Raw genomic sequence first — 144,179 nt, 5'->3', positions numbered from 1 at the left:
AGATATGTGAATCAGACTAATTTTGCTAAATGGCGATGTATCTGCTTTTAATCTACTGCGTGTTCAAACACTTTTTAAATTCCCTTTTCTGTTTCTAGTACTCTTTTGCAAGGAGTTAGTGTTAAAGAGAAACATGTCATCTGAATTTAAAGTCAAAGCCGTCTGAGCAGGAGAACATAGATCTCACCAAAAGAAAATCTTCAGAAGATACAGCTCTTGGCTTTGATGTCACCTCATTAAATTGAGATTCAAATTTTTCTAACAGATGTATTATTTTAAAAGCCTTTCCTGCCAACTGAAAGATGTTGGCTTTTTATCAGCACACATTTCAGAGTAGATTTAAACAGAAAGCAAAGCCCCCCAAATCCCTCTGATCTGCTGTCTTTGATTTCTGCTGTCTGTTGAATGAAATGGAATGTGCAGTTGGAGCTGTACAGGTAGGAGGCAGGTGGAACTGTCTCTGATCGGCTCTTCTGCATTCCATATTTCTCATTTCAAGGCAACTGCAAGCCTCATGATTTCTGAGTAATTTGGATATTAACTAAAGAGATGTGGAAAACAGACCTTTGTGTGGCATGCCGAAACAAAGCTACAACTTTTGTCAAGGGAATCTGTTCTACTTTATATAAAGAACCAACAACTTGACACCCTGAGGCAAAGACGGAAGATTTTTCAGTTTGCAACTCATGTACAATAATTGACACACTTTACTTTTTTATTATTTTATTTTATGTATTTCTAAAGTTGTTTTATCCATTTGTGAAGATTTTGATTGAATTTATATTTTCACATTGCCAGGACAGATATAGAAAAAAATATGTTCTAATCTGTTTTGTTTGTACTTTTAACGGCTAGAGATTGGCCCAGTGTATTGGGCTAAGCTGCCATTTTCTTTATGTCATTGTGTCATTGCGCTTTAGTTAAAAGTAAGCCCAAGTCTGCCACGTTAGTTAGTCAAGGAATGTGTGGTGAGGTTGATGCTTGAGTTGTATGTGATTACATGATAAATCAATGCAACTAATCAAAAGTAGATGACACAATTTCTTTTAAGAGAGTAGTATAAACAAAGTAAGGAGCTCACAAAGAATTGAGAAGAAGAGAACAATGAAAGATTTCAGTAGAGAAAGAAAGAAGAAGAAAGTCACCAGGATCCCCAAGTCCACTTTGGCTCAAAATAAGCTGTTTGCATTTCAAGGATAGGCAAAGGAGGAACTGGAGTCATTCATTGAGTGTTTTTCTTTCCTTTAAATTTGGCAAGGAGAGAATATTTTCCTTTATGACAGGGATGTTACGCAGAGCAGGATGAGGGGCGCATTAAGGCTACATAGTTGCATCCTTAACAAAAACTTTAGCCAGAAGATGTTTAAGTGATCATTATACATTTTCTAAAAGAAGTCCAGGAATTGCTTCCTTTAGCTTTTTGTGAAAACATTAAATACCGCTAGTTGAAAATCGCCTGCAGTTTTACCTGATAAATGTATGTGACTCAGTAGGAGTGGTGTTTTTTTAGGAAATTAATGCAAAGTTTCTTTCAGTTGAAACTGTCAAAGGAGCTTCCGTGCACCATCAGATCATCCATGTACACGAGGCACTGCATCAGGGGAATTGGCTCCTGGTTCTTATTTATGAGTTGCTCAAATGTGGCTGGAGCATTGCAGGGGCTGAAGGGCATTACTAGGAACTGCCAGTGCCCATGTCCTGTCAAGTAGGTAGTTTTGGGGCAAACCTTGAGAGTGAACTCCACCTGCCAGTAGCCACTCTGGAGCTACAGCAATGAGAACCAGGAAGGGCCAGCCAGGTAGTTCAGGCACCCATCAACCCAGGCCTGGGGTAGAAGTCCTCAAGGGTGACTGCATTCACCCTCTGGTAGTCCACACAGAAGCACCTGGTGGCATCCGTCTTATACGGATGCTGGAAGAGGTGGGTCCGGCCCAGGTCCTGCAAAGCCACTACAAAGGCGTGCAGGAACAGCTGCATGAAGTCCCAGAGGCATTCCACCTGCTTCTTTGTCAAGTCCTTGGCACTCCTCTCCTACACAACCTGAATTACTGCCGTCCTGGTGCTGTGTTCCTGCCTCTGCCTGGTGATGCTCTTCAGTGGCAGGAGCCAAGGGTGCCAGCTGGGGTGCCTGGGAGTTCCCATGGCCTGACTTGTTTTTTACTTAGGCAGAGCTCCCCATGGAGAGTGCTTGCCAAAGAGGGAGCCCTGGTGATGCAGACAGGTCTTTGACTGTTGGTCTGGCTTCTTTAAGGATGTGGGTGAAGAACGGGGGTCCTCAGGGCATGCTGTACCCCGGGGCCGTACCTTGGGGCTGCTAGGAATGCTGTTGGCCCTGGTTCTGCCTGTGGTAGAGTTGGAGTGAGGGGCTCATTGGTGGGGGTGCAGAAGGAAGAGGGACTGACCTTGGTGGCAATTTCCAGATGTAATGCTGTGCGTAGCAACAGGACTGTGAAAAGTAAACCTGATCACAGGTCGCAGAAATGTCAGTCTCAAAAATTAGAATCGGTCAGTTCCACACTTCTGCGCAGACAGCACAAGAAATGGCGTCTGGCTCTGAGGCAAGCAGTCTCTCTGTTACACAAGATATGGTTCAATAAATTAAATATTATATTTTAAACTATTTAAAACCATAACCATATATTAAAGATAGCACTGGAAAGGACTATGTATTTTCTTAACATATTTTCAATTTTTATAATTCTAATTATACTTGTTTTTCCAAACAAAAACAGAATAAAAGCACCTGAGACCAAATATATCCCTAATTAGCACCATCAAAAATAAGACAAATCATCAGTAGATATACAAGTTATTTGTTCAATTATATAATCAAATGTCTAAAATAAAATAATCCTGACTTGTTCAGGCAGAGTTCCTTCTGAAAGATAATTATGCACAATTTACATTACAATTATCCATTCAAGATTCTTTTGTAAAATCAGTTTCTACTCTAGTCTCGTTTAAAAAATCAGAGACAATAAAATAAGTATGCAGCTCAGTCATCTTTAACTCCTCTCGTATGCTTATTCTGTTCATTAAAGCATACACAGGATAGTTATGTCCACTGTTTTCACAATTGCATAACACTTTCATATTAACTCATTGTCTTGTATGCAAATCATGAAAGAGCACAATTGAAATCATATAAAAAGCATTGAGATTCTTGGATTGTATCTATGTATCTACTCATATCCTAGCTGTTCAAAGTCTTAAGGGAAGGTAAGAGATGCTTAGGTTTGAATTCTGACAGAACTAACATTGCAGGGGTCTCTTCAATTATATACTGTCCATATACTGTGCCTTGCAAAAATATTCACACCCATTCAAATGATGTCACATTTTGATTAATCAATTAATTAGTCTTTTAAGGTGAATATTTTTAAACTAAAACTAAAATTAAACACATAACTCAAATTAAACACATTTATGGGTCAAATCAAGTTCTGACTGCAAAACACATTTAAACATAATATATATGTTACATTATTAGAATGAATGCAAAGTCATCCGAGAGAAAGATGCTTTTTAAGTAGATTTAAAATAAATAAGAACAAATACTGACAATAAGCATTTGTTTTCCTCGCAAAGACTGATAAAGATAAAGCATTTCTTATTGGGCTTAATGCCCTATCAATCAAGGCTTTTGCATTAAAGTGTCATTTATGCTACAATAGCAGTATAAATATGTATATACATATTGTATTTCATGAGGGATAACGACATCCAAGAATCAGATGATTTGTGAATGTTTATTATTTAAGTTTAATAGGTTTTTGCTTAACCTGCTTGGTTAAGAAGTTGTCTCCTGGCAATAGGACGAGGAGGGTCAGACCCCCATTCAGACAGAGGAGTTAACCAAGAGGCAGCTGCACAGGTGATATGGTGAAGACACAATGAATGCAACAAAGGTGTTTGCAAGACATATACAGTACTGTATATGTTGAAAGTCAGCAATGACTGTGATTATAAAACAGCTGGGTGAAACTGACTTTGTCTGTTATTATCCCTCCCTGTCGCCCATATTATATTTTACATTTTATATGAAAAAGTAAAATTCTGAAGGACATCTGTTTCCATACTGCCCCCATTGAATACGGGTCTTGAGAGGTGTAAATAAGAGAAATCTTACAGCCCACTAAAAGCACAGGTACAGAAAAGTTGAAAATAGAATCAGTATTTGCTGTGCTGAGAGAGGCAGGAGGATGGGGGAGGTGCAAATGAATCTTCAATTACATTGTGCTGGCTTGTGAAACATATTTGGTGGTCTCAGATTCAAAGTGCACAATCTGCAGATGTGTATATATATTCAAAGGTGTTACGGTATTTTATTGTAGCAATGTAAGCTTTTCCCTTGTATTTATAGCTGCAATTATATCTCAATGAGGTCGGTCTACAGCGTTAGCTTCACGCTAATTTTCTACCTCACTGAATTCTTGGAATAGGTTCTGGACTGTTTATGAACCAGACATATTGACCTCATTTACAGCTTGCAGTTTAAATCCATAATTTTTCCACCCACAATCCTCTTTGACATTCCGGTGGTGCAACCGACTCACTGAGACTGAACTAAAAGTCTCACACTTCATTGAACACCATTATGCGGCTTTATGCTTATAAGCCTGTTTCCCTCGGCTGCCTTTCAGCTGTGCTGGGGATCCGTTTGGCCACAGGCCGACGGTGATTAACTGGAAGAATCCAATAAATCAGCCTGTCAGCCAGCAGGCTCTCCTCACTCTGTCTACAAATCGACATTTGGATTTGTGCTTTTTTCCTTAGGGGCCATCATGCACCTCTTCTCACACAAGGTGAACTTGAATGCTATTGTGAGCATTGCTGGGTCCTGCTAGCATCCCCTGTGCTGGCTGAGCGTCTTTGATTTCTGTTGCTGATTGGAGGGGAGGCACTATTATAGATGTTGCTACTACTCCGTTTAACTCTTTCCTTTTCTGCTAGCTGCAGCAGTTTCTTTTTCGTTTTTTTGCAATTGTGAAGTTTGATCAATGTTCATTTCTGCATACTGCCAATATTCTGATAAACCTTCATATACTCATATGTTGTGCTGTGAGTATTAGATTTTTTAAATTATAACGAATCATCATATTGATCAATACATGTCAATTAATACTTTGATCCTGCAACAAAGACATACCGACATTCTACCAGCAAATTAATAAATCAATTAGTAAACAAACAAATAAAATAACATCACATCTTTTAAAAACAACCTTCTAATTCTAACATTGAAAAAAGGTGGTTATAATCAGATCACTTCCATAGGGTTCTAATCATGATAATTTTCAATTCAGGTGTCTATACTGATGTACATTAATCTATGTATTTTCTAACAATGCAGGTAATTTAAAAAATGAAATTGTGAAGGTAAGACTTGTTGCATAACTGATTACATTCTGGAAAAATTAAAATCTCTCAATATGTACTGCTATTCAGGAGGTTAAATAAAAACCTTTGTCCTGACACTTAATATTTTCAATGGAGTTTATCTTCCTGCAGGCAAGTTTAACAAGGGACAATGAATGATTCATGAGGTACTTGTCCACTATGACACTTTCGCTGTTTTTATTTTTCTAAAGGCAGCATTAGCAATTTGGTGCCCTTTTAAAAACATGTTTAATTAGTTAAAAGGTGGCAATGTACAAGCCTTTGGTAACATTTATTGACTATATTTTGATGTTGTTATCCTGAGTGCCCTGAGTCCTTTTTTTTCTACCACGCTGTAATAAAAAGGCAGACAGGTGCTGCAGTTTGAAGTGTGTCTATATACATCTGACCCTGTCTATTAAAAGTAAACTGTGTTTTGCTTATTACAAGTGGATGGTTTGATTCATTGCAAAATGAAATATATTTCCCTCAAGTGCTATAACAAGAAGTTTAATAATGCATTATAAGTAGCATGGCTGAGTAGAAAATTAATATGTTGTTGTTGAAAACCTAAAATCTCACATGAAAGCTTTTAAATTTATCCAGAACTATCAACCACAAAAAACACAAAACAGAATGCAAATATCAATACTAAAAAAAACATTCTTAATTATTTGAAAATAACTTAAACTACGGTATTAATATACACCTGACTCATGTCAGATGTACAGTCTATACTGAATTGGATATGACCGATTAATCTTCTTTGGGTTCCTTAGATTTTCATGTCTTTATGTGCAACATAGTTTGGTCCCTAAGTAAAAAACACATATGGCTTTATTATACGATGTAATCACTCATGCAAACAATGACATTTGATAAGAAGATTACTTGGAAACAATATAAATTAAGAATAATTGAAGAATACCTGCCCAGAAAATGTTTCCAAAGAGACAGTTTATGCTCTGAAGGAGTCCTGTGTACTGTAGATGAATATCCAGGGACATGTACATGAATGTTTCCCAAATGATTCTTAAGAGAAAGATGTTTCACAAACGAACAAAAGCATTAAGAATATTGTAGTCATTAATGCAGGTTTTTTTTTAACAAAGAAGAGATCTCTAATCAAGTCCAAGTTTAAACCTTTACTGGAGAAAGTACGTGTTATTGATTATTATTTTTCTGCATATCCAGAAAAACCAGACAATTCATTCCAGACTCAAAATCCAGTCAGGTCAGAAACGGTTAATCTACGAGTGAGAGCAACAAGCTTGGGAAAAAGACAGGAACAAACCAACATGCCATCCTTATAGTGTGGTGGCTATAAACCAAACCCAGATGAACTAGATAGGATGAATGGCCTCCTCTTGTATAATCTTTCTTATGTTTTTCGGTACTTACAGTATGGAAGGGCAGATGGAAAGAGAGCAGGAATAACAAACACAAATCTTTCACTACTTCCAACTGCCAAAATAACAATAATCGACCACATTCTACACATTTTATGTAGCCCTGTGATTTTTATGTGGGTGTTCATAAGCAGTCCCAGCTGTGGTTGTAACCAGGGAACTCACTAAGGTCAAGCTACATCACTCGCTGCTTGTTTTAAAATTGTTACAGCCTCATTATTCCAATAATGTGCCTGCTTTTAGTCCTCCAGTCTGAACTTCATGCTTAATAAGACAGATTCTTATTACAGTTCTAAAAATATGACCAGTGAATGTAAGAATGTATCATGAATTAAAATTCAAATTATTTCTTTTGTTTTATTCATGTTTCGCTCAGTGAAAAAGAAATGAAAACAAAAATTTGTTTTCTTCAGAGAAAATTTGGCTGGTATTCAGTACAACAGCCAAGTGATTCATTATAAAATAACTGGGACTGCACAAGAGCTGCATAATTCATCTCGAAGCCTGTGGCATTTTTAATTGTGATCTTCCTCCAAATTATCTTCCACTGTCTGGCTCTATAAAGTTCTCAATATCTGTATAAATGGGTTTTCTTTTATTAAAGAAATGGAATAACTTCTTCTATCGTGCAACACAGAATGAAAATTTTAGAAATGAAATCACTGCTTTTTATATGGTCTGTGTGTCTTAAATACAATAGTTTCATGACGACCAGGCCTAATTGCATTCTACTAAGAGGTAATATAAGCTGGACTTATTTCCATGCCATTCTCAATGGCTACTGATTAAGATAGATGTTGCAGCATTTGTTGGTCTGATCTAGTTTTTATTGATTATCTATCAAGATTTTTGATTGCGTCCTGGAAGTCATTTTTTTAAATAGACTTTGATTAGGTCTCCAATTATTTATTGCACATTCCTGATGTCTACAAGGCTGTAATTTTGTTAGCCATTTAGAACTTTTCAAACAATATACCATTTGATGCATAGCAAGTGAAAGCTCAAGGAACATTATAGGCACTCTGATTCACTTCAAGTGGGTGTATGCTAAGCTGAAGCTAAATGTTTACTGATGTCATTCCTGATGTCAGTACCACACTGATATACAACAACTGACATAAAAATTGTATATCAAGAGATTTGTTACCAAGGTTTCTTACATTTCTCAGTATTTGTATTTAGTGTTTTTTATATGAAGTGAGTGGAATGTACAATCAGAAGAATTTTCAGGACAGAATCAAAAATGTTAATGCTTGTTTACAAGTTCAATACAAATTATACAGTGTACTGCTTTATGGCCTGAAGCAGCACATTTTACTGTGCAAACTAAAATGCAGTACGATTTCCCAGCAGACAATTGAATCAACAATCAATATTTGAATAGTACATTAAAGAGTGGCTTAAATCTGCCATGAACCTAGGCCTGCTGCATGTAATAACCTAACTAATTTCTCCTTGATATTGTAAGAGAATTTGCTAGCAGACGCAGACACTGCCAAGCTTTTACACTTAGCTGGAGGGGGTGTGCACCATTTATCAAGCTGACTGGGTTGTCATATCAGTGCAAGGACCCTGGAGAGCCCTGACCACGAGATTGAAGGTTGGTACCAATTTACTGCAACACAAATGCACTGAACAGGAAAGAGATGGGCTCCTAATCCCTTCAATTTTCTTACATTACCCTGAAGGCCAAGGAATTAAATGAAACACTAGCTAGCGACAACTTTAGAGGGCCCTGATAGTCTGACAGCAAAATGCATTAAAGTATCAGAACATGTTTAATGTCTGCCAGCAGCGCCTATTTTTTATTCTTCTAGTAACAAGCTGGATTTAGGTATCACATGCAATATGGATGCATATTTTAGTGATTCGTACATGACAGTTGTAAAGTTTAAAGCTTTTGACTTGGACAGAATAATATACACTAACTCTTCTTTTCCTCACTCCATCAAAAACTATTATCGAGTATCAAAATGATGCGCCTCTTCAAAGCTGGTTTGTTACTGTCCTATGTGCAGTGTAAATTCATTTAAGAGGAACAGAATGGGTTGATGATTTGACAAAAAATCTGTTATATTTAAAAATGATTAATCATACTGAAAAATAACTCTTTAATGGTGAAACTCCGTAGTGACTCCTTCCATTTTCCTAATGAATGTTGATATGTTCTCTCTTATTTTCTAGAAGTAATAAATAATGCTGAAAAAAAACAATAATAGCAAAGTTAAATAGGATTTTGAGGATTTCACATGCATCCAAGAAAATCTTTAATTTTTTTAAAATCTTATTATACAGATAATTTAATAACTACACCAGTTTTGCTCCTGATCGATTTCTTAAGAGATGCGAGGACTGAGAAAGCAATCTCTCTTTCCTCTGGGAGCAAGTTGCTGCTGATGAGCTGAAAATCTGACAAAGGATAAAAATCACATTAAATATATTATTTTTCATCTGGAGCCACTTTGTTGTAAGCTTAGCTGTCCTGTATGAGAATTATAATGCTCAATGTAGGGGGAATGAGGACAGGGACAAAAGAGGGATTTTCATATCAGAAACAGAAAAAAGCCAAATAGTCATTCTTATTTAATATATTCCTATTACAAATGATTAATTCATGTGCGAATCCTATACAAGAAACAGACATTTCACTTCTTTGTCTTAATTTCTCATTACTACAGCAAAGGGTTTGAATATTTATACATTCGTGACTTTTCTATTTTTCTTTCATATGAATTATATTTCACTTCTTTCCTTTTGTTTTTGCTTTGAATGGTTAGTGTGTGGAGTATGTTGTGTATATAACAAACATTAATTGCTACCTCAAGGTGTCATGACAGCTAGCTTAAAAAGCACACCAAAAATGCTTTGCTTTACAAAAAAGCTTTGCAAGGTACTGTAAATTTGGCAATTAAAAAACACAGTATCAAAAATCACAAATTGCAAGAATCATATGAACAATAGACAATTGACTGACAGTGCATTCTTTGCCTTATTAAATACTTGCCTTGATAACTGTGTGTATACTCTATATTGACGATTAGTATGATTTTTAAGAATTATGTTTTATCTAATTAATTGATCTATATTATGAGTGGCCCAGAAGCCTTCTTTTGTTTTAAAAAAGTCATTCTCTTGGGAAAGTGCTTGAAAAGCATATGAGTTGTTCCTTGTGTTATTTCAGATTATTCTTTACATTAGTAAGGTTTCTGCTTGGGGCAGCATTTTGATTTAAAAAAGTTACATGCATATATTTGTAAAATGCCTTTCCTTCATCCGTGTTGTGGTCTTTGAGATATTTTTGCTATAAATACATGGGAAATCTTTTGCGTGTTAAAACCAAGTATAATTGAACAATTGCAGGTACATCTGTAACATCTGAGGTGCATTTAACATACTGAAATGCACATGAATACACAGAAATAATATCTGTGCTGACAAAAATACCTGAGCATCTTATGGAAGTGAACTTAAGTCTGGGTACTGAGACAGATGGATGACCACAGTCACTACAAAAATGCATAGCAAACCTTCACAGAGTTTTGTATTTAATTAGGGGGATGGCTCCAAACAGACAAAGTAAAATGTAATACACTTTGTGTCTACATCCCCTATGAAATGCCTTTAGAGCTGTTGAACAAATAGAAACATTTTCTTCTCTTAAAAGGTACACACTAGTAACATGAATTTAAACCTAATTATGCTCTATTAGAGGAGATACATTGTGAAGCTCCGACTAAATGGACACCTGGGAGCCATAAGTAAGGGTTTTTACATAAACTTCTTCTCTGCTAATTGGATTCTGCAGCATGTGCAGAGATTTTGCAATGTCAGATTTTGTTTTTCACTACATGACCTTTAGTTAGACTAAGTGCTTTTTATTTTATTAAAAGTTTAACTATCAGCAACGTGGTTGTTGACAAATCACTTCGGAAATGATGTCCCCTCCTAGACTGCTCTGTAACATAAACGCTTATTAAAGGGAGGCTTTCCTGACTTTCAGCATTATATAAAAAGATTCTCATTATTCAACACGGCTCCCTGATGTTCCCTTTGTTTTGGCAAACAAACCTCAATGTTACACTAAACTGATGCTATATTTTCAATAATAAAAGTTGACAAAAGTAACATGTTATCATTATCTGTGGTACTATAACAAAGTGGGAGTGGGAGGCACCGGTGTGAGGTTAGAGAAAACCAAAAAGAAAAAGGGAAAAAAAACAGGAAAAAAAGGGAAAGAGCCATCGAGACCGGACTTTCCCTATCTAACGGGGTCCAGTCTGAAAAAGGAAAGGAGAGTGCGGCCAAACCAAAAAGAACAACCTGTCCTGGTGGGAGATGCATGGTGTAACAGGAGAAAAAAATAAAATAAAACAACGGCCTTACACTCTTGTCACAATCCCCACTGGGGCCGTTGGTAGAAAGTTCACCCCTTACGGGGGGTCTGCTCGTCTCTCCTGGGTGGGTTGGGTGCTCAGTGTGTCTTAAAGGCCCCCCTACAGCTGCAGTTCGTCCTTACTCAGCCATGACAGCTGTGGTTGCCAAAGCAACATGTCGCCCTTAATCCAGGACTCCACACTGTAAACGCCCCACATTTTGCCACAGTACATTTAGCTAAAATCGGTCATCTGATGTGGTCGCTAATCCAAATATTTGTGGGTATCAGCAGTGACTTAATGATTTGCTATGATAGTTGTCAAATTGTTTTAGCATTTTAGTAAATGCTGTACCTATAAGCATTAAGAGCTGATAGTGTAGCGCCATGCAAGGCCCTTTAGCCATGCGCACGCAAGGCAGGCTGGGAACAGCGCCTGAGAGGCGGGACCTCAGTGGGGGGGGGGGGGACTTGGGACTGTATATAGAGGGATGGGGGCTGGAAGACGCTCTTTTTCCTTCCGTGTCTGTGTAGGTGCTGTGCTGTGTTGTATTCCCTGGCCCTGTGTGTGTGTACTTTTCCCCAGCGTCTGTTAATAAATGTGTCTGCCAACCTTCTCCTGACACCAGCCTGCTCCATTCTGTGCAGGACCCCTGCGGTCGTTACAATATATTGTCTTATATATACAGAAAAAAATCCTTAAAATATAAATTACTCTGCCAATAACAATATGTGGTAGGACGAATGTAAAAAAAAAAACACTGAAGTCACCTGCATGTGGTTATTATTGCTGGTCACATGCATATATGCATAGAAGATTGCTTCTACATGCATACAGAAGTGTAAATACAGGTCTTTTCTTATAATAAACAGTGTACAGGTTAGTAAACAGTGTGTTACCATTACTAATTGAGGTATGATCCCAGTAAACATCAAGCAATATGGCTTCAAACAATGTGGCCTCAAATAATATAATCAATGTATAAGATATATGATACTAAATCAAAATCCCTAGAACACAATAAAAATGGGTGGCTTGGTGATAGCATTGCTGCCTTATAATGCTGTGGCTCTGGGTTCATTTCCAGGTATGTTCTTACCATGTCTGCTTGGGTTTTCTCCAGGTCTAGATGCTCTGTTTTTTTCTCCCACAGTCCAAAAACATACTGGAAAGTGAATTGTCTTCTGGGAAACTTGGCCCTGGTGTAAATGTGTGTGTATGTGTGTGTGCCATGGATAGATTCCAACTCCCCTGTATTGGATAAATCAGATAGAAAATAGATGTATGAATAATAAATACATTTATGCCATGTGTGTGCCCTGCAATGGACTAGCGTCCCATCCAGGGTGTATCTTCCCTTGCACCCATTGCTTGCTGGGATAGGCTCCAGGTCCCCCTTTAACCTTGAATTGGAAAAAAACGGTTAGAAAATGGATGGATGGCAAAATAACATAATGGCACTCAGGTAAGTACAGAACAAATGTGGTCGGGGTAAAACAAATAAATAATGTGCCTGTAATAATAAGGGATAAAATCTTTATTTTTCAGGCATGGGAAAATATGACTTGTATTTCACCTTTAATATGATCTAGTTTGAACAAAAGTAGTTAGTATTTCACAAAAAAAGCCTTTGAATGTAAAGCTGTTGTGAATATGAGGTGAGCAATAAAGATCAAGAACTGCCATTTGTCTGTGTAGAAGATGAGAGAGCTGTAACCAGTCTTTTTGAGCCTGAAGTATTGCATCAGCTGAAATGAACGCATTCATGAGAGAATTACAGTATGTTGTGCAAAGAAAAATGTACAGGTTGGTGGACAGGTTTAACAGTTACTGAACAGAAGAAATGGATAGAGATTATTCATGATTTTACAGTAGTGCCACCAAGAAGAAACATATTGCTGAACTTGTCAATGAAGCTGGTTTAACAGCATTTAGTATCCATCCTGTTATCCGTTAACAGAAACTTCCAGAACGTGTGTGCTTGTTGGATTCCAAAGCAAATGAGAGACATCTATGAACAAAATCAGGCAGTCCTGTGCTACCACCTTTTGTGTTGAATTTGCCAAGCTCCTTTCCCAAATGTAAGTAGCACTGAAACATGAGTGCACCACTTTGATCCAGAAAGCAAAACACATGGCAAGCAGTGGAGATATTCATTGTCACCACTGTCCAACAAACTGAAGACAACTATTCTGTAGTTAGGTCAAATTTAATATTGTATTGGAACTCTATAATTCATGCCCTTTACCACTACATGAATTCTAGAGTCTCGGCTATCTGTGGAACATGCTGTGATGTGCCACAAAACTACCTGAAGCCAATTATTTGAACAAACTGGTTTAGAAGACTGACACAATATTCTATTGTAACATGAAAAGGTAAGACCACAGAACTTGAGTGATCACTGACATTTTGTATCGACAAAATGGACATTTATCTTTATTTCCTTGTCCGTACTCTTTAGATCTTGCCAATTCTATTTCCCATCAGCTGAAAGATGGGCACTAGGGTTGAAGATTTGCACGTTATCCGAAATCCAATAGTTTCTGCAACTGTGGTTTAAATGGCAACGATAAAGCTTCTTTGATGTTGGTATCAAGTAACAGGAAGCAGAATGATGCCTCCAATGGACTTGATCTTTGTGTCATTGGATTAAGGTCATGTTCTGTCATGATATATTCTGTTCCTTTTTCATCTGGGGTATGAATATATCTGGATATAGAAGTTGGTGTTCAATTGTTTCTCTGCAATAAAAGATATTATGCACAGGCATCTTTCATCCCCTCACTGTGCTTTAGTGGGGCATGTCGTAGTTACAGTGGCCGACGGCCATGCCTCTGCTCTGCCTGATCGCCGTGGAGACAGCTGAGGTAGAGCACTTGGTTGTAGGTAGCGCTCTCACTGAGGGTACTTAATCCCTGTGCTGTTTTCTCTCGGTGATGATGGTCTCTATACACCTAAGCCAGGCTCTGCCTGGGAGCTCTGCCTGCAGCTGTGCTGCCTAGGGGATTCCAATGGCTGAGAGAGGAGGGCGAGACGGTGCATGGGAAATTGCTTAAATTCTCTTCCAGGAGCTTCCCTGGAGGACCACCTTCCAGGAGATAGCATTGGAGCCATCTCCCTGAGGGTGTAAGCCTTGAATCAGCCAACTCCTGGCACCTTTCAGTTGGACTGCCCCGAGCTGGAGTTTCCTGCTCAGCCTGAGAGGTCAGACCGCTCAGCGTTGTCATGCCTACTGGACTAAGCACAGCTCTGGACTTTGGTGGCTCATCCCTGTCCTACACCAGCTTTTCCTGCACTTCCCCTTCTTGAACTACAGTGCCAGTCTGCCTGTCTGCACCCTGGGGGTCTCCAGCGGGTGAAAGGTCTCTTCTCTTAGCCAAAGCAACCACTTCAGAGGACAGAAGTGTCCAATGAAAATAATTAACAAACTGGTACTATTTTTACTTATATGTTGCAAAACAGGGGAATTATACGGAAAACTGATTCAGTCTAACAGATGTTTAGACTCACATTTGGAAATAACTACTAATGGACTCAGTGGTGAGAAGTGTCTCATGCATAATTCTCTTTTTCCTTAAGATTTAAAGGCTGAAACCATATGGGCATCTCTTACATAATTGGGTAAGTCATTCCACAGTCTAGAAACCCTTAAACAAAAATAAAACCTTTTTTTTTTAGATTCTCTGAACTGGCGCACTATGGCTGCTGTCCTATCATCCAGGTAGATGCTGCACATTGGTGGTGGTGGAGGGGAATCCCCATTACCTGTAAAGCACTTTACGTGGAGTGTCCAGAAAAGCCCTATATAAGTGTAATATTAATATTATGGTCATAGTAAAAAAATAGGTTGTTTGCCAGAACTTCAGCTTTATATAACTTATGCAGCATGGAATCTCAATTTTATCTCAGAAGAATGTCAATGGACTGATGAGAATATTTCCTGACGAGAGGTCATATGAATTCATAGATAAATACAGTTGTGCATAACAGGAAAGTTTACATTGAATCTCTGGACAATATCATATACTGTATAACAAGAAGAGTGTAGATCCAAGCAGGAACCCCTGCTGAACTCCATACATTACTTGGAATAAATATGAATGATTATTGTTTTATCTGAGTGTACTAAATTTATAGTATAAAAGTATTCCTCAGGAAAAGTTTAAGCCAGGATATCAGTAAAAAAGCTGCACTTTAGTTTACAAGGTTAAGAATAGGTGCATGACCTATGTTAGAAGACAAAAGCAAGTTGATTACTACTTCAAAAATACTTTTTAATAATACTGCATTTTATTTTTTATTTTTATTTCAAAAAAATAAAATACACACTAATAAAACACATACAAACAAAGGGTGCTCATATACTAAAGAAAGAAAAGAGAGGTTAATCAAATATATTGTAAGACAGAAGAATTTGAACTTTTTCAAATTTTTGAAACTAATAAAATCTAACCTAGTCATGTTTTTTTCTATAATAACAATTTTGAATGCTAATTTTTGTAGTTAAAACTTTAGCATGGAACAAAGAGTGCAGATGTGTATGTGTTTCAGAGAGCAGTTATAATAGGAGAAAAATTATTATTGAGCAGCATTTAATGAATAGGCAAGAAAATAAAGGGTATTCTTTCACATTTTACCATCTCTTAGGTGAACAATTGCATCTATTTTTGAAAAGCTTTTTCAACCCTTTTGTGTTAAGTATTCATATTCCTTTCTGTGCTACACAATACCAAGTCTGAGAAAATCTAACCTCACCTTTTATCTTCTTAAAGGAAAAAACACAGAAAATAAGCTCTATTTGTAAAAAAAAATAGATACATTTCAGTGACATAATTTTGCATAATCTAGACCATAAGACAGTATCTTAAACTTTGATTCTGCTATGAGAATTAAATGAAATATCCAAATGATGTCACCTTCAATTGCTTTCTTAGAAAGAATTATAGGAATTAATTTGAAATCTGGAAGATTTATCATTTATAATGATTTAGGAAAACCACATATAGCAAGGAAGCACAGTAAATTTAAAAAAAACATACAGCAAGGAAACAAGACAAATTAAATTAACTGTGAGCATAAGGAATGTTTGATAAAAATAGAAAGCGAAAGTGGATATTTTTCATAAATGACAGATCAAAGAAGAAAAAACTTACTTTGCATTCAGCTTTGAAATAATGATCAAATTTAAAGTTAAATGTAATGTGGCCTTTATCCTTTTAAAGAAAAAAATAATATGTGAAACGATCAGACAAAGGCACAATAACCTAGACAAAAGTGATGGTAATAGCTCACTGACGCATGCAGCACAAAGGGAGAACAGATAAAATAATACTACCCATCTTCAAGGCTGTCAGTTCAACCATCACTACTCCCATTCATCTCCCTCGCTTGCTAGCTCTATTCTATAATGTGATAGATAAACCCTAATCCAGCTGACAGTGTTCAAATCAGAACTGATCTGATTGTTCACATTTTATGCCACATGACACTGGCAGCCTAAAGACCTCAGAGAAGGAATGAGAGAAAGAAAACACCTCACAATTTCTTAAAGGCAGTTTTGTTTAAAGGAAGGTGGCATAGAATTTTTTGCACAATACTGTTGGAGCCAGTGATGTGGGCTGAGGAGAATGTGTCAAGTTAAGAAATGTGTCAATGGTGTGTTGAATGTCGGGAGTAATGAAAATTTAATGGAACAAAAACAAAAAGAAAAGGTTTTACTGTTATGTGCAGTCTGCAAAAGTTGGTACATAGCTTTAGAAAATGTATGTGTAAACCTTTTTTTTTAGCCTAAACTACCTATATTAGAGACTAAGAGTTTAAGATCGTCAATAAAACAGGATTAATTTTCAGAAAGATGGCAAATTGTTATGCTCTTGCCCTGTTCTGCTGGGGAAGTTGCTCTAAGAGGAGAATGCTATTATGTGGGTTTAGAACATATTCTGATTGTGTAAATCCACATTTTGGGTTGTCTGGTGGATAGGATCTGGGTCAAAAAGACAGACATTGATTTCTGTATGTGTCGTTTATTATTTACCTGTATAATAAAAAGTGGAACTAGTTGATTTTTCATACTGCTTTCTAAAGACAGATAAAACCTTTTATGATCCAGAGAACAGGACCTTAGTGGACAGGAGAATGTTTGCACCATTACAGCAATTATAGCTCATATTGCAAAAAAAAGTTAAATCAATATAGGATTCATTTTGCCGAAGTTTCAAGCTTAAGGGATAAACATGAACATTCAATAAAATACAAGATGACACTTGAAATTGTGTAACTTTCCTCTTCACTACTCATCTTTTCTTTCAGCATTATGTTACTTTTTTTTATTTTGACTTTGCTGAGAATACAGAGGTTGAGAATATCCAATGACAGATGCCATAGTAAAATCAAGTACATGAATTTTATAAAACATTTTACAAATACAAGATACACAGTATATTTTATGCTTTTAAATTAAATTATTATTTGGAAAAGAATAATCTCTTAAGGAGCTGGCATTCCTTTTCCTTAAAAAACAGATTTTGGAAGTCATGGAAACCATAGATACATCTCTCTTCTTTCCCTTTTTTAAAAGTCAAAGTGCCTCAGAGACTTGCATTATTGACTGATGTGTGATCCCAGTGAGAATTGCAGCTAGGTAATTATATTATGTACTAACTGATGTCTGCAGATTACTTTGTAGGACACACTCAACTGTGGTAATAAGGTATCACTGCTATCCTTGAAATTCTTCGGCATGAGAGTCAGGCCAGATCATGTTGAAATAACACAGATCCAGAATTCACCTCCAAGTGAAAAACAAATGCTTAAATATTCTGAAAAGTAAGTTCAAATGAAAACCTAGAAAAATGGCTTTGAAGATGTGTACTCATGCCTTAATAACAGCAATTGTAAATTAACTCTAGTGTAACCAATTATTCTAAGTAAGATATTACTAGTTGTAAAATACAAGCATAACTCTGCTGGATTTTTTCCTTCACAACTACCCACAGTTGTCCTAGTTTAAGTACTGCACAATGCAAATTCTCTATGCTTACAGTATGTTCCCCAATTCATGGGTGCCCCCCTGGTTCAAATGAAACCTGTCCTACTTGTATTGGTCCCATTGCATCCAAAAAGACAGCTAATGTCCCTTAAACCTGCAATTTAGGAATTGTGACAATAAATTTCACAAGCTTTTTGTTGTCTATGAGGAATCAATCAACAGACCAACAAGTTATTTGTGCTCACAATACTTTATTATTGGGTGCCCCTTGCGAGGAGGTTGAGAATGGACCCCATTGATAGCTCCTAGTCTGTGTCTCTGTCCACTAATTCAGCGAAGTCTGATACCTGGACAACAGGGAGGGAACACAACTTACAAGACTTCATATCACTTGTACAATACTATTTAATACCTCTAATATTTGACTCCCCCATTATCACTATCTCCCTTTTAGCAGATGGAGTGGGCTCCTGCACAGGAGGCCTGCCAATTCTCCTATTTTCTTCCAGGCTCAGGTACAGTGTGCAAGCTCTTCCTTGTGACCGTGGCTGCAGCCTATGTAATACAGGTCATGGAAAATATGAAAGGAGGAGAATTACGTTTCCTTTCATTTACAAATAAGTCATAATAGCTGCAAATGAAAGATAAAAATGTACCTAAGCCAGGTTTTACGTGTAAGTGGTAGTTAAAATGTTGGGTTTATATAAATTCCTGCCACATTAAAAATGTCATACTTCTAGCTGCCTACCTGCTTTATGTAATAATGTTCCTTGTAAGGAGACAAATGAAATACAAAAAAAAATAAAATAAATAATGCTGGGTTAAAAAATTATGCTTCTGTCCCGTAAGGGTGACCAGAAAAAAAAAACAATTTATATTTTATTTACAATTGAGAACATTGCAAATGAAGACTACACAAGACTACACAATGACCTCTTTCAATCATTTATTTCTGTCTGTGCTACAACAAAGTACATAAAAGTACAGAAGGCTTTTTATAATGTTCTTCAGAAAAGATGAATGTTCAAAAACGTCAGGCGGTTGGTAATGTAGACTGAGAAAAAAATGTAGTAAATTATGTGCAGAATATTAATAAGTGCAGAATATTACATAAAGGCAGCAAAAACATGAACCTGCCTAATCAACATTTGCAATTCTTGGGAAACAAAACAAAAAAAAGGAACTGAGGTACAGTATTTGCTGAGTTGTAAGGGATCTAAGGAATAGTGATCAAAGTAATCGTCTGTTTCACCTTGGTTAATTACGTTCTGGGTAAATGATTGAGTCATCATTAGTTGAGGAACACAGGATAGGGAGAAAAGAGGAAGACAAGAGAGGGGATGGACAGACCCAAGGATAGAGAAGAGACAGGTAGGAGGTCCTTGTTTCAATCAGTCTTTAAGACCTGATTTGAGATACATATTGAACCATGAACCTTGTTAAAAGAGCTTGCTATTCTGTTGTTTTAGAAAACTGATTTCTTTTATAAAGAATCCCTAGGTTTTTTGCATTTGCATTTTTAGAATATGGAGACAGGGTTCCCTTCATTTAGTAACATCCACATTTATATATACAGTCTATCGAAAGATTTAACTCTGGGTTACATTCTGTTTGGTTAAGAAGGCAAGTTTATCTCTGTTTTTGGTCTGTGTAGATATGATATTGAATTTGAAAGCTTGGTAGAACATTTCTGTTTGGTCAGAACATAGTCCTCCGAGACGCCTTGTTTGTAAAGAGAGTAACATGTATGTTGGATTTTGTGTTTTACATTCTTGTTTATTTTGTAATTATTCATAAATACAGTATTTTTTTAACCCAGTGTGCCTGATTTATTACTCTTTTTACCAAATCTGTGATAAAGGAACAAATATCTCAAGTGTCTCTAATAATGCCAAGTATATAAAATATACCTACTTCCCCCCCCCCCCCCCATAAAGAATGAGCCTGGGAGCTGCTGCAAGAGTGAAGATGAGGTGGGGGGAGGGGTGTGAGAAAAAAGTGCTAAGGGGATCAGTGGACAATGAGTAGGGGAGCAGATGTGGGAGATTCGAATTTGCCGTCCTACCAAATTGCTGTGTAACAACACTATTAAATAGATTTTTGGATGTAATAAGAAATCACAGCAAATGATGTTGCACATGTGAATTGACAGCAATCTCAAATTGTCACTGAGAAGTCTGGAGCTTGTTGATATGGCCACGCTAGTTTGATCCGATAGAATACCATTTGCAGTAACCCTAAATGTTATGTAACTGTAACTGTTATATTGCAGTGCATTCCCAAAGCGTATACAACAGTCACAAGTCATACCCTGAGTTCATCTCCGACAGAAAAGGTCAGGAACAGTTCCCAGTTACATGGAGTAGATTTCAATGAGCAAGTTAAAATGGTTTGACTGACGTGCTAAATTTTAAGAATAAAAATATTTCCACAAACTGTTCACCTATGTAATAATCTTCTTGCTGAACATTTTTCTCCCAATCACAACCTCCATGCTTTCAAGATAGGTCCACCAGTCCATGTACCACTTTTTCTGATGGTTTGGAGTATTCCTGATATTTGTTGAAGATAATTGGTCTATGCATGAAATCCCTTGAGAAGAGTGGAGAAAATGAGCAGAAAGACCTGAGGGGTGTGTAACATACAGTGAACAGAAATACAGAAAAACTGATATGAACATTGTCATAGTTAGGAGACACTTGTAGATTACCCTCTGTTTTAATTGGAAATATATAAATGTATTCTCTACAAATATATTTTGATAAGTCTCTACAGTATATAAATATTTATTCTCCAGTAAATGCCATGAGACACATAATTATCTTTAACATAATTTAAAAATAATTTTACATATTGTGTAGTGTTAAATAGTTTAAAAATCTTGTAAACCATTTGGCATACAGTAATTTCAGATATCACAGATTACTTAATTGATCTAAATGTATTGTATTGTATTTCTGATTTTTTTAGAGTGTCTGTTCTTTACTTAATGACAAGGTTGTCCTTTTAAATTAAAAAGTAGACAGATATGATTCAGTAAATATCCAGATACTTGGTTTCATTTGTATTTCTATCTAAATGTTTAATTATTTTAGTTCATTGTCTGAAGTTTTCCTCAAGTGGGAAATATAACGGGGTTTATTTCAGTTTCATGAGGAATGTTATTGTAAAAGTGAATTGAAATAATCATTTATGGTTTGTATAAGGCCTAAAAATACCAGCGTATCACAGGCATGTTTGCATTACATCAGGTAGAAAACAATAAATATAAAACATTGCAGTTTAACTCTGCATGATGTTGAATGGATTATATCAAGTTATCAAAAACTATAGCAATTTTCCAGTACATAAATTTTTCTGTCATTCTGCACAGCTGTGATAGCAGAGGGCAGCTGTTTATTTGTTAGAACAACAGATTGTTGGACTAAACCAATAACACCAATGTGTAAATAATACAGAAAATTTACAACAGGAAGCGGACTGTTTAGTCTTCAAGGTGGTACTGCCTTTTTCCAACATGTTCCAGAGAAATGATGATGCTTTATGCATATTTGTCTGGAGATGCGTTTTCATAATGGAATAATTGCAAAATCCAAATGTCAACATAACTTCATAATAAGAGACAAAAACTGCAGACAGCGTGTCCCACATAAAAAGTAGTGCTATATGAATTTCTTTTGCTCTTCCTGTTTGGAAACAAATAATGATAAGTATAGATGCTGAAAAGACTTTCAGGGTGGATTACAAGCAAAGCCTGTTAATATGTCTCCTATTATATAAAGAGGAAAAGACTGTGCAGAAGAATTAAGACATGTAGCCATTTTAATACTTATATCATTCACTAAACCCCTTTCTGATTTGAGAATTATTTTATAAAGGTTTGTTTTGTATCTGCACACCTGAAGAAGGATCCACAACTTAAATATGTTTTTTCTCCGCACTTTTCAGCTTGGAATTATCGTTTTCTAACACAAAACTCTACGAGGAATGGACACTTTTAATTTGAGACCTTAAAGAAAGGGAGGGAGGAGGTTAATTAAAAAACTCCTAACAAACGCAGAAGCATCCGTCCATGTTGCCTTGATGTTTGATGATTTTGCATGCTTTTAGAAATTCAACTAAAAAGACTATATTTATTTATAACAACTATACTTTCACAGAAAAGTGCTAAATACCCACAGTTCTCCCAAGATTTGCGCTTTGGAGTTTACGACTTCTTGTTAATCCAAATTTCTTCAGTAAATCCCATGGTTATTGAAGAACTGGCCCCCTTCACACACAGCCAGCTGGCATTACTACACAGCAGAGGGAACAATTGCCTTGATCAGGGCAGTGATGGGCCACTTTGCTCCACATCCAACGCATAGTAATTAAAAATTAAATTCCAGTTTGTGTCTGCAGGCTTTGTCATCTCTTCCTAAAGTGTTATTTCCTTGCATTTGCATTTACCAGCCCTCTTAATGTGATATTCCATTTAAACCGCCTTTTAATTGTATGTAGTGCCTTGACAGAACATGACTGATGCACTAGCGATAATTAGGGCTTCAGTCAGCAGCCTGTGCCAGCTGGAAGCTGGGAAACAAGTGTAAATTATTCTGTCATCAATCAGCTTGAAAATGTTGGAATCACTAATTAGTTTGCAATTTGGGTGACAGTTTATCTGATGCAGGCAGCAGAAAGAAGAAAAAGAAACCTTCAGATTGTAGATGAATAACAAGCCCATTCCCTGTCTCTAAATACACTGTGGTTTATCTGCATGTTGAAAGGTGGCCCAGCAGTGTTCATTAACGTCCCACTGAGTCTATGTAAATGGGAAAATCAGCACCACGTCCTTCGCACTGTGACCACTTTTCTGATGATATTTACTAGAGGAGAACTCCCATTTCCTTTCTAAATAATTAATTTATTAGTAACACAGGACTATGTTTTCCCTTCCAATGCCATGTTAAAAAGGCAATCACTTCTGCTCCCACATTTTTTTTCCACAGGAAAATTAGTTGCAATGCTTCTTGCTGTGTAGCTGATTTATTTCCCTTGCCTGTGATGGGACCGGAATGCTAAACAGATTGTGATTACCTGCTGTCCTTCTGAGATGGTGTTGTTCCTAAGGTCTAAGTACAGCAATGGATGAGAACCACTCATTTATGAATGTGTAGATACTGTACATGAAGGAGTTTCCAAAATGTTATTAGCAAGTAAGCATACAGTAGTATGGCAAATTTAGCAGAAGTTTTGCAGAAAAACAGAGGATTATGTTGAACCATAAAATGACCTTGCAAGACAGAGCAATTGTAAAGTTTATCTTTTTTTAATGTGTGTTAATAAATGTCATTACTCAAACAGCACGGGAATTACAGGGTGACATACACTTGATATGAAATGCTAGACCTATAAATAGTATTATAATGCAGTGTTCATATATGAAAACATCACAGACCTATTTTTATATGGTTATTTAACTCATGATTCTGATGTTTTCATTTGTTAAAAAAAAGGAACCGTTACAATGTAATTGCTTCTTCTTGCTGTATTTGTACAGTATATGTTATTGTAAGGATCACAGTTATTTTTCAGCCATTACATGTGATCTTATTTACTCCATCAGCAATTTCCCATGCTTCAGTAAGAAAGATTAATTGATGTTCACCTGCAATAATAGTGATAATTGCTCTTTATTCTATTTTCTCCACAAAACATTAAAGATGACAGGCTGCCACATATAAAAGACTGCTTTTACTTTGTTATGCAAAAATGGTATTTTGGCCTTTTTTCCTTTTATGTGATAGAAACATCACTGTCCTGAACAATAATGCAGAATCCAAATACAGCTGAGAATGTTTTAAAAACTGATTGTAAAGTCTATTAAAAATATGCTTAAATGCTATTTGACTTTTGCCTTGGATTTTATTTGTTCTACCAATGGATATTGTGATCATCAACTTTACTTCATCAGACCTCCAGTAGGCCTGTACTCTGCATACTGAGTCTCAGCTAGTAACCCCCAAAATGATTTTTCTGAAATATACATAGAAAAAAATGAAGCAAGAAAGTGGCATATTTTCCTATTTGTACTTTTGTAAATGCAAAGGAAGGCAGCTCTTAGTCCACATAAAAGGCATTCTTTTACCTCATTGTGCAAGAGGACCACAGGTTAACTGTTTTCAACTTCAATATATTCATGCCATGGCTTCCTTTAATTCTTTCAATGTACAAGGGGTTGCTCTATTATTCACTTAAAATGAAGAGTTGGATAGTCAAAATTTATTGGTACTGATTCTATTACTGCTATTTACTTCTGTGGAAGAAGAGCCCTTTTAATACTTTATAACTTCTATCTTCTGTTTTCAGTTTGTTCTTCAATTTTTCTTCCACAACTTAAAAATAAATGTGCACTTTTTTGTTGTTCTCCAGGAGCATAATAACAGTGTATGTAAGATTTTTTGAAAATTGTTTTGAGGTATCCCAGACAACCTGAATTAGATAGTCGCTGTGATATGATTTATTATTTTCTGCTGGACATTGGAATTCTTTGGATAGAACAAAAGAGACTGAAATTTTAAACTGCAGTATAAATAGAAGACCTCTGTCTCCTCTGTAGGATTCCTAATATTAAAATATTAAAAAAGGGCATTTCTAATTCAGACTTGTTACACTGTTTGTAGTGAAGGAGTTTTTACGCTACGCAGTAACTACAGTACAGTTGTGATTTAGTTGAGTGAGTAAGAGCTACATCTTTAGACCCTTATAACAACAGTACTGTACTGTGTATTCCTACGGTGTGGCCTAGCAAATGTGAACTAATTCTTTTATTGATTTGTGTTCAATTAATGTCTCCCTTTGAAAGGTTAAAAGCATCCTGGCCTTGGCATCTTAATTTATTTATCAAAATCTGAATTACCTTTTTTTTGTCTGCAGAAATATTGGCTTTTTCCTCCTCAAAACAATTGCAATGCAGCAACAGAATAACATCTGTGCCAACATCCTCTGAGCCTCTCTTTGTTCTTGTCTGCTCCATTATATATGACCCGTTCCCTGACTTCCATAGCCTTGAACAAAATCAATTACTTTATTCTGCCTTTTTTCTGTTCTTTATTCTCATTTGCCATATAAAAGAGTATCACTAGTCTTGTCCAGAAGTACTTTGCTCATTAACATTCTTTATCATTTCTTTATTCTTTTCATTAGTGGTGGCTGTTCATTGACATCTATGTAATGAGAACTGTTTTAACAAACCTTACTGGGATCAGACATTGAGTTAAAGCATCAGACACCAGTCTTACAAAAAATGAGCTAACATACACCGAGATCTAAACATGGAGTAAAACATGGTAGAATCATTATCCATTTACGACAGTTAAAGTCACATTTGAAATTTTATTAAAACTTTTTAAATAATTATTTTAAAACAAATCAGTTTGGTGCTGTTGTTAAGATCAGATAACTGAGGAAAACTTCATTACATTTGAGTTGTAATTAAATTGAAACTCCTTCCATTTGAATCTTCCATTCATCTATTTTCCATGCTTTACCATTAGGGGTTTGTGGTAAGCTAGGGCCTAGCCTGACAGACATGAGATGCCAGTGGCTACACCTTAGACAGGGCATTAGTCCATCAAATGGCACGCATACAGACATTAGGCTGGTAATTCCAAGATGGAAATTAATCATGACAGTGGGCAAAGAGTGGAGAAAACCCAGGAAAATCATCCACACAGACTCAACTCCACACAGAAAGCCACGCTAACTCCACACAGAAAGCACTTTAGTCCAGAATCAGCCCCCAATGCTGGAGCTGTGAGGCAGCAGTGCTTTTCACCATACCACATTACACCCATTTGAACCTGAACACGATAAATGTACCAGCACATTATGTACGTATTCTAAATTCACTGAAGCTCGGATGGACAAGTAGTCTGAGACATTGTGCTCTGATTGCAGACCGGTATCCTGGAGTGGGTTTGATTCTTGCTTCTGAAAAGCATGTTTTTCACTTTTTAACTTATTCATATGAAAAGAAAGGTTATCAGCATTTCCTTCAATATTGTTTCCAATATCCATTGAAAAAAAGACAAGGATTCTGATTACTAGTTATATGGAATGAAATAGAAATCAATGAAAATAAGGCACTGTAATATATATTTAAAAAGTGAACTCTAAAGTACAGTTATTTTAGACAAATATCTTGTCAAGCCTACACAGTTAAGATTAGGAATTGTATCAGCATTTTTCCGTGTGTTATAATAATGGTATGCACATCTACTGACAGCTAATTTTTCAGAATGTATGGTTAAAAGTTTAGGTTTGAAAAAGTTAATGACTTGAAATGCAGGTGAATGCATGCATGAATGTTCACATAATTATTTTTTTGTGATAGTATAAAACCAGATCCTTCCGGCAAGAAATTCACTTTGCTTCTCTGTCTATTGTCTCAAGGGATTCCCTTGTGAATTCCTCAATAACTGCTTGAGAAAGGAGTTTTGAACAAGTTTAAAATAAATCAGCTGGGGTCATTATTCCAAAAAGGAAAAAAAAAAGGTTTCTTCATTTTCTACTCCTTTTTATTACATAACAAATGGCAAAAAAATGTAACACAAATGGAGAACAGGCATTGTTTTAAAAATTAAAGAGGATACAGTAGCCCTTTGGATGTAAGTATTTTTAATAATTTAGTGTTTTCTAATGACAATTGCTATGCCTTTTGCTGGGGCCTCTGAACATCCCTTTCCATGTTTCTAGTTTTGAGGTGTGTCTCTCAGACTGTGACACGGGGCAGTAAAATTGCTGGTGCATTGAACAATCTACATTGCAATCTGTCATCTTTTAAACTGAGGTGGCAGATCTGACTCTGGTACCTGGCAACAATTTCTGACAGAGTGAGCTGCAATAGAAAAATGTCCTTAAGTGTAACAAATGGAGGCAAATTTAAAGGTGTAGCACAACCCAACTAATGTTAACAAGCAAAGCATATCTTCCCTTATCTAATTAGTTCTAGAGTAAATATGGACAGTAGGTAATATGGAGTTACAAGAAATATTGTTCATTTTTTCATACGCCTGAGAAATGTTTCAGTTGTTTCAAAAATATTATCAAATTTTTTTGTTGGGGGATGAGGCACACACTTGTTGACAGATTCTGAGATAGAAACACTATATAAATTCTGATTTTTAAAAAAAGATTAAAGATTAAAAAAAGACAAAAGGATCAAATAATCAGTAAATGTAATAAAGGTGCATAATTTGAATACCGCAAAATTACTGTCATATCAAAGGGAAAGAGAAAAATATTTTCCAAAGTTCCCAGATTTAATGGACAACGTTAAGTATTCTATGGAAGCATTAATCATTATGGCCAGCAGCCATATCTAGCAACCCACTGAAGCTAAGCAGGTGTGAGCCTGGTCAGTACCTGGATGGAGACCTCCTGGGAAAAACTAAGGTTGCTGCTGGAAGAGGTGTTAGTGGGGCCAGCAGGGGGTGCTCACCTTGCGGTCCATATGGGTCCTAATGCCCCAGTATAGTGATGGGGAAACTATACTGTAAACAGGTGCCATCCTTCAGATGAGATGTAAAACCGAGGTCCTGACTCTCTGTGGTCATTAAAAATCCCAGGGTGTTTCTCGAAAAGAGTAGGGGTGTAACCCCACCGTCCTGGCCAAATTTCTCATTGGCCCTTACCGATCATGGCCTCCTAATAATCCCCATCTATGAATTGGCTTCATTACCTGCTCTCTCAGCTGTTGTGTGGTAAGCATTCTGGCGCACTATGGCTGCCATCGCATCATCCAGGTGGGGCTGCACATTGGTGGTGGTGGAGGGGAGTCCCCATTACCTGTAAAGCACTTTGAGTGGAGTGTCCAGAAAAGCACTATATAAGTGTAAGCAATTATTATTATTATTATTAATCCATGCTAAATAAATTTCCACTAATAGATTTTTGGTAACTACTTTGTTCTGCAGAGATGTGGTGATCCTGTGCATCACACGTCAGTAAACACGTACAATATGCCTTGGACTGTGAGAGAAAACTATTTTCAGGAGAAACCTGTCGTAAATTCAACACAGAGCCAGATTCAAAACCAGGTACTATTAAGCAACATTACTACTTACTGTGCTACTATGCTACCCTATATAATATATTGTTGTATATAGTCTGGACATATTAGTTTTGGACTCTCAGCAAACGTACTCCCAACAAAACCTCTTTATTTGGTGGAAGCTATCTATAAGTGTACTGTAAAAGCCAAGAACAGGAGGCACTTCTTGTACGCAGAAGGTTATTAGAGTATGGAACAAGCTTCTCAGCCATGTTGTTAAAGTCAGTAACCTGGCTTCTTTCAATAAAATGGCTATATGTGCCTTCTTTATAAACTAAATACTGTATATACACAGTATATAAACTACAGTACATTGACATTTATTTATGGACCCTGGTGCCAGTATCTAGTGTTTTACATCTCATTGTGGTGGGAGGAGGTGGGGAGCTGTAACGCTTTTTGTGGGAGTCACCTTTACAGCTCTTTCATGTTCAAACAACTGTTTAAAAACAGTTTTAAAGCTACTGTTTAAGCATAGCTGCCCCCTGCATTGACCCCTGTGCGATGGCACCAGCTACTGTAAATCAACTACTGCTGTGCTACTGAATGGAGAAGCTTTGGGATTAGATGAGTGTATATATGAGTCAAAGTCAGCCACCTTCAAATAATGTCACTGATCTAGCAACTGCGGTAAGAGGGCAGCAGGTTCTGACAAATTGGCAGAATGACCTGCCGTCCTTACTCACCTGACTGACTGGAAAGACATTGGGCTGGGTGACAGTTAGAAACTGAAGGCTTCCTATGAAGGCTTCTCTGCAGAGAACCTCTGCACCACACAAGAGGGAACAAAGAAGGAAGGAAGTGAAAGACTAAATGGTCTATGAGCATTATTTTGTGAGGTGTTGATTTCAGAAAAAAAGTAACTTTTTTTGTTTTAATGCCAGCAAGCAGCTTATCTACCCAATTATTTCTTAAGTGGTAATTTGTGAGAAGAATACTGTTTCAAATTGAGAAGAGCTAAAGATTTGTTTTGGAAATTTAACCTGACTATGTATAAATACAGAACATCTTTTTTACCTAGCTGCTGTGTTTGTGCATGTCTCCTGAGACCTGTTCGTTTAAAAGAGCCCAGCTACTGCCCTGCACCCATTGGTGTCAAATATGATGGAGACAGAGGACACTTGGTTGCAGGTTTGGGAATTTAGTGGCTGATTGGTAACAGTGTGTGGTAGAATTTTTAAAGAATTTTTGTGAAACAAATAAAGGAGGAAATGAAACAGAAGGCAGCGATTCAAGCCCTGATACTAAAGCATTGTCCAGGCAATGCCTTTGCTGTAACAGAAGTTAAAGCAAATGTTGGAAGGGATACCAACATCAAGTGCTACTAATGCTTCTTCATTATAAACCGTTCAAGCCAATATACTCTCCAGCCTACGGCATGTGGAGGAGGAAGAGAGGAGCAGGGGAAAGATCAAACATCCGCAGAGCTCTTGGAATAGGTGGGGCTAATGGATGGGTATAAGGTGCTGTGCTCTGAACCATTTATGATGTACAGTAGGTGGAAGATCAAAGAGATTCCCAGGCCATTGATTGGGCCACAGCTGCTGGGCTTCAGGTGGTGGGGTGAATGATGCAGAGATCCCACTCACCGCTGGCCTACTGGTGGGGAGAGGAACCTGGTGAACCTGGTGTCTCAGCTGCTAGAGTTATGGACATGACTGGTCCTGCCATGTGACCAGAAGGAGGATCGCCATCAAAGCCACAAACAGAGTAATGGCTGTCACTACCATTGTCCACAGTGTCCTGGGGACTGCCTCCAGTGTCCTCCAGTTTCCCATTATAGAACAGGCAGGTTCAGGAAATGTGATAGGTACATGATCCTGGAAGCAGAATGACACCAGACTGTACTAGCACCCTCCCGTTTCCTGCTAAAAACAAAGAAAGAAAGAAAAGAAGCACCTGCCCAAATGACTGATATGGGCATTATATTGTGTATTGGGTATCGAAGATGTTCAGCTTTGGTTATTAATAGAATGTTTATTTATGAGAAGAGTATCGTTAGAGCTTGCAAAGAACAAATGCTTAGTATTTGTTTTGAAAGTTTAACTACACTACAAAGAAAGAAGTACAATGTTTTACTATGTGACAAAGTGTCTATTTCCTGAGACCCAACTATTTAAAAGAAACCCCCCACAACATCATGGCAATTTTGCACTGTTTCTAACTTTGTCCTTCTGTCATATCTTTAAAACTAAGATCAACACATTTGACATTGGAAGTATTGGAATTGAATTAGTCTCATTGGAAACAAATTTTAGGAATGTAGGAATTCTCAATAAATATTTTAACTGTGTGGTAGTCTAGAATTAAATTAATCATGATATTTAAAGGCAGACCTGTTCTTCATAAGAACACCTTATTGGCCATATATAATTTCTTGTATTAGGAATTCGTCTTTTCACATACCCCAACTTGCTCTCCATGAGACACACAGACAGGGAGAGACGCTTGGAGTCAGAGCGCAGGGTCAGCCATTTATACGGTGCCCCTGGAGCAGCTGAAGTTAAGGGCCTTGCTCAGGGGCCCAACGGAGTAGGATTCCTCTGCCGGCCACAGGATACAAACCAGCAATTTTCCAGCCACAGGCACAGATTCTTAGCCACAGAGCCACCACAATGGCCCATTTTACATAGTACAAATGGAATGATCCTACTGTTATGGATTAGTTTAGCATTTAAATGTAAGGAATATGCTAATGTACTGCTTTCTTGCATTGTACGTTCTTAATTTCTGGAAAACCAAAGGCTTTCATTACTTTGATGCTAACAACCGTCCCAAATACTGTGGTTATCACAATGTGAAATACTGCTGTACTACACAGGTTGCCCTGATAGCATAACATGTCTCTAAGCAAACATTTCAGAGTGCAATAAGATTTACATGAGGAGCTTAATGTTTCTGTGATTACACTGCTGGATTTCATTACATCAGAGCAGTTAATCAGATCAGGCCGTTTGCCTTGAATCAATGATTCCATCTGAGACTTTTATTCCAAATAATTTATGCACAATAGACACAGCGCTGTGCCTTCTTGAAATGTAACAAAATCTGTACTGACACCAAAATTTATTTTATGTTACACAATAAAGGATTCATATCTACGTCTCCATACAATATTGCTAACTGACTTATAGTTACCAATTTAAACTGAGCAAATTTTAACTCCAGCATAAAGTCATTATTCTGAAGGTTATATTTCTTTATCGTGAATGGCATACATAAAGATACACTGCACGTGCATGCACACAATCATTTTCCATTGATTTATTTTAAAAAAATCAATAACCATGATACATATACAGAAGTGGAATGTGAAAGGTTCTAAATAAAAAGGGAAACAAACAAAAAAAGCATTGCTATTGCAATTTGATAGGTCCTGTGTTGAGTATTGCAACAAAGTAACCATATTCTACATTTCTGTTTGTTTTTTGAAGACTGCATGTGAAAAGCAGCTTTTGGTAGCCATCAGACTTTTGATTACTGCCAAAATACATTAACCATTTCTGTATTGTATATAATAATAAATATCATATCAGTAAAGAAAAGAATGGGCTGATGTATCTAGTGTTTCTTTAAATAACATTGTTGTACTGAAGGAGTGTAAGAACAGGAGTATGGAACAGGAACCTTTGTGCATTGTGTGTTTTCGCTCTGTCTAACATCCAAATCACCACACCAATATTATGAAAACCATTACTATATCACTTAAATTCTTTCAAACCCTATGAAGGGATGTTATCAGGGCACATAAAGGAGACCAAGTGCAACAGGGTAGATATGTGAAAATTTAAGAGAGGAATTCAAGTGTTTTTGAATCATTTTCTCTGGGCATGCTAGTCTCCATATGGACAATCATGCACTGTAGATCCCCTCCTAATCAATCTGTCTTTGAGACTTAGATTTAGTTCTTTCATCCTGTCAGAGTAAGACATTCCTGAGAGTCTTGGAATGTAATCAGTCACTCTTCTGGATTAATTGCAGAGCAGCAATATATTTTTGTAACATGGAAGCCAAAATTTTACACAGTAACCTAAATGAGGTCTTATTAGGGTGTTTTAATAATTTTAAGATAACATATCGTTATTTAAATCCTATATTTCAACTACAGTGCTCAGAAAAAAAATTGCAAATACCCCTAAATTGGTCTGTATTCTTGAATATTTAAGACCAAAAATGTAATTATATCTTCTTGAAAGTTTGATAGAAGACTAAAAGTAGAACACAAAGACATAAGACATGCTGGGATTATTTAATTTACAAAATAATCCAATAATCCAACATCAATTATCCTCAGGTGGATAGGTTCAGTACTGTATGTAAGCCTTTAGATTCCTTAACTGGTGCCATCTCCTTGAGCACTAATGACTTCCGCTAGATTTCCTGTCTAGTTGCACTGACCTTGCTGTACCTCCGTACATCACACACGTGAGTACACCCAACTGCGCGCATGCCAAGAACTAGGGGATCCCATGACCCCCAGAAACAGTGCCTGGTCACCCCAGGAGGCCCTGAACCAGCCCCACGCCCTGCAGAAAAGGGTCTCTCCTTCCCAGGCCCGTGGTTCCAGAGAGCCAGAATCTGGCCAGTTGACCCCACACTCTGAACGGGAACGAGCGTCTGGACAGAACAGACTCCTATAGCAGCCACAGGACCGCAGACCCTCCGGGCAGCAGCCTAGGTTGCAAAACACCATCTGAGCTCCGCCTGACCTCTTGCACCAGCTTTGTAATACCACTGTACTCACTGTTAAAAAGAAGGAGCAATCCGGGGCTGAAGACTGGAATCAAGTGCAGGTGTAGCGGTAAGCAGACATGCAGGAATGCACTCCAATGTTGTAAACCAAGAACAGGCCTAGGTCACGTCCATGAAGACACAGGAGTAAAGTACCACAGGAAAATACAGAATCAAAATTGACAAAAGTAAGCCAGGGTCAGAGCCGGAAACAAACACTACTGCTCAGTTCAGGGAAAGTCCAGGAAATCAAAGTCAATACCAACATGGCCCAGACACAGGAGGTAAGTGACTAGAGAACACAAAGACCAGAAATCGAATAAGCAATTCCAGAGGTGGGACTAAAATAGCAGAGGAAGTCTAACAGGTGGCGCTGATTTTCACCCATAGCATGTTGTCATGGTAACTAATTGATCAACTGGGTTAGCACTATTGGTGGTAATTCTGGTGTGATTGCTGATTCTATGGCAAGCAAGGGTTTGAAGCTTTTGTGAATTTAGGATGATTCTTCCTTAAATTCTTCAAGTCATGGACATTTGAAGGTTTTCTTACATGAATAGCTCGCTTTGGGACGTTGACGTGGCCAATTCAAAATGCGAAAGTTCCTCTACTTCAACGACTCTGTTGTAGAACTGCTTGTATGTTTAGGATTATTGTCTTGCTATATGACCCACTTTTGGCTCAGTTTTGGCTGACAAATAGATGACACTCTCATCCAGAATTTGTCAATACAATGGCAAATTCTTGGTTCTGCCAATGACAGCAATCCTTCTGGGTCCTGAGCCAGTAAAGTTGCCCTATCCCTTGATACTACTTGCATCATGCTTGCTGATTGGGATTGTGTTCTTCTCTTAGTAGGCAGTGTTTGGCAATATGTTAATATGATGCAGTGCTGTGGAAAAGTCTCAAAATTTGCCAGAGTACAGCTGGATGATCCACAAAACTACTGGAAGAATGTTTTTTGAAAAAAATAGTCATAAGTTGACCACAATGAGAAACATTCTGCGTAGTGCAACTACATTGGTCAGTTCTTCTCCTATATTTGATGTCAGAAATATGCAAAAAGGTGTCCATCATCTCGATTACAGTACTTTCACAGACACGTTTCAGCAGACACGATTAGGCATTTAAAATAGTTAATCTGCATGATGTCACTGCCTTCTTCAGCAGATGCATATATATTATAAAAATGTGATAAAGTAATTCGTTATACTTATCCTTAATTATGAGCAAGTAAATACTGTACTGTATGTTTCCATATTATTTCATATCAAAATGGGTGACAATTCAGGTTGTTCATTTTAAAATGTCTTACAAAATATGCTAGTATGGAAGAAGAACAGTTAGAAATTAACTCTTAATATTCTACAGATTTGACATTTTCCTGCCCATTGCTTGAAACCTGCTTATCGCATACACAATCTGAGCGCTCCAGGGAACACCTGTGGAAAAATGCAACAGACTGGATTGGATTAGTTAAAGTGCATTAGTAATGAGAAAGGATTTATGACTCTTTAAAAGTCAGCCTCCTAATAATTCTGAATGCAAGACTGCAACGACGCTGGTAGGCTTTAGCCTTTAAGCACATCCTCGGTGTTAAGCTCTGCATTTTTTTTTCACCCTAAAACATGTGTTTCAGAATGTGGTAATCTCTTGGCACAAAATGCCTGTATAATTAGTGAAAATCATTTAGGAAGTGTGAGAGTGAGAAGGGAGTCGGGAGATGGAGAGAACACAGTACCGATCTGTGAAGCAAAAAGAAAGCATCAGTGTTTCTACACAGCACCGCGTTTACTACATCTATCTCAACTGAACTCAAAAGAAAGACTGCATTGTGAGTCATCTGTGCATTTCACTGTTTTTTCTTTAGACATCTTTCACAGTAGCATTTGAGGTCATGTTTGACAATCCTGTTGCAATTACCAAGTTCCAGAGTGTCAATTACAGGGCCCATTTTATGCCACCCTCAAACCTACTGGAATCACTTGGTAGATATCCCCTCAATTAGTTCTGTTCTGCACTCAATTTTGTCATCAGGTGTCATCCGTTGGTGCTGCTTGATATCAGATATCGTTTATGTTTGGTATCAAGTGTCACTCACAGCTGGTAGCAGATATCACTCAAGTCAGATTCAGCACTTAGAGCAGTGAGCACTTTTCTTTTCAAGGATTAGCAGAAATTAGGACTGGATAACCATGTCAAGTTGGCAATTCTATATGATTGAAATCTTTTACAAGAAGAATGGTTGTGTTAACGCTGATGAAATGTTTTCCAGTAAGATGCTTATGACAAAACTACCACAATAATTATTTAAATTGGGGGTCAACACATTTAATATAAATGTTAAAGGGCACATCTGGAGATAAATCAGGATGCAATTATAGCTCACTAAATTTCTGTTTTGTTTATATAATTTGGCTCTATAACCATGCTCATGATTTAGAGATGTATTTGGGTATAATGTTTAATTTATTCTTGTCCATTTTCATATTTCATCCATTTTCAATCAAATGCTCTTTTTCGAAGCATGACTAGTTAGTACAGGTGAGTGTGCAAATAAACAATATGTTACATAATATTATTTATGATCATCTTGTTAGCTGACAGAACTGTCTTTCTAGGTGTGTCTTTAAAAATGGACAGGTAATACAGTAGGTCTACTGAGTCTATATATTTAACTCCAGCAGCTATATCATACTGCAACTCACAACTGGCAACCCACCGAAGCTAAGCAGGTGTGAGCCTGGTCAGTACCTGGATGAGTGACCTCCTGGGAAAAACTAAGGTTGCTGCCGGAAGAGGTGTTAGTGAGGCCAGCAGGGGGCGCTCACCCTGTGGTCTATGTGAGTCCTAATGCCCCAGTATAGTGACAGGGACACTATACCGTAAAAAGGTGCCATCCTTCGGAAGAGATGTGATACTGAGCTCCTAAATCTCTATGGTCATTAAAAATCCCAGGGCGTTTCTTGAAAAGTGTAGGGGTGTCACCCCAGCATCCAGGCTAAATTTCCCATTGGCCCTTACCAATCATGGCCTCCTCATAATCCCTATATATGAATTGTGGCTTCATCACTATCTTCTCCTCCCCTCTAATAGCTGTTATGTGGTGAATGTACTGCTGTCGCATCACCCAGGTGGACATTGGTGGTGGAGGGGAGTCCTCATTACCTGTAAAGCGCTTTGAGTGGAGTGTCCAGAAAAGCGCTATATAAGTGTAGGGAAGTAATTATATAATCTGGTTTTGATAACCATTAATGCATATGGTCATCCTGAATTATGTACTGCCACAATAAGCATCAGTGATTGCACCTTAGTCTCTGGACAGTCCTTCATAAACAGGCTTGTGTATTTTTTTGTGTAAACTCAATTTCCTGAAAGTGCTCCATCTTAATACTATTTAGTAATAGCCATCTTCTGCTTCACTGTTCCATGGGAGAGTGCTAATTAAACACATCCCTAAATCAACATTTTAATATAGAAGCTTTAGTATATTCCAATTATAAGAAAATGTATACTCTCCATTCTGGGAATTATGCAATTGATATAAATAAGACTAAGGAAAGTCATCAGTAAAGTTTATGCCTGAAGGCATTATTGAGCCTACTGAGGTATATGTGATTTACTATTGTAAAAAAAAAACAGAAATTTATTCATACCCTTGAAGAATATGTGCACACACAGGCATGCTGGTCTTGTGGTGTATAATGATATCAACGAGGCAGAGGGATTAATCAAAATGTATCAGACCATCAAACCATAGTATAGCAACAAAGAATATTGGTACAGGAATAAAAATTAATTTAGTTTTCTGGTAGGACTTAAAGTTCAAACTGTTTTTTTTACTTGCATTCTGTCTTTGTATCTCTGTACCAGAATGAACTTTGGGAAAGCTGCAGGAATATGATAAAGACTGTTGCTTGCTAGTGTACAGTATTTTTAGTACCATTTTCTCCATTCATGCTGGAATATGTCCATGTCATTCAGTCATTTATAATGGCTTTAAATATTCAAATAAATTTTGCCTTTAAATTTAGATATTACCATACAAACCAAATTGAGCTAAATCCTATATACAATGGTTAAAGTGTAGACAAAAGGGATACATTAAATAATAGAAATTAAAATTGCATTTGATACTATTTTAAATAGTAATTTCAAAGAAGTCTTGTTAAAAAAAATGCCACATTTTCATTGTAATGCATATCGGCCTGCTAAGGGTACAGAATTTCACTTTCTATTATGACAGCTCATACACCTTTCATTAAATCTGAAAACCCCATGTGTTGGCTGGTATTATTATTAAGCGGTGCAGTGCAGAAATGCCCGTAAGTCAAGCAGAGGGGAGTGAAGTCAGCAATATCATTGAGAATAGCGAATTGTAGAAAGCTCAAGCTTGGATAGCACAGCTTCACCAGAAGGAGCTGAAAAGATCTAGATAAGATTAAGTGACATATGTAAGGGCACAGATAGTGAGTGACTGAGCTGGCCCAGATGAATAGAATGAAACCTGTGTTAATAGCGAGTCCGTGTTTTACCTAATCCTCCAAGATAAGCTGCTCCACACAGAATTATCAAGCTGCAATCTTCACAGTATCAGCCTGAAAATGAAGTTTCAAAAACTGCCGTGAATCCTCAGCCACAAATGAGAAACTTGCCAAAAGGATCTTTATTTATTCGCGACTCTTCCCAAAGACACTCTTCATGAAAAAGCCAATAAGCCAGCAACAGATGCATTAAAGCTGTCCTGCTCTGATTGACAGAACATGATATAAAGCAGCCCTCACTTGACATTTGGGCTTTATAAGGTGTGGTACAGAGAAATGTTGCGGGGAAAAATAAAGTAGAAAATAAATATGTTTATAAAACCCAAAAGGAAGGCTTTATTTTAAAGCAACATTATGAATTTGCTACTAATTTGTTTAATGAACGCACCTTTTATTTAACAAATTCATAGCCTCATTTTTTATTTTTATAAATGTAGTAAACATTTCTCATTTAAAGTATATTTTTAATATTTCTCAAAGTATGAACAACATAAGGAAGATGTAGAATGGAGCTGCTCAACTTGCATCCCCTACAATCTGCAACATTGGTGTACTTTGTTGTAGCCAGCTCTTTTATGACTATATTGATATTTCTAATTATGAGCTCAACACTTAAGGACCTGACTGTGACAATGTACCTGATTGAAAGGACTGCAAGTTGAGTCTTTCTATGGAGGCAAAATTGACATCTGACAAAATCATAATCTGAATGATTCATTTGGAATTGTGTGCAATGCTTTATTGTTCTATTAAAAGGTCTTTTTCTGAGGGACTCTGGAGTGATTCAACCAGTGAGCTGCCTGCCCGGGTGCGTGTTGACCTGGTTGAGTGCAGGGTCACTAGCTGACTGTGACTGAGTTTTCCCAAGCGGAGGTATTCAGCCAATTGTGTGGCTGCAATGGGATTAGTAGTCGGCTAGGTGTCACGGGAGCCGGTTCTGACTCCCGTGGAGTGTGTTATTAAAGAGCCTATGCAGACGGTATAATCCGTAAAGGATGATGGAGGTAGGTACAACGGGGTTAGGATGGGTGGACAAGACATCGGTGACTATAGTGAGCAGGTGCATGAGGGAAATGCGGAAGCAACCAAGTCCAAGGAAATCCAAAAGGGAAATCAGGGCGCAGTCCGTAATCCAAGAGCGGGGAGATCCATCCAAGACAAACAGTTAAAAACAGGAACTGGGTCAGAACCGGCACAGGAACAGGAACTAAAAACATAACGGAACCAGGTACTCTGAATCCCGGACCCAGGCGGTCAGGACACCGGGGAAAAGGCCTGCCTTCGGACAACCCGGAAAATAAGCAAGCCTTGTGGCATCTATCTTCTAATACTGAGCCGGGAACTGCAGAGACATTAGGCTTTTAACCAAAAAACAAACGAGACTCACCAGGTAATAATAGAAACTAATCATAATCGAAAGGGGTAGGAGCGCTCTCTAGAGGAGGGATGTGGAACGTAACACTAGGTCTCTCTTGGCTCTCAGCAACAGTGACCCCTGTGGTCTCCTTGCAGTGCATTCACTTACATCAAATGGTGCTGAACCTCCAGTACAAGTCTGTATGACCGTTTCATATTTAAAGGCAAGGTGGGTGACTCAAAGGTGAGTCCACAGAGTCTGCCTACACCTCCTCATTTTGTCCTGTGTGAAACTCACATGTGAGTTTGATGTGAGATGTGAAAAGCACAATTGTATATTACAGATATGGTGAGTACAACCAGATTGGGAAATTTGGTTAATTTTTCATTTGTAGAAATAGGTGTTTATTATTTCTTTTCTGAGAAAGCCCTCTGCTGAGAAACTGGATGCCAAAAAAAACTTTGACACCAACAAAATTCTTCTTGCATCTTCGTCTCAAAGCTGCCACTTTTAAACACCACACATGATTTTGAATTGGACTGTATTAACAATTGGGCCACTTGAATCAGGTTTACTATATAATAGATTATTATCTTCCTGTGAATAAAATTTAGAAAAAACTCCATCCAAAGTCAAATTCACTAGTGCTAGACTTGAATATTATCTTGGTTGTGTGTCAGTATAAAGCTGAGTTTAGAAGATTTTACATTAATATGTGAATTATGATATTAACATCTCTACTATATGAAGGATTAAGTCACGTATTTTGAAAAATAAATCATACATCATCGAACTAAAAGTACTTCCCTATGGTTTGCTTATTGTGAAAAGAGATGATTGGAATTTTTTTTCATTTAGTGTAGTATGGTCAGAAGCCTTTTGGTACAATTCACATTTTTTCTCTTAGTTTTCTCTCAATGAAGAATTGTACTGTACACATAATCTCCATTTCCAGGTGTAACCTTTTCAATTTTCTTTCTAAACATCATTGTCATGTTGCTAAAGTGTAAATATTTGAACTTCCTTTTCTTTCTCAGAATAAAGCCCATTTAAAATCTTTAAAGTATTTTAAGGTAATAATGTATTTATTGTATTTGTGCTTTCCAAATCCTGGAGAGGGTGTTAGCAGGCAGTGGGCACAAGGCAGGATACACCCTGGATGTGAAGCCTATCAATCGCAGGGAACACACACTCAAACATGCACACACTCAGACCAGGGACAATTTTCCCAGAAGACAATTAACCTGCCAGTATGTCTTTGGACAGTGGGAGGAAACCAGAGCACCTGGAGAAAACCAATGTGAACACAGGGAGAACATTCAAACTCTTCACAGATAGGACCCCACAGGGTTATAGCACTGCTAACCACTGCACCACCATGCCGCCCATGGTGTTTTTCAGATTTATTTTCTGATTATTTTAGAATTATGTCCTGCAAATTAGCACCTCGTTTTCTCCAGAGCGAAAAAAGCTTTGGGAAGACTTTTTTTTTATAGAAAAGCTTGAATTGAACAGAAAGAATCAAATCAAATTTCATTGTTAATGTGTACAGTATACGGACACAGGTTTGAGTAGAGAGCTGTGTCAGTTTTAAAAGAAACAAATAGTTGCTATTTCCTCACTGATATGAAGACAGAAAAACAATGTCTTATTCAGGTGTGAGGAAATTTGTCATCACCTATATTAATTGCTTTTGGCATTGCACTAATACATAGCAAAACGTGTGTTGAATGTGGAAAGCACACTTTGGAAAAGCTGACTTTGTTGATTGTATGAAATATATACTGTAGATGTGAAAGCTAAATATTAGGGTTGCCAGTCAATGGAACGTGTAATGTTCTCCATTGCTTTTAGTATGATTTATTAGAATATCGACCACACCAAAATGAACTAATGTTTTTATCTCTTTAAAAAAAGCTTCAGAAATAACTCCTTCATAAAATATTGAAATCGATGCACTTTATTTTTTTATTTTGATGACCTCCTTACACAGGAAATGTTTAGGTGACTGTATGAAACTATTATCCAATATTTACTGTTAACTAGCTATTATTTTTGCTTTATGTGATGGTTCCTTAAGCTCACTGCTGAATCAGGCAAGAGACACCCACCAATGATGATGCTCGCTGCCTGTGGCTCGAACTACTGTAGTATAAATCTTATATTACTGATATTCCCCAAATGATGCTGATGTGAGATATGTAGGTCACTTATGCTTGACTTGCATGAGTAGAAAGGAAACAGTTACTCGAACAACCACAAGAATATAGAATTGCTTTGTGGTCACAGGATGCTAATGAGGGGAATCTTTGTCAAAGAGATTCATTACCTGGTTTAATTCTGTGTTTAGCACATGGTGATACACCTGCTCAGGGATTCTTTTTACTGTATTTATTTCAACACTAGTGAATAAGTTATGAGCCTTTGTGAAAGTAAAATGCTTAACAATATTCAGCAGTCTATGTACAGTATATAAAAAAGTAACTGTGATTCTGTTTGAAAATGCCAGTTATTAAACAAAAGAAATTAATATAATGCATTTTTTTAAATGGATGTGTTTATCAGGGAATGACAATGCTAAAAATCAAAGCCATGCTACCATCTTATCTCAGAAAAAAAAATACTACAGTTATGTTTGTAATGTTTTCAGAAGCAAAAGGCTTCAAGAAATCTATTTCTTTATGAATGTATTATGATATTCTAAGCAACTAGAGATACTTAGCACTCTATTTAAAAAGTATGGTGTGGAATTAAAAAAAAAGTACAGTATACAGATTTTCTATTGATTAAATGTTTTGGGATTATTTTCATTAATTGATCATTCATGACTGACCCTGATACTTTTATGTCGCACCTTGTAAAGAACAAGACAGGTTTCCTCCCACAGTGCAAACATACAGTATACTAATAGGTTAATGGGCTTCTGGGAAAGCTGGTCTTGGTGTGCGTGTGTGTGCCCATCCCAGATGTATCCCGCCTTGCACTTGTTGCTTGCCGGGATAGGCCCCTGCTCCCCCCAACCCTGTGTTGGATAAAGCGCTTAGAAAATGGATGGATAGTTTTAATACAACACAACACCTCAGCTTTTCACACTGTTGGCCATCCAAAAAGAACCGTACTGTATTACACAACAACACAAAACTACAATAGTGCATTGCCTGTATCACATACAGTAGTTATGACATGAAGCATTGATTTGATGTCCCGAAGAACTGTTTTGTCTTTACGAATGTGCTGTTTTTGTGCAACAAAAACAAATTCTCAAATGTTTAAGCATTTCATTTAGAAGAGTATTTGGCCTAGAACAGTGAAGTAGGTGTAACAGTAAATTTATAAATGATAGAACAGAATAGAGAGCATCAATAAATCATCACATCAAGTGATTATTTACAGGAGTATTATTGCATGATTACTTTTTGATGAATGTCTGCTATTTGTACTATTAGTATGTCCACTTGCTAACAGAATGATTCAAATCGAGAAGGTAATTAGAGCTTCATCATCTGCAACATTTAATTCAGCAAGGGAGGGTTACAGTTCTTCCAGTGGCCAGCAGAGGGAGCTATTAAAGGCATTTGCAAGTACAGGGTATAATTAGGAGGTTGCAATACAGCGTCTAGACATGATGAGGAAAATTAACGTTCTCTAGGAACTGAAGATCATGTTTGTGACAAGTGGTGAACCAGAAATGCTGTTTACATTCCACAGGAAGAGTTGTGGTCATGAGCAGAGTTTATCCTTCATGACAAGCACAATCTATTTTGTATTTGTTAAGCCTTGAGATGACCTGTACATAAAATTGGCCCTGATTGGTAGAGGCAGGCCTGGAAGGCCAAAGGCATCTCTTTTGCCCAGAAATGAGTGAAAGAGCCCCAGTATGCAGTTTTCAGTGCTGCTGTTTTTTCTGCAGGGCTCAATGCTTTCCTTAGTGCCGAGTGAAAACACCCCCTCAGCAAGACTTGAAGCCCACTGACGCAATCTTAGAGTTTAAGACTCTGCTTTATCTTTGCCAGAGATGTAAGGTTGAAAACTCTGTGCCTCTAGTTGCTTGAGGTCAGGATATTGCAGCATGTGTGCATCCAGCTGTCATGTTCAGATCTGCGTAATATTATAATGATCTGCACTGATTTTTTATATTCCAAAATAGTTCATTCAGTATGAATTACTTGTTTTTATTATAACATCTATTAATGATGCTGCTAATTGATTAATAAAATGACCAATATACTGTTGGAAACTAGAAATGATTATATTATTGTTACTGTACTGTGGTGCATTGGATTAAATTCTTGTTTATTAAATGAAGAAATTTTAAGGAAGGTTATGAGGTTTTAATTCAGGGAAGTTTACTTTAGTTTTAAAAGATGAGAACCCCTAAAGAGGGTTAATGATGTTATTATGGATACTGTAGGTGCATGTTTTTGTATATTCAGGATATGATTTTAACTAGTGGTCTTCATTTTTTATGAGTGAAAATATATATTTATACATGTTTTTTTTTCTTTATGAAATATTAATAGTGCCTTTTTAGCCAATAGCTAAAGCATTTGCCTTTTTCTAACTTGTTTATTATGTTTCTGAGTAACGGAATATGACTTATCCATGAAACTAAAGTAGCAAAAAAATAGTCACCATGACAGGTTGAAGGTTGTTAAGCATGTATTACAATAAGCCATGATCTGTGCTGGGTAAATAAACAATAGAGTGAAAAAAGAAGCTCTATCTAAGAGCACAAGGACACTTTGTTCCTAAGAGCACACAATGAATTCTAAAGATCTTTCTTCCAAAGGGAAATAAAATATTATGGAGTGACATATTTGATGGATGGGAGGGTTCTGGAAACCACATTATCAATTGCTTTTTTCCTTGTTTGGCCTCAGTCCAGTGACTTTTATTTGAACAAGCCCCATGCTAACACCCGTTCTGATTGCAGGAAGTCACTGGCTGTTGTTAAAGGATACAGTTTCACAGACGATGTTATCGTTAGCCTCTCTGATTGGCATTTTGATATGTCAGGCAGTATTTTTAGTTGCTTGGAGCTGTATGAAATTTTATTTACTGCACAATCCGTATTCTTGGCACTTTGTCATACAGATGATGCATAGTAACGTTCTTACAGCTAACAGACAAATGGTTGATGATGAAGGCAATAGTCCACTCTTTTTTAAAACCCTAAATTTAAGCAGGACCACACATCCACACATTGGCAAAAACACACATACTGTATGTATAATATTTTCTGGTAGCACAAAAAATCTACACTAGTTTAATAAAATATAAAGATATAAGCCAATGTTATCACTTCTTCCTACTCTGAGTTTTTTATAAATTAAAAAGTGTAATTATCCTTATTTTGAAGTTGTTAAAATCAGAAGGCAGTACTGGGAATGAAAAGCTGAATAGAAGGCTTTCAAGCATTATGTCCAGGCCATGGGGCAGTTAAGTCTCTTCAATACAACAAAGGCAGAGAGATAACAAATAACAAAGCAGTCACAAATGCCATCTTACACTGCAAGATTTAAAGATGTCTCTCTAGCAGAGAAGTGTACATGCTGCTTAGTGAACCATTACCTTTCATATGATAGAATCCATGTTTCTAGAAATTCAGCTGTCTTTTACACTATATTTAACCCAAGAAAAAGCAAGACATGGGTTCCAGGGGTCAGATGGCGGCATATGTAAAAGGAAAATACTCTAGCAAAGGCGAAGATTGTCATTGATATTCAGGGTTCTGAATTAAAGATTATTTGTTATTTTGCTTACAGCTAATTTTATTTACAATCATGTCAGATCTGTTGTATGTTCTTTTCTTTTTGTAATGACAGAAACAAAGCCATGCAACACATCAAGAAAGCACAATTTAAAAATGTCTTAAAGTCTTAAATTATACTCAATACATTTTCAGGGATTATTAGTATAGTCTGCACTAAACATGTTACTGTACATCCATCCTCATCCATGAACTGGCTACCAGTGAAACTGTTTATTGTATATCTTTCAAATATTCCTATTAGGGTAGAAGGCTAAAAACAACCAACCAAAAAAATGCATGATTTGCTGCCTCTACATACCAACAAGTGCCATAAGGTTATTTTATGCTGGTTTATTGACCTTTCCAGGAAATAATCAGACCAACACAGAATATCTTCCTACTTCTCCATTGTGAGACTCCTTGTCCATGGACGTTAGTAATCCTCACCCCTTCTCTTGTCAAATCCTAAATTTAAACATTACAGATTTTCTTTGATATTTGAAATGACTTAATTTGTTGTCATGTGCTGTGAGATTGTCATATACAATACAAGTATGATTGAAGGTTATCCTTGCAGAACAAATCTGCAATCCCATTAAACAGTTTATGTAATGATAAAAACAAAGTTTTGTTATCATAATATTCACCAACATTTCCAGATGTGTTAATTATGCACCAGTTCCTTTTCTAAACAAGGCTTAATGTCAACCAACTGAAGGACAAGCACAAAATTTTACGAGATGTAAACAAGGGTCTAAGCTACAATATATGTGAAAACGATTTACCATTTTCATTTTTTTTCACAGAATATGTAAAATAGTTTGATGATCCAGCTTTAAAAGAATACCCAAATTATCTTCCCCTGTTTATCAGTGTTGAGGATATGGATGTATTATGGTAGGGTGGGTGGAGTGCAAAATGAATCTCTTTCTCTTGAATGGTTAGTCATTCAGGTCCAGAAATCACAGTCTAACAATTTCCCCCAGGGGGCAAACACTTTTCATCAAAATCAAAGGGGAGGTGGCCATCAGGCGATTGATTTAATATGGAATGACTCAACACCTTTCTCCTTTTCAAGACATGTTCCGTCTTTTCTAAAAGTCTTTATCTTAAAGGTTCTCATCCACACTGTAGACACTTCTCACATTCAAAACAATATTTTTCATGGAGCTTTTCAGAAATCATCACCCTACTTCTCCTTTAATCACAGATTTAGTGGAAAGATTTTGTTGTATAAATTAATGATGAATTTCTCCCCAAAATATTGAAGTAATTATTCTTAAACTTGTTCAATAATCTTGTCTAGCTTACAAAGCATGCTGCATTTATGAATTAACTATAAGAAAAAGGGGGCATCTTATAATGGAGTCCTTAACGAATAATATTGAAGTAAATGTCTGCTTATCACACAGTAAATCAGCTGCAAACATCATAAAATGTCAATTGTAATGTTATAAACCTGCAAATGCAAGAGTGATAGCACAGCAATCTGGATATATACAGTAAAACATCTTGGATTAATTTTTACCTAGGGGCTACTGTGTTTCCCAATGGCATTTTTCTGTGCCTGCACCACTTACAATATTTTGAGTTAACTACAGCAAATCAGCAAATTTATTGTAGTCCCCAATGAAGAGCTGAGAACTGTTAATAATATTATAGCTTATTCTGATATGTTTCTTATTATGCTCTTGCTCGTATGACTAACATTACACATAAGGCAACATAAACACACTTTGAAAACTCAATTAATTGTAGAATTGAGAAAACTTTGGATACCAACTTAGATTTAAGTTTGACTGTGTATTTGGCAATTGGAATTGAATTTGCCACAGGAAATGTGTGCGTACAGTAGTTTTCCTTGTGTGTGTTCAGTTAGTGCTGATCAAAGATTTATATATTCATTACTGATTAGAAAATATACTTTATATTGATATCACTCAACACATTTTCTCCCCCAATTATGGAGCTAAACAGCAAGTATTTAATTTTATGCTTTTAACTATATCCCAAAATTCTTTGGGAATTCTTTTGGAAGTCTTTTTTCACTCACAGTTCATGTTTTTGCTACCTGTGTGTAACACTACACTTAATGTCATCTGCCAGGTGTTTGCTGAGCCTTGGAATTGGTTTAAGTTTAACCTCTTAAGCTTTAGATCAATTGGATTGTGAGTAATTAAGCAGGTGATTTGTTAAATTATATAATTTAGAGATCACCCGGGACCAAAATCTGAGTACCCTTCAGCTCTTAAGGACAGAGGATTCTGTTAGTTGAACAATAACCTGGTTAGACAGCTTGTTCCAGACTCCTCATAGTCCGCTCCATCCAGGACTATGAAAAATATTACATTTTTTTGTCTGTCAGTGTAGAATATTCCTCTTAACCTGGAAGGCATGCTGAATTTGAATTTGACCTATACAACTAGCTGATTCGGACTCTCTCTCTACGACCTGTTTAGTGGAGCCCAGATCTAAATCTTTTTGAATTTCTCTTCAGTTTCTGCAGTGTTTGCTAGCCTTCCTGTTAAGTTATTTCTGTGAAACTGACTAAATCCTAACATACTTTGCTTAATAATATGAATGTAAAAATATATATGCCACAAATTAGAGCCTATCATCTTTACTTTTTCATCCATTTGATAATGAAATGTCTAGTAATACAAAGAAGACTCAGCTCAAGCTTAAAATTGGTTTGTATTAAAATAGACCAATTTAATTAAATGTTTGTAAGGATTTTTTATATGTCTGTGTGTACTAGTAGTACTGGAAACACTCTTAATTACCAGTATATTCCATTTGGATGAATCCATCTTCAGAACTTTACATTTATTAATATTATTGCTTATTTAGTAAATGCTCTAATATTTAAACATTTTAATTACAGACCCCAGACATGTTACAGACCTCAAACAGGAGAGAAAATAGTTTCTAAAGGGGTTGATCGTATGTTTGGTGTATCAATCGTATGGTCTTTCATGTTATGTTTCTCACAATGTAATAAAAATCTGAATTAAAGACCCGGTGTAGGCCTGTTTTTCCTATGTTTACAAAACAAAACACTGATAACTAATAAAAAAAACCTCCCCACAATGTATATATATAGTGTTTTAATCATTTAGGTATAAATTTAAATAAATATTAGACTAGAGTCAACAGATTTGAAATATAACAAATGTTTGGCCTTTTAACGGTGGTAGATTACATATTGAGGTTTAATGGATCCGAATGACTATCTTTCCCTTGCCAAGAGAGGTTGGTAGGAATTTAGGCAATGATATAAACATATGTATAATTGTTTAAATTGGTGTGAATAACATATTTACATACGAGGGGCGGGTCCCCTTTTCCGAGTTGAATTCCCAACTAAGAACGAAAAGACGAGTCGTTGTTTTTGTTTTCAATTACTTCCTTTGCTCATCACAGTCCGACCACGAAGTGACTGTAACCCCCGGGTGGGAGGTAAAAATCACTCAGTTGTGAACCAGGCGCTGAAAGAGGGAGGGGTGTTAAACCAACAAATTATTGCCGCTTGAATGGGTCGCGGCGGCGGATGATTGGTGGTGGGTGGGTACAAATCCGGATTTCATCCCAGTTGTTTTTCTCCCGAAAGGAACAAAACCCTGGTTGTATTGCAAATCCGGAACGCCAAACTGCTAAAGATGGGCTGCGAAAGAAAAAAAAAGTCAAAGAAAATGCTTCATTGTCTAAATCTGTATTTATGACCCAGACCCCACCAGATGGCTTAGAATTGACCCATTTATAACTTTTTTTTTAGTTTCAGTGATAGCGAAATGAATATCGAAAGTCCCATTAAAGAGCCATTGTTTTCAATCTAATTCACTTAACCCCTCCGATTATTAAACCCTTGACTGCCTTGCTACGACATGCGCAGTGAAAATAATATCTGTGTAGTTGGGTCTTCAGTCGTCGCAATAATAAAAATTTAATCTGACTGACAATTATTGAACCTTACGTGCAATGCTATTAAAATGGTTTCAATTATACTTCCACTGCCAACCAACTGACAACAGGCTTGCAAAATCACAACAGTATACATATTTTAAAGTCCCCAAGGCCCGAACAAATCACCTTCATGCAAGACAGGACTTGGATTAAACCACCAGTTTGAAGTCGCCAGGGCCTCTAACAATTCCGCCCTTTCCTGTTTTTATCTAATAATTGTTCAAATTGAAGCATGCCAAGCGAAGGCTAGCTATAATGCAATTTTCTACTAGGGGACCGTCTATATATTACTCTGGTAGCGCTGCGGCAGCAGAATGGAGGGGGGGGGGGGGGTGTTGTCTCTTTAAGGGGACATTCAACCCTAATTAACCAGAATTCCGAACGGTGTTAGTAGTCGGCAAAGGACAGACGAAACAAAATGGGAGAGATTCCACTTGTCGTTTTCACTACCAGCAAGCGAAATGACCCCACGTTACTTTGATTGACAGCTGAACAAATGTTACCCTTGCTCCCCAGTTCGCTTTGCGAAACGTCACTGAAAAGGGGGCGTTTTACACGGGGCGGAGCGTTATGTCAAGCTTCTATTGGATATTTTTTCTCCACACGTCATTTCCCCACGTGGGGTCCAGCCTGAAAGACCACCTCGGACTCATGATTGGTTGTGAAGGTAGTGACAGACGTTCGAGGTGGGCAAGACCAATACTACCCTTCTACGATGATTGGCTGTCTTCTATAGTTGCTCCGCCTCGAAGCCCGCTGCCTCGCCTTGGGACTGTTCGCGAAGCCATAAGGAAAATGTAGTTAAAGGAAAGATGGACTTGCTTTGAAAATCTCAGGATGGAACCTGCCCAGAGACTACATTACCCAGAAGCCAATGGGTCCCATTGCTGTTTGTTGTGAATATATATCAGAATTCTAATGACTCGCTGCTTCTAAATTTGGTCAAAGAAGTCACTACAGAAGGCTTGTTGTTAGAGCTGTAACGGGAGTACTTTGCAGACGTTTCTTCTCAAGTCTCTGGGATCTATATGCTTTTCATAAATGTGTAAAATGGCAATCAATGATCAATTATAAAAAAAATATTCAGTTTCTTTTTTAAACAAGAAGTATACCTTCGAGAAAACAGACTGCAAATTAAAACCAAAATTATTCGAAGTGGTGGAAAAAAAATCTATTTGCTAAAGCTGAAATAAAATCTTTTGGAAGATAAATGGAATGCTCTTTTGTCACGCGAAGGTGAATTTCCACACATTAAAAACTGGATTCCAGTCGGAATTTTGAGTTTTTTTTATCGCCGCGAGAAGAAAGCGCTTGGGAGTTCTGAATTATTGACAGAAACCTGTCGAATTTACATGGGAAGCGAGTGTACTTCCTGTTATATGTTTTAAAAAATCCGTGAAAACACATGGGAATGTTGGAACACTCTTTGCGAAGGGATACAGTTGGATACAAAGTGGCATTGCATGAGGCGTAGAGGAAACGGCACTTTGCACGGAGAGAGCGGAGTGTGAGTGAGCGCCATCAAATATATGTACACGGCATAAGTTGTAGCCTTTCCATCTTCGAATATTGTGGAAGGATTAAATACCATTTTGATGATTCGAGATCTGAGCAAGATGTACCCTCAGGCACGGCACCCAGTAAGTATATAAAATCCAAGCGCAAAAAAAACCCCCATCTCTCCTGCTGTTGGTATCCACGCGTAATCAGTTTGTATCAGTTTCCGCACAGGACAATCGCTACATTGTTGAGTCTCAGCGCTGACTACGGAAAAGCGATTAGAAATGTATTTGAATGTGATTTTCCACAGCAGCTTTGATTTGTGCAACAATAATCGCATGGATGATCAACTCCAAACAAGTAAACGGCGAGAAAGTCCAGCTACAGCATATTTTGCCCCAGAAGGACTCTCAGACACGAGTGTTTATTGCCGTCTTTAGTTGTTGGTAACCTTTCTGGTTTGTGGTGCACACAGGGAAACCAGTCGTAAGGTCTGTGTATGTGAAGCACTGCTGTTTTGCACGGTGTTCAGCGACGTTTTGCATAAATAGCATTTGTTATGGCGGACTGTACAATGTCGTATTCGGTTTTACGTGGTTTTTAAAATTTTTAGTTGTATTTATCTGTTCATTTACTCTCTTGTTGCGCTTTTAATTCCAGGCTCCCCACCAACCTGCGCAGCCCTTTAAATTCACCATATCGGAATCCTGTGACAGGATCAAAGAAGAGTTTCAGTTTTTACAGGCTCAGTACCACAGGTAAACTTCGTTTATTTTATGGTCCGTTTCTTTCTTTCTTTCTTTTTTTAAAGGTAAGGATTAATCCTCCTTGCATTTCGCTCCGATAGTGCTCTGCATTTCTTAACGTTCTATTAAGTTAATTTTGTCCAGTCTGTTGTTTTCTAAATTATTTCACATGATGAATCTTTAATAGAACTAACCCTTTTGAAACCAGTTTGACCCGGGATCATTCTGTAATGCAGGCTGACACTGTGTGGTCTGTTGCTTGTTACTGCATCGCCCATTACATCCCAACCGAATAAAACCGTGTTTCTCATCAGTCATGTAACACACTTTAAAAAAAAAAAACATTTTAAGACAGTCTGCCTTCCCCCTTCTCTGCTATATTATATTCCTTATTTAACTGTCATTGAAAGTTACACGTTTATTACACAATACTCATTTGAATCGTTCGATATTTCGCTCCGTCCTCAAAAGCTTCGAGTCCTCGGAGAACTCTTTTCAGACGCAAGAGTTGTGTCGAATCATCTGGTCAGCGTCAAATAACTTGTCATAACTGTATCGATTTACCTTCTATTTTTACATTCCCCTTTATTTAAAACGCTATTATTAAATGTTTGTTCTTTTTCATATTCATGTTTGGAAGGAGGGGGGTTGTTTGTTGGTGGGTGGGACGAACGCGGGAGGTACAGTAAATCCTCTTATCGAGTAGCTAAGCACCGACTATCCTCGTGCAATACAATACGGTTCCCATTACTTGTGAAGTAAAGGCTTAGGACATTTATCGTCATAAGATGTCATATATACTTAGTTTATCTTTTAAATGTTTTGTTTTATTTTCCATATAGTCTGAAACTGGAGTGCGAAAAGCTTGCCAGTGAGAAAACTGAAATGCAGCGACATTACGTCATGGTGAGTAAACGGCGTCACAAATTATTCACGTGGTTAATTTGTGTGAGCGCGCTGGAGTTCTTGTTTGAGGTTACGAAGCAAGTATTTGTGTTTTGACAGATGTATGTCGTGTAAAGGGAAGATCTCATTGGACACGATTGTCCTGTCTCTCTTAGGTGTTCCCTAATGTGTTGGATTTCTTATTTCCGCCGGTTGAGTTTGTCATATATCAAGACAATGTACTAAATATCAAAAGTGAATATTTTTATAGTGAATAAAAAATTCCAGTTACTTTTTTTTTGCTTAAACATGAATTTCTTTTACAGTACTATGAGATGTCATATGGACTGAACATAGAAATGCACAAACAGGTATGTTTTTGTTAATATTTATGTATTTTAACGTAGCAGAATATGGCTAAATAGCTTGACTGCCCACCGTCATTTCTTCAAGAAGTGTTCAAAATAGCTTACGTTATGAGGTGTTCTAGCAGATAGGAACTGCACTTGAAAACACTGATTTGGAGACTTGATATCCTTCTTGTACAGCGAGCTAATTTTGTTGTGATCAACTCCAGAATTAATAGCATTCATTCCATCAGTACACTAGAACATTTTTCCCTGTCGTCATCTCACTGTCATTTTGTATGTAGGTGCCAATTGTGAATTCTTACAGCATTTCAGGGATTTGAAAATCCTGTGTTTTTCGTGATGTTTCACAAGCTGCTTGCTGGTGTACTTGTGACAACTGTTGGCATTACTTACATCAGCTGTATCAGGAAATTGTACTTTTACTTAACACAAAAATGGACATAGAGGCAGGTAATGAAGATCAGATTAATTACAGTCGAATGGTCATTAGTTCAAGCACAAGATCATCTCATGGTAATGAGCAGTGGTGAAGCAGCTATAGGACTCTTTTCCCAGATGTGAAAATGAAGAGGTTTCCACATGACCATCTAACATTCTCTGGGGCATAACTTTAAAAACAACTGCTGACCTTTGTCATCCACAGAACAAATATTTGTGAACATGTTTTTAATTTCTTAACTTTTTAACTCTTTCTGTGCAGTGAACCAGGAATTGTGCAAGTGTTTGAAGATGACTTTTTTATTTGCTTTTGTGTTGACATTTGTTTTAGATTTTGATATGTTTTTAAGCTCCATGGTATTATCAGTGTTTGAACATTAGTTCATCAGTTTGTTCTTTTTTTCTGTCTAAGAATATAAGGATTTTCAGGACTTAATGAGTATTGTTTTACACAAATCTACTTTTCCATATATTAATTAGAAATGTTACAAACCTAAAAACTTGTTGGTGTCAGTTGCGTGCATCCATGTGGCTCTAATGAGCATACCACTCTCAGTATTTTTCTAAATATAATCTAATGAGGTTTTTCAGCAACTTGTATGTAAATGTACAAACGTTACAGCATTCAAAAGTAAAAGCAGGGGATAGTCCTAAAAGAGGCATGTCACCACTTATAAACTTCCAGCCATTATTTAACCAAGACACTTTTTAGGAGTGCATTAAAATAAATACTTCGGGCAAATGATGTGTATTAGTTATTCACTGATTATAAAGACCATCGGGTCATTTTGAGTAACATATTATTGCAGTTAATATGCCTTGTTAAGGTGACCACAGCTTGTCAGCCTTGGCATATGTTTGCTTTGAATTTTGATATTACATGTTTCTTAGAGTTCTTTTGACAATTTTGTAGTTGAAGTTGGCCAGCGTTCAGATTGCTTAAGTGTAAGTCATTTCCAAAAATCCCTTTGGTGGTTTATCACATTCTGAAATTCCAGTCAGTTTTGGCAGTGCCCCTCTTTCGCACACATACACAGACTTTAAAACTCAGATCCTTTTAAGCACAGAGGCATATCTGTCTTTATTTGTTTTCTTAGGCAGGCAACCTCAGTTCCTGTACTGTTTGGCTGCCCTTGTAATGGGAAACAGGCATTAATACAGGGAGATTGCCCTGCGGCACTATTGGGTCTAGTTGTGTAGATCAAGTTAGGCTTATTCACTTATTAGATTTGTGTCTCTGAGAAGGGGGGTGGTGCAGGGAGGTTGCTTTTGATGTTTAGAGGTTTGGTAGTAACTGGTGTCCCTGAAATTTAAAACTTGAATGAACGTTTCTCTGGTAAAAGCTCTAGTTTCCCCTTTCTGCCCAGAGCTGGAGTATTTTTCCACCATTTTTTTTGCTTGAAACAAATCGGTTCTGCTGTAGAGTCAAGGCTGTGACTTGGCAAACTAACCAATTAATATTGTATTAATCAGCTGGTGGTCAAATTATATTTAAGTATTTGTATATATTCATCAATATATTTTGTCTGAGTGTTCTGGAAAAAACAAAACAGAAAAGAGGTTTTGTAAGGCTAAGTGAAATGATTCACAAATGACAAGGGCAACACAGCCATTACCAGTCAAAGTGAATCTTTATAGAGTGCCACGAAATTAAATGAAATCATTTACTCTGGCAAAGAATGCAAAAGGGCAGCCTTTCTTGGATATCTGTGTATGGTTTTTTTTATGTAGGATTGTCACAATCAAGACTATTTCTTTAAATTTTGCATGCCTCTCATACTTTTGTAGCAGCAGGCAACATAACCTTAAATTTAATTGTTTTGCTCTGCCTCAGTGAAATGCTCCATTCAGACTAATGTAAATTTCAGTACTAGACTCGGGCAACAGCAGAGTTGCTGAAATATTAATTGAATAGAAATGAAAGGGCCCGGCTGGCTGATGGGATATCATAGACATAGCTCTACCAGTCGATCGTAAATGATGATAAATGGCATTAGGAACCCTTTTAGCAAACTGTAATAACTACGAGGAGGAAAGCAGTATGGATTTGCATTATATCTGATACCCTCTAGTACCAAGTGGATTGCCAATACTGCTTGTTTAGCATTTTCTAAGGGCAATAGGAGTATTGATTTTTGACTTACAAGGAACGGCTCTATTTTCACTATTGAAACGTATTGCAGGTTGTTAAGAAGAAATTGACTTGAAGAGGCCTGACTGCTGCCCATCATGGAGCAAATAAAGCAAAACTGCCGAAGCATGGTGGAGCAGTGAGATGGAGGCCCTCAGCAATTTGTTGCTATTAATTTACCACGCTCGACAGCAAATCAATCGGCATCTACTTCATCTATTTGAGAAAATGCTGTCCAGGGCAGATAAAAGGCCCTACGTGGTACTGGGAATAGACTGGATTTGCCAAAAGAAGGGCAGAGTTAATGTGTAAATAAGTGAAATCAAGGCTGCCTTGTATTGAGGAAGCTTAGAATAATTAAGTACTGAGAGGTAATAAAATAAGTGCTTCAGAGCTCGAGCAAGTCGAAATGGAAGTGATTGATTATAGTGCGTGCTTGCATGTATTTATGCATTTTGTATTCCAAGGGTGAAAGACTTTTACCCAATTGATTAATGGCCAATGAAAAGATGTTCATCATGTAATGTGTTTTAATAATGGCTGATGGGGATTGCTCCCGTATCGAAAGATTTCTTGTAAATGCACATTGAAGTTTGCAACATTTATGTGTACGAAGGGCAGACGAGAGAAGAATGAGGTGCGTCCTCACAATATAATTGTTCAGGGGATATGAAGGGGGCTGAAGAAGAACAGTTTGAAGTAGTAACCTCAAATCACTGAGTCAGTAAATTGTATTTTACCAGTTTATATACAGTATAGGCTTGATTCTGCCCACAAAGTGTATTTGTGGCTCTTGTAAGATGTATAAGGCAGGTTAGCGGTTTTCACTGTCTAAAGTGCTGATTGGCCTTTTTTTTAATTGTAGGATTGTTAGCAGACATCTACTGGAGTGCAGATCTTGGTGTAGTAGCTTCAGAACATATAGTGCCTCACCCTACTTTATCAGTGGACATTACAGAGTAGGCAGGACCCGAAGGAACATCAGCTGATTGAAAAGAAACTTTAATTTTCAGCTCTTCCCAGTTTTTTACTTTTTAGTCCTGTTATAAATCTTATATATTTAGTTACCTTGATCTTTGCATTGCAGAGTTACATTTAAATGTTTGATTTGTTTTAGCTTCATAAAATACTTAGTATGCTACTTTGTCCTTCTCTCCTAATAGGTTTGCTACTGTAGTGTATATTTGTCATTCAGAGTGCACTGAGTACTTTACAGGGTTACAGAGGTGCTTAAACCTAATCTGGATTTATGAAATCCAATCACCTCTTCTTATGATACACACAGTCACATTTATTTATGTAAACATAAATACACAAGTATGCACATTCCAACTGTTATTGCAAATAGCTTAAACCAACCAGAAAAATATAATCGCTTTTACAACAGCAAACTTACAACGCAGCATGCAGAAATGTAGACAGCTGCCACATTCCAATGGTTTTGCTCTGGGATTAGATTTGTTTAAGGGATTATGGCATAGTCTTCATGATAGCTAATCATTTATTATTCAGCTTTTAGAAGCACTCTCTCCACCCACAGGACCCATTGAACACGCAGGGCAGTACCCACAGTAAAATGTGAGTAAAATGGTCAAAGAACGAAGCTAGCGTTTAGAGACCATTCTGTATAGCTTTGGTAAACCACATACTTGATCACAATGTTTAGTGGCTTTAAGCATCAGCTCCAAAAATACAGCTTGTGCAGAGCTGTGGTTTAGATGTCTGTCATACAGACACCCCGAAGAAATGCGAAAAGTATAGTCTTCTGTGTTTTTTTTAGCTTGTGAAAAAAAGATTTGATGTTTGAAATGGGAAGGAACAGGATGCAGCACAAGATGACTAATCCAAAGGCGTCTTTCTAGGGGAATTTTGTGGCCATTTTAGCGTTTCAGTCACCAGGGAAGAAAATCCATCAGGTAACAGTTATATACTTGCAGGAAATTTCCTGTTGTGTTTTACACTTTACTTCTGTTCATGTCCTAGGCATGTTTACTCAATGTATATTGAGCTTCTGCACACAATTCAACTAGGGAGAAGTGTCCCAATAGATAAATGGTCAAGAGCAGTTTTTCAAGTCATGCTTGTAAAACTGCCATTCTCACTTCATTTAATTTCCCAAGTGCAGAGCAATCTAAAAAAATGTTTAATGCAGTACATTACCATTTTGTGACAGTTTTTTTTACCCTCTGTGTGACAAAAATGTTTTACTTGCTGCGAACATCATGCATGTTTAATAAGAGATGAGGCTTAGTGCTTTTGTGAAATGGACTTGAGGTGATTTTATAGTATTTTTTATTATTAAATATATATTTTTTCTAGATCCCCAAACTCTCATTGGTTATTACAGGTAACAGAGTATTTGACAGATTTTGAATAGTTTTTTAAATAGTTTAACTTCATTTAAAATATGCAGTTATAGTTTGAAATGAAGCCCCTCCACTTCAACACTGGCCAAATGTGGAATGGTTGCTTAAAATGAGGGAATTTGTTAAACCCGCTGACAAACGAGATCCTCAAAGTATTTAGAAATTTAAATACTTCATGAAGTGATGTTATGCTTTTATAAAATTAAAACAAATTAATCTGCTTTCAGTCCCTAATTAGGTTTGAATTTTTTTCAGATACTGTACTTTTCCTGAAGTTATTGCAGTGAGATGGGCAATTTCATACACTGCCATTTTTGTGTGTTTTCCGACTATTTTTCAGATGTATTTTATGTCTTCCTGGTATAGAACGGCTAAGTGTTCTTTAGTTCATGAGATTTATTTAAAAAAAAGCACAAGATGAGAAGATCTGACTACATATGAAAATTGAGACAGAGCCAGGCTTGATGCTGTCAGTGTTCTTTGAACCGGTGCTGAAATTTTATATATCGGTTATTCAAGATGATTATTTAAATAACCAGGGGACCGAGAGTTGTTTTTTCCTGTTCAAATGGCTTTTGAACAAATGTTTTACACTCCAGGGTGCCTTGACAACTTGCAACCAGTAACTAATTAACATCTTCTGACTTGGTGAATTACTGTTTTACTGCAATTTCACAGCGCAGGCTTTGTGGTCCCACTGTCGTGCTGCTCTACCTCTGCAGGTTGAAGACCTTAAGAATATGGATACAGGGCTGCAGTTAAATTCTAGATCTGGAACGAGTTTATGCATTTATTCAACATGTATTTGTAAAGAACAGTCTATCATTTCACCTCTTATCCCCTAAACATTGTACATTATAAAGATTTTGGATGTGCCATTTACATTTCAAAATGCCGTTTGTCAAAGGTGGCAAACTTTTAAATAAAATGTTCTTTAAACATTGAAACGCCATCTCTACAAAGATCCAGAATTATTGAGCAGTTACTGAATCACTCTTTGAAAATAATCTTAGTTACTGTGATTATTGTTGTTAGTGTAGATGTACTGTACAGTGATCCTGTAATTAACATGTATTAATTTTGTACCCCTTATATGGATTTATTTTCCAAAAATGCCAAAATTCTTGCTAAAGATTCCTCTGTTAATAGTCAATTCATTGTACATGTGTATAATATCTGTTTATCGGATTTCGCTTGATTTTGAAAAGTTGCTTTTCCTATAGTGCTCTACACATGAAGTTTCCAAAGGGTGCTGTTAAATTAGAAGAGACACAGCATATACTTGCAATGAGTAATTGCTTATTTAAAAAATAGGTAATAATATAGGACTTAATGTCAAAAATGTAATTAGGAAATTGGTAAAAATCTCAGTTTCCTAATAGGGTGAATACAAAAACACCTTTTTTCTTTATTATTGTAGATTTGAAATTAATGGGGTAATGGAGAAAAACATCTCTCTTATATCATAGTTTGTCCTTGATTACTTGCAATGTGATCTGTCAGAGGCCTTCATAACAAGAGTGATATGGCACTCAAGGGCAGCAAGCTCTGTCCCAGAACTGAGACTTATCTGGATGTAGAAGCAACACAGAAGCTGTTAAGTATATTAGTAAATTGGATTCTGAAAATCCAGCCTTCCTGATATACTGCTTACACAGACTCTGATATTAGTCTTCCTGATGTGCTTGCTGTATGTACTCTCTTGTGCTGAATAAGTAACTACACTAATTTTGCACTTGGGCCTCGATTCAAAGATTGATGTTGCTGGGTAATGAGAGTTTTGCTTTATACAGAGATCAGTTGAGAATGGAAATCAAGTGAAGCAGAAACAGTGAGGATTTGTTGTGGATGTAACCAATTGTAAGGGCGTATGTTGAGAGGAATGTGAACATGCAGAAAGGGGAGCAAATGTATATTAAGTTTGGTGTTAGAATGGGTGCTGCGTATGAGCAGCCTTACGATGAAATAATAATGTATCTTTACATTGACATTTTGCTTAAGATATTGAAGAAATGTAAATATTTTAGAAGTAAAACGACAAAGTGGCTCGTTTAAATGTTTATGGAGATCTGTACAAAGGTGAATATCCTTTCTTCCTTTCTTGTAGTTCATGTTTAGTCTCTATATACAGTAAATGTAGAATGTGTTTATGAATCTATTTATACGTAAATTTTCCCTTATAGTATAGATGGTGTTTTCATATAAAGAATACATTTAACGCTGTTTTGATTTGATTTTTTCTCATGAGTTTATAAGCCCTCTGCTTTAATGCATCCCTATTTTGGAAACATAAGGGGAAGTGAAAAATATATTTTATTGATAAAACTTTCCAAATCTGTGTTATTATAAATGTGTTATGAGACAATATAAGGGACAACTATTCTCTTGTATTTTAAGATTCCAAATGAGAGTTAATACATTATCTTACACATAAGGTTTGGTGCACACAAAAGGGGTTTTTGCCAAGTGCTGTTTATATAACTATGGAGAGACAAGTCTAATTTACAATTGGCTAATACCTTGGCACTCAGAAATCCTGCGCTGGTAGGGAGGGAATATTGGGGTCCTGTTTTCCATTTAACGGATGTGTGTTGCAACAGAATTAATAAGCATCATAGAGTAATTAAATGTATTCTGGCACTGTCACATCTTATAATTATTCCTTCCAACAAAAAAGTGATTGTGTTTAGAAAACATTGTACATCTGGGCTGCACAAGGGTTGCAAGTTGGAATAATTATTGCTGAGGTTTCATCTCTATCCCAATCAATTTTCTGTAGTCAGATATGGAGCTCATTATCTCCGAGTTATAGAGCAACATTAATTTGAATCTCTTCTGTGAAATTCTAAATTTGAAGATTGCATTGCCACTTCACAAAACAATGCATAATGTAGCATGTAGTTCACAAACAAAAAATGAGATCCTGTTCTGGCATTGCTATTAAGTATGCGCAGGCCTAATTAGAGGATGCTCGTTAGTGCTTTGTTGATAAACTTGGTTGACACTTCTCTCAAGCAAAAGCAGCTTAGGCCTATTGATGCACAATTTATGCTTATTTTAGTTATGTTGGAATGTGGATGTGGTTTAACGATAAAAATGGAATGTGGGCTTTTCTTGCATGTTCCTCAGATATTTAAAAAAAACTGCAATTGTTTAAATCTCCCAGCTACAACAGGAGGGAAACATTCCTAAATTTTATTGCCAATCAAGTACTAATAGTGTTGCTTTCTAAATACACGATGAGTGTATTGGGACATCAAAATATTTTCAGAAGGTATAAGGGCCATGATTCAAATATCAAGGTATTATTTCAGTACTATTTCCTTTTGAGGTTTTCATGTCAAAATTCCTTGTGTGTATATTAACTGCACTCTGGATGTCTCTAAATTTTTTAATGAGTGGTAACCAGTAATTTAACACATAAGAGTGCAGTAGTTTTGACATTCTGTATACTACTATCCTATACTTAAAATATGTATGAAGTTGCATGGATACAAATGACTTGGGCAGTGAAAATTTGAAGAAGGCACATTATGTTATAGGGATCTTGGTGTCTGTTATTTATTGATTGAGAGAAAACAAAACAAAGCAAATAAAAACAACAAAGAAATTTAGCGTATACCTCTGAGAAATACAATACCTGTGACTCTTTCACAAGAACTTACGATTAGTTTGTAACATAAAATAAGTCAGTCACTTTATTTTTAATTCACCATGAGCAGTATTTTTCAGATTTCCTAATTTGGGATTTGTCAGAATCCAAACAAAACTGTGTAGACAAATTTTTATTTTATCTTACAGCATCCAAAAGTCTGGATTCTTTCAAACCTAAATTGAAATTACTCACTAAGTTGGATTTTTTGTTTGTTTTTTCTGTAGATGCAATTACTCTGTCTGGAATAAAATAGTGTATTATGATCTTAATGCAGTTAATTCTACTGATCAAAATAACCAATAGCATTAGGTTGGAAAGGAATCCAAATCTACCTTCGGTATTAGACGTTTAGATAAATGTTTATTTTGTCATACTAAGTGGGAAGTTGCTGTACATTTGTGGTATTCCAGCAAATTTTATAAGGGCTGCTGATCTATGTGCAGGAGTGACCTGTTTTAATGGACACAGGAGAAAATAAAAACAGACAATCCTTTGACAGGAAGAAAGCAGAAGGGATGGAAAATAAATGCGCTGTTGCTTATAGCCCTAGGATGACCACAGACACTTCTGATAGGTGTTTGGAGGAAAATTATTCCCTTAAAAAGCTCTTATGTGTTAGTATTATTTACACCCTTGTACAGGAAATGAAATGACAGCAGAGCCAGGATTTTCTGTTGTTTTCTGAATAGGAGGCTGAGCAAAGTACTCTGGCCCTCTTCGTTTCAGCTGGAACAAATGACCCTTTTTATTAGGCTGTTGTTGGAGCTGCTGACGGTATTAATTTTTAAGAAGCTTCCAAATCACTTTAACTGCTCTAAAAATACTAATTACCTCCAACCAGTACCAGTACCCCAGTGTATATTTATTTAAAAAAAATGAGAGAAGGGGGGAGTAAGGGGGTGGGGGCTGTCTCCATAACCCCTTTAGCCTCTGTGTTTTACTCCAGGCATCAGTGTTGGTAACATTGCTGGTTCAACCAGCCGATGGCAGATTAGAAAGCCTTATTGGAACCACGTGATTCACAAGTTTGAGATCTATTGTCTAAGCTAGATTCATCAGACGCCATCAGAATTTCAAGTGGCTGAATGAAATTCAAATGCGCTGTGTGGCATCTTTTCTCTCTTTATCCCCCTGTTTGTTCCTCTTTTTTTTTCCAAAGCTGAAAAATACATCTTTGATGAATCTGCTCCTCACCCTTAAGCTGTCTGTCTGCTTCTCATCAGATCTCAGGTTGCGGTTCACTGAGCAGAAGAAAAGATTTTAATAAAAGCCGCGCCGAGGGCTGTAATGCATCATTTTAGACCCCTAATTACATTACAATGACAAATATCAATGGTGACAACAGCAATAACCTACATCCTTTAATGGCCATGTAGAGAGAAAAACGTTTGGGCTCATAGCCATTATATTTAGTCTTCATTTAAGGTGAAAAAACGGTATTTTATTTTTTTACAACTTGATCTTTTTGAAGATGTCTATGTAGCTGTGAAAAAAGGGGGTCAAAATTAGATGATAGCCTGAGTCGAAGTGGTGTTTCTGAGGCAACCTAGGCTCTGAAAAAGAGGAATTGTCTGCCTAATTTTATTAAATAGCGGATCCTTTGTCCCCTCCTAATTAGTGTGTCCATGAAAAATTCATTGATTCTGTAATCTGATTCTTTCATACCTAAGGAATCCAGTTTTAGATTTGCTAGAAACAAGAAACATTTGTAAGTTCAATATGCTATGTCTTTTAAACCTACTTCAGTCAATTTTTATCTATATGTATGCTTGAGTCATGATTTATGGATATCCTTTTCTAAATTAGAGGGGGGGGGGGGAGTGTAGAACAATCATTGTTTGGATATGTATTGCTGACATTGTTAATTAGATGTTGTTTAATGATTAATGGTTGTTTTTTTTTCCCATAGAAGCAAAGTTGTAGTAGTGTGTGTCCTAAGTTTCAATCACACCTGAACAATTAACCACTCATGTTAAACATTGTAGGTGCACTGCAGTCTCAATTACATTTTTACTTGCAGTGTTTGTTACAAAGCCAGTAAGAAGCATTTTAGTTATTATATAACATAATCTAGTATAAAAGTTTACAGTAACAAAATTAAACTTTAATGACATTTCCTTAGAAACTTTGACACTGACTGACATTGTGAATTATTGTCTACAGCAGATACTTTTATGAGTACACTTATCATGCTGTGTTTAAGATTTTAAATTTCATTTCAACTGTTTGTTTACTGATCAAATTGTGAATGATATCTGGGGAAACCGCTTGCTATTTTACTTAAAATATGATTACAATATATTCTTATAATGTTTTGCCCTTTTAAGCTCTTACTGCCCTTCAGTAAACACACCTACCCTTAGAACCTGAAATATTATTTTTTAAAGGAAAATTTGCAAATTAATAAATAAACATTAGAAAATAAAATAGTATCCCAGAAAATGAAATCCCCATTTCTTAAAACTGAAACCATGGTGATGCCAGTTTATGCAATAAATATTAGGTTTAAAGTAAAGAAATTAAATTAGTTACAGCAGGAGAACAATACACAACTGGGTTGTCAAGTTCCGTTCTGTGCCAAATCTAATTACAAGCTGCTGCTGTGAGACTGTGGACATTTTATCTGGAAAACTTAATAAATATATGAAAAGCATATTTAAAGGCATTTTATTCTGACACTAATGGGCCTCATTTCTTTCTTGCAGGCGGAAATTGTGAAAAGACTGAATGCTATTTGTGCCCAAGTTATTCCCTTCTTATCGCAGGAGGTAAGGCCTCAGAGGGATGTACTTTTAGATGCCTTGTCAGGTGACACAAAAATGAAATTGGAGGAAGGCATTGCCTTTGATGTTAAAAGCATAGTCTGTTTCTTACTGCACTCTTGGGTTTTATTCTTGTGTATGTTCAGTTAGGGTAGTTATCGCGAATAAACTCTAGCACCATTGTGTGTAGTCTTGTATTTCAAAATATACCATCTAATCCGGCAGTACTGGGGCAGAGGAGAACAAGCCAGAAGAATCCAGAAGTGTGATTTAAAGACATTTTTGGGTTTGGTGTAGGGCTTTTCATAAAAAAAAAATCATGTAATGGCCTTATTACCAATGAAAGCACTGTTGCCACCTTTTTATCTCACTTATGCAACCACATTATTGTGTCATAATGTGAATGTGATTGCAAATTACGATGTGCCAAAGCAACCAGAGTCAGCTAATGACTGTCCAAGTCAAAAGACATAGAAAGAAGTACACAGTGGAAAGTGTGGAATTCAAGTTAATAGTGATGGAAAAGCAAAGGAACCTGAAATTGTCCACCCAAGAACGTTATCCTAAGGGAAGAGCTTGTGGAATATTTGGCCTACGCAGGCTTATTGGACATAATTAAAAAAAAAAATGAGTGAAATTGATATTAATGTCAGTGTTTAATAATTATCCTTGTTTGCTGTAGAAACATTCAGGAAATTTATCCCGTCTTCATTCTTGTTTAACACATACTGCAAACAAGTAAAACGTTTTGCAAATACTTATCAGAACAAATAGTTATTCAGTTATTCACCCTTATAATTGTTTTATAGGATTGAAACAGGTGTTTTTATTTACGTGTCATTGTGCCAAAAAAAATAAATTGGCATGTTTCTGAACCATTCTAATTTCTGTTGTTTTCTGTGAAAAATGTCTGCAAATATTTAGTTTTTTGTTAGAACCTAAGAATCTAGAGTTTGCAAACACGATGGCTAACCAAGGATCTTGTCAAACTGTCTCCTGGAAGAGGCCTCATCTTCAGCAACATGCATGGGTGGCTTGTTCCCAACTCCCACATTCTTTTGTAAAAAAAAGTACTAAAACATGGCCAGAACATAAATGAAAAAAGCAAATATTTAGTTTTTTACATTTTCACCTTCACTACTTTCAATAGCATATTAGAGGCACACCAAGAGGTGACTGGGGGGCCTGGGAAAGGCTCACCCATAACCATTGGTGCCACCTCTGTGACTGAGGAGTACAGTAGGTATTGACGCACAAAATGAGTTAGAGGTGGCAAGGAGTAATGTGCTTTTAAAATCACTTGAGATTCACTTTGAAGTGTATTGTTATGGAAAATATTATGAAACGGATCAATAATATGGAAAAGGGGCAAATGTACATGTAGTTGATTGCCAAATCAATATGAAAGGGATACGCTGCAGTGGTAAAGACTATTATGAAAGCAATGGAAACATAAAATCTTACATAAACAGTGGCAACAGGCTTATCTTAGAATGTAATTCCACAGATCTCTGTAATGATCCTGTAAGTAAAAATATAGGGAAATTTGAAAGCACAGGAAATGTACAATTCTGCCAGTCTTTAGCCTTTGTCCTGTATGATGATCAAAACGTGGAGAATTATTTTGAGATTTAAAGGTACAAGCTGGTAAAATGAAGCCAAACGATTTGATCAGTACCCATTCACCTACCTTAACCTTAGATAACTAACTCAGTCAAGTAGATTTGTACCCATGTTACCATCAGAAAATAAAATTATTCTCAGATTTTGCAACAATACTTCATATCACAACACTATACAACACATTAAATTAGCATTGATTAAAAAATCATAGATCATGATTAGTTAACAATTCACTAATCATGGAAAATACAATTTTGGTATGGTATAAAATAAAATGTTACCACCAGCAGTTGAGCACATGATGCCATTTTCTGTATCATATTTTTTTTCATTCGTTTTGGATGTATGTGCAATTGAGACAGGGCCTTTTGACGGTGTAGCCTTCAGTCATGTTATGCCAGCAAAGCCTTTTTTATGAACCGGATAAAGGTACAAGGAGATGGTGACAGCCTTTTCCACCATGATAAAACAGATGGTAGGTTTTATTAATAATCCCCAATAACCTTTATTGTTAAAATACAACGAGGGAAAGTGGGCTTCACTGAAGTGGTTTTATTGAGAATCAGGTAGATGACCTAAGTGTGTATTCTAGAACAAACTGAAACTGCTAAGAGTATCTTGAAATGAAACACTAGAAATGCAGGTACTGTTGTTTTTGATCCTGGAAATACATTACAAATACCACAGAAAAGGGGGAAACAAAAGGTCTCGCTAATGTTTCTGCTTTAAATCCACAAGCCTTATAGGAGATAATGCGTTTTGCACCTAATATCTAAAAGTAGCATGTAGGAAAACAAAGAAGTGTATAGAGTATATATTTCATAAATAGTGGATTATCCTCCAGTTCTATCTAAGAGTGTTTATCTTCCCTGGTTATGGAGCAGTGACATTTCATGTGAATCTGGCACAGATTTGTTTTGGATTATTGGGAGATTTGAACTAATGAAATTAGATTAATACAGATGTTGTTACCACGGCGGGGTTGGATCATAAAGTATAATATGGAACGGTTTATACCTTCTGAGAACTGTAATCTGATGAATGAAGAAAAAGCCCGTGGCCTTTCTGCTCTGTTTTTGTAAACAGCACCAGCAGCAAGTGGTGCAGGCAGTGGAGCGAGCCAAACAAGTGACCATGGCAGAGCTGAACGCCATCATTGGGGTACGTGACCATTTCCTGTCTTTGTGTTACCATGGGAATATGATTCTTTTCTTTATCCTTCTTTGCGAGATGCCAGAGGGGGTAGGATTTCAAAACCTAAAAGCAGTTCTCCGGAGTCTGGATTCCTGCGGCATTTCAAAGCCGCAGAGTTGAAATTGTAAGCAAAGTGGATTAACACTATTAATGTTATTAGGTGAGACTGCAGATATACGGTTATGCTTCACTTCATCCTTGCTGTGAATGCTGTGGTTGCAGAACACCCTGACTAGAAAAAAAATGCATGAAAGTGTACGTCGTACGGCTGGATGTTTTTTTTTGACAAAATAACACATTTCAGGTACCTGTACACACTAGAAATCTCTTTGAAAAAGTATGGTGTGGAGCATGCAGGGCAAGTGACCAGTCATGAATGTTATTAATTGCTTCCTTTTTTTACCAACAAATGTTGTAACTGCAAAATATAAATGTGTTAAAACATAACTAAGGACTCTTCAGTTTTACTATTTAAAATGTTTTCATCCATTGAATATTTGTGCCTATTTAGCAAAATGCGTTTAGGATATCTGGTTTGCATTTGTAAATCAATAACATCTGGTGATTTTACTGTTTGTATAAAAAAAAAGTTTTGCTCAAAATTGAAGATTAAAGGAGAATAATAAATAAAGGATTATAAATTTTATAGGTAAAAGACAGGTGGTTAGTCTATTTTTTGTTTACAAAAATAAAAAGAGCAACTTTTTAAAGCTGAACAGATTCAGCAATGATTTCTTTTAATTTCCATGCTGAGCAAGACATCATCATTGCTCTGGTACCTTGATAACACTGTCTTAAAACAATATTTTACATTTCCTGGGGTTATTTTGTACCACAAATCAAGGAACAAAAGAAGGAATCAAAGAACTGGTTGTTCACACAATGTGGCTGAATTAAGGTGCGAAGGTGTTTTATCTGAATGATGTATTAATCACAGGGACAGCTCTCCAGCAGGTGCTTGCAAGTGTTTTACATTAGATGTTTTTCCTCCTTTATAATAAAGATCCAAAAGTTGTATTTGTCCAGTTTGTTTTGCACTTTACATTATTTATGGCTTGCACATGAAAGTCTTTTACTTTATTTTATTCATCGTATCAAAAACACTTTGAAATGCTAATTATTCCATTTACTTTGATTAAAATTCAAATTGCTGAGTGAAGATGAGGATAAGGGTCCCTGAATAATCAATCTAAAGTGAGGATAGTGTTTCAATTAGGTCTCTGTTGCGTTAAAAAAAACGCAACAGAGGTTTGGGGTGTTGAGAGCAGATCTAAAGCCATAGCATCCTGCCATCATTACTTGTGCATAAAATGTGTTTTTGGAACAGAAAAAAAAGGTGCACCATATTGCTTTCTATGAAGGGCAATGGTTGAAAATTAAGAAGTAGGGCAAAAAGTAACAATTATTTTTCAACAGGACCATTTAATTATTTTATGCATTTATCATATAAGAAAGCAAGAATAAAATTCTTCATTGTGAGCCTTTGGGAGCAAGATGGAGCCTAATTATCTTCATTAGTTTGTTTTACGGGACAAAGAATGAAAATTTAGAAATAAATCTATATATAAAATAGCACACACAATATTCTTTTAGTCTTTTGAAATTGTCTGAACTAAACACAGATAAGGTACATATTAAAAAAAAAAAGACATCAGTTTCTCAACAACCAGAGAAATGTCCCACAGCCATGTAAAAAAAACATTTCTGCCAAAGAGCCTCAGGCAGTGCCTCTCCAGTTTTTTTAAGGGGTTTTTAATTACTGTATATACACGCACCTGTAGCTGGCACTTTTTTTCCAGATTAATTTTTGAGTGTATAACAAAGCACACATTTATTTTATCTTATTTTGACCTCAGTGTTCTGACAACAAATTAGAATGTCTTGAAGTTTTTTTTAATGTTGTCTTCCCATACAACATTACAATTTTTATAGCAGTATCATTCGTCATTGCTCATTGTGAATGATATGTGCAGCATGAGAAGGTGATTATCATCAAACCGAAGCTTCTTTACTTTGTCTCAGACAATACATAAGTAGTGCATTTACTATTGAGTGAATGAGTTGTATTTTAGATCAGTTAAACTTGACTTGACTTGACAGTAGCATTACCAGTTTTTAACCTGATCTTATTAAAGATGTGAACTATGTAAGGCTGGTCCTGTTAATACCAGGTTAGGAAACCTCTATGGTCTAACCTCTAGTTGCTGCTAGCAGAATTTCTAATCTGATGCCCCAGTATGATGTGTGAGGTCCCTAAGCCTTATTAGATGTTGTCTTTTGAATGAGATGTTCAACTAAGGTGTACTTGGCTGTTAAAGATCCCATGGCAGTGTTCATGTTCACTATTTGTAAGAATTTGAGTCACATGGTGGCTGCTATTCATCATCCAGGTGGGTGCTGCACTTTAGTGGTGGACATATGAATGGATAATTCCTGCCTTTATATAACATTATTCAAAATTCCAGTTTATCAGAGGATCTCAAGGAGCTTTACATATAGAAGTGGATCTGCCTCATCCACCCCTGAAGCATTTTATCCACTGTGGTTTTTCCAGTCTTCAGATGCCATCTACACCACTTTCAGCGGCGGTGTCCCAGTGCTAATCAGACACAGCACCGCTTAGTTTCTCATCCATCAATCCATTTTCTGACAGCTTCATCCAATTCAGGGTCGCAGGGGATCCAGAGCCTATCCTGGCAAGATCCATCATCCACCAGTCCATCGCGGGGGGCACACAAACAGACACACACACTCACATCAGGGCTGGTTTTCCCAGAAGCCAGTTAATCTACAAGTATATATTTGGACTTTGGGAGGAAATAGGAGCACCTGGAGGAAATCTACTAGGAAAGAACATGCAGATGCCACCCCAGGAATTGAACCCAGGGCCCAAGTGCTGTGACGCAGCAATGCTAACCACTGCACCACTACGTTGCCCTCTTAGTTTCTCTGATCTGCCAAAATCAGGCTACAAATTGAAAATTCTGCTTCCATAGCACAAGGGTCACCTCTTGTGTCTAAAGCACTTTGGAACAAAAAATGCTATACAAAAGCAGTACATTACTATTATTTTAATTTGTTGCATTTGTATTATTTTCTTATTATAAATTTAGAGGATGGGCTCTGAAGACATTGTTAGTGTTCTGATTCCAGTCCTCACTGCAAGGAAACAATATCTAACAAACATCCTGTTTGTACATACCTATAGATATAAAACAGTAGTACTTTTCCGTGCATTGGAATAGGATATGATGAAATGTGCCTTTTTTATTTCCTAAAATTATGCCAATGAATCCAGCAAATGAAGTGAGTCAGTGATCCATGGAATTTAAATGCAAAATATTGAAGCCAGCCTTGGAACCTGGAGACTGCTTGTTCTCTTGACAATAAAACAGTTGTGTTTAATGGAATGAAACATTGTTATAATGAATTTTTCTGTGGGTCATGTTGAGTTTCAAGAGCAACAAATTGTAACATGTTCAGTTAAGTGAACAGGTTTTCAAACCAGTACTTAAAAACAAATACATCCTGCCATTTTAATAGATAACTGCCATGAATGTTCTTCAGTACAGTATACATAGCTATACTGTAAAAATACATAATTCATTACAATATTAAACAGAGATCCGTGTGGTTTTACATTTATGAAGAGTCTGATAGATTCTCAAATCTAAATATTTTTTGTACCTGGTAGTTCTTTTGTAGAAAACCAAAGGGTGATGTTTTGTCAGATAATAGTTTTTTTTTTAAAGTGCCTTTGAATGGTTTAGAGATAACATAGTAATCAATTCAGGAGCCTCTTGCATATTCTAGTGCATAGCATTTAAAATAGTGGGAAGTCTCAGAAAATTATTCACCATCAATTTTCCAAGCAATAACAAGGCTTGGTGGCTTTTTGCCTCTTACCATGTTAAGGGCTTTCAAAATGATTGCATAAACTATGTTCGAGAACAGTGAGGAACTAAAACTGATTAAAATGTTCATGCTTCAGTGGGGTTGACGGAACAATTCATTTGGGCTTTCTCTGCCTCCTGCAGCTCAAGATGAAGTATTAAAATTCAATGGATTAAATCTCTCTCCTCTCAGTTCAGAAAAACATTAGGTTTTAATGGGCTTAAACTCATAATTTTTTGGTCTGGGCTAGAGAAGTGTCCAAAAAATCTAGTTGAATGTTATGTGAGCAAATGCAATTCAAATTGTTCTTTCCCTTATTATTCCAAATTTTTCATTTGTGATGTTCTGTGCGAACTTCTAGAATATTATAATAAAATATCTTATTAAAGTATCTAATATCTAATATTAGATACTTTATTAAGCATATAACAGTGAAAGTACCTAAATACTTATTGCTTACAATTTGAGCAGTTCACTGACAAGGCTTAACAGATTTGCCACCAATATCTTTTGTCATGCTATGCAGTCATTGTTTAATAGAGTTCTCAGTAGGAAATACTGACAAAACCAATCAATAGCGCAACCTAAATTCTGGGGACTGTCTTGATGGGACTAATTCCATTCCCCCAAAAAATGTCCACAACAAATAAAGCCTTCAAAACTTAGAGAAATTCGAATTACATACATTAATTTACTGAAAGATAAAGAATTATCACCAAAAGAAAAACACTAACCAAAATTGAGGGTGGAAAACAATCCATGTCTCTCTCTTCTTAATCTATATTAATATCCTAAGACAGTGGTTCTCAAACTGTGGTACGCGTACCTGCAGTGGTACGTGGCGTGCCGCCAGGTGGTACGCCAAATGACCCTGGAACCGTGTTGTGTGCGCTGAAAAAATCGGGACGGGTTTTCATATTTTGTATTTTTATACGTGTCGAATACGCAGCCTACGTACTACGATACAGTGCGCGCTAATACTTAAGTGGACACAAGAGATACTCTGTAATTCTATACCACTCTATAGGAATGCATGCTACGGACGCAAGTGACCAATTGTATTTAAAAAAAGCTACTGTATCTCCAGCAAATAGGGAGAAGGGAGAATGTGCGTGATTTTGGAACAATGCCAACGTTGTAAACACAGGAATGCATAGAAATGCGTGCTGCGAACGCTGGTAATCTTGTGAGCACAGGAAAGCGTGAAAAATAACAGAAAAATATTTAAGAACTGTTCTAAGTTAATTTGAGAAAAATACACAGAGCGTCTCTGTGTTTCTCTCCCATGCGCATGAAATAAATACTTAAAATAAACACTGAAATAAAAACGGAAACATGGAAAAATGCAAGCTTGCGGATTGCTAAAGCAGGTTAGCCCCACACTTTTATGTGTGGAGAAAAAGCTGCTGAACAGCTCGACCTGCTGCCCCCCCTGAAAGACACAGTCACTCATAGAATTATTGAAATGAAGGATTATATCAAAAGTACGCTGACAGAGCGTTTTGAGATGAGCAGATGTTTTTCACTGCAATTAATGAGTCTGTAGTCGATTTGGCCAATTTGCTCGTTTATGTTAGATACGAGTTTGAGGGTACGTCCCGTGAGGACTTTCTGTTCTGTAAGCCGCTACCAACAGGAACTACAGGAGAGCACATATTTCAGCTTCTGGATGAATTTATCGAAGAGAATGGCATCGACTGGATAAAATGTGTCGGAGTTTGTACAGACGGTGCTAGAGCAATGACAAGCCGACATAACGGTGTAGTTGCACGAATTAGAGAGGTTGCTCCAGAAATTAATGGACGCATCGCAACATCCACCGCGAGACCTTTGCCGTCAAGAAAATGCCTGTCTGTTAAAATCTGTTAAGACTGTTGTGAATTGTATAAAGGCTCGAAAAATTAATTCACATCTGCTTTGCTCGACTAAACAGGCTCACTCCTCTCACTGAAATGGTGCTTTTTTATTTTTATTTGTTGTTGTTTTTTTTCTGTAAAACACTTTGAGAAGCCACATTTTAATATATCAAAAAAAGTTTATTATTGTAATATTTATTATATGTATGTGTGAGTGTGTGCACGCGCGCTCATGTTGGTCATTGAGAATTTCTGAGGTTCCTATGAGATGATGACTTGTAGGTGGTACTTGGATGCTTTGGTTGGATTAGGGGTGGTACTTGGTCCAAAAAGTTTGAGAACCACTGTACTAAGAAGTACAGATACAGTATAATTCACATATTCTTTCTTTGTTCTCCTGTAGGCATCTTGGCCATATGAATTGCAGAATCCTAAAAAATGTAATAAATATAGAATTGTATCAACTGATACATAATCGTGCAGCTGGCAAAACAATATCTTACATATCCTTTCTTATGAAATGCAATTTAATGTGTAGATAACTCCAGGTTTTGTGTGTAAGGAAGGCGATGCAATAAAAAAACAGAATTTGACCTGAAACGTTTTTTGAATTGCAGAAAAGACCTTTGATTTTCATCAAAGATATATATTTAAGTTGGGCAGCACGGTGGTGCTGCGATTAACATTGTCACCTCACAGCACTGGGGGCTAGGTTCAATTCCAGTCCTGGGTTGTTTTTAGCATGGAGTTTGTATGTTATCCCTGTGTTCCTGTGGGTTTCCTCCAGGTGCTCTGTTTTCCTTCCTCAGTGTAAAGACGTACTAGTAGGTTATTAGGGTTCTGGGAAAATTGGCCCTGGTGTGTCTGTGTGCCCTGTGTTCAGGGTAGATCTTGCTTTGTGCCCGTTGCTTGAAAGAATGGGCTCTGCCGTGATCCTGTGTTAAATAGAACAGTTTAAAGATAAATGGATGTTTTTAAAAGTGCATAGCCTGGCCTTTTCCTGCAACAGTAGAACAATTATGCTTCACCATCATATATGTACTATAGCATCATTATGTTTGATACCGTAACGCGTATGGCCTCCATTGCTTGTGAGAGCTGGCTTACCAGCGCGGTGACGTCACTGCCCTTCCCTGTGAATAGCAGGGACCGCAGCCACCGGGCTGACGGGAGATTTCCCTAGGGCTCAAGAGGCTGGGTCCCTGTTGAGTGACGCCGGAGGCCAGGGTTCGAGTCCCCGACGGTGGGTGGGCCGACCTGACGCGGCAGCGGTGAGGGCGCCCACATGAACCCCGAAGCGTTACATTGGTGTCAGAGTGGGATAGGATAGCCCTTCGCCGAGAACGGCGAATTAAGCGGGGGAGAGTGTAATGCATACCGCCTCCATTGCTCGTGAGAGCCGGCTTACCAGCGCGGTGATGTCACCGCTCTTCCCTGTGAATAGTGGGGACTGCAGCAGCCGGGCTGAGGGGAGATTTCCCTCTGGCTCAAGAGGCTGGGTCCCTGTTGAGTGATGCCGGAGGCCTGGGTTCGAGTCCCCGGTGGTGGGGGACCGACCTGATGCGGCAGCGACGAGGGCGCCCACGTGAACCCCGAAGCGTTACAATACCAAAGGTGCAAGATTTGAACCTTGAACTGCTTAGTAGAAATTCAATAAATGCCTGACTGTTGCAGTTACATAAATGGCTGAAAAATAATATCTAAAATACTGTTGATGCACTATTTCAAAATAAATATAAAGAACTGTGGTGTCACATTAATATAGTCAACTGGCACATCCTGTATGCTTCTGCACATTCCTGGGTATAACCCTAGTCGGTCATATTTCTCCTGTTTTACCTAATAAATTTTTTAAATTTATAAGTGGATTGTTGGTTAGAGTTGTGAGCATTGATTTAGTTGCACAGTGGGAGTAAGGTTCAGTGTGAATTCGCAATAACCTGTAAGGAACAATTCTGATTTGTTCTTGGCAAATTGATCATTAGCAAATATTATAAGATTTGCTGCATTCCAACCAGCAAGCAGGAAAAATGTGAATTCTGCATGTGAAGGTCTGTCTTGATGAAGACCTTGTTTTGGCTAGAGAATATCTTAATTTAGGTTTTAACAATGCTGTTTAGTTAGTAATCAACATAGATAAGTGTAAGGTTCTACATATTTGTACAGTAACATTCAATCTAAACAAACAAATATGTTTTAATTTGATTATATGTACTGTGTACTATATGTGCATATTGTATTTTTGAAAGTAAAAAGAAGCTTTGACCAGAATAAAAGCAATGCTTGAACTAGATGAAACAGGCAGCTGGATAAATCATTTATGGGTTTCAGTCCAACATATTCGGAGAAAATGAGTGATTAGAACAGCATAGACAACACTGCCAAAGACTTCTGGGTCAAGCTACTTAGTACCACAGGTTTTTATCTGGAACTGTGTCATTGACTGCAGTTCTCAGCAGTGACTTCTCAATTCATGCCAACTAAACAGATGTCTGCATTGAACCTCGTTGATATAAGGTCAAAGACATACAGTATTCTCATTTCAGTTTCTGAATGACACTGCCATTTCCCATAATTGTTCACGTATCATAATTAAGCCATTGAACTGACATCCTATGAATGAGTGGATTTCTTTTGTCTCCCTGAAACGTAGCACCCACCGAATGCCTATTTGCTGTTGAATGAGGTTATTCCCACTGCATATGGTTACATTGAAAAATCCGTGTGCAGTATTATATTCTTTGAATGCTTGGTTTTTAGCATTTAAGTATCTCAGCCTCTGTTGGTAGATCCTCTAACCTTCTCCTAGGTTCCTATCTGAGCTTCCAGAGCTACTACCTCCCAACCTATCGTATATAGCCATTGTATTTCTTGATGATTTAAATATAAAATATGGATTCTCATAACTGCTTTGCCCCAGCTGATTTCCTAGCTACTAATGATTGTATTTGTTTTCTTCTGCATCTCAGCTCCCCAGAGGATAAGCATGGCATATGTTAGACTTCATCAGTTCCTGTTGGTTTGACATTTCCAACCTTCAAGCATTTATCCTGGAGCTGTCTGCCCTCAAGGCTCTTACTGTGTGTACAGTAGCACTACTATGAATAGAATATGGACTATGATGTTCTCTAGATTTAAATTTGGTAAATTCAGCTAGTTTGTGGTGGTGGGGGGATCACAAAAACTCTAATTTCTTTAGAATTACACCCTAAAACAAAACAGAGTATCAACTCTATATTCCATAAAACCTGATTCATTTGTTTGTCCTCCCCCCTGTACATAAGTGAACTTGAATATTGGCGAGGGAAGACGGGACTGTCCATCTGTAGTTCAGTGTACAACATCAGCGGGCCAATATGGATGTGCTTAAGGCAGTTACATGTCGATCCTCCTTTCAGTTTGCACTTATTATAAGCAGTCACAGTAGTCCTACAATCCTTTGCTCCAATATCAATAAAATATTTAGCCATTCAGTCTTTTTTTCCTTCCTCTGCTGAACAATATAACACTTTCAGTTATTTTGCTACCGGATGCATAGTCTTGTTTTGCACCACAGGGGTGTTAAGGATACCTATATGAGTAAGTATTTAGCCACTGAACTGTCTGTTTACCACTCCATTCAATTGCAGGTCAGTTTCTAGTCTGGCCAGCACAGAAAAAGTGGAAGTAGTAGTACAGTAGACTGCATTTATTAAACCTGAACCCTTGTTTGTGGTTGTACCACCCCTTGTGTAAAGTGCAAGTATGAATTGTACAATACAGTAATGAAATTGAAAGACTAACAGGTGATTGGACGGTATAGGATGATCTACCCACTCTCTACCTTAAACAATAACATTGTGTGAATGAGTGTCATCTTTAACAGGACAGGATTCCAGCAGCTTTAGCCCTGTCCTTGAAAGACAAACATACCAGGTAAAGAGATCTGAAAAAGCCAACCTTCAGTTGAGAAAATGGGCTATATCCTTTTATTTGTTAAAATATCTATATTATATATTTATGGTCTGTGGTATCTTCCAGGCAAGATAACCCTTTTTTTCTTGTTATGATTTATGTAATTGTTATAGGGAAAAGGTTCATTTTGGTTTATCATCAGTTGAGAGAGCAGTTTTGTCTTGACTACGGCCTTTTATTTTATTGAAATGACTTGACCTTTCTTATGCCAGATTTTTGTTTCTTATGGATGCAGTTTACATCTGTTTATCACTGAAAGTTCCAGGCTGTGACTTATAGGCTCCTCTTTACACGCATCTTTTTAGTATTTGTATTACAGAAAATTGTGTTCTGTGTTTAGAAATTATAGAGAGCTTGGAGTTTCGTGAAAAGCACTCCTAAATATTTCTTGTTGAATATAACATTCTAAATATATTAAGAAAGTAAATAAGAGGGAACATAGTCAAAACCAAGATTTTGAATTTGTTTATGAATTATTTTTAAATAGCTAAATATTTGTGAATAATTTTTCAGTGCTTTTTACTTGACAAGATTGTAATGTAGTGACGTGTAGTAATTGTAAGTTTTGTTTCAAGTAGAATTTCACATTCTTATATCATATCGGCAGAACCAAAGACTAGTGAATTATTCAGTAGAATTACATTTTTTCTGTTGAACAAAGAGGACAATGTTCAAAGGTTTTTTTTTTACTAGTCCAGTATCAGCTCCCGTGTCTACCTGTATTTCCAGAGTGAGAAAAAGGAAAAATATTTCTTCTTCCTCTTATATTGTCTTTTGGTCACCTCGAAATGTTTCAGGAAGTCAAGTCCTATATTTTAATATATACAAGTTGAACTTTAGACACTTTGTACATGTAGCAAACAAACTTGATTCTGATTTTTGCTGGTCTTTTTAGAATGTAGACGAGTTAACTGCACGTATTCATAATGAACTGAAAGATCATTAAATTTTGAATCTAAAAGAGACATCACAGGAATATACAGTGTATGTGTGCATTGTGTTGAGTATTTAAATTTATATAAAGGTTTAGATATTTCTGTGGAGTGATATTAATGTATTCTATATTTCAGTTCTTCAAGTATGGTGCATGACATTATTTATATATTAACATTCTTTTTCAAACAAAAGAAGAAAGCAAAGAAAATAACTTTATAATAACTGCTGTTGCCTTTGATATTTACTTAATAGCTAGCTGTGGTTAGCAGTACATTGATAAAGGAATCTATTTTATAAATGTCATGCATTCAATGACAATCTAGTATGTGTGTTACTAGATAAAACAGGTATTTGTACAATTCTTGTGCCCTCACTATATAAAGTGCCTTCACTGGTAAATATTTTCTTTAAAAAATTCCCAAGGTCGCATTTGCTAAACTGTTCTCGTGATCCAGCTATAACTAGTCCTTTATCTTGTCATTGTATTCTGTTGAAACAGAACCGTTGATGTGAAAATGAGCTTTTTTAATAGAAAAAATCAGGAGCATTTTAAGAAATATTTTTTTTCTGGGCAGAAGTGCAAGGTAGTGAGAACTAGGCTTTTGCTGCTTTTCATTTTTATAGTAGAATGTTTCTGTGACCTTATATCTCATTAAGAGTAATAAAATATATTTAATACATCAAAAATATTTCAATTTAATGGCACAGCCTTAATGTTGCACACACTGGAATTATCCTATTCATGAATCCCATTCATGCTCACATTTTCTTTAAAAAAAACTTCAGTTAAAACGCTAGCCAACATTTGTCTTTTTACATATTTTTCGCTGAGAAAAATATTTTCTCAGAAATATTTTCTGAGAAAAGACAAGACAATAGGTTAGGTTATGGAGTGCAGACCGGATTGTTGTCGTGTTTTTTGATAGAATCATCTTTCATGGTACAGTACATGTCTTTTGACCCTAGAAATTATGATTTTCGTTTATGAATCCATCTGGTTGTTGATTGACTGTGTATTTGTTCTGTCACAATAGCTCTAAGAGATCAAGCTGTCTCTGTGAAGATTAGATGTGTCTCCTGGTTGGGTTTTGATGATGTTGTATGGCTTGTTTGGATACTGGCAGAGAGCTTTCAGTGTTGTAATGAGAAAGCAGGGGATTATGGTGACACAGAATCCCTGGAAACACTCCACTAGAAAATTGGAGCTGTTCCAGAGAAATGGGCTTTTGAGTGTACATACTGCACGAGGAGTGACAATTAGAGGTTAATTCATCTGTGGCTTTGTTATCCCACTTTGCTAAACTAAGGTTTTGTGCAGAGCTCTGGAGATGGAAAATAACCAGAACTGATCATTAACACTTGCCCTGTATCTCTTCAGAAATAATGTAATACACCATATCATTTGCAGAAATTGGTGTTTATAGGAATTGGCACACATGTTCAAATTGCTTGATATCTAGTGCAGCTAGTTTTTGGTTTTAAATGAGCTACTTTTTAATGTTTTCATTACTACTTTGACTGATGTCATTCTATTTGGAAGCAGACTAACGGAACTGCAGCCAGTTTAAAAATTGAAGCCTTGTGTGGTTGAGATGCTGTAATGTATTGTATGTTTCCTATTCCCAGTAGTTTACATTGAAAAAAGATACAAAGCATTTTATTTTTCTAATAAAGATTATATGACATAAATGGAAAATAGCAATGTTTTTTTCTCTGTAGCATAATTTACAGCATTTCCTATTGCCTAAATTAGGAGGGTTATGTGGGTTTTACTGAAATGATTTTACTCTAAATCCAATATTTACTGTTCTTTATGCCATCCACCTTATAAAATGTGTAGGTCACCAAGTACATTGTTAGATAGTGCAACCTGTGATCAGGAGGCATTTTTGCAGTGATATTTTAGTAAAAGTTCCCTTTTATTTCCCTTTCAGTCCATACAGCAACCTCTGCAATATTAATGTGTTTAAAAGTTTGGAGCTAAAAAAAAGTAAAAATAAACCCCCTCAAAATCTTAATTGGAAAAGTATTAAGCATTCACACTCTGTAATAAACTTTGCCTCAGCCAGTTGCCTTTAGTATTTGCACAATATGATGTGCAAATGAATTACACCTGTGTCTCATTAAAGTGTTAACCGTTCAGATTGAACAAATTTGTCTTTGTAAGGTTGAATATACCTGTCAATGTGAGTTCCCACTACTGGACATTGCTATATGAAGACAAAGGAGCTTCTCCAACAACTAAGGAAAAGAGATGTTGACAGACATAAGTCTGGTGAGGGATATAAAAAGATTTAAAAAGCACAGATTATTCAACAGAGTACTATTAAATCAATTATCAGAAAGTGAAGGACACAAACTACTCCGAATCTTCAACCATGTCTTCCTCCGAAACTCAGCAGTCAGGCATGCAGGACATTGGTCAGAGAAGCAGCCAGGAGTCTGAAAACAATCCTCAGACACCTACCATGTTTCATATCTGAGATGGGAGAACCTGAGTGAGTCAACAATAGCTCAGGTACTGCACAAATCTGGGCTGTATGGTAGTGTGGCAAGGAGGCAGCCATATTTGAAAAAATCTTACATTAACTCCTGTCTTGAAAAAGCAAAAAGGCATGTAGGAGCCTCTGAAATAATGTGGAAAACAATTTTGTAGTCTGATGAGGAAAAAAAATATTTGGCCTTAATGCCAAACGTTTGGGGGAAGAAGAGCACTGCTCACAAAACACCATCTCCACATTGATGGCGGTGGCAGCATGAAGTTTCTGGAAGTGTTTTATTAGCAGTTTCTGGAAAAAAACATGGAACACTGCAAAGATCTGAAACTGGGATGAAGATTCATATTTCTACAGGACAATGAGTGCGAACGCAAAGCCAAAGCAACCCTTGACTGGCTTAAAAAGAACATGGAAGCCCTTGAGTGGCCCAATTAAAGTCCAGATTTAAGTCCCATAGAAAATCTGTGACAGGAATTTAAGAGTGCTGTACACCACCACTCCCCCAGCAACCTGCAACAGCTGGAGCGATTGTACCTGAAAGAGTGGGTAAAAATTAAACTTACAAGATGTTGGTTACAACATACTGAAAAAGACCCGAGGCTGTAATTGCTGCAAAAGATTAAATTCTTAAGGCCCCATGGGGGTGAATACTTGTCCATGCTGCATTTTTCAGTCTTCTCTTTTTCATTAAATGTTTCTTTTACGTTCAAAATGATTGTGAATGAAAATGTTAAGCATATTCTGTTATTTGTTTAAAAAAAAACCTGTTCAAATGTGTTTCATTTTGAGGTTGTAACAGCAAAATGTGGTAGTGGTCCAGGGGAGGTCAATACTTTCTACACCCACTGTATATATAAAATGTACATTTTCCTTGCAAATTGCAGCTAACATATCCTGCAGATTGCAGATTTCTCTTTTAAATGTTACAAATAATGTGAATTGTACTTCAATATATGATGGAAATAGAATATTGTTAATTCAGTAGTACAATAAAATGTCTTGAGCAGAAGAATTGCACATACTTGAGAGCACTGAAACAACAGCACTCTAATATGCAAAATACACAACAGAACAGCTAGATGGGTGTAGAGGGAGGCAAGGCAACAGCACAGAGTTATGAGCTGGTGGAGAAGTTGCACGCTTTTTAAATGATTACACAAACAGAAATGTGTGTGAGCAAAGGTTTCACAGGATTGGGAAGACTGGCACCCAATATGGAAACTATATGAGTGAATTCTACAGATGGTAAACCTGCAGTTGAAAAGAGAACCCTGTATTGTATAGATGTGAGTTTGACTTCTAAATTGGTATCGTTTGGTTACTTCAGATTCCCTATTCAAAGTGTTCGGCAAAGTGTCGAAAATTGCACTTTAAGATAAAGCTCTTGAAAATCTGAAGTGCTTTATAACACTATGTAAAGTAACAAAGCAAATGATAAGCAAGTTTCATAATATGATGTTTAGCATTTTCAGAGAATAAATCTTATTATAATTTCTTTTTAACAATGTTCTGTTACTTTTGCACTGTTTGTATTCTCTTAAACATGGAGAAGTGTAAAAATGTAAGCAGAGGGTAAACAACAATATGGGGATAAACAACAAAGGTGGGGTACAGTTTTGACTACGTTAGTAAAACATTTATAAGCTCCTCCTGCAAGTGAGAAATTGCACAAGACAAGTGATCAATTATACACCAGATTCTGGCAGCAAAACATGCAGTCCATAAGATTGCACTGAATACATCCCTCAAAGTTTGTGATGAGCAATATTATGTATAATCAGTACATGACTGTGAAATCCAAGTTGAATTGCTAAAACTGATGAATTAGGTATGGTGAAGATTGTAACATGAAGACAAGCTCTAGCAGGCACCTGAGGAAGTCAGATTGTTGTTGTAGAATCACCCCGGATGATACTTCCACAGCCATTGGCTGGACTTTCCATTATAAAGGCACTATTGTGATTATGGAAGACTTGGAATGTTGTGACATTTTATTATTAGTGTGCTGCCAGCATTGGAATGGAATTTTATGATACAGACCAAGAGATACCAAGTTCAATAACACAACGTGTACAGAGTTGTCAGTGTAACATAGTGAATAGGTGTGAGGTTAGAGTCCTAACCTCAATCACCTGGCTTTCGAACTGAATCAGAAAATTAAGAGGAGGATGCGGAAAACAACGTTTGCCTCAAAAAAAGCTGCATTTTTTAGGAGGACTAGAATAGTATTCCTTCACCTTCACCCGTCATTATCAGATTGCATTTGACAGTATTATATTTCAAGGTTGGTTTTTAAGCTTGTACGTAAAGTGTGAATATCTGTTGTGTATTTTACCTGTAGTACAAGTTCGTGTAGCATATGAAAAAAGTAATATGTCAGGTTTTATTCTGTCCTTAATGTATAGCTTAGAGTGTTTCTAAACAATTTCTAGCAATTGAGGATGTAGCCTTGCAATTCTGTACATTAAGGTATTTCCACATTTCTTTGCACAACAGTGTAAAACAACTATGAAAGCCATTCAGTTTTAGATGAATGTTTGTCAACAACATCAGTATATGAACAGCTCTTTTATAATGTGGCCACTGTACTGGTACCCAGGAGAAAAGATAAGAGTCACTTCTCCTTCAGTTAGGTCTGTATGGGGAGGGTATGAGATTGTGTCTTCGCTTGGGGAAAGGCGTATCCAAACATGCTGTAACATGACTTCCTCTATTACAGTGTACAGAACAAGTAGTTTATTTATAACTAGCAATTTAATAGCATGACATATCTGCCTGGAGAAATAATGGCTTAGGAAGAGGTTCTTTGAGAGGCGCAGTAGCATGAAGGGCATTTTTTCTCATCAGTGGTTTAATATGCATAAACCATTTTGTTTGGCATTCAGAACATTCTGGTTTAAATTGTCCACATGAATAGACACGGTGATATATTGTGTACATATATATAAAATATGGTAAATCTAAAATATCAAAATAAGTATACCAGCCATGTTCTTGTGATTAAGGTAGATTAGTGTCTCGGTTTGGATTTGAGAATATATAGGTGGTGATGTTGAGTTGGGAGGTGTGTTTGTGTACTACCTTAACTATACCCTGATCGAAGACAGCATTACCCAGGGTAACTGACAGAAAATTGTTTATAGCGGTCTTGTTTAGGTAGGAAAAGTTCAGTCTTGCCCTAAAGCCACAGGTTGATAAGCATTCAGAAGACTGTATAAACAAGGGAGAGCACACCTGCTGCACTACTTCTCTCCTTTAAGAAAGGACTGACCCTCCAGGACAACTTCAAGGCAGATGTAAGCAGGCTTATGGCTTGATTAGAATTACTGTTGGAAACGGTCTTTTAACCCTTCCAGCTGTGTCATGATAAGCATGATGCTGTTCTTTGAACCGTATGTTCCTGGTAATGCAAAACAATGGTGCCAAGCACATGTTAACTAACCCACATTACATTCCCCCCCCCCCCCAACAGCAACAACAAACCATCTACCCCGCAATGGTTAGTACAGCGCTGAGCTTCATGCAGCCTCAGCTGAGGTCAAGCACTCCATTTCTAGCTTCTCAAGGGCTTTCTCTATGTGTTGCCAATGTACTGGTAAAACAGACTTTAAACTCTTGTCAGCACAGTTACTGGTGCATGCATCACAGCCCCACTCAAATAAACCTGTCACAACACAGACTCGGCAGCTAGAGAAGAGTACAAGGGCAGGCCTCTAGCTTTTCATTCGAGCAGCACTAAACGTGCGCAGAGTGCCCAATTATTTCAGCATTATTGAGCAAGCCTACAGGAGGACCCAAGCCTCGCTACATTAGATTTTCTTTAGTAATTTGCTCAAGTACCGCTGAGGACACTTAAAGGGCTTAAAATGGTGGCTGCAACCAGCTTCCTTTCTGGGTTATTAATTCAGTTTTTTTCCCCTTCTCTCTCTCTCTCTCACTCACTTTCTTTTTCTCTGTCTGTGAAATTAACTCACGCTGTATGCTGTGCTGTGGTGCTGAAAATATATTTCGCCACTAACTTTTTCGAAGGTTTATCTATTTTTTTACCCAAAACCGCTTACAAAAGGCATTTTGTGTCTATCCCCTTTTGAGGTAGTTTTTTTCTGGCTTTTGTTCTCTTTGAAATCATACACCAGGATGTATCCGGGATTTTACACACAACCATGTTTAATTACATGAAGCAGATAAGCAGAAAACACTTACCAAATTATTTCTTCTACCCATAGGGATGTGAAATGTTTCTGACTTTTCTTTTTGCTTTCCCCTCACAATACATGCATGCTGTTAACCATCAGTAAAACAGTGTTAATGATAGTGCTGAAGAGGCCTTGGTACATGAGACCCAGTGTAGTATATTGCAGCTTGTATGTGTGAGCTCTTGCTGAATGGGTTGAATATCTGGGCCCTTTTTCTCACAGCAGCAGCAGCTTCAGGCTCAGCATCTGTCACATGGACACGGACTTCCAGTGCCTCTGACGCCTCATCCCACGGGCCTGCAGCCCCCCACCATTCCTCCTGTCGGCAGCAGCGCCGGCCTCCTGGCCCTGTCCAGTGCTCTGGGTGGCCACCCACAGTTGCCAATCAAGGACGAGAAGAAACACCATGACAACGATCACCAAAGAGGTAAGGAAGTCCTTCAGTATGTCCTAGTGGTTTACAGTGCTGCCAGAACAACCAGAAACATGAAATAGGTTTATTCCATGCTGAAAAAAAGAAGCAAGTAAACACAACATTTCGGCTGTGGAACCTTCTTCACCTCACACCTGAAGAAGGCTCCACAGCCGAAACGTTGTGTTTTCTTGCTTCTTTTTTTCAGCATGGAATAAACCTATTACTTGTTCCTTTGCAGCCTACGCATGCTGACGCAGCTAAACACCTGAACTACAACAAGAAACATTGTCACTAGTACCATTGCGTAATGCAAGGATACATATTCCTCAGTATCTAAAGACCTGGCTTAATCACTGTGAATGGGAGTGAAAACAGAAACCAAAATATTCTGATTAAAATTGGTATTTTTCAGATTTTCATAGCTCTTGTTTTGCAGTATTTAGCATTTTAGCCAGGAAGTGTACAGTGGAAATCTTAGATGGGTTTCAGCACTTTATATGTATTGTCATTTCCAGTTATCCAGAATGACTGCCATTTATTGTGAAAGAAGGCTGTTAGTGCACATTTAATTGAATAGTTATAGAATTAACATGCTTTGTTGTGATTGCTAATTACTTGTCCCTTTGTTGGAAACCTGGGAGTGTGATACCATGAAGGGCAAACCACGCAGTGATAACTAGTAGAATATACTTAATTATATAATGTTTACAGTTTTATTCCTGTGTTCTTATTTGAAAATTTAACACTAACAGCAACTAGTTCACACACAGAAGACCACCACTTTCAATTAAGTCATCCATAGTACAGAAAAAATCACTATCGTCAAATTACGCTTGGCAAATACTCAGCAGGAACATACGTGGAAGGTATGACAGGCAGTCCTTAAAAATGACAGGAGATACCCTTTTCTGACCTAGTTTTATTGTGATTTCTTTCTTTCAGAAATTTATATAATTTTGTTTGAATGCTGCTTTCATCTGGTTTTGTTACTGAGAAATTAGATAAAATTGAGTAAAATCAGCCATTGGTAATAAAAAAATTAAGTAAGAAATAAAGAGGAAAATGTAAGTTTTAAATTGTAATTCAGAAAAACCCTGCAAAGAAATGAACAAATAGCTAAATGTCCTTTGTGTCTAGCAGCCTTAAAGAGCAGGATAGTCTTTTCATTGTTGCACTTTACTGTTTCTGTTTAGAAATGGAAAATCTACAGTATTTTTTTAGCATTTCTAGCTTAATGCTTTTCTTGGTCTTGTGAATTATAATTTATTAATTTCACTTATATTTGCTTCTGTGCTGCCCAAGTATTCCAGAATTAATTTGGTTTATGAAAATAATTTCAGTCTTGAATAAGAAATTACTTGACAAAGTCCATCATTATTCATATAACACTTTAGCAATGGACTGAAATAATCTGTTTCTGATTTGCTTCTTCAGTGTATCTTCCAAGCAAAAAGCTTTGTGAATTCTTTTCAAAATGGTTTTTTATTGGGTTGATCGGTTAATGGCCATAGAAAATAATTGTGAAAACACAACTGAAAATCAGGCATGTTGCACACAGTACGGAAGTCCAGATAATGTTTGCTGCTACTTTAAACTGGTTTAATTCCTCACACAATACTATGTAAATGTTCTAATTATAAGCATTTTTAATTGATTTTTTTTATAAATTTTGTGAGAATTTTACACAATACAAACATATTTTGTAGGGAATTTTATGTCAAAACACTGTCGCTATCACTGTAAATTTATTTTCCATTTATGTTTTTGTAAATCATATAGCATAGTAATGACACACATGAAGTAGGTGAAAATTATTGTATTGAAATTGTGAGAATATGTGAAAAAACTTATTTGCTTTGTATTTTTTCCACCAGCTTAAAATCTAATGTTTGTTTTTTCTTGTTTGTTTGTTTTTAATACCTGCTGCATTTTATACCACAAAAACAGATAGAGATTCAGTGAAGGTAAGTGTAGATTTCTTGTTTGTTAATGTTAGATTAATTATTGGATTAATGTGTTTATTTGGTTAAAAATAAAGATTTTTGTATAAAAGGACCAAGAGACACCATATTTATGCAGGTTAACTTCTAAAGTTCATCACTCAAGATGGTTTTTTTTTCAGAAATATTAGATTTTAGTCATTTGTTTTCATTCAGTTCATATTGATTCAGTAATAACAAACATTACTTTAACAATTAAAATATTGAGAATTATTATGTTGTAACTTGTTTAGAATTAAACAAAGTTGTGTCAATGCAGGGTTCTTCAAGTAGCAATTAAGATCTGAGTGCAGTGGAGTTCAGTTTCTTCCTCCTTACCTTACAGGTTTTTATGTATGTAGAGATACACTTAAAATGATAATTAGCCAAGCTTTTTGCATCAGACCGATCTGTTAAAGGTTTAAAAGAAAAAAATACTAACGTGAAAAAAGTGTGGATTTTTTTGCCTTACATGGATTTTTGAGAATTTTTGCATGTTGAAAAATAGAGCAATTTTCACTGTTAATTGTTTCTAACATTGCATTGCAAGTAGCTGCCAGGCTATTTCACTAGCAGTGATAGAACTTTGTCATTTCAGTACCGCATGGTGTTAAAATGGTCTTTCTCCATCACTGATTTGGCAGAGGAGCAAAGTGATTAAATTCAAATGGCTGGCTATTACACTAGCAATTTAAGTTGGCATGGCCTTTAAAACTGTATACAAAAGACTCAAATTACAAAGAGTAAATTAAGCAGGGGTAATAGATTTCTTTGCTAAAATCCTTTTTTTTGTTTCCATCTTTGGAGATTCGACACAAAATACTATTGTACTTTAATCTGAAATTGTACAATACTATAATGGTGTTCTAGATACATATGTGATAGGAAACCGTGTACAATTCTGTAACACAGGTGTCCCAACTATGATTGTGAATGGCGAGATTGTGCTGTGTTGAAGTGTTTAGCTGGGTAAGGCGGTTCAGAAAGATATTCCCCAATGATATTTACTTCAAACTGTTGCATGTGTTCAGAGATTGAAATTTCCTTGGTAAAATTAATGATTGACTACATAAGCCCCTAGGTGTTGAACTGTGCATTTTGAGTATTAACTGTATTTAAATGCGTTCCAGGGAATCACTGGTGCTTGGAATTCAACACCACTTGTCTCTGGTGAAATTTTGCTGTTCAGATTTACCCTCTGGATGAGCTGAATTAGTGATAAGGCAGGCTTATTAGTTCTGCTTTGTTATATCATTTAAGACAATTCCTGTAAACCGTGACATTTCCTTGCTGTGCTGACTTTTTAAAACATCAGAGTAATTTATTTTAGCACTAAGGGAACACTGCCAGGCTATCAAGGTAAAATAGTTTGCTAATTTCCTTAAATGTTCTCCTTACTGCCCAGAGCAGCAGTTTGTCGCTTGTACTATTGATCGGTTGCCCCTTTAGTCCCTGTGCGCGAAGAGAGGCTCTTTATGATTGTCTGCTATAAAGCTTGCAGTGATGCTTAACAGCTAGAGAGTGCCACTTGCTTGCAGCCACTGTCGGCATTGAGTTTGAAGTGATTTATTCCTGCAGGTTAATGCTCCTTACCATTTAGCAGGTAATGATTATGACACAAAATTCTTACTTGTATTTAATTTTCTCCTCCTCCCTTGCTTTGTCTATATGCCAACAAGTAGTGCTTATGCGAAATAAAGAGCTGGTTTTTGATCCTCCACTAAGGAAAATTTACGTGACTTCTTTCCTGAATGTATTTATCGTTTCCTTTTTCACCCTCTAAAAGCTTCTAATATCTAGGGAAACATCCAAAACCTCTCTGGCTAATTGTTTTTGCATTTATCCTGCATTGTAGGTAATGTTTTATTGACAGAAGAGATTTCCCCAGTCTCCTGTTATGTTTAATTGTAGTAAATACTGTAGTGGGTTTGAAGATCTCTCTTCATGTGAGTCATGAGACAGAATAGGGTGTGTAATGGTGACATATGTCTGGTCTTTATGTACCAGTAAGTCTGTAGGTCTGTCTGTGCTGCAGTTAAGGGTTGGAAAATGTGAGGGAGCCAATATTTTAGTGTGCTGCAAAATGGAGTAAGTTTGTGATTGAGGTTTTTCTATAATTGGAGATGGAATACAATTATTAAGATATAAAAGGAGTGAATAAAACTTTTTTTTCTTTTCTTTATTGAGCACTTTAAAGATTTTATTTGATTTCTTCGGTGTCATTTATAGTCTTATGCATGTAACTTTTTATCTTCTTTGAAGTAAACAAACTGATGAAGAACTTTAGCATATTCTATACAATGTTACAAACGTTTTATCTCCTAAATGTCACAATTGAAGGCATATTTTACTGAAGTACAGTGATGTAAACAATTTTACAGTATTTTAAAAAATCAATCAAAGTTTATTTATCATTAAATGCAGGTGCAGGACATGTACTTCTATAGTTCCAGGGTTCTTCGCAGCAGTTTATATCTGTTCTGTGATGTAATTTTGTTCCATGTTTTACTTGATGTCTTCTTTGTTGTCTTTGTTAATTGTAATGAAATATTCAACTTGGTAGTCAAAGAATACATGAATAATGGTCATGTGAATGCTCAAATTGGAACAATGTAATTAGTGGAGTACCACATGGATCTATTATAGGATCACAGCTCTTCTCAGTTTGTATCCGTATAAATCAGAGGTTCCTAAACCTGGTAGTGGTGGTATACACTAGCTGGTTTTAATTCCAGCTGATCTGCTCAGTTAGAGGTTATATATTACATATAAATCACAAATGTTAAACGTCTACCCTTAACATGCTTATGAAACTAATGGTTTTGACCAGAAAGTGTGTGTATCACCAGGGCCATGGCTGGAACCCCTCAGCTAGATTCTGGTGAAGTTGGTAAATTAGTCAAATTCACACATTACATCAGAAAAGGAGGACAATCAAACTTTGTAGAAGCAGCAATGAAATTCCAGATGATGTAGATAAAACTGAAGACTTTGTTGATGACATTTAATGCAGAAATATATTATGTAATTCCCTGCATTAACAATATTATGTTTGTGCTACTGCAGAGATCTACATGCAGGCAACACAATATAATAATAATGTAAAAATATACAAAAATATAATCTATAAATATAAGACTGGAAACACTGAGCTTGAAGAAGCTGATAATGAAAAAGGCTTGAGTTAATTCATCATGTTCCTCCTCTTGACAGTGTTTGGAAATATTGTATAATTTAAATGAGGGGATGTTATGATAACATTGCACAGTGCATTAGTATGATCTCATTTAGAATACTGTGTGAAGTTTTGTAATAGTGTTACAAAACATATTTCTGCTTTGGAATCAGTATGAAGAAGGGTGACTAGATACATTTCTAGTCTTAAAAGTGTCGTACACTGACATTGCAAATGCAAATGAGTCTTTTTATTTTAGAAAATAAGTCCATAGGGCAGCACAGTGGTGCAGTGATTAGCATTGCTGCCTTGCAGCACTGGCTCCCTGAGTTCAGTTTTGAACATGGGGTGCTATCTGCATAAAGTTTGTTTTTTCTTTCCAAGTTGGTCAGATTTCTGGTTTCCTCCCAGAGTTAAGACATCCTGGTAGGTGAAATGGCTTCTGGGAAAACTGTCCCTGGTGTGAGAGTGTGCACCCTGGCATCCCTTCCAGAGTGTATCCTGCCTTGTGCCTGTTGCTTGCTGGGATAGGCTCCGGCTCCCCCTTGGCCCTGAATTGGATGAAGTGGTTAGGAAATGGATGGATAAGACTTTAAGGGGTACTATGATATAAGAACCCCTTTTTGAAGAATATAATGGGGAATATTGGAGTGTTAAAAATCCTCAAAGCCATTGACAAGAGTTCTTCAAAATTAGCAACTAGATGTGAACCAGAGGACAATAGAGGAGAAATGCATTCAAAACTGAGAATAGGGGGCACTTTTTGCAGAATTATTTTTGGGAAGTCTGGAAGAAGCTACACAGCCATCTTGTGTATACTCATACTCTGGCTTCTTTTACAAAATTGCTAGATGAGATCCAGTGATCAACAAACGAGAAGAGGCCAGTCAGTCTATCTAACCCATTTAGTTTTTGTAGTTTATTGATCTCAGGATGTAATTCATCTGTTTCTTGAAAGAAACCTGGGTATCAGCTTCAACAACGTGGCTTTTACATAATCCTAAAACCCTTTCCCTCCCCTTTGTAACCTTTTTTTTATTGTCTTATGGTATTATATCACTTTTGATTCTAACTATTTCCACAACAGTAAATCCTTTAAGCAGATTGCCAAGAAATAAAAAAAGTCTGTAGTTTTTTTTATTCTTCTAATGTGCACATTGTCCACTGACAAATCTTTAGCTCAACCCTTGGAGCATTGTTATTCTCTCTTAACTCTCTGAATATCTGGATATATATATTTCTGCTGGATTAACAAGTTAACGTATCAAAGGTTTTAGCATGAACTAGACCATCGCATTGTAATTCTTTGTAATTCTAAGAATGTTGGAAGGAATGATGTGATAGTGTAGACAGAAGTAGAGGAAGCTTAAAAAAAACTCTGCAGGTATGGAGATGTCAGTGTCAAACCCTTGAAAAATTGTAACAAATCATTAGGGTCAAACATACTGTGGAGTATGAGAAAATCTGGCATAATGTTTTGTAATGATCTGTACTGAGGCAGTAGAAACCCTTTTCTCCAATGCAGTCTGCAGTGCCAGGATTTGAAGACAGACAGATACTCCCTTCTAATATATTCCTACCTTCAAGGAAAACCCTACAGAAAGACACCTGTGTTAATAATTTCACCTTGGGGAGGCCACTGTACAGCACTACAATTCCTGGGAGAGTTATGATTGCGGTAGAACCAGTTTCTCCAATCTGTTTCATAAGGCTTCTACTTTTGTCCTGTGCAGTAGATGTACGTAATGAATACTTGGTATAAAAATGGCAGCCTAGCAGATTTGATCTGATCCTCAGCCTGGGTGCCGGGCATGATTCCTTTGTCTTCCTGCATGAGAATATTCTACTGATTGCTGGAAAGGGACTTTTAAGACTGCCCTATTTAGATTTGAACAAAAAAAAATGTACCTTGGCAATTGTGAAATTGTGAAATGGAATCAATTAAAGATGCATTCAGACACACAAAGATCCAAATTTCAAGAAACAGAAGACTGACGAATGAGCCTTAGCATTGGTGTTTATAATTTGTGGGCTAAAACTATTGCAATTTTTCAAAATGCATTGCAATGTATTTTTCAAAATGCATTGCAGCCCAATGATAGGTTTAAAGGGCAAAATTTTGACCTGTGGCATTTCTGAACTGAAAGATTTATACCTTCAACATTTATCAAGTGGGCATGTGTTACTCATGAAATGGTTGAAAAATCTAAACCAGAGGGAGAAAAAGTTGCTAGTACATAATTATCAAATGATAAATTAACAGTATCTGTGAGCATGCAGGTCATTATTTACATTTAACAGGTAGGATACATTTGTAGATGTTAAAAATAGAGGAGGCCACGATAAGCATGGTAAATTATCACAGGTCGCTGACGAAAATAAACATTGTTTCATTAAAGGTCTCTGTTCCAGTAGATGTACTACAGCAATTCTTTATATATTAATTGATCTTCGCCTCTGGCCAAATGAATGCAGGGATCCTAACAGGTACCTTAATTCTAGAAAATATGTTCTAATTGTTTGTTTGTGGAGCATATGAATAAATATCTTGGGGGCATGGGCAGTCCTCAGGTGGTGAATATGAACAGATTAGTGATATGATTGGGTATGACATTCTTATTTGTTACAATCTAATCACGAAACTGTCCGGTGAAGCAGAACTAATAATAATTAGCAAGGCACTGTGTGCTGTATGAGCCTATCACTTCTAGTTGTGTAGTCTTTCTAGTCTACCATTGTGTTGTAAACTGTTTTTTCTTCTAGCTCTTCACTTTAAAGGCTATTGAATAAATGTCTTTCATTCTTACCATTATTCGTCCCTTTTAAATACGGAGCCCTTGAAATGTGCTATTTCAATACTTAAAAAAACTGTGACCCATTTAACAACGGTGTATTTGGCAAAAGTGCACACACCACTGTTATTTATTTATTATTGTTGGGATTCTTATTAATTCAGTATTTTTCTGCCCTCATAGTAATAACTGACTGACAGAAGTGTATGTGGGGGGGGCATTTTCCAATGGCAATTAACCCATTACTATGGCTACTACTGCTGTGCCTGAGAAGCTTACAGCGTATCCCCATGACAGCTCCTGCAGGATTGCTTGGCGTGGTTTGCTAATACCGATGGGATGTATAAGCCTCAGCGCATTTTAAGAGGGCATAATTAAACCTCAGGCAGTAGATACGGGGTTCACTGTGAATGGTTTGGTTTTCCAATCTTGGAAGCATATTTTGCATAATTAAGTCCTGTACACCTCTGCATTTTGACTCATTAGCTCTTGTTTAAGCTTAATACATCGATACATTGTTAAGGCTTAAAGGTCATTTAAATTCTAAATGGAAATGTTTTTTTATGAAATCAGCCAAACTTTAAAAACTATCCAGACTGTCAAAATATCAGAATCTTAAGTACAAGGCCTTTATCATTGGAAAAAGGGTGTTTTGTGGTGCTTTATGGTAAAAAAATGATGTAGGACTGACTAATGTGATTTAAAGAGTATGAAACATGCTTCAATTTATCTTGCTGATGTGGGGAATCAGAATTTGATAGCAGTAGACTAAAATCTAGAGGGAACACAGTGATGGACTAAGTTTTCATTGCCATATTTTTCCAATTGCAAAATAGGGACTTAAATCCCTAATCCCCTTTCCTCCAACAGTTATGATCATGTTTGAATAAAGGAGGACTTTTGAAATTTACAGTTCTTGATAAATTCATTGATACCTTATATATATTTGTGCAACAAGATTGTTCTTAGGTTTTTTGTGTTTTTTCCACACTGTTCTTTATCTTTATTTCACAAGAACAAATTTGTATAACGTTTCTGGATTTCTTCTTAAAGGTGCTAACCAAGTTTAACCTGTTTATGTTTGTAGCATGGATGCCTCAGCAGCTTTGAGTTTTTTAAAGAGGTAGTTTGGATCAAAGAAATGCAAAACATACATATGTATCTTGGAAACAACTGAATGTGTAGCTGTAAAATCTGAGTCAGTACTGTGCCATGCTTAATTAGTCCCCCAAGCAGAAAACATTTGTTCAGCTCTCACATTTTGTCATTAATGGATTATGAGGAGATTATAATTCCTTTTTTATAGTTAGTGCACACTGTAGTTACTCCTTAAATTAACTGACTTTTCACACATTTACTGTGTGGTAAATTTCTAAAGTGTGGTAGGTATATACAAAAGCTGTAGTTTTTAGCATGGTGTATGATGTTTTTTGATTGCTGTAGCACCTTAAACAAAAGTTGTTCAATAAATTACAATGCTCAGGATGTGCAATTTTGAAATAAGGGATGTGAACCTTGCTGAAGGTGTAATTTTTAAGATGATGCTACTCCATTCATATCTGAATGTAACTTCAACTACTTAAACTACATGGAGTGCTACTTTTTATTGATTAAAGTTGAGATTTACACCCACACCGCATAGTCTACATGCTTTGATGCAAATTCTGTTACTTGGAAATGAAAGCAAGCTGCAAGTTGAGAGGCTATTTTTCAAGCAAGCCTCATTTCAGCAGGACTGATGCATTCAAACAGTAATGAATACTGAATTAGCAAAAAAGCCATGGTCAGAGCTTTTCACTAGGGCTCTTGTGGCAGTGGCTATTCAGCTAATTCTCAATTGTGTATTTGGGTGTAAATCACATTTGATATGATTAGCTCCAGCCAGCTGATATATTAAAGATGACAATGAATCTTTTTCATGAGCAAAGCAACCATACGCCCCACATGCATTTATGCCACAGGAAGGGAAAAAACTGACAGTATTGTTGAAAGTTGTGGTAATAACATTTTGCATTATATCAGTTGGTCTTATTTTGGATTATAGTATCACATTTCATATCATATATATATATAATATGGTATTAAGGTGCACAGAATATATGTTATATATCTGCTTATATAAGGGAACACTTTGCAGTGTTTGGAGTATAATACGATTCAGCTGTTTTGTACACTGCCACAAGATAAATTATTCATTAAAGCAATTGTACATAATGTACATAAAATATTAAGCAATTTTCTACTTAGTGTATAATTCAAAGCAGACACACACGGATAAACATCCTCCAAATGAAAACGAGTGTCTCTGACTTGGGTGTTGCAGAACGCTGCATGAGGTGGTCCCACATGATAGATTTATTCTTGCGGTTTTTGCAAGGAATTGTCATTTACAGATAATATTGTATGTGAGCTCATAAAGTCTGGTTTGCTGTGAACACTATAGCGTGGACTGTATTACTTTCTGATTATTACCCAACCCAGCTTGGAAGCTTTGATTCAAAATATCGAACCGTAGCTGTATAAAGAATGGGAACCATTTGAAGGTGCTGCACTTAGGTGTTTTTTTTCTTTTGGAATTGCTCTGAGCATACAGTCGTGTGTTGAATTGGTTAGACAAATGAGACAACAGGAAAAGGGTGGGCGATTTGGATGCCGGCTCTTTCAAGCCTGTGATGTAGTTTTCAGGACAGCGCGTACACCTTTCCCCTGCAGCATTAAAAATGACATGTTATGTAATTCCCACAGAATGTCATGGTTCACTAACAAAAAATCAAATTGTATCATCGAAATAAATTGAAAGTAAACAAAAGGTCCTGAATCTCCATACCATATCACCTCTGACTTGGAAAAAAGTGTCACTCAATTATAATGTACTCATTTTGTGCAATTAGTATTTTTTTCCCTTCTAAACTCTTGGGTATTCAGTGTATGCATTTCAATTAATTGCATACAGCTTAACAGTGGAAAAAAATCTGTTTAATTGACAGCTCTGGGAAAGGGATCAAATAAGATTTTTAATGTAGTGGGCTTAAAAGTTGATTTGCTCAGTTGACAGACACTTGGCCTTTTGAAAGGCAAAATAAAATCAGAAACAGTACACTATCCAATAATGTGAAAGAGTGGGAAAAAGCAGATCTCCATGGTAACAAAGCCGCTTTCTCCATGGTCTCCTAAGAAGTGCCCTAGAAGCAGATGTCTGAATTGAGGAGCTGTTTCTGACCCCTTTAACATAAACAAATAACTTCTAGGCAGGTGTTGGAAATAATATGGAAATCCTATTACAAGGCCTTGGCTTCCTGTCAGTCAGAGAGCCTCATGTCACAAAAGAAAAGAGGAGGCCTTCTGAATAAGAGTTTATTCCTGCTTAGGGTTTAGCTGCCTTTTTCTTTTTTTTCCCATGAAATAACTGTCTCTCTCTGTATCCCTTCCTCCTGTGAGATTTTCATTGTGATTTGCGTTTAGGCTTTGCTTCTTCACCTCCCTCCCTTAGCGATCCGTCTTGCTCGCCTTCAATAAGTCCGCGGATAATTCACACTCGGCTTCTGGGAGGTGCCCCTCTCCCCATCCCCACATGACCTCACGACCACCAGACCAGGCTTGTTCAAACCTGTTTGTGATGGCTTGTGCTGAAGGAAAGAGGGATGTTGTAGGCTGAGGTATTACAGTCTCCCAACAGTGCCCTTTCAAAGTCAGTGACCCATTGTATTGTGTCAGTGGACTAATGTAGCTGGCTGTGTGCTGTGCAACATCCTTAAAATAATTTGTAAATGCTTCCTTAGGGGTTTTTTGTTGACTAAACAATATTATATTTAATATTTGCTATACGGACAACATGATAAATGCCTTTCATTAAATTAACATGGAAAAAATTTAGTCAAATTAAAATGATCGCTAACAGATACATCAGGAATTGAATACCGTATGCTTTTATGTATGTTTATGTATGCATGAATGGTCACATCTGTTTCATATATCAGAGTGCTAATATAAACATTTTTGCTTTGTTTTATTGCATCTTCAGTTTTGTGCCTCTTGGATAGACCTCCTCCTGGTGAAATTTCTTGCCGTTGTTGAGTAGACAATCAGAACGTATTTGGTATGCTTCCTCTTTGTGCTTTTATGACTCAATAATAAATTATATCTAAGCCTTGCCACATGTTGTGGATAATGCCTGAATTTGAACAATCTTTAGCATTTCCAGGTGCTGTGCATGTCCGGATCCTTCTTAATAAGGTTGAAAGAAAGCAATAATTCCACTAGGGCAAAACCAAAGTTTTCCTAGGTTTTGAAACACATAAGGAGATTTTTCAAATGTGTTGTTATTCTGCTGCTTGTCAGTTTTTATCCTTCCTAATAACAAAATAATCAAACGTAAGCTTTTTGCCTCTAGTCTTGCACAGCTATAAGATTTTATTTTTGAATTAATGTATTGCATATGGTAAGCCTGCCTCTGCTACACAGAGCTAATTCTCTCTAAGACCTGGTTTAGCGCCGTATCTATATAGCAACCAGTTCAAGTCACTGAAGCGTTTAATTGCTGAAGGATGATTTTGCTATATCCGTTTGATTCCTAAACGACCCTCTCCCTTTTCTTAAGACCCAGTAGTTTAAAAGGCAAGCAGATCCCCCATTACCCTTAACCCTCTAACCTGCAGGTTCGGATTAAAGTAAGGGGCTTTGATTTAGAATTTAAAATGAATTATATTAAACAATGTCAAGTGAATAAAAACCTGCACAATAGCAATTACCATATCCTCCCCCTCTGCACCTCATATTTTTTGTTGTCATCTCTGTTCTGCCTATTGTTGTCCTGAGGAATTGCATAGCAATGCTCTTTAATAAAGCTCTGCGGGTTAAATGTGGATAAACGCAGAACAAGGTTTCTGAAAGCCTCACTATTATCAAGCAGCATTTCTCGGACTATAGTCCCTGAGATGCACTTCATAAAGCCAATAAAACGCACACTGGTGGTCTACCGTTGCCCTAGCAACGGACCACAGGGCACGGCGTATGTGAAATGCATGAACATCTGTGAATTAATCTCTTTAGTTTATTCTTTTTTCTCTGCACTGATTGGGCCACTCTGGCTTGTGTCTGTGACATTGCGTGAGGAGGGATAAGCTTGAGAGTTCCCCAGGGCCCTGCCCTAAGTGGTTGGCGGAATGGAAAAGTGAAGTGAGATTTATCCAGGCAGCGCTTTCAGAGGTTGAGGGATTTAGCCTGACAGCACTCTCGGTGGGATGTTATTAGCTTACTTTCTGCTACAGCGGGGAAATGAATAGAAAATTTTCTAGTAAATCTAGGCATTAGTGGAGGTTTTATTGGTCTGTCTGGCCAAAAAAAAAGGCAGGATAAATTTATAAATAATCGCTTTTGTTTTTTATTGGAATTTTTTTAAACTCTCTCTGTCCCTCCCCACTACCAACATCCAGCTGCTCAAGCTACATTTGAAAGACTTGTCCTTGTTAGAAGCCGATGTTTGTGTTTTTCCTTTTCCCCTTCACATTTTGTTGGTATTTCCACTCTCAGGTGTTCTACCTCCAGGGCTGTAATTGTAAATGAACAGTGGCCCTGTCAGTGGACCACCCTAGTGAAATATTTTAACCCCTTTCTTCTCCTCTCCTGAATGACCTTCCATTCTTCTGTGCAGTAAAGTGTGAATTAAAGAGTCTTCATTGCCATTAAAACTCCAGTATGCTCTCTGTGGCAGTCCCCAAAGATGGCTACTGACAGATGTTTTCAGTTCTGCAGCTGTAAACATCTGTTGTGGGAGTTTTTGGAAGGAGGATTTAATTAAATAATAAATGAAAACCTGCTGTTGAAATTTATAGCATCCTCTTTAGAAATTCATACTGCCTGCATGTCCTCTTTATGTATTCCAGTCTTTGTGAGCATACAGTAATGGGGTGTTACAGATTTTTTTTGCCATTAAACACAGAAGCATCTCTATGCTCAGCTACAGTAGCTCTGGCAGGAGGACAATGATGAATGAAGTTGTTGGGCACAGTGGTCCATGGGAACAGACCAGACAGAGCAGGGCACATTGGGATACATTAAAGGAAAAGATGAATAAATAGCAGTAGAAGATGAACCAAGGTTTCACGAAAAATCAAGCATCAAACATTAAAATCAAGCCTTAGTCATCTTTATGAGATTGCATATGGAGTGTATTTTTCATCCTTTTCATAACCATACTTAGGTTTTTGTCAAAACATCTAAAATATAATCTATATGAATTTAACTTTATGATATTTTCATTAAAGTTTATTTTCAGAGACATGTTAATGTCATTTAATACATTTGTTTTCATTTTATATTCGAAATAAAATATGTAGGATTTATATGTAGGAAAAAAGTTTAGTTAGTTTGAGTGCCTGTTTTTTATGATTCATTTTAAATACCTATTTTAATGCACTGCCTATGATGTACTCTACTCCAGGAAAAATGTTTAAACTATGACAATGGAATAACTATGTACAAATATGTAAAAAGTGTTTTAAAGCTTTTATAGGGTTTTAAAGGATTTTAAATTTGACTTACTTTCTTCTCTTACAGAATAGCAGATTAGGAAGAACGTAACTTATGCTACTGTGCCTCTAGCAATGGAATATATTTGAATACTTCAGTTGATGCTGGTGTCAATCAAGTGACACAACATGTTGCCGGTCCTTTTCCTTGTTAAAAAGAAAATGAATAAACAGTGGATATAGTCATAGTGTAGGGCGTTTCAAGAATTGCATGTTGTAAAGTTTTGGAAAAACCATTTTGTTTTTTCATCCATCAAATCCATCAGATGAATTAACAGAGAAGCTTCTTATTCCTGCAAGGGTCTTGCTACATGAAGTCTTACAGAGCCTTTTAAAACCTTCTGGAACCATAGGATGCAAGAGACTACACCTTGGAGAGGACACTAGTCCATGACAGGGCACGCACACCCTAGACAAGACATCAGTCCATCACAGGGCACAGTAGGTATATCAGCAGCTTAGATAAATTTAGCTTAATCTGAAAATTCATTACTGATTTTTCATAACTGATTTTCTGTCATGATGTAATATACATCAAGTCCAACTACTTTTTTGGTAGTCATTCCTGCTAATTTCTACAGAAAATTTGGTATTTTCAGAGCACTCCATAGAATATAAATGTGATATTCCATGTGATATAAATATACATTCCTGGAACACTATGTTGTTAGTTTCTTATGAGGTTGACAGATATCTTGAAGCATGACCTAAATGTAAAATAATCAAAAGAAATTATTTAAAAAACCTGCTGGTATACTCACCATTGCTGTCCATTTTCTGCTGCAAGGTTCTTGAAATTTAGGTATTTCTAGTATTCTTGGTTGTGTCTTTGTTTTTTTCTTTAAGAAAACTATTTTTTTCATTTTAATATACTTAATGTCCCATGATTCCTAAGAAATAAAGGCATTTTGAAAGCGATGTAGGTAATATAGTCAGATTTGATGGTACAGATGAAATTATATGTACTTATACGTAACAGTGTTGTTAGAAGTCAGGTTCTTATAGTCACACTTTCAAATCCAGTGTGGTTTGCTATGGTTTACAAGAGTATAAACATAGTGACCTCTAACATAATATTTATTATCATTATATCACTACTGCACATTCTGAAATGCTGAGCAATGGCACCCAATCCTCTTTTAATTGCTGCTCATGGCATGTTATTCCTTAACCTTATGCAAGCGTATTGACCGATTCCAGCTTAACATCAACTGACGACTTATTCAGAATGAAAATTGCTGCAGGCTGACAGACAATGTACCGTCACCTTACTGACTATTTTGTAGTCATGTGTTTAGCATTTTCATTTGCTTTATTTCCTCTGCTCTGGCAATGTGTGGAAGCATTTGGATTTGTTTCTTTCCATATCCTGTGCCTTTTCACACACTTTCAAATTGTCGATAGACTTGCATTAACCTCTAGCCACCACACAACAATACCTTGTAAGAAGAACATGAAGTGGTGAATGGTTCACAGGCAGTCGACCCTAAAACTAACACACACACACTCCCTCTGTGCTTGAGTTATCCTGTGAATTTGCTGAAACAATAGCATTTCCTGCTCCAGAGAGTTTACAGTGACAGTATTGACCCACACAGCTATTGGGTTTCACTGCCTTTGTTGACAGTGCTGTCAGTGAAAACAGTCTGAACATGGATTGAGCAGCTGGGTGGATAATTGTGAGGATTTAGCTTTGGTGCCATTAGACCTGCTGTTTGTGCTGCTTGTTTGCTCTTCCTTTTCTCTGGTTGTTGACAAAGGCATTAGATACAAATGGGAACAAACAAAAGGCTGAGATAACAGGAGTGCTTGACAATAACAGTGATTGCAATAGAGGGAGAAAGAGGACTCACAAATAGGTAATTTTAGAAGCGTAACAGGACCCAGGAGCAAGGAAGGTGTTGAAGGGTATGTTTATATACACTTTTTTGCTTCCTTCTAGATTAATTGTCCGATGAATATCTAACTTTACAATAGTTTACAATTACTAGTTCTCATTATTATGCATCTGTTGGAGGATAATTGTTTTTTTCAAGGTTTCTCTTTATTATAAACTAAAACTGTCAGCTCTTACTGTTGTGAACCATTCAAATGCAAAATCCCAGGAAAAAAAGGCTTGGATCATATAGTTAAAATATCTTTGTCGCACTGGGGCAGTTTTTAATTATTTTAAAACTTGCAGCACAGGTTGGGTTTAAAACTGAAAACATTCAGATTCTGCTCTGCTTCCTCTTCTTACCAGCTCAGAACAGGCAGCTTGCTTGTTACAAAATTACAGCTGTTACGTGCTTCTGACACGAGTAAAGAGTTTCATTGCACTGATTTGTAGTGCTGTCAAATGACAGGATTTTGGTTATAGTATACTGTATAAATGTATAAAAGGTATTTCTGTGTGTGTTATATGCATACAATATATATTGATGATGCAGTACAAACATAATAAATGAGTATAGGGACCAATGGCATTTGTTTAGGTTTAATGTGCTTTGCTGAGATAGATGTGAGTGCGAGAACTGGTCTATATGTTGTTATACTATATCTGCCAAGATTGATTTACTTTCCTGTTCAGTTATTGTTTTTCCAACAGAATTAAATCTTCTTCAGAATGACATACAGTGTATTTATACACAGGAAATTGAAATATTTTGTTAACCTTTCAGGGTAAGAGAATTAAAGATTGTATCCATAACAGAACCATGCGTCTTTGAGGTAACACACAGCGATTTAATATAGAATTAAAATAAACTTTTATATAATTTCTTTCATAGCCTTTGAGAGAGATGGCGTGCTGTCCTCAATGGCCTTTGCCTTTCTCTTGTTCTTACTGTCCTGACCCAACTGCTCCCATCACTTTGTGTCTCAATTATCTTGCCACCATCAATGTGGCAAAACTGAACTGGAGGAGGGTATTCAGAGTCCTTTGTGTGATTGATTTGCTCTCAAACACGACTTGTTTCAGACTGTAGATTTCATTCACTTCTGTATGTTTCAAATGAAATGTTATTGACACCATTCTCTGAATAATTAGAATCTTTTAATGAGATGCTGTTTGAAGTGCATTTAGAAGATAATGTTTAAAGAATTTAAAATGATATATGTGCAGTATTTTAACTTGGGAGAATGATAAAAAAAATCATAGCTCTTACATTAGCAAATGTTGAAATAGTAGCTGTTCCTTCAATGTATAGCACACTCTGTAATAGGCACTTCTTCAGTTTTTCATTAATAAATTAATAATCCAGAGAATTCAGCATAATTTAAATACATACTAATTTAATTATTTAAAGCAATTCAATTAAAGCAGAATTTAAATAAAAGTTATAAGCAAATACCATTTAGTAGAAAAGTTAAAATTATAACAAGTCAGTTATACCATTTCTATTGAAGGTAAAGACATGAATCACGAACAGACACAACAGAGGTCAAACCCTTCATCAGCCTCAAACCATTGACAGTTATTGCTTTCTGCTGGCATTGGTGGAGATAGAAGTAAAGCAAGGCTGAGCCTGGTCAGTACAGGGATAGGAGACCTCCAAGGAAATCCAGGTTTCTGCTGCAAATGATGTTGGTATACCAGCTGGAGGCACTCTGTACCAGAACATCCAAACCAACATGGCAGTATGGTGGCTGAGGACACTTTGCTTCCATGTAGGAATACCATCCTGTGGATGAGATGACCTGAGGTGCCGACTGCATGGTCATTCCTGGCTCATTTCCACTCCATGCTTGTACAATCTGGCCCTCCTCAAGTTCCCCCTTAATTCAATTGGTAAAGCAATTTCTCACACGCTCTCCTGATCCGGTGTGTAGTGGGACTGCTGGCATGTAATGGGTGGGTGCTGCACTTCAGTGTTCAATGAAGTGGGTCCCCTTCTGTGTGTAAAGCACTTGGGGATCCTTTGTGATGAAAAGTGCTATAAACATGTATGACATTGTTTTTATTACTCAGACATATTCAAGGCTACATACACACTTATTGTAGCACTTTAAATAGATGGATTTATTCTGTTTTGTTAAAAGTGATTAATGGTTTGTAGTAATAGTGTTTTTTTAAAAGGTGGTTGCCACCTGCTTAGCATAAGAGATCATACAGAGCTACTGGTAATGTAATAATGCGCACTTATCCAATGCAATGTATTGATTTGATTGAATTGCCATTGTGAGTAAGTGGCTTGTGTTAGAGAGAGAAGGGAGCTGAGCAACAGCACAAAGAAGGCAAATGCATGAGAATTGAGCAATTCTTCCCAGATTGTTGTTTATACTGCTGAAGGAATATATCAGCTTTGTCAGAAGATTTAAGTGCTTTTTTTTACTCAGGCACACACAATGCTAAATTTTGTTCACTTTCTAATCTTCAGTTCTACAATTGTGGTCATTTATTCTACAGAATGTATGGCATACCATACTTGTTTTTCAGTAAGAATGTGCTAAAAACAAGAACTTTAGAATCATAGATTTACATAATTTCTGTTCCTTACAAGAACGTAAGGGTATGCTGTGCCCAGTGAGTAAGGACAGCATGAGGAACAATCAAAACACCACATTTCTCTTAAGGCATTGTTTCATCCACATTATTCAAAAACCGAAGAGAAAAAACTATCTTTCATCTCAAGGTTGGGATTGCTCAGTTGTACAAATAGGGGGCAGTAACTCATCAGAATATCACTTTTATTTTGCTCTGTGTTCTTGGGGTACCTAGTAATGGAGAATATTTTGAAAACCTGACATTTTAGAATGCTTGACTTTTCGTGATGCTTGAATGGCATCACAGTTGCATGGCATTCGCTTAAACAGCTATTGCCTGCTGTTTTTAATAATAGACCGCCTAACAAAGAGAACTGTGTGTCATTGGGAAGAACATAAAGCTTCCTATAAAATCAAATGGATATTAATCTTTTACAACTTTGTGATTGAATTTATTTTTGATTTGCAAAGTCACCTTGTACTGCCAAATTTTCAGAGATCTGTTAATAGTGAAACATCTGTGTAGTATAACAAATATAAATCCTCTAGTGCAGTGGACTACCAACGTTGACTTAGGGCCTTCTTTCATTTATTGGACCATTCATATACACGTTAAAACAACTACCTTAAGTGTTAGATGTGAATGGTGACCAAAGGGCCATTAATTAGGCCATTAATTAAGGAGGACACTGTTGTATGCCTTGAGTATGTTAATACAGGTTCTGCTGTTGAATGATAATAATGTTAAGTTCTTTCAATAGGGGTTTAAAGCACCTAATATGTCTTAAATTAGTAAGATAATATTATAAATAACTCCTTTATAATACTGGCAGCTCTGTAATAAATGAGACAAAAATGTGAGGTTATGGCCAGAAAACATAAACACTCTAAAATTCAAGAAATATAATTGGTAGCTTTATATTTAGTGCAGCCTGCAAAGAGTTTCTAACATTGAAGTCCTTTGCCATGCAGTACTATATTGATGGATTTGTTGTATGTATTTTAGTTGACTGTATAAAAAAATTGAAATAGCATTTTGGGATATTGAAGGACAAGCAGACTGTCTTGTTGAGGGTTACTGTACTTCTATACAATAACTGGTGTGATTTAATTTAGAACTAAACTTCCTAACTGTCTCTAGAGCACAGCACAACCACCTCAAAAACAAAATTCCACTGTAAAGGAACTCAAGCTTCTCATTACAGTTGTATCTGTGAGGAAATTTGTCAAGTTATAGCCTAAGGTCGTTCCATGTGAAATCAATCAGTTTTACTTCACCTCCATTTGTTTGGATAAACATTTCCATGCATGTTTGCCTGTGGGGGAAATGGTTACAGTGTAAATTTTAGGTCTGGGTGAGATCCCATTCATGAGATACAGCTTATCAAAGGTGACCCATTTTTGACACCCACATCCCCTCCATCACAGAACACTCACTTTATGAATTAACTTAGAAAGATGGTTGTAGTGTTATCTGAAAGCTTGCAGATAGGCCTAAAGTATATATATCTCAGCAGATAATAAAAAAGGAATTTTATAACCTATTTAGCTCAAACTCTGTTTCCTTTGATTTTTGACAATTTCTGTGTATTGCAGCTCACATTTCCTTCACCAGAAAATTCCAATAATCCCAATTCATGACTTAGGAATTCAATTCAATCTATACCTTAGTGTTTGTGAACAACAGTGGATAAGGTAGATGTAAGCATGGCGCTGAAGCTAGCCACTTGATGCTGAATGTAGTCGATACCACACTTATACAACAATGGTCCATGGCTATTAAGAATAAATCAGATTCGGGCCCTTCTCTGGGGGTACGCAGGCTGAGCGAAACCCAGTAATTGCTTTCAATCGCTGTCTGCAAGAAAGAGGCAGGTCGCAGATAGCACAAGAAAAATGTTCCCATGGTGTTTGCGACCTACATTTTGAGGGAAAAAATGGCGCCTACGTGATAGGAGCTCGATGTGTGGACCGTTTTGTTCTGTGTGGCATTATTATCTAAGGAGCCATTTCCCTTGGGATCAGCTGTCTCCCAGAGCTAACCATTTTGCAGCCTGTAGCTACTGAAGTATTACCACAGCTGCTGCTGCAGCAGTTTGATTTCTGGAAGTCTAGCACGCTTTCTGATTGGAGGACTTTGCCACTACTCTTGAATTACAGTGACTGCATTTTAACCATGGCAGGAAAAGCACTATTAAACACCTAGAAATAAAGGTTTCTGATTGAATCTCAAAAGCCTTTCCAGATCCCTGAGCCAAAGTTTAGTTTTTTTTAAATACTTAGTCTTTCTGTCCTTTACAGTGATATAAGAATGCCTGTGGCAGATGGGGCCTGTACCTTCACCAGAATATGTATTAATTTTGGATGTGATATAACCTAATTGAAGATGTTAAATGCACTTCATAAAGTTATGCTTACAGTTTCATTACATATATATGTTACATCAGATTGGGTTAAACTGGATTTAGTGCAGAGTTATGGTTTTTAGTGAAGCAGGAGCATTAATGACTCATTAGCTCATTTTTTGAGTGTCCACTGCCTTTGGTGTAGCCCAGACTTATTGCAGTAATTCACAAGAATACAGGCAAAGATTTTATTTAAGCCACCAAAATATTTATATAAAACAGTTTTGTCATATTTAAACTGGAAATACTTTGTGAACTGCCCTTTATAATGAAAAGCAGGAGTGGGACAATTAACACAAACCTTTTTGTATTTAAAACAATTTTATATTCTTAGCTTGTTTTAAAAAAATTCTAATTCCAGATGGATAGTAGCCAGTCCTAATAATCTAAGCTCCAGACTGAAAATTAGGGCTGGTGTTTTCCAGAGATTTCCAAAGTTTTCTTTCCTCAAATGACCTACACTTTATGAAATTCCTGTATATATTATTTTACAAAAAAACTGTTAAATTCTTGGAATTTTAATATCAAGTCTTTGTAACTACTCCTTTCCTTACTCTTCTTGCATCTAGGGATCCTAACTACAATATTTCAGCCCATAGGACAGGAGTGATATTCCTTCAAATGAACCTCCTACCTAGGATTTGTGGTTAGAATTTACTATAGTTTCTCAGCACTGAGTTCTTTGTGATAGATGACATTTATTTATACAAAAGCTATAGGCATTTTTGCAAATGCAGCTCAAATGATTTATTATTCATGAGTTATAAATTTCTTAAAATTGAGGTTGCTGCTGTCGATACCTTATGCATACATATGTGTTGGTGCACTGAGCTTGCAGGTTAAAGCAGGCTTTTGCTTTTCTAATTGAAGCAAAAGTACTTCTGGTTTGTCCAAAGAAGATTGTATTTAACCCTGATATACCTGTACAGTTACCTTATGGCAGAAAATATCAGACAACTGTATGGTGTATGGTGCAAGTTTTTGTACAAATGATACTTTGTGATGCTTTAAAGTGGATGGCTTCTTAATATTAAAGAATTTCTTCTAAATGTTTGAGTGCTTCTGTATATTGGAATATTGCATATTTTAATGTTGTAATTTGTCTGCATATTTTCATGCCCACGTCATCTGCTATTCATATTGTATGATATTTTTATGAGCCGTAAAGCCATTAACCTTTTTCATTGCTGAAAAATACTACTTATAACTGAAGACTGTTTGCAACTTGGGTTCTCTTTTGTCATGACTTCCTCAAGGTTGTCTTTCATCTTAACATTTAGTATTATTTCTATTCCCAGTCCAATTTCTAGGCCTTTCAGTGACATGGTCAAGAGGCCTATCATTACTGGATCCTTTATGTAGAACCTAGTTCTTCACTTATCTTAAAAAAGCTGTAAACAGGGAAGGAAATATGGGTAGTATATGCAGTATTATATTCTTTGTTTCTGGCAGAGCTCCAGAAAACCAGTAGTCAAGCAGCACCTGAGTCTGTCATTATGTAATTAAATTAATTTAGATTCATGTTAATGAAAGACTTACATGAGGGTTTAATTTATGGGCTTATTACTTTGTTGAAGGTTAATGGGTACATATATTGTGAGTGATTTGAATGTCCTGATTTTTGGTTTTGCTTGGCAGCATTTCAGCTGTTACTAAAAAAAATGCTTGCAGTATTTTCCCGTGCATTTCTTTCTAAGGAACTGTCATTTTTCATCCCTTGCTGTTTTCCTTTTGCATTTTATTCCCCTCATCCACCTTTCTCTGTAAATCCCCTTATGTTAACTATCAACTTAACAGGAGAGACTTCATTCCTGTGTTTTTACAGCATATTACGGGATATGGCAATCCCTTTCATAAAGATTTCTCGGTTAGATCCTGGTCAGTTTGGCTTAGCCAAAATACCTTGCAAACTGTGTATAGTGCCTATATTACATGAAAGAGCTATAAAAACCCGCTAGATTTAAATATCTTTTTTTTAAAATAATAAGCTATTATTTTACTATGATATACATCTTAATAACGTAATATTAGTATTTTTAATTTGTATTTGATATGTACATTACTAACCAGTGCTAAATCTGTTTTTATACTTACCATAGCTAGCTTGGACTTTTGCTTAATAAATACTAACAAGTACAAATATAATCATTTTTATTAAAGTAAATTAAATAAAACCATCACTCACACTCAGCAATTTACTTCAGAACCTCCTGAGTATGGAAGTGCTGAATTAGCATATTAATCTAATATACCCCAAATCATTGCTTCACCATGTGTTGAGATATGATGCAAAAATGTTTTATTTTATGGATGAAAAGCACATATTGCGAAAAGCAGATTATTCTGAATCTGCCTCAAAGAGACACATGTGATGCTTGTTAACTACATGAAATATGGTTAAATTTCAAATATACTTCAACTTTGACAATTCCTTGCTTGCAGAAAACACATCAAATGCATTTCTATTATATTTCCTGGGTGAAAAATATTTGCACCAGAGTGAAAAAGGGGTTGGTCACTCACAGGGAATGTAACCCTGATTGTTATCCTTCAAGGCAAACTTGCTGTTCAATTGCCAATAGGTCTGGATGTCTAGCAAGGTAGCATTCAGTAGCTTTGTGCAACCTTGGAACTGTACCAGAGAGCATTTATGTTCCTAAATGTACATGGAGTATGTGTACACTTGGCCATTAAAACAAAACCTAAATAATTAAAAGAACTATTGTGTTGTCATTAATCATAACCTGCTTCCTAGCTGTGTTTTCCTGTAAGGATTTCAAAGCATTTTTCGATTCATAGAGATACTCTGATGGCCCCCTACCTGAAATGCTGCTCGGCTGGAGGCAGTGTCTGTTGGCACATGGCCCAATTAAACACTGTCAGCTTCCACAGTAATTAACTTCTTTATCTGGCTCACAGGAAAGTGAGGAGTGTAGCTTTATTAGGGAACTAAATCACAGCATCGCTGGGTGCTGAGGCCAAGCCACTCACTGTCACTTGAACTCATCAGAGAAGACTGCATGGGGTCAACCAGACCGAAGTGTCTACAACCAAAGGCCTGTGCTCAAGAAATCTTCCTTTTGTCTGCTTTGCCACAGATTCTTACAATTTGTCCTTGTAGAAGAATCATATTTTTTTGTTTTCCACTTGTTTTGTGCTTATAAGATTGTCAGCTAGTTATGTGAGGATGAAAAAACACTGTAAACAGTAACATACAGTACATGAAAATCAAGTGTTTACAATAAAGCCATTTTTTTAAAGGAGCAATACATTTAAAAAGATTTAGAATTATAATAAAAAGAAAACATAGTTGTCTGAAGAGATTGTAACTATCTTGGTATTGTTCCATGTAATGGCAGCAATCCACTTCTTCTATTTTTACTTTTTTTGTACTTCTTTTTTTTTTCTATGAAAATACTCTTACCATTACGACCTGCATGATCAATTGTTAATGAGGAGTGACATTTCAGCCTCATGTTCTTATATTAGTTGTACTCAAATTATTCTTCCATGTCTGAATTCCGAAAGTTCAAAATGTACTTGTTGGATTTTCCATGTTTTTTGTCAGATGATCTCCACTGCACTCTGAAATTATTAAACCAACAAGAATTGAGGGTTTTGTTCACCATTGTACAGTAGGTATGTCATGGTGTGTATGTGGGTAAAAGTTAAATTACAGTTATTTTCATTTTCAGAGCTCTTCAGTGTCACCTTCAGCCAGTTTCAGAGCCACAGAGAAACACAGGAACTCGACAGATTACTCCTCGGATAGCAAGAAACAGAAAACAGATGACAAAGACTTGGCAACCCGATATGTGAGTGTCACGGTAGATGAATTTTGATTTCTGAAGGGAGAATGGAAACCAGACAGGAGTCTTAGATCAGTATGTCATGTTTTCACTTCCTTGTTTGGAATGTGTAGCAAAATGACATGAGGGAGGGAAAAAGACATTATATATATGGTCTGAGGATTGCTGGACTGAATGTTGTTTTTTTTTCCTCTTCTTGACTTTAGGACAGTGATGGAGAAAAGAGTGATGACAATTTGGTTGTTGATGTTTCCAATGAGGTATGCTAATAATTATTACTTTTAAGACCCAATCCTTTTTTAAAGTACAGAGCAGAAAAAAGGTCAAACTACTGTTTGTACATTGCATTGTAATCTGTGAAAATCTGTGAGGCTTTGAGAATGAACACAGCATTAAATGGTGAATATCTAAGGAAATCCTCTATAGAAATTAGAAATGCAGCAGGAAGAGTATTTTTTTAAGAGCACAGAAAATGGTGTTTCCCTTCTGTGCAATATGCCCTTTCTTGTTTGATTCAGGATCCTGCTTCTCCAAGAGGAAGCCCAGCACATTCGCCTAGAGAGAACGGACTGGATAAGACCCGGCTGATCAAGAAAGATGCGCCCATCAGCCCAGCCTCTATTGCTTCATCCAGTAGTACACCCTCTTCAAAATCCAAAGAGCTAAATCTTGTAAGTTCAGCAACATTAGACTTAGTATTATGTGGTACACCCTTATGACTTATTCCAGCTTATTTGTTACATATCTGCTGTCTTTAAATGCTCTCTGTTAAGTCACTTTTTTCAGAGGTACTTTAAATTCATTGTTTTTTTACATTGCTGTTTTTTTAAAGTAATGTACTGCTATTGTATAGCTTTTGACTCATCAAGAAGTATTGTGAAGTGGATACCATTATTTCTAGATAAGATCATAATACACTCATTTATATCCAGAAAATCTTAAAGGATGTCCTGTTAGGAAACCGATTTAAGAACAAGAGGTGATTAAGTACAAATCAAAGTGCTGGCTGGGGGGAGGCATCATTATAGCTGTAGTTAATGGCGTGAGAAGAGCTTATAACAGAAATAAATTAATAGAAATGTACACTTTACCTATACACAAAATGCAAAAAACACATCAGTGATCACTGTGCTATTAATGTGAGTTTGGATTAACATAGAAAAATTCCACTTAATCAAATGTCCAAATCAAGGCTGTTATATTGGGATTTTATTTGGTTGTTTTGCCTTTTTAGAATGAGAAATCTACCACTCCAGTATCGAAGTCAAGCACACCAACTCCACGCTCAGATGCTCCAACTCCAGGCAGCAATTCCACCCCAGGATTGAGGGCTGTACCTGGCAAGCCACCAGGAGTTGACCCATTAGGTAAAAAAAGCAGCTCAGTGTTTGTTAAGCTGCAGAGGGTTACAAAGCTACTGGCAGCGTTCTCCCACTGTCAGGGGTGTTACGCGTACCAGCTTTCCTGGCAAACCTGTCTAGCATTACAGAAAGCTCAGCTTGCTAAAGTTGTACTTAGATGAATTCAGTGCTATTTAATTAAAACAAGAAAGCGTCGGGTATTGTATGGCTGCTCTCTTGCTTTGCAAGCTTGAATAATGGAGCAGCTTAGCTGTGCAAATTAACTGCCTGTTGGCAGTAGAGAATGTCTGCCGCATTTCCACAAGGCATTAGAAAACTGTCATCTGAAGTAGAAAGCCTCTTCTCGATAAATAGTTTTGAAGGCAGTAGTTGTGATGAACAAAATTCCTCAATTTTCTTGAATTTAACCGTCCATACTTTCTCACTATTTGCACATAGTCAAGCTTTAAGATGATCAAAAGAGTTGTCTCTTTCCCAAGTAGCTGTTGGTCTGTATCCCCCAATGATCAATCCTGTGATCATAAATTTTATGTGCCAATGATGGCAGATTTCCCATCCAGGATGGTAGAATAGTTAATTTCAGTTGTGTCCCAGATCATTACTTCAACTCCTGTAATGATTTTGAGAATCTTCCTTACTGCTTTAATGTACACAAAAGAAGATCAGTATTGCCTTCCACTACACACAAGACTAATGCCTGTGTACTGTTTACCTCCACTTCATGTAAAAATGAACCATTCTTTGATTAGTCTGTCTTTGATTAGAAAACTTTGTAGTTTGCATCTTAAAATGTATGTAAATTACATGGCCTTTCAACCTTTCTTTAATACAGGCTAATAAATTCCAACAAAGCATTGATTCAGCTGTAATTCATCTGGGACCAAGTATCATAAGAGCAGGAGACTTAAATTTTTAAGGATCTTCATCTTAGCTTTCTAAAATTGTTCTGGGTTTCTTTTAACATTCTAGCGCTTCATTCACTTTTGATTAACTGACATTTTGACTGACCTAATGTAAAAAAGAAGGAATGTTTTATGTAAAAAAAGAATATACAAGATGATAAGATCAGACTTAACATGCAGTTAGTTATTACTATGATTTGAAGGAAATACATATTTTAAAACTTGGCTGCAGAAAATTATTAAAAAAATAAGAAGCTTAAAACATATTGCAGGACTAAAATGAAATAGAACATCAGTTCACTTACCTTACATTTCTGAAGTTTAAATTCATTATGAAGGAAGAGAAATCTTTTGGTCTTTTTTCTTATTACATAACCTTTCTTGTATCCTAGCAATATATTTCTGTGTTCAGAACCTTATTCTAGAAAGCAGCATGGAGTTATATTTGGCAAAAGAAGAGTTCATAAGTTAGACATTCAAGAGCTTAAGGTCTCGAGAAGGTTCAGGTGTTTTGTAGACAGTTTTTTTTAACTCAGAAGTTAAGTTTTGTCTTGACTTTTGCAACATCAGCCTGTTCTGCATACCTGTGAAACTAATGTGGAAAAGGTTGGGCTTTGAAAGATGAGGGCTATTTCTGTATTATCCAGGAGAATCGTTTATCTGTTCTTTTTTTAGGAAACACTTCTGCCCTGACCACACTGTAGCTACAGTTTCCAGTGATGTGGCAACTTCTAAAATCATAAATCTCTACCCTAGGAAAGCATTTAGGAGAGCACAAGGAAACTGACAGTCCATTGCTTAATGTATGTGCTAAAACATCAGAAACACAGTGAACTGTGCTGTTTGGGTGTGTGTGGAGGGGGGGAGTAAATGTTCTAGTTCTTATTTTTCCAGCTCCTGGTCTCAGGGCTCCCATGGCAGTGCCCTGCCCTTACCCTGCTCCCTTTGGCATTGTGCCCCATGCTGGCATGAACGGGGAGCTGACCAGCCCAGGGACTGCCTATGCTGGCCTACACAACATTTCTCCTCAGATGAGCGCAGCTGCAGCTGCTGCAGCTGCAGCAGCCGCCTATGGCCGGTCACAGGTGGTAAGTGTCCAGGAACCCAGATATATGGGAGCTGGAGGAAAGCTGACAAATCGAGTTGAAAAATGTGGGAGAATTAGATCGCGTTGCTCATTTTGGCCATATGTATAATGCATGTTACTCTTTTTTTCATTTTTCAGTAATAGATAATAGAGGATTTCATTCATACTAAAATGGGTTTCTTGGAGTACAGCTTGGTGGTGCAGTGGTTAGCATTGCTGCCTCACAGCTCTAGGGCCCTAGGCTCAAATCCTTGAGTGCTATCTGTGTGGAGTTTGTATGTTCTCCACAGGTTTTTGCCAGATACTCCGCTTTCTTACCACAGTTCTAAGGCGTACTAAGTACTGGTAGGTTAATTGACATCTGGGAAAACTGGCCCAGTGATGGACTGGTGTCCCCTACAAGATTTATCCTGCCTTGTGCCCTATGCTTGCTGGGATAGGCTTTGGCTCCCCCATGACCCTGAATTGGTTAGAAAAAGTTAGAAAATGGAGAGGTATTCATTAACCGTACAGAAAACATACTGGTTGTTTTGTGTGTTTCTAATGGCTGTAGTGCTTTAAATCCAAGTAGAATGCAAAACACAGTCGCATTCTTTAATTAGAAATGAACTGTATCTGTATCTACAACTGATTGGTACAGGCTTTTTTGTGCTGCTACCAGGGATAGACATCACTGGTTTTGGAGGGCCAAAAGCTTCAGGTTTTCTTTTCAAAGCAGCAGCACCTGAAGAGCTGGGAGAAGTTGTTACCTGGGTCCCTTTAAACTGAACAGTGTTAAGCTTAACAATCCTTTTTAGGCTGTTAAAAGCTGAGTTGGAATGAAAACCTGCAGACACAGCAGCCTCCAGGGCCTGGACTGCCCATCCCTGTGCTTACAACTGATGAATATTTCTCTTGATACTTCAGTTTTTATAAGCAACATTAATCCTTTAGATAGCAAAGAAACACTGAACAACAAATAATCTGAAAATAATAAGCAGCAATTATCTTTCTGTATATTCCCTAATACTTGTAGAAAATACATATATTTAAAGATTTCACCATGACCACATTTGTAGTTTTATATCCAGAACAAACAACCAAAGTTAAAATAATTTGGGATAAGTCATATAATGTGAAATTGGCTTTGTGTGCTCTTTTGTTCACCAATTTACTCTACACTTATAAACAACAGTGTGGACATACATTACATAATAAATAATAAATGCAAGATGTCACCAGTAATCAATATAGCCACTATTAACAGATCTCTTTACATGTTGAGTGTAATCTCCATTCCTGTCAAAAGTAACCTGCCTTATTTCTCTGTCATAAACTAATATGATGGCAGTTTCCAACTCAAACATTTGTTTCAGAAATGATTGTGCCAAAATGTAACAATCCATTAGCATTTGTTCGATATAAAACAGTTCTTTTTCTAATTTGTTTTTTCTGTTATTTATTAATGCTGCTTTTATCTTCATTAAATTATATGTAAAATACAAAGGAATGTGAAGTTTCGATCATGTGAGTGCACTTTTTCCAGTGTGCTTTAACTTAAGATAGTATTTTTGAAACCAGAAATTGGACATTGGTTCTACTCACTGCAGGTCGGCTTTGATCCACATCATCACATGCGTGTTCCTGGGATCCCTCCAAATTTGTCAGGAATCCCTGGAGGAAAGCCGTAAGTATCTTGTTTTATAGTTTATTCATTTTGAAAATCTAAGTGTCAGTGAAGGGTTTCCATGTGTGAATAGAGACTGATGTAGACGGCTATGGTACTGAGCAAAATTGATTTACTGCACATTCTCTTCAGCTATGTAGTAGGATATATATATAAAAGCCTTTCTCAACATTTTTAATTTGGATTATCTCAAGTCAATCTTTGTGTAAGACTTATGCTACAGTGCAGAAAGTTGTAAGGCCCTCTGCTATGACTCTCATGTTCTAAGATGTTTCTTTACAGCAATTGACATACATTCCAAAAGAATTTCCTTTTCCATTTTGCTAAGGGAAACTTTAAACAGTGTTAAAAATCTTGGAAGGATCAGTAAAATACTAGTCTACAACAAACTGAATATTGTACTATAATTTGTGGCTGATCTGTAATGTGAATAAAAGCCTGCTTAGAAGTGAATTGATGTAACCAAAATCATTGCACTGGTTTCATAAAACTGTAGTCTTGGCTTGAGCCTGGTCCAGTGAGAATAATCACAACAGTGACTGACAAGCTGATGGAGAAACACATGCTTTATGTGATAAGTTCAAGTGCTGTCAGCTCGTATTCCATGTCCAGAATATGCAAAGGCATTCTTTTCTTTACTAAAGCCAGAAGCCATTAAATGTTGAGCATTTGAGGCACACCAGAATTGTTTTTCACTCTGTTACCACCAGCGCTCAGTGCACGCTGGCAGGAGTTAAGAAGCATTTACTGGATCTTTAATTCTTTTAGTCTGCATTTGGGAATAATAAAAATACTTGCCTTAGGAAGTGAAAAATCACAGATCTCCAAAAATGAAATACCTATATAAAGTACATTCAGTGTATCTGTCTGCAATTGAGTTTTTACTGTCGTCCTTTTTGAATTCTAATAAATTCAGATTCCAGGGGCAAGTGTATCTACTGTAGTAAACTGTGTAATTGTTTGTAAAAAAACTATTGTGAAGTGTTAACGCGTTGTCAACTTGTTACATTTTTGTATTTCATCGTTCTTTGTCTTTGATAGTTAAAGCAAGGTGGTGAATACAATTACATGTTTACCAATTGAATTTAGTTTAAAAATCTCATACATCCATTTATTATTATATCTTTAAATTATTTCTCCATATGTGGTCACTTCTGAATACTATCTGTGTATTTTTGGATTCAATAGTCCTTGATATTTCTCCATTAGATATAGTATATTTTAACACATTATTCTTCAGAAAGGATCTGCCAGTATTTGTGAACTGATTCATTTTGAAGTTGGAGAATGACGGGATCCTTCCGATGAAATGAACGGAAAGTTGCTTTTGCTGCAGGTTTGCCTTTGCATTTTGCCTTGTGATTTAATCTCCACTCTCCACTACCCACAGAGCTTATTCATTTCATGTGAGTGCCGATGGCCAGATGCAGCCCGTCCCCTTCCCTCCCGACGCTCTGATTGGCCCAGGGATCCCGCGGCATGCCCGACAGATCAACACCCTGAGTCACGGAGAGGTGGTGTGCGCCGTTACCATCAGCAACCCCACCAGACACGTGTACACCGGCGGCAAGGGCTGTGTGAAGGTCTGGGACATCAGTCACCCTGGCAACAAGAGCCCAGTGTCTCAGCTGGACTGCCTGGTGAGTACTTGCTGAGTGCTACAGTGACGTGGCGAGATGCCAGCTCAAATTAGACCAGGCCCTTCCTCTTTTGTCATGCACGCTGTCTCACTTGCTTCAAAAGCCCTGCCTATGTTGTGAAAGGAATATGCAGCAGGCAGGTCACAGGCAGTCAGCTGATGCAAGATGAAAAGCGGAAAGCCAGAGCCACAAAGCACAGTGGAGGCTAACAGATGTGAACAGTGGTTGAGAGGGAGCAGAACCTGAAAGCACAGGGATGAAGCGGCAGAAAGTGGGATGATTTCTCCATTTTCAGCAGTGTAAAAGCAAAGAATGGTTCAAGAAGTGCTTTTTAACAAGAAATGCAGAATGCGTTGTGTACGTTAATTTTTCATACCAGTGTATCATCATAACATTAAGAACAGATTATTGCTTTAGCATAAATGATTGGGATGAAAATGTGTTAATTTTAGAGCAATTCAGTAAATTTTGTGGATTTGCCTAGTTAATAGAACATAATTAAGACTTCTTGCAAAATAGAACGTGTTTGAAATTTAAGGAGCCTCAGATATTGTAAATTTGTAACAGTTGTAAGATCTAGTTAGAGTAGAGGATGTTTTGTGATGATTTTAAGAATATAACTGTACAATACATTTCTGTATATACATACTTGAACATCATTTTGCTGACTTATTTGAATGTAACTATTTTTTATACAAGAATTATTTTAATAAGAGTTCTTAAAAATACATCTTTATCCCTTGGTGTTTTAACAGACAGATCTGCAGTTTGTGCAAGGATTGCAGTCATTTTGGATTTTCTTTTTCTAAAAAAAAATATGAAGTGTTATAAAGTAAATAATTCATATTTGTTAAAAGAATGTGTTGTCTTACATCAAGAATTGTAGTACTGAAACTGGAGCCATGGAATGGTCTGTTTTAATACATTAGTCGTGACAAACAAATGACAATGGTTTGAATCAAAGCTCAGTTTCAGAATTAGTGGCTCGAAGGCTTCGGCAGTTTCCCAAGAGAAAGCAGTAACCAATTGTTTTCTTGTTCTGCAACCCTAATGGACAACACCGATACATTTCAAGCTTTGTAACCATATTGCTTCATTCCTTTGCAATGAAAGAGTAACATCTCAGCTGGTGTTTAGTAACTATCTTTATTACAACCGCTGAACTGGCACGTGAAGGTAGCTAAATCTAGAACACAGGATTATCAAGGCAGACGCTGGCATAATGGTGGTCCACACAAGCTAGCTGGAAAGCTGCAGCTAATGAGGAGGATAAAATCAGCATGCTCCCACCCAAAACTCCCACTCATGGCTCCAACCTTTTAATCCTAAACTTTAATTTAGTTGTAATTTGATTGAATTTAATTTAGGCACTCTTTAGAACAAAACCGCACCCCAAAAAGAATAAGGTGTGGCCAACCTTAACTTCATGGGGAGCAAAAGTCTGAATTCTCTGGTAGGCTGTTAGGAGAACCCAGAACAAAAACAAACTGTGAATTACATAGCTAGACACCATTTAAATTTCAGACAGTGTCTTTCCTTGTGCCCATAATACATAGGTGTGGTTACACTTAACTGCTATATATTCCGAAGGTCTCTTTTGTAAAAAAATAACATGCAGTCCTGTGGTATTTCTTACACATGGTACATTACATATCTGCATTTATCACACACTGTCTTAAAGTATGTTTAGGACATAGAGGATGTGTTTATGCAGGTTTCTTGTTACATGTTTACATGTTTATTTCCATAAGAATAAGATGCCACGTCCTGTCTCACTTAATATTAATTTAGAATCAGAAGTAACTCTGAAGGTTCTAACTCCTATTTGAAACATACAGAAGTGTTAGTTTACCCTACCAACTGTTTGTACATAAAATTACTAGGTAATCAATGAGTTTAGTTGTTAAATACAACAGTATATGGTGTTTTTTAGTATTTTGGTTAAATATGATTTGATATCCTTGCATAGGACTGTGCGTTTTGATCTCACCTTTTAGCACTGTCAATTTTAAATCTGTTAACTGCATTTCAGCTGAAAATCATCCAATTAAAAGTCATATCATTTAAAGGAAAAGGCTTTCTTCTTGATTGCTGTGTTAGGATAAGCCAAGCTAATAGTTAATGTCATGGTAAAGTTACTGTAGCGTAATGTTTTTGGCTGGGTCAACTATGAATTAGAAAGGCTAATAGACTTTTTATAGGGATGTGATTATGTTTCAGCTACCTATTATAAACCCTGAATCTGACTGATTATTAAATGCATTTAAAAAAAGTATTAGATTCTTAACACTACTATTTGTACAATAAGGGCCATGTGTAATTTTGTGTAATAATATAAATAACTAATTGACTTTATATAGCTCTTTTCATCCCAAAGAATCACAGATTATTTAACTCTGTGGTTAATTTTGTGTCGGAGCTCGGCTCCAGGCCTCTCAGTTTGAGAGTTTTGAGGATTCAGGACAGCACCACTACAGAACTTGGTCTTGTGACATGAAAGAAATTACAATGTTTACAATTTTCAAATAATTATAAAGACAGTCACTGTTTTCTCTCTTTGACTTGACCATTACATTTCTGCAAAAAATATATATTTGTACATTGCACAGTGTGTATGAATACCTCAATAAAAGGCTTAAAATGAACACAACAGAACAGGACATGGAGCCTCATGTTTTACTGCACACCCTGCCTGCATAGATTGTCAGGAATTAAATGGGAATTCATATGGGACGGATTTTGCATTCCAGTAGTGCACACTCAAACATTCAACACTACATCTCAGAAATGAGAAAAGTACAGTGTGTTGCTAACATCTGGCTAATACTACATGAGACTACTCATTTGAATGTAAAAAAAAACTGCCTTGATTGTGTCACACCTGCTCATGCCTTTTTTTAAACCAAAAATGTGTTTATATCATGGTTTTATGAACAAGAAGGAATAGAATTTTATCCCTGATATATTTTTGCCAACATGATTACCCATGGGCTGTATATAGTATAGGCTAGTGGGAAGTCACGCAGTCAGGTTCTGAAATCCTACAGACTTGACAGAGAAATGTTTTAAAAAATAAGAGCAGGTCTTCTAGCAAATGATTATATGTAAAATGACTAATTTAAAAAAGTTTTTTTTAAGGTTAACCTAGTTAATGTTATCGACAGTAATGGCTTGAAAATGTACTTAAAATGAGTAACACTGTTATTAAGAATTCTGTACATCAGTTACCATTGCCAGTATTTCTGATGCCCCTCATATATCTGCTCTCTACCATTCCCATTGAAGACTGAGACTTCCTCAGGATTTCCAAATTAAGCACTGCTTTACATGTAGAGGAGAACCCATTTAACTTTCCCAGTAAAGAGCAGCACCATTTCAGTGATGCACAGCAGCCTCCTTCTGGGACACGTCAGATAAAGGAAGATACAGGAAACTGCGTCTCAAGTTGAATTAAAGGGGAGTTTTAGGTAGACCAGACTGTGCAAGGCTTGAATGGAATATAGCCAGGACACCAGGGTTAACATCCCCTATTGTTTTGTATTTGAGTACCACAAGATCTTTAATGACCAAGTAGACAGAACCTTGTTGAAATTGTCTGGTCCAAAGCGAAGACCGCCACCTACTGTTGCACCAATGCTACCTGCAGCAGCATGGTTCTTACTGTTATTCAGCACTTCTGATGGCGTGTTTTCAGGTCTCCAGTAAAATTAAAACTCTCAGCATGGTGTGAATTACCAACTTGAGCCAGGGTCTAGGTTCAGCGTTGTTTTTGGCATGGTGTTGCAGCCTAGTGGCAGATGTCTTGGCAGTAAGTCAATATGGTGTCCTGGGGTCAGCTCTGCTAGCCCATCCATCCCCATTGCCAGATGGAGAGATGGATGGAACCCGCTCTTAATAAAATCAATAAAATGTCTCGTCTGGCACCTTAATTTGTAATAGCATGCACACCTCAGGCCACAGAAAAAGATTCGTTAGACAAAGCCAACATGAAAACAATAACGAAAAAACGGGAGGCTCCTTTCAAATGCCGTCGAGTAAAATTTGACTGTAACTAGAATAACTCTTAAGGGATTGCTTTTCACAGTTGTCTGTGAACACAACAAAAGCATCAGATTATGATTATGAGAAAACCCTATTTCTTTTATTGCCACTAAATTCAGTTTTAAAATCCTATCTTGTACATTTTTACATTCAGTCAAGTGCTTTTGTGAATAAAAAATAGAATGTTTAGAACCACTGTGACTGTATTAGAATTTTGTTTGGGTCTATGCTTTGTGATGATAATTAAGATTAAATGTCTTTCTGTGCTGAGTAAGTAGATAATGTTTAAACATTTCCCTTATGTTGTGTGAGTGTCTTTTTTTTTCCTTGCTGGCATTAATCCACTCTATCATTGTCATAAATGTAAATGCCTCATTAAGACAAGGAGGGAAAACAATACTTTTATGGATTCCTGCACTCATGTTAATATTGTTTTTCTTTCCTCGTGAGTAATCTGTTGATGGGTCCTGTCTCCACAGAACAGAGATAACTACATCCGTTCCTGCAGATTACTCCCTGATGGACGCACCCTGATTGTTGGTGGGGAGGCCAGTACATTATCCATCTGGGATCTGGCAGCTCCTACCCCGCGCATTAAGGCCGAGCTGACGTCCTCGGCTCCCGCCTGCTACGCGCTGGCCATCAGTCCCGACTCGAAGGTCTGCTTCTCCTGCTGCAGTGATGGCAACATCGCAGTGTGGGACCTGCACAACCAGACTCTGGTCAGGTGAGGCCTCCTGCCTTAAACTGAAAGTTGACCGTATTGGAGATAGGGTTTGCTGGACATGAGGGGAGTGAATGGACAGTGTCCGTATTTTATTTTATTTTTTTCTTTACATGGAATATCCAGGGGTAGTTTATCTTCCGTCTTAGAGGCTGCTCTACATTGACTTATTTAGCATTATTTGAAAAATGCTGATACCAGAATGTGGATCAGATGCCATCCTCACCTGCCTGTACACAGTTCATCAGTTCATCAATCTTTTCCTCTGGTGACTGCATGTGAGAAACACAAAACCATGGGACTAGGCTGTTTCTTTTCCTGATCTCCAACTCAGCGGCATGCTTGATCTTATTACATTTAGGGCTGCATTTGTTGATCATAGCCTTTTCATTTTTTTTTCTGTTTGCAGAGAAACCTTTTGTAATCATATGCTGTTTTCTTGGAATGTCTCAATGATTTTGCCATATAAACAAACTAATTTTCTATTCCTCCAACACACTGTGGCTTCAGAGAATTTTGAAGGCAAAGTAATTCTTTGTTGGATAAACAAGGTCCCCCTATCATTAAACTATGCAAGTTGCCCTTTTTAGTTGTTTTCTTTTCTGCTCTAAACATAATTTCCTTTGTAAGCTTAATTTGCATTTGCTTTCCTCCTGTTGTATGGTGGAGGTCTGCAGAATTCAATATGCTTAACTGCATCAAGTTGCTGTGAGAAATTCTGCTGATGCGACAGTGCACGATTTTTTGGAAGCCACACTGTTAGCCTGCTCATCTGAAGACTGGCCATATCTGCAGTTGGCTGACCTCTTCTCCCGGCTCTGTTGACTTAGCCATCATGACAGGGTTGGCAGCAGTAGCCAGTGACCTTGATTGCACATGAATGCCCAAAGTGGTGTTGACAATTCAGCATTTCCTATTTTTTCCATCTGTTACATATTTCACCACTTGAACTGTAATAAATACAGGATATTAATGCATTTCACTGCTTTACCTAAATTTCACTCTAAGACAAAGAGCTCCAAAATGTTCTCTAAATGTTAGTTTTTTTCTAAATGTATAATATTTGTAAAATACAAGAACAAGTAGCAAATATTCTTTTAAAGTATAACCCACACTGTGAAATATGGTATTGCATGACACATACAGCAAGATGTTCCCATTTCACTTCACTCCTCTTACTTTTCCTCCATAGCTCAGTTTTGTCTGAATGTCCTGTAGAATCCTCTCCCTTTATTTACCTCTGAATGACAATTAGCAGGAAAGGGGTGGCTTCATACTACATTAGACATCCAGTGTGTTAAACAAATCCATTTTGGAGCTGGTGGTTCTGGATCAAGTGAGCTCTTTTTGCCCAAAGTGATACTACACTATGTGATATAAGCCAATCAATGAGGCAGTGCATGAGAGCAGCATAGTCCTCCATTCTCTTAGACACTACCTCACTGTCCAGTTTAAAGTGATCGGAAAAGCTTACTGCCTTGATAGGTTAAAAGTAGAAGTTTGACATGGTAAAAAACATGTCTTTAAGAACAAAATAAATCACTTTGAGGACAGATCATGTCGCTGCAACATTTAAGTGGTCAGTCTGCCTAAGGCCTGGAGGGAGATAATACAGTACTTACCAGGACATCCAGAAGAAGCTCCCAAGGTGGTCTGTCCTTTGTCCCTGCTGTCTCCTGTTGAGGCTGACAGACCTTATTACATTTATGGAGGTTCTTCCTAGAGATCTTTTAAAATCCTACTAGCTGATTCTCAAGCTGCCCCGCAATACAGAACAGCCATTTTAAGTGGTGGTCATAAATAGAAGTGAATGGGCATTGTCTTAGTTTCTTTTCCCAACAGATACTGGAGAATTTCCTGATTTACAGTGGAGGGGTGGGAGTTACGCTGATCTGGTTCCCAATAAAGAGAAATCTGATTTTGATTTGCTTGGACTCATTAGCTTTCTTTCAATATTGTTTTGGAGTTGTAAGTGGGTATATCGTTAATAATTACATAATTCTTTAATCTTTTTTCTCATTCTTTTTGTGATGGGGGCAAAGGGAGAACTGGAGTACTAGTATGGGACATTACCCAGTTCCATGTAGTGGATGGACAGTGGACGACAAAGAAGAGGATAGATAGATAGTTTTGCAGTTCATTGCTTTTATGTTCTGGATTCTGTTGAGTTCGAAAAACGGGAGTGGTCTCTAGGTGTGATGGTGCATTGTCCAGCTTTCCATCAAAAGAATATTTTGAATAGTCTGGGCATTGTACATTAAGGTAATGTTCTGATTTTACATAGCTTCCTGTGGGAAGGAATTTCTGAGGACCTTAAGTATACTGGTGTCTTTATATCATTGTGATTCCACAGCTCTTCTGTATCTGAATCAATTTCTCAAGATAAAAATATTGTAGTTGTAACACCAAGGAGAGGGCTGTCTGATACTGGTGTGCTGGATGCCATCAAAGTCATGTTGATCTTGCACTTTAATAGTGCTGATGGGGATTTCTGGGCCCACCTGTGGTTGGGTGAGTGAGAGATGACACTTCTGGCGAGGGGCAGTGGGTAACAGGTAAGCTGGAAGATAATGCCCCCCCAAATAAAAGTGATTCAAAAGAATCATAAACCACAAAGATATTTTATTTATTAAATCTTTATTAAATCTTGTCCTTGTTTACTCTGCAAAGTACAATTCTTCCATTAGGAAATGCACATTTACTTTCTGTGTAGAAAGACAAGGCATTTTTCTGTATTTGTGTTTTTGTTTTGGAATTATCAGGCAATTCCAGGGCCACACGGATGGAGCCAGCTGTATTGATATTTCCAATGACGGCACCAAGCTGTGGACGGGAGGCCTGGATAACACAGTGAGGTCCTGGGACCTGAGAGAAGGCAGACAGCTACAGCAGCACGATTTCACTTCACAGGTACACTTTCGTATGCAAATCCTAGGTTAGGAATGAGTGTAACTGAACCATGATATATTACAGGCATTGGAAGAAGATGTTATTTTACAAATGTATCCTTTTGTGTTTCAATTTAAAATCACTTATTGACAGGAATTTAGAGTTATCGGTTATGAACTGTTATGTATAAAGGGAAAAACACAAGTAAACAGGAGAGTAAATCAATCCTGGCAGACATGGTATAACAACATACTGTATAGACCATTTCAGTTTTTCACTCATCCATGTCTATATTTACTGAGACACATTACAAAACATAATAAATGCTGTTTGTTCCAGTGTTTATTTGTTGCATTTTTAATGCCTCATAGTATATTAGATGGAAAACTTTAATTTTGCCTTAGGCTTTAGATTCCCTTGAATTTTCTTCTCTCCTTTAGGAATTCAGTTGATATCTGTTCAAGATGTTGGAGTATTCTGCTAACAGCTGAAAAATGTCTTAGTATGGAATGGTGTTATGTAGCTCTTTTTTTCTATAGTACAGTTAAGCTCTCATTTAAAACTGGCAACGTGTTAATTTTTCATCCACATTTGATGCACAGATGAGTGCAATGTTTTCAGAGGTGACTAATAGAAATATAATGACGTTTTAACACTGGATGCATTGTTACACTTGTTTCATATTAACTGTGATGAGGATAAATCAGTTAAGGTATTGTAAATGCAAAGATAAGATTTGGGTGATTTAAAAAAAAACCCAATGAGATTTTCACTAAATTCAATCTATTTCCCTTTCTTGGTTGCAGTGTAATCTGTTTCAACATCACTTTCATGTTCAGCATTAATGTAGAAAATGGGTATATCCCACAAATTTCTAAAGGAGATCAGAAATTCAGAAGAAAATACTTGGTAGCATTATTTGTGACACAATTTGATAAAATAGTTTAATATAAATTGTTTAATCTTGTCCCTTTGAGCTGTGTAAATAATAAATGGCATCTTAAATATTTCATAAATGGATATCTGCTATAGTGTGAACTACTGATTGCACATAGTATACACAAGAGTTGTGTTCCTCTTCTATTTATGGTACAACTCTTACTTGCTTAACAATAAAGGAACAAATTAAGGTTTATTCCATGCTGAAAAGAGCAGAAAAGAAACACAACGTTTCGGCTGTAGAGCCTTCTCCGGGTGTGACACCTTCTTCACACCCAAAGAAGGCTCCACAGACGAAGCATTGTGTTTCCTTTCTCCTCTTTTCAGCATGGAATAAACCTTTACTTGTTCCTTTGCAGCCTGCGCATGCTGACACAGCTATCTACTTGTTTAACAATACATTTCCTATAACTGGCTTTATTAGATGTGCACTGAAACATGAACGTCCTCTGGAGAGTCCCATTATTATTTTCCGTTTTGCAGATCTTCTCTTTGGGGTACTGCCCCACCGGCGAGTGGCTTGCTGTGGGAATGGAGAACAGCAATGTTGAGGTGTTGCATGTCACCAAGCCAGACAAGTACCAGCTGCATCTCCACGAGAGCTGCGTTCTGTCACTCAAATTTGCTCACTGTGGTAATTACACATACTTCACATTTTGAACGGTTTGCAGATAGTTTGTAATACAAGTGTGTATCTGGCAGGATCTATTTTTAGCTGCTTATATACATTTTTAATTAAGTTTAATATTTTTTCTGTGGAGTATTAAAGGTTTATATATTTTTTATTTATACTGCTGCACAGTGAAAACGCAGCAGAATTAAATTTAATATCAACCGCCTAGTAGGAATATAATTTGTATGTTCAAATTTGAGTAGAAAGGTTCACTGATGAGGTAGTTATTCCAAGGAACCATAATATACGGAGCTCAAGTCATGAACACTTCCAGGTGCTAAGTAGTAGAAGGTGACAAGAAAATTGCCAAAGATTAAGAATGGTATAAAATTGATTAAAATCTGCATTTAAAGCCATTCTGAAAGACATGGTTTTATTGAATTCATAAAATGGCAAAACATGCAACCATGCCCAGCTTGGGTAATGAAGAACACTTGGTTATTAGCATGATTGAAGGCAATGTGTGAGCAAAGTTGCCCGGAGAATGATATGTTCTTCAACCATTGACATCTATTCCAAATTAACTAGAAATTAAGCTCTATAAGGGACAGACCGTATCCAGCAAGACAGAGCAGCTACTTTGGCCCTGGTCCATCTGATTCATCTGTTATCATTTTGAGACTGCAGTAGCTCCAATGTGAAATATTTTGGGGAGAAATAACCCATGTATCAGCACCATCTGCATCAAAATGAACTTCATGCTCAGAGGCCATTCAGGGGTAACATGTTGACAGCTGAGAGATGAAATTGCTGCCTCCTGTGAGCCAACAGTTATTCACTATTGAATGCTGTTTTGCCCTTGAAAGCCCTGACAGAAGATGAAACGTGGCTGGAGGTTTTGTACTGATTATGGTGACTCTTACATAGCTCAAGCTAACCGGTGGGACAGTGGAATTGGCGCATCTCCTTTATCACAACAATGCCTGTATGGCAGATAAAGTGAGGGCACAAGCTTACTGCTCAACGATACATTGGCCGAATCTTAGAGTCAGCAGCCATTCCTGAAAGTCAATCTGGAAGTGTTGATTACAGCAGAACACTGCAAGAGCACAGGGTGCTTGGATTACAATGGCACAACTTCAAGAAAACTGTTGAGGTCTTGCTGTGGCCAGCTATTTTTGCTGACCTGTCCAGTAGATCATCTGTGGGACCAGCACTTCAGTATCGGCAGCAAGAAACAACTGCCACCTGCCAACCTCTTACACCTGGCTCCAGTAGTTCCAGAGAGGTGGAACTTTCTACAGAAGTCTATCCAGGGTCTATCACAGTCTGTGTGTCAAGGAGGTGATAGCTGATCCTAGATTTGCAATGTTTTTAGTTTAACAGTATGTTATGTTTCATGCTGGAAATGTCATCATGTCAAGTTTCATTAAATCCATTAGACCTAATAGTTTGTTTTTTGTGTATGTATCAGGATCATATTGTATGTAGAGAAAATAATTAACAGTTATTATTCAGCATATCATTATATACTATTCTTTGTTTAGGCCTTTTAACCGTAGCTTCATCAATGAACTATTTAAGCAACTGCATCCTCACTAAATTAAATAGTGTATAAAGAAGGAGAGTTGGGTAGGAGGAGAGTCCAGAATTACAAAGCAAGGCTTTGAGATAATGAAAGTTTAGGTGTTAATGAACCTCTGGCAGCGTTTCAGTGTTGTGCAGCTGATTGGATTACTTTATCATCAGTAAATTAGTGTGGTGAGGATGTGGAGGTTTCTGTTTTCTCTTTACTGTTTGAGGATAAATGCCATTCTGGGATTTACCAGGAGAATGTTAGCATTGCTGATTTCCCTTGATCAAAGGCAGCCAAGTTCTTGAAGGACAGCTGCTGAACTAAGAATGGGCTTCAGCAAGTTACAGCTTATTCTCTCCACTTTTCCAGAAGAGATAAGGTTTTCGATAATCCTAGAGCTGGTTTAAAATTTTAGAAGGTCTACAACAAGACTGTTCTACAGCATATGTTTACTGTACATTTTTTCTGTTTTTTTTTCTGAGGTGGTTGTGTTTGGGGCTTTTTGCTTTAATATCCATGGGTATTCTGTCCTGAGACGGATCGCAGCACAGTGTTAAATGGCTAATGTCAGACGTAGTTATAGTCCAGTAGAGTCTTATATTAGAGTATTTAAATGCATTCCAGTTGGATTGCTTGTGACTAATATACTATAGGTTGCCCAGGTTTGACCTTCATGTTTTATTAGTCAACTGTATAATACCTTAAACCTTTGCCTCTATAAAGGTAACAGATTCTCATGTTCATGATCATTTAAGTTCCACTCATTTTCAAATTTTGCTTTGCATTGATACCCCCTTCATTGAACGTCCCCCATATTAATGCATATTTTTCAAAGTAATTAATCTTTTCTTATAGCTTTAGAGATATTATTATTGGTTAAGAACAGAAACATTTCTGCTTGACTTTCTTGTATTTTTTAGTCTTTCGATAGGTAATTCCTATGCACATTCTGTGTAAGCAAGAGTTTAATTCTTTTCTTATCCCACTGCTTTATAGGTAAGTGGTTTGTGAGCACTGGTAAAGACAACCTTTTGAATGCCTGGCGGACACCATATGGAGCAAGTATATTCCAAGTAAGTACACCTGAGGCACAGATAAGAAATTAATGAGACTATAGTGTGATTTGTAAATGTTCAGCATTACTGTTATTTCCATAATTTGGATTTTCAGCTAGTGGGAAGGGTTTATGGTGACACCTTCTCTGGCAAGATGTCTGGAAAATAGGGCTGCAGAGAAAGCAATTTCGTCTGCATTCTGTTTATGATCTCTTGCTGGCACCAGCTAATTTGCAGCAGTGGGGGTGAAGCGATAATGACAGTTGGGCACTGTGAGTCAGGGAAGCTACTTTGGAGCACATCTTGTCAAATTGCTGCATGGCTTTGAGTCAGTGTCACTGTGGACTGTGAAATAACAAGGTACTAATACAGGCGTCTTGGGCAGGTAATGTCTTGGCACCAACGTTTATGTTTTTGGAAGGGTCAAAGGAAACCTTGGCGATACAAAATTAATATGGGTAAAAATAACATCAACACACAGTTTTGATGACTTTGTAATAGAAACAAAAGGCAGTTTCAATTATGTTGTTGTGATGATCTAAAATGAGTATTATTGCCTTTTTTTAAAATGGCAAAATGTCTAGTCTCATGTAGAAACAACAGGTGTAGGTTTGGCATAGCTTTATCAACTGCAGTGAGCTGTCAGTGAGTTGAAACACATTGAGGTTACTAAGGCCACACAGATTGTAGATTGCATTTGGTGAAACATGGTGTGGCAGAGATGACATCATAAATCTTTCAAAGAAAAAGAAAACTATCATGCTGACTTTGAATATGGTGTGATGTTTACTTGGTGTCATGAAAAGCAACAAAGGGAAGACTTTGATGCACACAAATCATTCTTCCAGTTCTTTCCCTGTGGTAATATTGTCTTTATTACCTGCAATTAGCAAACCGTATTATCTTGTTGAGGTTAATGTTTTTTTATAACAGAAACACAAGTTTAATGAGTGGTGTTGGAAGTGCATTGCAATATATGAGTTTTAAAAGACAGATACTTTCTTGTATTTTTACAGAGCAATGTGATGAAGAATTTTGTACAAATTAAATTACTTATCTGGTCCCATTTTATCATCAATTAGGACTGCTTTGCAGGTTCAACAAAATTCAGCATGCTTTCTGAGACCTGATAAAATTAAATTTAGGCTATTTATAATTAGTCAAACAGCTCCTTTATGAATAATAACATTTTTATGTTGAAATAAATTTGGACCAAGGCTTAGAATTATGCACATGTGTGCAGGACAGCAGTGGGCTACAAATGTGAAAAAAGCTTCCAGTGATAGTCTGATGACTTCTTAAAAAAATGAACATTGTATTTTTATATTATGCATAATTTATAATCAATGTTTAATGATGTGCAGTGTTTTGTTAATTGGTTTGTATTTTCTCAATGTTTTAAAATTAAGGAACATCATATTTGTGAAAGAAGCGATACTTAATGATTTGTATTTTTTTTATCTACAAAGTGATAACATGCATTTGTGCTCCCCATTTTCGTCAGGGATAAGCAGTTCACCTGTTACACTTGAGTTTCTAATTGTAGCATCATTTTGAATAATTCCAGACCACAGGATTTTTTAATTGAACTGTGGGTCCTTATTGAGAAAAGGTTCTTAAAAAGCTGTCCCCTGGCAAAAAAAGGTATAAAGACCCACCAATAGAAACGATTAACAAAGTAGATTTAGTAAAAGACACTAACCTGAGCGAAGGACATTTTTTTTGGCAAAATTAAATAGAATCTCCAAGAAGTTTTAGGAGTCCTGCAAAGCGGCTTATGCTCAGTTACAGCACATCTGTTGATACATGTCTAGTGTTAAAATTGAGGTCATATCTACTGTCACTGGCAAAAAAAAAAATCCTGTCTATGGAATTGTCTTATTTTTCATTACTTTTCCTGTTTAGTAGCTAGAACTTTTAATATCTACAAAGCAAACTTTGAATATCCAAATACAGCATCTCTGTATGCATATGTAATAAATATAATAATAAAAATGTAGTACCACATGTAGTGAAGCTGTAAACGTTGTGAATTTGTTAGCGCCTTGATTCCACAGAGCTGGCCTGGGTAGATGTGCCGTTCCAAGAAAAATAAAGACTTTTATGATTTCTCATGCATTTGAAACCACTTAAGGCTTTTAGACCTGCCAAGAATTACAGATAATATTTTGAACATACTAACTTTTTAAGGGGAGCAATTGCCAGCAACCACTGAGAAAATAATCTATTAAATCATTTATTTCTGGCAGTCTACAAACAAGTTTGCTATTGGGGGATAGAGTTACTGTTTGAAAACATCTGTTTCTGCTTATTCCCTTTGAAGAAAGAAAAGATGAATCACTCGCATATGAAAGACATTAATTATTTTTTTTGCACTGTGTTTTCTTTCATTTTACAATATGCCTTGTTTCTAATTTTTTTCTCCTTTTTTTTTTTAGTCTAAGGAGTCCTCCTCAGTACTTAGCTGTGACATCTCTGTGGATGATAAATATATTGTCACAGGCTCTGGGGACAAGAAGGCCACAGTTTATGAAGTTATTTATTAAACAGAGGATGTGAATACAAAGAGGACTCCTGCTGAAGCACTTTGTTATATTTGTTCTTTAAGACTGGACTTTCTGAAGCAAGAATTTGTATAAAAAAGAATCCACCACATGAGCCCTGACTTACTTTACTACGATACTGCGGATGTACAGTGCATACTTGTGATACCAAATCTTCGAAGTGGAATGGACTGATTAAGCCAACCAGGCTTATTCTCCATGACCTGAACACACATTCACTCTGTACAGTAGATTCAGTTATTTATTTTTAAGGAGATTTTCTAACCAGTGTTTAATGGAATTGGATACAGCTGCTTAAGGTACCAACTAAAAGGTATGTTCCTAATTTAAAATTGCTATTACCGTTTATTATTATTAATGCTTAGATATGGTTGGAAGTTTGGATTCTGCTACATTTTCAGAGTTCGACTGTGAAAAAAACAAAATTAATTAACCATATTTTTTCCTAGGAAGATGTGCGAAGCTCTTCCACTTACCTGGAAAGGGAACATGTCTTTCTCACTCTTACTGTGTCTTTCTATCTCATCTTAGCTATCTATCCACTCATCTTTCCAGATGACATACAATTAGAACACAATATACTTTTTACCTCTCTGGGTTGTGTGTAATACTACTAAAAAATTGTTATCTGACAGCATTGTGATCAAATTGATATAGTACCTTCCATGTGGATACTGGCAAATGTTTAACAAGAACATTTTAAGTTGACAAAATAAAACATTTACTGTTAAAAAGTCCCTATTAATGTCGAATCTTGAAATGTTTGTCTTGTTATACAAGATATTAATCTTCAGTTGTAGAAAGACAACTTTCTACAATTTCTGGAGGTAATGTGACAAATTGTTGAAGAGCCTTACCTGGGCTTAATTGTACTTTCACATGTACAATATAAGATGATGTAGTGAAGGTCAGCCTTCAAATAAGTTTCTTTAGTTACAGTAATTCAATAACTTTGTCCATTATTTAGTTCATGCTGCTGTCTTCTAACATATTCTGCGGAGACTTTTAGGCACGTTGTAATGATATACTAACAAATTTCTCTGATCTATAATTTGGACAACTAGTCCTTGATGTTTAGCAGTCATACTCAGACCTCCATCAATTGTAAAAGAAACAACTAAATTTAGCAGAACCCTCATTTCATCATGTTTGGCAAACAGCAATAGTATCTTTGCTTTGGATCCATGTATTATGGATTATAATCCATGAATCCATGTACTGTGTCTTCTATGTCTGTTGATATGTCAAATGCTGAAAGTATTCACAGACAGAATATTTTTTTTAAATCTTTTTTATGATTTTGTTTTTGTTTCTCAAATCACTAAAGAGATAGTAGTTGCCATGGGGGGGTTGTATATTTGGGAATCATCTGGGAAATTCTGTAAGGTCTCACTTTCTGCTCATTCTTCAGTTGTCTCTCAGGCAGACTAATTTTAAACTTTCTGTATTCAGGGATTTCAGATATTTCTTGGATTTCACTTAGAAAATGGTTATTTGTTTTGACTTTAGATGTCTTTTTGCATTGTGTGTTTTGGATTCAGTTTTTTGGTCTGAGCTGTAGAACATAATAAGCAAAACAAACATAAGATCCTTTACAAACAAGAGCAGACCATTTGGCCCACCTAACTAATTTAGTTTTTTAGTAGCTAATTGATCCAAGATTCTCATCTAGCCACTTCTTGGAAGAAGCCAGCGTATTGGTTTCAGCAGCATGAGGGGTATTTTGTTCCATGCAAGAACTTATGAATGATTTGGTTTATTGCCAAAATGGCCTCCTGTTTCTTTCTAAATTTGCACACATTTTTCTCCAGTCATCTTGTTCATTCCTCCTTTCTATTGCCAGGGTGTGGTGCTTATATCCTTTATGATTCCTTTTTTCTTTCATTGGCTTCTAAGGGGTCCTGAATGTCATTTCTCCCCACAAACAACAAAGTGATCCATTTTCTCTCATCTGCCCTGCCCAGCTGCTGACAGGACACTGATGCAACATGACAACTATACTCAAGTGCTCAAATGCATTACCCAACAAATCATGCAGCAGTCTTTTGAATTATTTTAACATGGTGTCAGATGGGCCTCAGCTGTGTGCTGATTGGACAACAGGCAGACCATAGATTGAGAATCACTGCAATGAAATATAGTAGTTACTTTGTTTGTTTTGTAGGTGTGATTACCAAATTGTACACATTTTAAAATACTTCTTTTTGGAAATGATATAATGTGTGAGGTGTTTAATGTTGTTTATTATCACATTTCATTTCTGCATATATATGCCAGTCTTTACAAAGTGTTAATGTCAACATTTTCTTATATGTGGTCATTGTGTGTCTGTCTTTCTGAATGTTTACATTCCATTAAATTAATGATTCTATGTAACAGGTCAAGATATGTGAATGCATTATATTTCTCTTTAGAATGTAGTACATTTAATCATAAAATGAAGGTTAAACCATTACAGTGACAGCAGTAATTTTTTTAAGAAATAGAGATCAATTATCTTGTATTGGAAGGGTATTTTATAAGCTCGCCACCCTGTCATTTTGAGAGATATGATTCATCCACAACATGAAGCAGAAATGCAACAGTTTTGTTTTAGAAATATTTCAGTTAATGTAAGAAATGAATGATGGCCTGTACTGTTTAAATAAGACAAGGTTTAAGTATATGCTAGCTCAATAAGATGCTTAACAGAATGCTTCTTTTACTTACACCTTTTTTGGATTAAAATGCATAACTGGCTGTTAACCTCTCTTTATTCCTGTCTTTTCAGTTTTGCAGTAGGATGGTATTATCTCCAGACATTGGCAGGAAATGCTGTTCTCTTGCAAAAGCCAAATATTTACACAGCAATGCCCATTTGGATTACATTCCAGTTATTAAAGACCATGGACAATACAGTGTAAGCAGAAGGAAGGGAATGCCGATCGATTTGCTTTGTGAATTACACTCATGCCCGTGGAACCCAGACGGCCTTCCCACACCCAGAATTGATCTCCGACCACAAATTACAGAAGCCAATGAATACTAACAAAATCGTCATTAGCGCCCTGCAGTCATGGATTGTTGGCTAATGTGCTACGAACCTCTCTTTGGAATCCTTTCCAAAAAAACAGAATATTCTTTGCCATTTTATTTGTAAATATTTTTTTCTGGACACTATGTGCATTGAATGCTTAAAAGAACCAAGTCTGTGGATCTGCTGATGTACAGTGCCTTTGCTGCTATAGATCAAACCATTAATATAGGTAATATATTGTATTGGTTTAGGTGTACTCCATTTGATATTAGAATATAGAGCCACAATATCCAGTTTACAATAGACTTGTCTACTTGAGTTCCAGAAGTGGTAGACAAATTTATTCCAAGTTCTTAGTGTTTTGTGTCTGAAAAGTTTGAGAGAATACTGCAATGTTGAAGGATTTTGATACTAAAAGTTGCAATGTATATACAGTAGTTCTGATGCAACATCAACTGTTCTTTTTGTTTTGTTTTTCTTCAGTAGTGTGCAGTGACACAAACAGCACTGCAGTTCATTTTTGGAGGTTGTATGGATTAAATATTTTTGGTTTGTGACTCTAGCTTCACTTTTTAAATCGGCAGAAACAGGTAAATAACATTACAGCACCAACCGGTGCAGTGATCGACGCTATTGTATGGTTTAATGATAATAGTAAATACTTAACATATTGCAGTATTTAGCATTCAGCTCTATACATGAATGAAAATTTTGCAAGTTCTTTGTTGGTCCTTATGTGAATAAAAAACATTTATAATTTATGATTCTAGCTCATATGGTGAATACTTTGTTTTATGATATGTGCAATGGTTTTCATCCCACTAGGGCAAATATGCCTATATACAAGAAATCAAAACAGCTTGCAGCTAAGAAGTGAAAATCATACCAAGCTATTGTGTCTCAGACTTTGAGTGCCAATACAAGGTAAGGGAGTTAAGTCTTAGGAAGATGCTTACAACACATTTACCATTTATATTGTGGAGAATAAAATGGGATTGCAAATTGGGACAGAATACTTGAGGGAAAGCAAATGGATGGGAAAGATGCACTTAAAATATATAAAAATGATTCAAATAGAAGTTATTAAAGATGCATACAAACATGTTATTTAAATAGCTTACTGAAGAACCTATCAGAAGAACTCTTTCTGTTGGATGAGTAGCATAATGTAGCTGTATTGGCCACGCAGTGCTGAGCAATTATTGTTTTATGTTGCTGTTTTGTCAGTTTGTTTGATGCCTCATGTCAAAAAGCAGTGAATTCCTAAAGGTTTAGTACTTGAGATGTTCCATTTTCTGTTTATTTATTAAAGCATGATTTATATTTTTGCTTTTATTCTTGGGGAAACCCGAGTGCTATTGTATGTCCTGAACTGAGAGCTGGGGCCTTCTCTGTATGAGTTCCATAGTCCATATGTCGAGAATCTGAGCCTTAGCAGACTGTGACCAACACTCCTCAAATAGCGAGTTGGGAGTGGGACCTGGTGCAGGGGTAGCATTAGCTGGCCAGGACTCTCTTGGCTCTTGTTGAAATGGCAGCTCTTGCAGCCTGCCAGATGCCTGCAGGCTTGCAGTGACCTCAGTACAGGATGTGCCACGTCTCCGCTGTGGAGCTTGCAGTAAGTCAGAAGATGAATGTACCTGATAATTGGGTGGGTCAGAGGATCATGTGTGCCCATCCTCACTCTCCCCTGCTGCGTAGCTGTGCTGAGTGAGTTGAGACATAAAGAATACATCAACTTTCCAAATTAGGCAGGTATAAAATAAAAGAAAAAGATCTAATATTATTAAACTTATAAGAAGGTGTCCCATCAATTAGAAGGACAGTAGGATTTTCACACATATGGATTGTCAGATCCCTGGCAGAAAATACTTGATTAGAAGTTTTTGAATTGATTTTTTTTTCTTCAACACAACACATTAAGCCATTTAGTTTGAAATTAATGCCTGATGATTCAAGCAGTTCTGTTATCAAACAATGAAATAATTGCTCAGCATTAATGGCTTTAAACGATGGTTAAATTTGTTGAAAGTGAAACTTAAGTATTAGTGCCATTCAAGCTTGGGCTGCAAAATGTAATGTATTAGTGAAGCTCTGCGATTTGGTCCACCCAATATACTGTAGGAAATACATTTGCATTTTCTTTATAATCTTGCCTTATTCTTTCCCTCCCATGTTTCTTAAATAACATTCCTCCTTGAAACAATATGGAATATCTTGAACATCATTCTTCCTAATGCCATTTTAGAGTCAGGGAATATTTTGTGAGATTAGAGTTGAACTAAAAAGGGTTTTGCTTTTGTAGGGCAAAAGAAAAACAGCATTCATTTTAAATATTGTATTAACTACCTAATGCACTAAAAAAATACCCAACTAAGTGTCATCACATGTGCATATATACTGGATTTAGCAACTGTACAGAGGAACTTTAGAAAAGTTTTGTTACATTTTGCATATTTAAGTCAAAGATGTAACCTCAGCAGAAAAAAAACAAATACATATGTCTTGCTAAAGATTCTGCATATGCCTGTCAATGTATGATCATCCTCTTCAAGAAACTACTTTAACCAATTTCACTGTTACCTGAAGACCTTTTTACACATCATTTTTTTCTGTTCATTAATGGTTTTCTACTGTATGTAATGATTAAACAATTATTCAGTAGGTTCTCCTGATTCTGCTTTGGTATTGAATAGTTGGTCAGAATAATATTTTATAAATGAAGAAATGAAACTTGTAAGCTTACAAAATAAGAGAAACTACCTGTTGCTAGGTGTTAGATTGTTTCTTTAATACAACATGCATTTTGTCTGTTTTTTCTAGTCTGTGTCTCAATTTATTAAAAATCTCTGTGGAGTTACCATGGGTGTTTTGAGTTCAGGTACTTTCCTTTACCTTTTTGATTTTATGATATTCTGTTTTTACTTTGTTTTACTCAGCAAAAACATCCTTAGTGATTGAACTAGGCTAATTGAATTAAAAACGTGTGTACTGTATGAGTCAGAAGATATTTCATTTCAGGCATTACAAAATTAACTTATGTGCAATAGTAAGAATCTCACCCATCTTTTGCAGATGGATTTTCTTATTTAGTTTAAATAAGAGTTATCAAAATATTATGAGAAAAAAAAGGTGGCAAGATATATTTATAGCTGTAGTTTGGTTAAAACTTTGCTGGAGGTCTTTTTAATGACATGGTATTTTTATATTATAAATAGATTAAAAGATACTAAAATCCAACTAATGTTTTCTTTTTCTGGATGACTCTAAATTCATCCAAAATAAGACCAAAACGCAGTTTACAGACAGTACAAACATTCCCATAAGCACTGTAAGTTGAGTAATATTTCTCTAATCACCAGAAGCGTCATGTTTTTATAACTGTTGCAGAATAACAAACTAAATAATATTAGGCTCCTACAACCATCTACAGTACATTGTATGAAAAAATGATCATACAATTCAAAAACAATACCTAATTCATCATCTATAATAAAAGTACATTATAGTTCAGGTGGGTAGCTGCATCAGCATGCGTAGGCTGCAAAGGAACAAGTAATGGGTTTTATCCATGCTGAACAAAAGAAGAAAGAAAACACAACGTTTCGGCCGCGGAGCCTTCTTCAGGTGTGAGGCCGTGGACGTTGTTTTCTTTTTTTTCAGAATGGAATAAACCTATTACTTGTTCCATAGTATATTATAGTATAACATAGGCTCTGTTATGGACTAGATAAGTACCAAACATTTGTATATCAAAATCACATTATTATTAGGGGTCTGCTTTTCAAGATGTTTAAAATTCTCTGATTTATCAATTTATCAAGTAAACTCACACCCATCGTAAGAACGGCAAATCTAAAGAACTGGCCCTTTGACCCTAGATTTTATAGTTTATGAAATCCTACTACAGGATCTTTATTATTCTTAAAAACATACATACGAGTTATAAAAAGTCTTAGAATTGCTTCTTCTAGCATTTTTTCCTAAAAATACTTTTAACACTTTCACCATCACTCATGGCTATTCAGAGGGACAAAAATTCTAGGGATTCCAGCTACTGATTCAAATTATAGCAAAGAAAGACTCAAACTTATGACACCCTTTGGCAGTTTTCTCTGCTGCCTGGTTAAGCAAACAAAGGTATAATGTGCAGTATTGTTAACAACAGAACTGCATGTTCTGATCCACCAGAGTATTAGTTTGTTTACATTTTTAAAAATTATTGGTCTTCTATTTGATTAGGTGTGCATCACTACAGTACAGCTATGGGCACTGCTGAATAAAAAAAATTACATTTAAAAATACAATTTGGAATGTGAGACTGCATTTTTCTTTATGCGCTTCAGAAACAAATGATGTCAGTTTGAGCACCAGACTGATGCATAAGAAGTAAAGGATCAGACCATTTGTCTTTGGAAAACTGATGGTAATCCAGTTTGTTACAGTATGTTCTTAAAGGGAGTCATTTATCGGTAATCACTGACGAATCTGCACATAAATAATGGGCAAGTCATGAATCCAGAATTCTCCTTCAAAGTAAAATATTTGACCATTGTCATGCTGAACTTATCTGTCTTTGATTCTCTTAAGTTTGATTCAGGGGTGTAGGTGTTAGAGTGCTGGACCATCTCCTTCCATCTCAGAGTGTGTCGGCTTCTGTTGTTCCCCTTTAGAAAAACTCCTGTTCCATTGGTTTTTGCAGAGGTAACCTCCGTCTATATATACTGTATATATAAAGAGAGAAGCATTAAAACACAGTAAATGCTGTTGCTTTCAATACTCGTTTGTTACTTTTCTAATTCCTGGCCTTTGTTGTTTCATTATCTTTCCTGAAGCTATGGTAACATTTAACAGCATCAACATTTAGTGCAACATTAATGCTTTAACTTGAAGAACATTGAAAGCATGATTATGAGCTAACAGCGACATACACTGATAGAAAATGAGTGTTGTGGCAGGATGTCCTGTATGCCCTTTTCCTCTGATGCATAGGTGTTTGTATGAAGAGTTCATGGTGGTTTTTCTTTTCTTGAGTAAGATTGTACAGGTGACTGTGAAATTTTGACTGCTGTCAAATGTCAATTAAATCACCACAATTAAATTAAATTCAGCCTGGATCAGCAGAGTTACAAAGGTAACACCATAAAATGTAATCCTCTCATCAGCATCAAGATCAGAAAGGATTCAAATTTGCTTAAGAATGATACATTTAAGCCCAAAGAATTTTGGAACAAAACTTTGTGAGTAGATGAGACTGAGATAAACCTTTACCAAAGTTATGCAAGGGTTAAAGTGTGGCAGAGGTAATGAACTGCAGATTCTCCTAAGAATACCTCTTTTCGCATACCCCAACTTGCTTTCCATGAGACACACGGACAGGGAGAGAAGCCTGGGGTCAGAACACAGGGTCAGCCATTGATACAGTGCCCCTGGAGTAGTTGTGGTTCAGGGCCTTGCTCAGGGGCCCAACAGAATAAGATTCCTCTGCCAGCCATGGGATACGAACCGGCAACCTTCCAGCCACAGGCACAGAGCTACCACGCCGCCCCTAATTTGTAATTTGTTGTTGATAATGTACAGTAACTAAAGATGGTAGCAGCAAAACTATTTCTGTTTTTTTCTAATGTTTCTAGAAACATTGTCTGCTTATGCAGAAAAAATACTTTTATATTTATTTGGCTGTAAAACACAAGGCAACATGGCCCAAAATATATGGCTATTACATCCAAGGAGTTCATCGGGAGAAAAAAAAAGTAGAAAATCTTCAACTGGCCAAATCAATCCAAAGATATTAATTCAATGATCGTGCATTTTACATGCTGAAGAAAAGAAAAAAGTGTTGTCAGACCACCTAAAGCATAGGCACTGCAGCAAAAAAGAGTTTAGTGAGCTCAATGGGACTTCAGTTAGTGCCTCAAAGGGTTAAGCAACCAAATACTGGCTTTTCCACTAAATGTATCCCAATACTTATTGTCACTGGGTTTAACATAAAGAATGTTTGTATTATAATATGATCAAATGTATGCATGGAATGACCCAAAAATAAAAGAGATTGTACTTATTTATATTAATCCCAAATACAAACTTAGACTGTCACATAAAAATAGTAGTTTTGATTTTGCAGTCTCAGTATATGTGTAGGGTACTGTATCTGAAAGTTTGTTTACAACATCAAAGATGGGAGGGGGTTAAAAGTAGTCTAGCAGTGTTGATAAGAACTATACATTGTAAATATTAGATTAAGCTGGGAGGAATGATCTTCAGCAGCCTATGTTGACAACCTCTTAAATAATACACCTGCATGTCTATTTCTCGAACCAGGAGGAATGGAACATGACCCATGGGATTCTTTTTTACCTCTGGTGTTTGAAGTGCATTTCAAACTCGGCTAAAAAATGTCAAAAGCAATCAGGAGTTCAAGCTCCAGTAAATGATTTTCTGTCTGAGTTACAAGAAAACTGTATTATAGGTTTTTAGAGGTTGTTGGTTAGTCTGATCTTAACAAAACAATAAATCTATTGTGGCATAAAGGCGCACCAATGTAAGGCTTTGTGCCACAATTAATATTAATATTTTTATATTAAATATGGACTTTTAAAGAAGGAAAGTCCTATGGAAAAATGACTTTTTGTCTCTATCCTCAGACTAGGGAGTATCATATTTGTAATTATCTTTTGATTTTGACCACTTGAAGATGGCAGAGTAGAATTTGTACTTTTATCATTCACTGTGTTTCTGCCCCAAATTTTGAAAGCTGAAAGAATTCCTAGTTTTATATGTATTAATTTAAAAAAGAAATTCATAGAAACACTTCTTAATTTTAAAAAAGCTTTTTATACTTTTAAGTTCCAGAGTGAGATGAAAAATATAAGATTACAAAATGTGAATAATTAATAGTTGATTCATCTATTTTCATAACTGTTTAACTTATATTTTCCACAACGTTTCCACAACTGCTGACCTCATTCTATATAAAATAGAAATTTAATTTAGCATTTAAAAAGCATTTTATTTCTTTTTAAATAATGATTTATCTTTGTAATGCCTTCAAATAAATGGGGTATCTGCCCTATAACTCCCATAATGTGTTAAATATATAGTGGTAAAATATCTGTGCTGGTTTAGTTTACAGTCTATTTTAAATAAATGAATAATAATTACAATCGTGAGCAATCCATTTGGATGACTCATGGTACATTTGAGAATTTGGAGAGTTAAAATTGTGAAGTGATTTTAGGTATTGATCATTAAAGATGGGCAAAGGCAATCCATATCAATATCATGTCAATATTTTATATATCTTAGCAAATGAAAGATTACTCTAAAATACAGTATATATAAAGTTATACCTGCAATCATTATTGTGTTTATTCAGCATATACTTTTGGCCCAGATGACCCAAATAAAATAATCACAAGAAATAACAATATAGCATTACAGAATACATCACCCTTCAACGTGTGAAAAACTGTTATTGACAGTTGTCTGAATACTTAATGTTGACCTCTTTATAAGAATTTAAACATGATCTTAGTTACAGATTTAAATATGCGACCAGGTGAAAATGACATCACATTTGTTAAGTCTGTAGACTTCTTCTGTAACTTGTTGAATATGAGTGTATACATAACTATGAAGGTAAAGGCTGGAGTTGTGAATGGTCAGGAATCTCTATTAAGTATGTGCAATCCATTATGATTGCACAGAAGTGCTTTGAAAGAGCTGTCTAGCTTGCGATTTAATATGGAATCAGCATGTATGCAGAGCCTAATGATAAGCATAGATTAAACTATATAAAAATGAATTATGCAAAGCTCAAATTATGTCTTATTATTCAAGACCAGTTTCTGCATTAGCCACAGTTTTATTACTCATAAAAGATGACATTTTTTTCAGCTCCATTAAAATTCAAGTTCAGCAAATAATTGTAGCTGTTAACAGTTCTTTTGTAGGCTCTTAAACCTAATGGTGGCTTTCATCTGTCAGAAACTGTAAAAAAAATCTTTAACAGAAACTTGCTACCTTGCTGTGGGCTGCATGCACTGGAAAACAAAGGATTTTTTGAAGTATCAGCTACCAGTTTACTCAATGTGAGAAAATACTGTATGTAGACGTACAGTAAAATGAAAAATATTTCAGAGAAGAGCAGTATTTAAAAGCTACTGTTGGCCATTTAGCTCTCTACTTTTGTTTGAAGGAATAAAAAAAGTCTCTGTCAAAGCCTTGAAATCAAATATTAATTCTTAAACTTTTTTATTGTTACAGACCCTGCTAGTCTCATTTAATCATTTCTCTGTGCTTAAAACAACAAAGAGAAAACTGCTTTGGAAAAGGTTCTGGAACAAGATGTTGCTCTTTAGTTACAAGCTCACATATCTGCAGATTAGCTGTATGAGCCTTTTTAGTCTGAGTTCAGATCAATGCATAGTATAAAAGCAGCTTGTTAGGGCTGGCAATGGTCTTCTGATGACTCCTGAATCTGTTTTTTATCCAATCTTGTCCTTCTGGGCCTTGGACACTATCTGACAAATCCTTTAACACAGTTGTTTATATCATCTTTCTGTATAGGTTATGGAGGGTTATGCTATTACTGGAACTGCTTTTTAGCTTTTAAATATTCTGACAGAAATGAATTTCTTCAAATTAGTTGTTGTTCTGTCCCAACAAAGCTGGTCACATCTGGTGTCCTGCAAGGTTCGGTTCTCTTTGTCCTTTTTCTTTTTAACATTTATATGTTGCCTTTGGGTCAGATTCTACTTCGCTATGCCATGTCTATGCTGATGACACTTGATCTTAATCAGGAACTATCCTCTTTATCACAATGCTTAAAGGATGTTAAAAATGAATGCAACTAACGCTTTACATTTGACCTTGTGTTTAATGTTCATATTCAGTTTGAATGCTTTTTTATTCTTTAAGATTGCATATACTGTACTGTATGTTAGATTATTTTCATACAATGTTTACTGGTATTAACCTCTTAAGTTGCAGCATGTTGAGAACTCATTTGTTGAGATGCGAACCCTTAGTAACACTCATGAGCATACATGAATCAGTCTTAGCTTCCTTGCACTGACGTCCTGTGGCTTACAGAATAAGACTCAAAATGCTGCTGCTCATGTTGTAAGAGCTTGAACTGTTTGACTCCTGACCACATCAGTGAACTGTTAACCTTCTGTACATCAAGACATTGTTTGCATTTTTCATCCTCTGGCCTTTAAGATCCCAGTACAATGCTCTGAACACTTGGAGACTGTGCTTGCTGTTCTGTTGCTTAACTGCTCTGGAATTATATCCACATCAAAACTTGCAAGTAAACTGGCAATTTCAAATCCTGCTTTAAACTCATTTTTATGCTGGAGATTCTAATCTGCTTTTCAACTTGTGTACACCTCTCTCTTTTGTTTGACTGTTTTATTGCACAGTACCTTGAGATGTATTTAAGGTTATTATTAATTTCATTATACTGAGTGTGTTTCAGCCAGGGATGTGGCACCTTATGACAACAATATCAAAAGTAAACCCATTCATTCATACACATTAGTACATTCTTCTCTTACATTTTACCTTGAGAGTCTGCTTTTTAAAATGAGCAATTCCAGATACATAACAGCATAAATAAAAACAAAAGGATGTTTAAAATGATTAAATCTTTTAATCCATAACATATTTGCAAAAATGCTCCTAATGTTCTTTATATTGGGGTGTCTGTGAATATACTGTACATACAAAATAATTCTCTCATCAAAATAATGCATACTGTAGCAAGTTAATTTAAAGCTTACAAGTAAATTTAGTTGAATCAAAAAATAAGACTTCTCAAAGATAATCCCAAGTGAATTGCGGTTCCTTTCTTAAAATGCAGATATTTCCACTTTTTTTGCTCATTGACAGCTTGATGAAATTATCAAGATTACTATTCCAAATTATACCTTTCCATTCCATTAACAGCATGATGCTCCAATTAGCATTGTTTGCTCCATTTTAATATGTAAACCACAGTCTAATTAGCCAGCTCCAAAGTGCCTACTCCATTAGGCTTAATCTGCCATTACACATCTTATTTATTTAAAAGTCTGAGCTGCTCATATAACTTAACTTCCAACTAACTCATTTCATGAGCCGCGCTCTTAATTGAAAATTAGTCATGTATATAATATGGCAGTTTGCCAATAATCCACTCCAGTTTACAAACCACAGGCTTTTTTGCCCAAGCAGTAGAGCTATTTACAAAATAAACAGATGTGTGTAATCAGTCAATCATTTTTTATTTTAAGTATGCTTTATGGTGAATTTAGGTCAAAGCACTTTACAATAAGTAAACAAGTACTCAGTGTCTTTGGATGATTCTGCCTTTTATACAGTATTTGACTCTTTCTGTAGAGGCAAACTAGTGCAAACTATTTTTCAGGTCTGTGTTACAGTAAATTTACTGTTCAGTATGAAATGTCTCTTTGATGAGGTGTGATTCACTTTGCAATATTCCCTAGTGTCAAGACCAAATTGGAGATGTACAGTATGGTTGAGGTAGTAACAGTAGAGGATTATCTTTTTCTATCTGTTGCAGTTAATGCAGTGCAAATATGGGAAGAAGAATCATGGTGTAAACATGAGATGTTGGAAGATGTGTGAGGTCTGAGACTGCGCATGTGCTTCTGTTAATGCCATAGTATTTAATCTTTCCGGGTTGCTATGAAGCACAAGCAATAATCTGCCTTAATTCAGTGCCTTGACCATTGCACACAATCTTAGTGTCCACCCAGCAGCTATTTTCAATATGTTACATTGTATTAGAATGGAATGTTCATCTTTAACACCTTTGCAATCACTTTCAATCATCCAAAGCTATTGCTATTGCTAGTTGTTGATGCCTTTTTTCCTGTATCTATTGAAACCAGGTAGTGTAATTTGTATACAATTATGTTGTAAAATTAGATCATTTG

At 36.6% G+C, this 144,179-nt stretch overlaps 1 protein-coding gene across 2 annotated transcripts; it reads left to right on the top strand.

Moving 5' to 3' along the window:
• Window positions 1-49,624: 49,624 nt before the first annotated feature.
• LOC148837471 (transducin-like enhancer protein 4) lies at window positions 49,625-137,543 on the top strand. 2 transcript variants are annotated; one of them, XM_088911473.1, is made up of 21 exons: window positions 49,625-50,232; window positions 50,753-50,850; window positions 51,681-51,744; window positions 52,050-52,094; window positions 63,390-63,452; window positions 66,156-66,230; window positions 83,823-84,024; window positions 85,960-85,976; window positions 109,050-109,169; window positions 109,370-109,423; window positions 109,682-109,834; window positions 110,398-110,530; window positions 112,321-112,514; window positions 114,103-114,179; window positions 115,570-115,819; window positions 120,340-120,587; window positions 123,347-123,494; window positions 124,896-125,046; window positions 127,598-127,674; window positions 130,095-130,533; window positions 132,991-137,543. In XM_088911473.1, the coding sequence occupies exons 1-20, from the start codon at window positions 50,188-50,190 to the stop codon at window positions 130,200-130,202; spliced, it is 2,322 nt and encodes a 773-aa protein (XP_088767599.1). In that variant the 5' UTR covers window positions 49,625-50,187; the 3' UTR covers window positions 130,203-130,533; window positions 132,991-137,543. The 2 variants fall into 2 exon arrangements, with proteins under 2 accessions (XP_088767599.1, XP_088767598.1); XM_088911472.1 differs by having other exon boundaries at window positions 50,061-50,232; window positions 83,820-84,024.
• The last annotated feature ends 6,636 nt before the right edge of the window (window positions 137,544-144,179 follow it).

Source organism: Atractosteus spatula, chromosome 3 (assembly GCF_055471065.1).
Source record: "Atractosteus spatula isolate fAtrSpa1 chromosome 3, fAtrSpa1.hap1, whole genome shotgun sequence".
NCBI classification, from domain to species: domain Eukaryota; kingdom Metazoa; phylum Chordata; class Actinopteri; order Semionotiformes; family Lepisosteidae; genus Atractosteus; species Atractosteus spatula.
Note: the sequence above shows the minus strand (reverse complement) of the source record. Positions and strands in the feature narration are given on the sequence as shown.

Coding starts and splice junctions, on each gene's coding strand:
- LOC148837471 (XM_088911472.1), top strand. CDS start 50,188: ATGATTCGAGATCTGAGCAAGATGTACCCTCAGGCACGGCACCCA. Junction 51,745..52,049: donor TGCAGCGACATTACGTCATG/GTGAGTAAACGG, acceptor TTTCTTTTACAG/TACTATGAGATGTCATATGG. Junction 115,820..120,339: donor TGTCTCAGCTGGACTGCCTG/GTGAGTACTTGC, acceptor CTGTCTCCACAG/AACAGAGATAACTACATCCG.